Consider the following 141,478-nt stretch of genomic DNA (forward strand, 5'->3'; position numbering starts at 1 on the left):
TTGCCACTTCCCGGAGTCTATACTCATAATAGCCTCCTCATAGGTCTGAGGATCAATATCCTCAACATCCTCTCCTCTAATATATCCCACATATCTCTCAGGAGGATGGGATACTCTATCAGACTTGTGTAAAGTTGAAACTTGTGTATTAGGTACCTGAACAGACTCGGGCTGTAGAGTGGTGCTTGATCTTGGTTCTCCAACCTCGCTCAACTCTATCATTCTCCCACTGTCTCCGCCAAGAATGTGTTCCTTCTTAAGGAATACTGCTCTCTTAGCTACAAAGATCTTTTGGTCCTCGAGATGATAGAAATAATACCCACAAGTTTCCTTGGGGTATCCCACAAATTTGCATTGCTCTGTCCTTGATTCTAACTTATCGGGGTTGTGTTTTTAACGTGGGCAGGGCAGCCCCAAATCTTAATAACCTTAAGATCAGGCTTCTTCCCTTTCCATATCTCATATGGTGTAGACACTACCGATTTAGTTAGAACTATGTTCAGAAGGTAAGCTGTGGTTTCTAGGGCATATCCCCAGAATGAGATGGGTAGGTCAGCGAAACTCATCATGGACCGTACCATGTCTAATAACGTACGATTTCTCCTTTCAGATATACCATTGAGCTGATGTGTATACGGAGGTGTCCATTGGGATAATATCCCATGGTCCTTGAGGAACTGAGTAAACTCTGTACTTAAGTACTCACCTCCTCGATCTGATTGAAGAGTTTTAATACTCTTTCTAGTCTGGTTCTCCACCTCATTCTTATACTCTCTGAATTTCTCAAAGGCCTCGGACTTCATTAAGTACACATATCCATACCTTCAGAAATCATCAGTAAAGGTAATAAAGTAGGAGTAATCACCAATGACATGAGTTGACATGGGTCCACATACATCACTATGTATGAGTTCCAACAGCTCAGTGGCTCTCTCTCCAGTTCCACTAAATGGAGAGTTTGTTAGTTTTCCACGAAGGCGAGGCTCGTAAGTTGCATATGACACATAGTCGAATGGATCTAGATATCCATCATTTAGCAACTTTTAAATCATTCCCTCATGGATGCGATAACCTACAATGCCACAAGTATACACTGTTCATCTCATCTCATTTCCTCTTAGACACTTACATTCATGATATGTGGAGTAGTGTCTTGCATAAACAAACCTTTATGCAATATTCCTCTCGTCAATCTCCCCTCGAATTTGCTAGAATTTACAATAAATTGTAGATGTGATAAGCAATACTAGTATTCAATACCAATGCACTATCACAAAAATATGATAATTGGAGATTGATTATGAATGTACCTGAAGCTTCTCCAAGCTTCTATTTCGCCCTCTCTGCAAGGTACTCTTTGCAGTTCCTCTTTCAGTGCCCATCTTTACCATAGTGGAAGCATTGGCCTTTGTCCTTTGCTGGGTCTTTCTTAGCAACCTTTGCTTTACCTGGTTTGCCCTTGCCCTTTCCCTTCTTAAGGGACCTTTCTGCTTTCCTTTTCTTTCTAGTCTCACCAGTGTAGAGAATTGGCTTCTCTTTCTTAATAGTACTCTCTGCCTCCCTCAACATATTGAGGAGCTCTGGGAGAGTCACCTCAAGCTTGTTCATATTAAAATTCATTATGAACTGTGAAAAGGAATCTGGTAGGGACTAAAGCACAATGTCCACACACAAGTTATCCTCTAGGACCATTCCTAGACCTGTGAGTTTCTCTATCCACTCAATCATCTTTAGGACATGGTTCTGAACCGGTATCCCCTCAGTCATCCTAGCACGGAAGAGGCTCTTGGATATCTCATATCGCTGAGTCCTTCCCTGTTCCTCAAACAATTTGCAGACATGTAGGAGAATGGATCTGACATCCATCTTTTCATGTTGTCTCTGTAACTCAGGAGTTATAGAGCCCAACATATAGCACTGAGCAAGAATGGAGTCATCAATGTACTTCACGTAGCGAGCGATCTCATCCTCACTTGCCCCTTCTTCGGGCGTAGGCATCACTGTATCAAGGACGTACACAGTTTTCTCCGTTTTGAGAACAATTCTCAAGTTACGAAACCAATCCATATAATTTGGACCAGTGAGGCGGTTGACATCAAGTATGCCATGTAAGGGATTTGAAAGCGACATTTTATGAAAATAAAGATGCAGCAGAAATGAATAACATGTAGATTTTGTAAGAAATAAACTATCAAGATATGGACTTCTATCTTAATATGCTCCCACTATTTTACTAACGAGTCACGCGACACCCTCAACACGTGAAACGGAAGTCTCCGACAGACTTCTAGTGGGGATCAGGATCTAATCAGCGTCTTAGTGTAACCTCGAGGGACTCGACCAATCACACTAAGCTTAAAAGGTAGGCAACTCTTGCCGATCACAACTCCTTGTGATTCCCGTCCTGTTCGACCTTCGAATCACCATGGCCTCGAGGGACTCGACCAACCATGATGCTCGGTTAAGTCAACACATTCGTTACAAGATGAGTCTGATTTGATGATATACCCTCGAGGGACTCGACCAAGCATACCATGCCCTCAGGTCACCGATGACATCTTTATGTCGTAAGCAAGATAGTGAATCGCGATATAGGTGAGTCTCGAGGGACTCGACCAACTCAACCTACACCGGGAATCGGTTCCTACTCATAACGATGGAAGGCCACGTGAGTCAATCTAATTGCCTCACATTTACCGACTTAATATTATCGAGAGATGTTTCTATGATTTGGTCTCATAATATGACATGTCACACATATACATATTTAATATATATCTATATCGCATGCAAATATATATACATATCTAGTATGTGTATAAGCAATCACACCAGATGATCATGGACCACAACCTAATATGATTGGGCCCGAGCTAGTAGGCCTAATCACTCACATCAAGATCTATGTGTGCAACGGTGCATCTCCATGCCCTGTGATCGTTCATCTCGTCCTCGTCGGTTCCGTCGACATCTTGATGCATTTTCATGCATCACGATCGTCCGTCTCATGGGTCCCGCTATCGCATCCACGCTTCCGTTGCGCCTCCTCATGTGATTATAACTTAATCATAGGTACGCAGGCCCGACAATAAACAAGAAATATAATGGAGGCTCGCAGACCTCAATAATAATAATCACAAGTACACACATCACACGGTCCATGATCATCCGTCCACACATCATATATCACATGTATAAATAATCATCATCATGTAGGACTACTAGATAATAATAAAAATAATAATCAACTAAACCTTTTAATTAATTAATATTTTCTGAAATCAGGGACATGTAGGATATTTCTTAATTCCTAAGGGTATTTTCATAATTTAGACAAAAGACAGAAATTGAAATTTCTCAAATTCACAGGGATAAAACTGTCTTTTTGCCCAAAACCCTAATTCCCTCTTATTGTTGCCGCCGCTGCAGGTGGGCGCCCCCGCGGGCGGTTCTGCCGGCGGGGCAACGCCCGCAGGTGGTGTTGTCCCGCTGGGCGGCCGCCCCTGTGGGGGGGGGGGGGGGGGGGGGGGGGGGGGGTTTCGCTTGCAGGAGCAACGGCGGCAAGCGCCACTGCCCTGCGGCGCCTCACCCCGCGGGAGAAGCGGCCGCAGGCGCCTCTGCCCGCGGGCTACCAGCCCCGCCGGACGCAAGCCTGCTGCTGCAGACGCAGCCCCTATGCTGCCCGCCTTCGGTTGCGCTGCACGCAGGTAGATCGAGGGCAGCAACTGTTGCTGCCCTTCCTTGTTTTTACATCAATGATTTTGACGTCAAAATTCTTCCTAAACACAACACACGCAGTTCAAAACCAATCATTCCCACGAACAACCTGGCTTTGATACCACTATTGGAAAATCTTGGGGCGACATCATATGCGCAGCGGAAGAACAAGAAAACAAAATCCCTAATTCCCAAAGAGATGTTCGTCATCGTGCGAAGATTGGTGCGTAAAATCCGTGAAACTTAAATCTGCGTATAGAGTAGATTGTGTTACCTAGGGAGATCGTATATCCCTGTTTCCTTGCAGATCCTTAGGAGAGGGTGAAGGAGGTCAAACGTCCTCCTCTCTAGCGGTGATCCACACAGCAGGGTTGCGACGATGCTCCTCAAAACTCCTGGCCTTCTCTGAGGTGGAGAGGGAGAGGAGAATAGGAAAGGCAAGCAAAGGCTCTAGCCTATGAGGCTCTGAATCCCTCCTATTTATAGAGGTTCCCTGTCAAACCCTAATGGGTCCTCCCCTAGTGGGTATTGGATCTACATCCAATAAGACAATGGCTCCATCGGATATCTCATATCCGAACCTCTACTCATCACAATGCCTACCATATGTGTGTGACCCTCTGGGCCCAATATCGAGCTGGTCGTGAGTCATACTTGTTAGAACTCCTTCTAACTCAGTGATTTATTATCTCTGTAATAATTCACTTAACTCATCGACTACGGACGTACTAAGCCACTACGCCGTAGTCCCCATACGATACAGGGGAATCCAATCCATTGGACCTGTCTGTCCTCAATTACCGTGTACCTATAGTCCCTCATCCATCTAATATCCCAGAGACCGTATATCGAGCATGGTGTTGTCAGACCCATACGGTTTCTACTCGAGTCTCGCTCTAATCGAATTCTCCCGGAGAACTCTTTCTCTCTCAACCCGAATGACCCTGGCCAGGGATTTGTCTGAGCAAGAACACATGGGATATTCCTCTCATGATGCCGAGAGTGGATGATCCTCTATCGACACTCAATAGCCCTCGTAAGGTTGACTACCACTCCCAATAACCAGTTGTACTAGATCTGAGATAGCCAAACCTATAAGTATGGTATCAAAGAGTGGAGCACTCATACAGGATATCCTTGGTGTCTCAAGTCTAAGGACCAAATACACCACTAGGACTACGGAATCGATGTCTGACAATAAGGCATCATCAACCATCCAGCATTCCGTAAGCGGATCAATCAGTGAACTCATTCTCCAATGAGCACCTGTATTGTATCCCTAGTGTCCCTACACGAGCAGCTATGAGACCAGCTGCATCCATCATATGGACGGGTATACAGCACACCAGTCTGTCCGGTTATCACAATGTCCCTCTCCAGTAACATATGACCGGGATTATTTATGATATGTGTTTAAAGGTGAATCGATCTCATTATCATGATCTCATCACGATCCGATTCCCATTGCACAAATCCAAGGATATCATAATATATATATGCATTTATGCAATAGTTATAAAGAGATATACGCCAAAATATAATAAGCAAAAAGATTCTGTATCAAGTCACATGTGTCATCACTCGCGTGATTGGCTTGCTGGGCACCTATGACTAGCAACAAGTTGGTGCTTAAGGATGTGAGGCATGTGGTTAACTTGAGGCTGAATTTAATTTCAGTTGGAAGGCTAGATGATGAAGACTATGATAGCAGATTTCACAGAGGGCAATGGAAGCTCAGTAAGGGTTCTCTTATTATAGTTAATGGAAAGAAATGTCATACTTTGTACAGGCTGCAGGCTAAAGATTATGGTGAGCAGTTAAATGCTATAGAAAAAGACTTCAGTATGGAGTTGTGGCATACGCGACTAAGACACATGAGCGAGAAGGGGCTGCAAGCTTTTTCCAAGAGAGAGGTATTGCCAGACCTCAGAGGTCTACATCTAAACCCTTGTATTGATTGTTTGGCTGGTAAACAACATAGAGTTTCATTTGTTAGTCCTGCTTTATCTAGAAAAATGCATGTCATAGATCATGTTTATACATATGTATATGGTCCTCTGAGGACAAAAACTCCTGGTGGATCTGTTGATGTTCTTGGTATAAGTGGTGCACTTTATTTTATCAATTTTATAGATGATTTTTCCAGAAAAGTTTGGCTTATGCTTTAAAGACCAGAGATCAGGTTATTAATGTCTTCAAAGAGTTTCATGCCAGGGTTGAAAGGGAGACAGAAAGGCAATTGAAATACATAAGATCAGGTAATGGTGGTGAGTATACAAGATTGTTTAATGATTATTGTAGGTCACATGGAATCCAACATGAGATGATAGTTCCTGGTACACCTCAACATAATGCAATTGTAGAGAGGATGAACCGCACCATCATGGAAAAGATCATATGTATGCTTTCACAGGCCAAGCTACCCAAAAGGTTTTGGAATGAGGTTATCGTGCATTTACACATATTTCAGACAATGAGAGGTCCAAGCTGGATGGTAAGATTAAAGAATATATTTTTCTTAGCTACTCACATGATCATTTTGGTTACAGGCTTTGGGATCTAGAAAAGCAGAATGTGTTTAGAAGCAGAGATATAGTCTTCTTTGAGGATCAAACCTTTGAGGATTTGAAGAAGAAGACACCAGCCAAAACTTCCGAAGAAGGATTAGCATATTGTGACCCAGTTACTCCTCCAGTATATCAGGGTGATGGAAGAGATGTGCAGGAAGATGGTGTAGAGCCTGATGCTGATCTACCTGGAGGACATATTGAGCAAGAAGAAGTTAGAGAGCAACTTCCCACAGAATCTCAGTTGAGAAGATCTTCTAGACAACGCCAACCTTCTAGAAGATACTCTACAGATGAGTATGTGATGCTTACTGATGTAGATGAACCAGAGAGTTACCAAGAAGCAGTTAAAAGTGAGCAGAAAGAGAAGCAATTGTAGCTTCAGAAAATTCACACAGATGACAACGGAGCAGACATGTTGACAAAAACTTTACCAAAAGAAAGATGAGAGATATGCCGACAGTTGGTCGACATGGCTTCACATTGAGAAGTCATGGGACAACCTCCCTTATGGGCTGAAGGGGGAGGTTATTGGGTTGACAGGCCATATTCAACCCAATGTGGGCTTTATTAGCCCACAACCCACACCCTCTCTTAACCTAACCCTAGATCAATATAAGGGGGGTGTGGTGGTTGTGTTTTGGTGCGAAGGTGGCTGTGTTTTTTTAGGTAGAAAAGGGCAGCAACGTGGTGATCCTTGCAGCAGAAAATAGGAGAAGAAAAAGGCAAAAAAATAAGAGAAAGAAAGGGAAGAAAATAAGGACAACGCAGAGAGACTTTCTCAATCATCTAGTAGTGTTCTCATCTAGCTGTGATTACTCGAGGAGGTTTTAGATATTGTGGACAATAACGTGATCCTTGTATCCTAGTTATTCTCTTGAGATTGTTGCAAGGGTTTAGGGCAAGAGATTAAGATTTATATATTCATTATTCTTATAGTGGATTATCTCTAGTTTGTCCCGTGGTTTTTATCCTTCACATTAGAGGGGTTTTCCACGTATATCTTGGTATTCTATTTGATTGTGATTTCATTTAATTTCACTACATATCATGGCCTGCTAGTATTTGTTCATATACAAAAGTTATTCTGTATTATATCTCATCACCTACAACACTAATAGTTGGAGGTACCATCGCCCAGTCTAGCGGTACCATCGCCTGACAACCTAAAAAAGTATACTCTTGACTTTTTCAGCTCATAAGTGGTTCCATCTAATCTTGGGTGATTGAATGAGCCTTCCACTTGGCCCAAAATAGTCCCAACTTAGGTCCAATGGGCCCCTAATTGAGTTAGCCCAACACCCAAAAACTGACTCAATTAGACTCTAAACTAACTTGATCTAGACATAATCAATTATAAGTATGAATCTTATGTTGTCTGGCATATCATTGGTTCATTTGGCACTTCATCTGATCCTTTCAACGCATCGTCCTCTCTTGCGGCATAATGGCCCAATCAGCATGTTGACCTCCGTAGCATTTGATCTCCTTGGCGCATTGTCTGATCCTTCTGGCCCGATGCCTAAACTCATGGCATAAAACCTTCTGCCGATACGTCGACCGATCCTCCGGCTCGACGTCCAATCTCCTAACATGTTTCACTCCGGCCCAATGTTTGATTCCTCCTACTTCAATCAATTTATCTCTCCTTGATCGAAGCTAGTCCTGCATTACTTAAAACACGATCGCAAACTCATCAATTGATTTCATCATCAAAATCTGAGATTTAACAATCTCCCACTTTTTTATGATGTTAATCAATTGATGATAGAGTTTAATCTAAACTCTCCATATCAATATGTTATATTGATAGAAACCTTGAATTCATAAAATCATGACTATTTCATCATTGCATGTATCATGAATATTGAAAGAACCAATTAATCATATTATTACATGTATTTTAAAATCATGAATATTTCATGTATAATCAAAATACACGCATGATCATCATCATCATAACTTCTCCCCCTTTGTCATCAACAAAAAGAAGAAGTGCAACTAGCAAGTTTTCAAGCTAGTAATTTAGCAAGATTTACATCACTTTAGAATATGAAAGCTAATAAGTTGGGAAGTGTTACTTCTCTTTGAAGTACGAAGGCTAACAAGTTTTACTTTTTTTTATAATTTGCAAGCTAGCAAATTTAGAGATGCGTAAGTTTAGCAATTCTTTACTTCTTGGACTAGCAATTTTTTCTCTCTCTTTATCATTATAAAAAAGAATGGAAGAATACAATGTTATAATTCTTTTAACTTTACTTTAATTTTAAAATCATGACAAAATGTATACAACCATAGGTATAAAGGAGTTGTACAAAAAAAATTATAATCATCAAAAAGTCAAGTGACATATTATATTTGGATACGGTCAAATAGCGAAAAGAAGAAACATAGTAAACGATCATTCATAAAAAAAATTCTCAAGTTAAGATTCCGAGAAATCAAGAAAAACTATGATTCATATGGATAATTCTCCTCTTTACTAAATGGCAAAAAGAAACATAAGAGAATAAATACAAGATCTTGATTCATAAAAAAAATCTCAAGTATTAAATATCGAGAAATCAAAATCAATAAAAAACTTCTTTATGGTAGAAAGAAATATAAGAAAACTTGATTATGCATAAGAAATCTCAAGTCATCAAGATCATGATATAGATAAAACTCATTAAAATTCATATCATCAAAATCACTTTCATAGTTCAAAAGATTTAAAAAATAATAATATATTTAGATTGAAAAACTTGAAAAATTTTAGAAATAAAGATATTTTCAAAAGAGATGCATTCCCCCTTTTTTTAATTTTAATTTCAGCGATTAATTTCATCCAAACATATCCTTGTTTTTTATACCAAATCCATTCATCATTGATTAAAACAGAAAATCAAAAAAATATCAAGATCAATAAATCATATATCACAAAAATCATCATGATAATTAGTGTAACACATAATTCCAAAACAGAAGATTTCAAAGCATCATTACTTCAAATCCTCATGCATAATATAAAATCATCAAGCATGATACCAAACCTTTTAACATTTTCATTACATCGTTACAACATCAAGCATGATTTCATTGAACATAAAGTATATTTTATTAAAATTATTTTATTATCAATAGTTCTAATTCTAATGATCTTTTCTTTATTATTTTGGCTAGTGAATTTTGTGAAGTATTTTGGATCTCCGACCGTAAGTTTTGAGCATCCAGTATCAAAATTTTATTTTTGCTCCTAGCTTCGATTGTAAATATGTCTACAAGAAAGATGAATTTTTTTTAATGTACCCATTTGACTTTGGGTCTCTCATGCTTAAATATATCTATCTTGATTTTTAGCATAGGATCATTTATGATTCTTTTAGGAATCTATACTTAATTGTGGCCATCATGCATTGAATTCGAGATGTGATATCTCTATATCAACACATACGAGTATTGAGTGATACCTTTGAATGTTGTGGGAGACGAGTAGGGTCACAGGTGATGATCAAGGTCGTAGACACGATGTGGAGCAATGCCACGAGAGAAGTCGTGGGGGTGGCATTGAGCAAGGCCACATATGTATTGTTGAAGGATGATACAACATGAGCAGTACCAACAATGACTACAATAGAACGAAGCAATAGTAGTGGTGGTGGAAGTGATAACTATATCGAGTGAAGACGTCGGAAATTACCATGGCACAATGGTGGAAGTGATAGCTATATCGAGGATGGTGGCCCTCGTACAGTTATATTCAACTTCTCTATCCAACCCATGGCCATCAAACCTTTCATCTTTTCTAATGATCATATTATCATCGATGAAACTAAATTAAGTAACATTGTTGGGGCTCTTCAATGTCTAACCTTCACTTGACCAGATATCACTTACGCTATCTTAGTGACACTTTTGGTCTTAGCATCTAAAGCTTATCTCAAAGATCTCTTACTCTTACTGGATTTTGTATTTATCTTGAAGGAGGGAAATTGTGTGGCTTGGACCTCAAAGAAGCAACCTATAATTGCTTGATTGAGCCCCAAAGCAAAATATCATGTGTGTTATCTCTTTTGTAACATTAGCATCCATTTCAAAAAGCCTTCATAACTCTTCCCAAGTATATTAAAGTTGATTATCATTTTATCTGAGAAAAAGTTACTCGTCATGTCCTTTCATAAAATTCATTTCCTTTTCACTGTAAATTATAGATGTTTTTACTAAACCCTTATCCAAACTTTCTTTTTATTTTTGTACTTTTTTATTCAAGCTAAGAGTTCACTCACTTTTACTCGCCAGCTTGAGGGGGCCCGAAGAAGCCAACACAATCTCGAGGAAGTCATCAGCAATTGGAATTCTTTTCATGCAGCACAAAAGAGACGTTAGGATTCTTTCCATGTAGCACAAAAATTATATTGAGGATCAATTAACAAGATGCTTGCCATGATTCAAGGGATTATTTCCTCCTTTGTTCATATTGCTTAGATGTAGTAATTTTTTAGTATCAGCAAATATCAATTCTCTTGTATATAAATACTTTTAGAGTGCCTTCAAAAAATAGATGTGAAAACACAATTCATTACTTGTCTTATCTTCATTGTTCCAATTTCACATTTCGACAGGTCTCACACCTTCGACGGACATCTAAAAGCTTGGAGGATCCTTCTCCCTGCTCTTGAGGGAATAGTCGTTGCTTCCAATGGCTTCTTGGGACTGCGTGGGGCATGGCAAACTAAGAACAGTCAAAAAGTCAAACCTGAAAGGATAAACTACTACTACTGGTCGACCGGTCAGCTAATACCAAAGGACAGAACACAGAACACGTCACTTCATTTCATTTATTGTACTGTCACGATATCTTAACCAAAGTTTTGAGTATTATTTATGATGCATCATGCAAATATAGAACCAATTTTTGCTGGTGAAAGAGACCAACTTTGACTGTCATTTTATGAATTGAAATATTCAATGATTTTATCACACTTGTAATGCTAAGTTCATAATATATATCAAGTGCATGCACAAAGTGGCAACCCTTTCAACCGGAAAGATGATATCTTGCTGACTCGAAGAAAAACAATGTTTGAGATGTGCTTAGCTGCTTCTTCATTGACCTCTTCCAACATTTTATATTTCATGTGGCTTGCAATCCTTTCCTTTCTTCAGAGATGTTGGTTATGGTCAAATTACCATAGTCTATTAACTTTTTATATGGACCAATTAGTAATTAGTTACTTTTAGTATTTCGATTCCTATATTTTTAAAAATTATATTGATATCTTTATATAACATTTGATCTTATTTCTTCTTACTCAATAATAAACCGAAGTGAGATAAATGATAAATCCTATAATATTTCTATCAATAAAATGAAACAAGATTAAATGTTTATAGAAATCTCATTATAGTTTTTGAAAGTATAAAGACTGAAATACTAAAGGTAATTCATTACAAAAATAATTTATAACTAGTAATGTGTTTGTATTTGTAAGCTTTTGGTAAAACAAATGAAATTATATTAAGTTTATGGACTTTCTGACTCCTACTAACTGCTAAATGATGTCCTCCAATTGCTAATCTTCCTTCGTTATAGCTTCACAAAGAAGGTAGCACCCATGTAAACTTTCAGTGAAGGATTCAATCGAAATCTTTACATGATTCTAGAACAGGTACCGAGTCAAAATCCTGTCATTGTTTGAAGTAGAACACAAAAGGTGAGGAGAAAAAAAAAAGATCAAAGGAGAAAATGTCCTCTTCTCTTCACAACCACAAAGAACTTTGTGGATGATTGCTCCTCCAACGAAGCAAGCTGAAAGCTCAGCCAATTCCGTCCAGGAACAACTTGACCATCTGCCTCGTTTGCCATCGATGATTCTGCAAGGATCAATTTACCAATACTGCCACCGAGTTAGACTAGTCATCAGTGACTGTATGCGAACGATCGATCGAGACGCAGTTCATATTAATAGAACCCAGAGACTAAAATAAAGCTCCACTGTAGATTGATGCTAATTACTGGGTCCAATAAGCTCTTCACCGTCAAGTTGGACTTCTGGCAAAAGAATGGATTAGAGACTGCGTTGTCTTGACCGGTCAAGGAGAAATTTTGATCACGAGGTTAAGTATATGTCCAAAGATGAAGATTTGACTAGTTGCCAAGCATATATAGATTCAAGAAGAACAGTGGCGTTGAGTTTATCACCATCTCCATTGTTGGTCAAACTTGGGTGGTGCTGGTCAAAGATATCTCGTCACCCATTCTTCATTTGGTTGTCGAGTTTCAGAAGGGAAAAGCTAGTGATGAAGTGACTTCTCAGGCCATTTATTCATATAGAATGTTACAGTAAAACCTGTTTAATTGGAGAGCAGTGGATGCAGCTAAAAGCTGTTGAAATCTCACACAAGGACTGAATAAAGAAAACCCTAACTCCTGACTAGATTGAGAAAGTTGGGCAGTCTTTCTCCATCAGCAAGCTTACAACAACACTTGCACCTCTACAGTTCATTTCTAGATATAATTTGAATTTAAAATGAATTTATTTGACTAAGAAAAATGATCTCTATTCATTCTGAGTTTCAACTAACCTATTAAAAAGGCATTCTTATGTTTTTAGTCTCAAGGTCTGGTTGACGTGATGGATCTCCCCATCCAAGTTTGTCTACCTTTTGTTTTCCTTGCAAAGACAAGGAGGTGTGTATCTTTCTTTGACTGCATGTGTGTTGCACAACATGCTATTTGATTTGACTGAGGATTCAAACCAAAGGTTTCCAGATGATGTGATCTTCCATGGACTTGATGTTATGGTCCCATGATCACCTTGATGGATTTTAAGATGATCCAATAAAGACACCTACATTTGTTCTTCGTTATTTGGCACTCAAAATCCCAGAGTTCTATTGCATGTTTACAATCATAACTTGTGGTTCCAAAAACCTATATTTGCGTCTGATTAGAAGAACAAACATATTCGAAGGTATAATAGATATATGGAAGGTGGCTATTTCAAATAGATCGCAGTAAGAATCTTAGAACCGCATAAGCTAATGCAAATGATAGGGACCATACACAGTCAAAGTCATCTACATTACATCAAGCACGTGCATGTACGATTTCTTATCGCTGGCACTCTACCAGCGACAGCCTCCAATTATGTGTCCAACGCAGATCCAAGAAACGCTGAACAAACCCATGTTACTATACCTAAGAAAAGTCTCATGACTCCCCCGTCACACCCACCAACTAAGCCAAGGATCGATGCCCTTGCATGCTTTGTTGTCCCTGCCAACGAAGATGCAGGTAATACACTCGATTAGTCTTCTCTGGACAAGTTTCAGTTCCTGTAAAACCCATACTCGAAGGACATGGTTTATTTGCACCACATATCTAAGTCACTTACACCACCAACAATTAACGATTCTAAATCTCCGACAATTAGCATTCCTTCGGGAGCCTACAGTAGAAAAGAACAAGATTACTGCGCATTTCTCTTGCTAGAGAGAGAGCGAGAGAGAGAGAGAGAGAGCTTTGCTAATTCCAGAATTTGTACCATTCTTCTGGACATGGCTCCATGGCTGCCGCCCACTCCGATTCCTTAAACATAGCCTCCCCCATCACTTCCTGCGACCAAAATCGTTCCCCTTCACTGCAAAGCCTTTCTTCCGGCTGTGCCGATCTCCTCCTCGTCGCACGCGGCCTCGCCAGTGCCACCTCGGCCACCGCCGAGTCCTTGCCGGTGAGCCGTTGGACTACGGACTTGAAGTTGGCCGAGTCCGTCTGCACGAATTGCGTCTCGATGACCGTCACCTTCACGCTCGCCGCCGGCGCTCGTTTGTATGACATCTTACGAGGCTTGAGGTCCCGGTGAGTCGAGGTAGGAGCAAACAATATATATATATATATATATATATATATATATAGGAGGGAGATGGTTTGGCTGCGCTGTGATGTCTGTACGTGCATCAGGGTAGAAGGAGGTGGTGCACGAAAAGGTCAGAGATTACAGGAGGCGTCAAGGGACGATCGTTCTCCTCCCCGGTGGTCAACCAACGTGCGTCAGCGGACCGGAGTGGACCTGATCCAGTTGACCAAAGCCGCCGATTCACCATGTGACGTTCGATTGTTGGGACCCACCCTGACGACTCCGCAGATTGTCTACTTCTGACTTCTGAGATGGACGAGGCCACGTGGCAGATGTGAGTCGCCCGGGAGAACACATCATGGGACGTCGCCCCTGATAGTTTTACGGGGACCCACACAACTGAGGGAAGTAATCAATTTTTTCGAGAGGGTGATTCGACCCGGTGAGAACTCGCCTAGTGGGAGGTGGTTAAGTTCGATGCTAAAAGAGACAGGTCGCGCCGCGACTAAGTAGCCGCCACGTGATGAATTATTTGCGGTGTGGACAGCTCAACAACTATCGTGGCCAAGGCAGCATCGAGGACAAATATCGAGGTGGTAGCCACTCATTGCTCTATGATGCGGGACCCTTCTGATATGTGGCTCAAGACTGAACCGGGTCAGCCGAAAACAAATACGACCCAAATCTTGACCATATAAACCCACCAAATCTGACGCAAATCTCAAATTTTACTGTGTGTCTCACTCGATTACTTGGCATCATCACCATTGTCCTCGTCAACCGTTGATATAAAATACAAATTAAATTTTATAAATTATAAATAATTATGTGAAAAAAAATTAAGATAATTTGTTACGATAAAAAATCCTCACAAGTGTCCACGTGATATTGTTATAATACAATATGATGAATCAGTCATAGACATTACCTTGAATGCTTATCCAACAATATACTACCTAGGATAGCTTCAAGGTATTATGCTGATTGCTACTATTTTGTATCACTCTGGAGTTATAAAACCCTTAAAATGATTATATGGATGATTTATTTTTGAATAGTCTTACCTATGCGCAATGATTATACAATCTACGTTTGTTTATAAGACTAAGACAATTGTAAAAGTTATACAATTGTCTGCTATTCTTCTCTTATTGTGAGTGTAACCTAAGCGAAGACCAAGGTATTAAAATTCTATGATGGTTCCTACTCCAAAATAGAAATGTCAACTAGGAAGAACAACGAGTGTTTCACGTATTTCTTATTTAGATGGGACGAAAATTCATTGGTTCTTCATATACAATTAATTAATTAATTTTAAATTTTTAATTAATAATATCAAATTTTATACCTAACAATAATAACATTTATACATATTATATATCATAATAATATATAAATATAATCATAATTATAGAATTAATAATAAATAAAAATAATTCGGGATGGAGAATGCTCTATCCATGCTGACTCTATAATCATCCATAATAAAAAATTTATTTATTTCCCCCTCCCTTCCCGGTCGGGGCAGACCCACGGTACCCGTACGATGTGAAGGTCTCCGCCGAAGACCTCTCTCTCGTCGGCACAGTTGCAACAATGAACTCTTGGCAAAGTTGAACGCCGGTCCATCGCTAGAGAGATACGATTGAGGGGATTCGGAGGTGCATGTGAGACAGCAATGTTGATGAATGGGGAATAGGAGCAGGAAGAATGCAAATGGGATGTGGCACAGAGCTACACATTCTCCAATTCCCTCTATCTTTGTCCACTTCACTTTCTCTTGACTGCCTATCGAGGAGGCCATTCTTTTGTCCGGTTTCCCGTTAAGCACACAACATTGTTTGCATAACCCCTTCATCTTTGACTGTCAGATTGAACACTACATTGTTTGCATATAGAGTTGCTTTGATTGCTAGCTTGTTGATATACTGTTTAGCGTATACCTCTCTCTCTCTCTCTCTCTGTCTCATTATATCTTTGCTACCGAATCACTGAAACTTTCATGGACTTTGATGCCATGCAGACAAGTGTAGTGTTGGATCCGTGCCTCAGAGTGAATGGTACTTCCTTCTTTAGTACCCCAACGCATCTTCCGCAGTTGCTAAGCTCTGAATCCTTCCGTCTGTGGTGGTCAACGCATCGTTGACGATGCCAAACAATGTAAGTATAATTATATTTCATCAAAGTCAAAATACAGAATATAGAAACTGTTTAGCAAACATTGTTAAAAAGTGTCAAATGTCAAACTAAGACAAGAAATTATGCTGGGTTTGTCTATGTCAAAAGTGTCACAGCAGACATTTCTTCTGCGCTCGCCGCTGCTTGTTTGGAGCCGTCATAATATGCACATTATTTCATTTTTTATGTAATACCATTGTGTACGCCAAATAACATTTATTATGTTGGCAAAAGATGGGTGGATGTAAAATAGAAAAATATTATATTAAAATAATCCATTAAAGTAAAATGAATAATCTCTTAAAATATTGATAATTATTTATATTTATACAATATTAATAATAAAACCGTAAGTCATAATCATTTGAAACCAACTACAACGATCTTTTATCATTATTAAGATATTAAAAAATTATCTATTTAATAAAATTTAAAATACTAAATTTATTAAAAAAATTAAATTTTTTTATCTTAATCAAAAGGATATCAAGTTATTCACGAATATAAATTTTTTTTAATTATTTTTAGTAACTCTATACGTCCATATCAATATTCAATAACATAAAGTATATATATATATATATTAATTATTTTTATCTATTCATATAATTATATTAATATAATAATTATTTTATATTTTTTAAAATTTAAATATATCTAACGATCACACAAAAACTCCTGATATCGCCCATCATCTTAATAATATCTTCATCCATCTCTTTAAATAATTATCCATATTTATAGCTAGTAAAAAAAATTGCATGGAAGTAGGCACATGAGCAACACAAACCCCTATGGAAGTGTTCCAAGTTGTTTGCCGCGCAATAGTATACTCTCTTTAGCTAAAGCATCCACAATATTCAATTAGCTGCTACATCAACACGAGATGCACATGATATGACACCTGTATGCACCAAACGCACAACCACAGCCAGAAGAGTACAACAATTCAACTCGTAAAACATATCACGGGGACGGGGCAAAGTAAATTGAGTTGTTCAGTTCCTTTGACATGATGAATTACTGACGAGAACTCCACCTTATTGCTGAAAGGTCGAAAGCGACCCACTCCTTCGCAATCTACGCGGTCCTGCAATTGACATTAAGCATCAAAGACCAATTCACATAGCATCAGGCAAAAATTGAGGGTTGCTAATAAGGATAAGGAGAGGTATATGATACCACGACTAATTCCTGAGCCAATGTAAGGGTGAGAGGGAGTTTACAACTTCGATCTGGCACACAGCTTTGTCCTAAGCTCCGCTACCACCGCGTCAATGAACTGTTCGGTGCTCAGATACTTATCTCGAGTAACCCTGAGTTCACAATTGAGATTGTTGAATTAGATTATGAATGAAGTAGTCCAACAGTTACGGCAATTACGACAAAGTGTTGGAAGTACTTGGGTCCATGAACGAGGAGAGCAAGATCTTTGGTCATCATCCCAGACTCCACAGTTCCAATGCAAGCTGCCTCAAGCTTTTGAGTGAAATCGAGCAATCTTGCATTATTATCTAGCTTTGCCCTGTTTGGACATCACCTACATTTTTTTAGAGAGACTTCACAGACAACACAACTGCTAGTGAAGCAGACAAAATACAGGACAGATTAAAAGTGACGTTCATTATGACTAATAAGAACAAAACAAAATAAGTGGAAAATTAGCTAGTGACTGTAATACTGATGCTGCTGCTGAACACAATAATACTGATGAACAATGTTAAAGTGGTTCCACGAAATTGTGAGAAATCATGCAGAATTAATGCTTTGTGTGATCCCAAAGACAGTGCTCATCTCAACATAGAAAAGGTTGTTCCATACCTGTGTGCAAGCCCTCGGGTCCATGCAAAAATTGAAGCAATGCTGTTTGTGCTAGTTTCTCCTCCTTTTTGGTGAACCCGATAGTGACGAGTAACAGTGCCATGCGCAGCTTCTGCTTCAATGGTTTTCCCATCAGGGCACATCTGAACAAGATACAAATCCCCAATTTATGGTTTAATTTTTTATTAATAATAGATACCTGTTTCTATTTTCTAAATCCAGAACATTCTAACTTTTGTTGACTGTACTAACTACTAATTCAAATCCATCTGTTCTATGGAACATTTAGATTATTAAACAACCAGCTACTACTATATTTTTCTTTGAAGCATAAATACCAGCACTGACGTCATCAACCCAAGGGACCCAAAACCTGCAGAAAAGTAATGAAGTTTATCCTCATATTAGAAAACAATGAACCTCCAGTGGTCAATTATGCCATAAGTCATAGAATTGGTTAGGACTCTTTTCACAAAACCATAATAGGAATTTTTTTTTATAAAAAAGTTGGTCTTCTCACCTTGAGCTAAGAAATCACTTTGCACATCTCCATCATAGTTCTTTAAAGCCCACACATATCCACCTTCGCTCTTAAGTGCATAAGCAACCATATCATCTATCAATCGGTGCTCATACCTGGAAAAGATGGCCAGGGTGAACACCAAAGATGATGGATGACCAAGTCGATTGGTATAACTTACCATATTCCTGCAGCCTCAAATTTGGATTTCCATTGAGTCTCATACACCTCCTGGAATATGTCCTTAAACCTGCAGTCAAGATAATGTTTCAATCCAGAAAATGCTTACAACATAAACACTTTAATCTAACGTCACAGACATCACAATGTTATAGGCGCAAGGAGCCATACCTTCCATCATACTTCTTGAGAATTGTGTTTTTAGTGCTAAGGTAAAGTGGCCACCTTTTCTGGTAGGCTGTGTTCATTGAAGCCTCAGCGAAAGAACGAATCGACTATAAAGCACATAATAATAACCAATAATTAAAATCAGAAAATAGCTTCTAATTCATGTTCCAGCATATAAAGATGCATAACTACCATCGATTACCTCATCAGTATTATACATAGACAACGCCACACCACCAGCACCTGTGAATTTGAACACTTCTAGTTCGACTTGCTCTTCTTTTCCCTCTGGGAATTCAGTCATTGAAAAACAGAAAAGAACTCATTAAATTTGCAAGTAGTACAAAAATAACTAACCAATGTAAGATGTCGTACAAAGAGTAAAGATTATAAATATATACTAATAATAGATGGGCACATCTTCTATTTGGATGGTTAAATCATTACTTAAATTTTCATGCCTGGATAAGAAGTAATTTCTGAAAGGAGTTGTTTGTAGATTTTGCTGCAGTTGTTACATATTCTGGAGACATTATTACATATTCAGTTTTTCCTCATTGGCTACTCATGCAAAGCTGCACAAAACTGCGGCTAGGTTGGTTGGTTGGTTGGGACTAAACTAGGCAGCAGCCTTGGATGATAGCAGAAAAAACCAAGCACATAAATACAACATGAAACTAAAAGGAGAAACAAAGTGACAGCCACTTTGATGCTGAGTTATACCTAGCAAGTTTGATATACATGCCGGATATATAGCATGGATTATTGAAAATCCTACTTATCACAGTCTTATTAAACATGAATGTCAGATGCACTTACCAAACAACAATTTTAGCTTCCCAGGTCCTTTAATAACTGTGTCTGTGGCTCGGTATTGATCACCAAAAGCATGCCTTCCAATGCATATTGGCTTTGTCCATCCTAACAACATGATACATAAGGTAAAAGAGGGTGAAGGAAAGAAACAGAAGAGTTAAGGACAGGGTTGAGAAAGAAGTATTTTCATATAGTGAGAGTATAAAATGTCATTTTCGGATTACCTGACACAAGCCTTGGTATGTTTCTACAGATAATTGGCTCTCTAAATACAGTGCCTTGGAAAATGAGAAAGGGGTAAGAAAAGTTAAATGCAATTGCATGCTTGTTACAACTACAGTGGAAATTGAGCTTCCAACAACTAAGTCAGCATACCATTCAAAATGTTTCTGATTGTTCCATTTGGACTCTTCCACATTGCTTTGAGGTTGAACTCCTTGACACGACCTTCATCTGAAAGATATAGATTGTGGTGCAGAACAATAATCAATATGCATACATCATCAAAAATCAACGTCACATCGTATATCAGTTTACACAGAAAACACCCTCTGAACCATTTCCAACTATACCTGGTGTTATTGTTGCACATTTTACTGCCACATTATATCTGCAATCACAAATAACAGTTTAAGTAGAGACTACAGGACAAATAGCTTCAACATGCCATAAGAATGATGCAAAATGGCATTAGTAATATATCTAAATTTCAAGAAAAAGATAGAGTGTCACTATAATTAAACAGAAGTTACTAGAAGTGCAACTCTAATCTTTGCCAAAGGAAGAGGAACAGAGAATAAAGCTACTGTTAGTGTCAACCATGAGAAGAGGCATTTAGGACTCTACTAGAATGTTCGAATTAGAAAGTCGGTAGGCAATAAATAATAGCATTACATTGCTGCATTATTATGATTTAAATACAAGTAGGGTTACAGAGTCAACAAAAATAGCTCCAATTTTAAGAAAATGATGCTTACTTCAAAGTAGCTTCCGCACTTTCAATTGTAACTCTATCATCTGTGGCATCCCGATTTGGAAGGCCTAGGTCAAAGTACTTTATGTCCAAATCCAAAAATGGGAAAATAAGCTGCATATATCATCAAAGCATTAAATTCAGATAGGTGTGACCAAAACCAACAATAGTAATAATAATACATCATGTGATTATCGGATTGAGAAAAAAGTGGAAATGGTCAGCTAGAAGAGAAGTAGTTGTTCACCTTATCCTTGATTGATCTCCAAATTACCCTAGTCATTTCATCTCCTGCAGCAGAGAACACATTGGAGATAGTCAACAAGAAGAGAGCTTCAAAGAATCTAGAAAATTTTTAAAAATAAACATCAGAGATATCTTGTGTGCAAATTGCACAAACAGAAACGATTTTGTTGTCCAAAAATCACTTTGCTACTAATTATTTGAACAAAAAAAATACTCCATCTTGAATAATTAGATCACTCGATTTTGGTTAATTTGATTGACATGTGAACTCTCATTGTTGCCAACCGTGGATCATCCTGGGTGGCATGGATTGCCATTTCAAAAACACAACCATACATATCATAACTCAATGGGCATATTGACAAATATTACCAATAGAATCCAACCCTATCAGCATATATCAAACTTAACCCTTGCATGCTTGCCATATATATAGAATTCATCATCAGATTCTTATAAAGATATAGCGATTAGTGTTACAATTATTTCTCCTTTTTCAATTAAGACTGAAATTAGTTCAAGTTGGCTATATTAAAAAAAAAATTACAAAGCAAAGAATTGGTCCCTTGAAATCATTCCAATCCATGAGCAATATATCCGTAATATATAAAAAGTTCTTTGTAGGATTAAAAAAAAGGGCATCATATGGGCAAATGATAGACGAAATCGCAGATCTACTGCAACAAACTCGCAATATTCTCAATGACATACAAGTCCGGGATCAAGAAATATGACAACTAAGTCCTTAAATGGAGAATATAATAACTAGCAAAAGAAATTCCACCCTTTGACAAGCATCACAAAATCTCTAATAGCTACTTCCGTGAGCGATCATTGAACAACAAAAGGGGAAAGCCCGGGATTATTAGAGGAGACGGATGGAGGGTTCTGCTCACCGTCCATCTCGACGATTGGGTTCGCAACCTTGATCTTCTGGAACGCCATGTCCGCTTGGGCGAACAGCTCTAGAGGAGCAGCGCGGCGAGGTGACGAGAACGGGACGGTAAGCTATCGGAGATGGCTATATATTTGTGCCGAATCACAGCTTTGAACCGTCACTGGTGACGTCACTTTCCCCCAAATATATATATATATATATATATATATATATATATATATATATATATATATATATATATTTTTGGTGGGGTCATTAAATCATAATTTTGGTTGTGCAATTTAGATTCCAAGTATAAAGTATCTTTTGTAATTAAACAAAAAAAATATTAAGAGAACCTTTTTATCTTTCCCACTTTTATTTTTCTCTTCTTATTCATTATATATTCTTCTTAGGATATCTAATAAATAAGAATGTAAAGTGAAAAAAAATGTATGGTTTTAATTAAGGGTTAATTACATATTATGCGATTAAACCTCATTAGTATTTTGATTCTTAGTCTTAAAATTTTATATTGAATCTCTATAGTTATGAAAATAAAATATATATGTTTGTTTATCCTAATATTATCAATTTTATCAATAAAAGTATAAAAATAATATGTAAAAATATAATTTTAACATCTCAGTTACATTTTAGATGGTGATGAACAACGACGTCACTTTATGGACTAGGAGGAAAAACAATAACGAGAGTTGAGACAAAGGGAGAAGAGGAAGAGGATAACGTAGAGTAGTGTTGCTCTAGATCTGCATCAACGTCGATGTAGTTGTTGAGCAGTCTTTTCATCGCTCTACCTTTACGTCAATGTTGACATAGTTACTGAGTGACGTCGATGTAAATGTCAAGCAACTCTTTTATCGCTATGCATATATTTCGACATTGCTAAAAAACTACATCGATGTCACTCTGCAACCCTATCCTCTGGTCCTATCCTAATAGGACAACCTTCACCCTCTCCTTAACCACCTTGCATTGCTACTTCATGGTCATCCACTAAGGATCTACGAGCTTCTTCGCCCAAGGTATCGGATGGACTCGGAGGTGGAGAGGCAAGAGCTAGAGGACGAGGAGGCCACATAGTGCAAAGGGAGGTAATAAGATCGAGATCATGAGAAGCGTAAAGGATATGAATCCACCACGGACTTGCGTCAGAGATGCGGTAGTCAGCATTGAGGGAGTGGCAAGCAATATAGGTGACTTGGCGGATGTGGTGAGCCACGAGGAAGTTAGTGTCGTGGGCAGATGTGTCGCAAGCCCAACAAAAGAATGTTGTATTCAGCTCACAGTAGACCGTCGCTCTTTCGTCGTTCTACATCTGTGTCGTCCTCTTCTTTATCTCCATTTACCTCACTTATCTCTGTTGCTCTCCTTCCTCATCCATAATAATCATTCGTGACCCCTAACAGTATCATTGTCTACCACCATCGAGAACATAATTAAGATGTTAAAATTATTTTTTTACCAATTATTTTTGTGCTTCCATTAGTAAAACCGACGACGTTACGATAAATAGACTTATATATTTTACTTGTATAATTATAGATATTTTAATATAAATTTTTAAGTTAAAAATCGAGATATTAAAAAGATCTAATTACATAAGGTAATATTTATCCATTAAACGAAGGCAGGAGAGAATTTATTGGTTAGTGGTCTTTATATATTTTGTAATCGGATCCTAAGCGGATTCGACCCGACTCCGCACCTAGGAAATATTCCCTTGTACAACGAGACGCGATTATCTCAAATTATCCGTAAGTTAGTAGACCATCGAAGGGACACTCTTCCTCCGGCGCAGGGATCGTCCTTCCGGTCCCATCGATCACTGGGGGATGGAATGATCTGTATCGCGATATCTCTTGTCGCAGATCGGACCATCGGAGGATGGAGAGATTCAAATGGATCCCGCAGTCCCTTCATGGAGGCGACCAAGACCGAGAAGAGGACCTGTTGGGCGAGTTCGAGGGCTCCGACTCGTGGTCTCCTCTCCAGGTCCTCCATCTTCTTTGCCGTTTTCGCTGCCTGATTGCCAATCTTTCATTTGTTTCTGATTCGCTCTTCTTGCCTGTGGGTCAGAGATTGTATGGCTTCGCGGCGTCTCTGGTCATCGGCTTCGCTTTTATGCTCTTGGTACGATGTGTCGATTCTTGAGTAGCTTCTTCGTTCTTAATTGGTAAAAAGGAGATCCCTTTTTTGCTTCTGTTTGGTAAATCAAGAATCAAACAGTCCTTTGCATGAATTCGGGTGTTCTTTGAACCTATCATCCTTGCGGCTGTAAAGGACAGTGGCATTAGGTATCAGAGCTGGCTCAGAGATTTATATTGATATACAATAACAGGGAAAAGATAGAGTTGGATGCTTCCTTTTGGCTGTGATAAGCGACACTTGCTGGTTGATATATGTTTTGTTTGTGCTGAACTGTTTGCTTTCTCTTCTTTTTGCAGTCTCTTATTGTTTTCTACAGACCCATCAAATTTGGCATTATGTTCACCTTTGGAAATATACTGGCAGTAGGAAGGTGGGTCTATAAATTTGGGAGATCAATGGATATCTTGATCTTAGATTTCCTATGAGAATCACCAAATTGGTTTTATATGAACTGTGATTCTTAGCTTTAATCACCAAATTGTGCTCATCCTCTGTGTCTTCATGCGGCAGCACAGCCTTCCTAATCGGGCCCGTACAACAAGCGAGATTGATGCTTGATCCAGTCCGCATTTATGCAACAGCTATATATGTCGGCAGTGCCATTGTTGCTCTAGTTTGTGCTCTTTGGGTAAGTTCCATCTGCTATATTATTGAAGCTTCAAAGTGTCTTAACTAGGATAGATTTTTGCCTGTATTGCTTCACCATACTTCTGAGATACTCTTACTCGTCATGTTGTGCAGATTCATAGCAAAATGTTGACATTAATTGCAATTATAATTGAGATCTGTGCTCTTGTTTGGTAAGTTTTGTTATGCTGCTATTTGACAGTTTTTATAACTTTGGTTCAATTATAATTATAATATCACTTATGTGGGCAACTAAAAAATAATAGTGCAACATTGTCAATGTTTTATAAGCATTTTTTTTTCTTCTGATTAGGGTTTTTGATCACCAATCTCCTGTATGGCTGGTTTATAATGTAAAGAAACCATTGCAATCCCAAACCCTGGCCTATGGCTATGAAAGATAGACAATTATAGGTGTGGATTTACAATATCATGATATGTACATATTTCTTGTATGATCATGTGTATTTGGTTGCATTAATCAGTGATAGTGATAAGACCATAAGGTCTTGTCGTAAAAGAAAGAAGAGAATGAGATGATCACTTCGAGGCTTTGATACTAAATGTTAAGATTCTAAGGTCGTAAAAGAAAGAAGAGAAAAGTGAATGATCGCTTCGAGGGGATCGACCTCATTGATTACTTCGAGGGGATCGACCTCTCATTGTTGATCACTTCGAGGGGATCGACCTCTTAGGATTTGTCACAAGACTTAATAATATTTCATTGATTGATTGATTGTCGAAAATAAAGGGTTACATCACTATTTATAGAGTTCCATCTAAAATTCATCAGGACTTGAACTCTTAATAATAAATAAATATTAAATAAACCTTTACCTGATTCTAACTGAACTAAACAGGCTCAATAAATATTATTCAAAAACTTAAAAAATAAAGGGATCCTAACAATCAGTTGCAAGGCTTTTGGAGTAGAAAAATGAAAAAAGATTTGGTGTAATTCAAGCTTCCTCTAGGCAGTGGTTCCCTTTTATACTTCAGCATGAGAATTGTTTATAAGTCGAAGCAATCCCTTAGGTGTCTAAGATGTCATACGGTTGGCCGACAAGGTCAAGTCATCAGCTTCCAGTACATACAATGAGTCTATAATGACTCAACTCAGATTAGCAAACTGGAGTAGGGAGAGTAACTGTTGTGCCTTTTGGAAAGGCCAGTTTGATAGGCACCTTATGCCTTTAACTTTTGTTTTCTGAGCATTTTGATCTTCAATGAAATTACGATTTCACTTTTGCAAAAAAAAAAAAAAGTGTAGGTGATATTACCAGTCAAGGAATGGGAACTAACCTAGATAGGGCATTTAGTATTTACTAGTAAAGCGTCCATGAACTCTCCAGATTCTTGTGATTTTTCATAAGATTCTAGGTCAAATCTAATAGTATATTTTCTATTATATAAAAGTTAAATTACGACCTATAAAGTATCAATCTATTGCTCATTGTCTCAAATAAAGTTGTCTTGTTTAGATTCTGGAGCATTAACCTATCTTTTAAGAATTTAATATTGTATCAGCACTTTGATTACCATCTTTTCTAAAAGAGTATGCTTGTCTAGATACTTGTTTATAGTCTTGTTACATGTACATAACTCCCACAAAATCCCAACCATAAAAGAATAACATGACATGTATCCTGATCCAGCTTCCAATTATAGTTCCAGTAATCAGGCCTCAGTGACTTTGGAAAAAGATAATAACAAAGTCAACCAGTTAGTTTTGCTTGACATTTAAAACTGAAATATTACCTGCTCAGTCTCACTAAATCTGACACTTCTTTGTGATTATTGCAGGTATAGCCTGAGTTATGTTCCTTTTGCTCGTCGAATGGTTTCGGAACTATTTATAAGTTGTTGTGACAGAGAGTTTTGAATGTGTTTGCCGAGTTATTATTTGCTAAATGTTATCCCCTAGAGGTGATGATATTGATTCCTCAGATGATATAACGCTCATCAGATGACCTTTCAGTTTGTTATCAAATCAATGCCATTGTTTGTGTTGTTTGTATCAAGTGAAATGTGAGGCATCGATGTTGTGCAAGTGTCCATAAGAGTGTTCTTCTATTTTGATTGTGGTACTAGGAACATTGATGACTGAGATACCTCAACAATTATGTTATTTCCTGATGTAGTCATTGATTTAATACAAACTTAGCATCAACTCTACCTTGTTATCTACTTAGCATCATTGGCTTTTCCTACTGTTGTGGTAACATTTTTGCAACTGATGGTTATGATTTCAAAACATAGATGGCTGAGATGCTTCAACATTTACATTTTTTCCTAATGTAGTCATTGATTTAATCCAAACTTGGCATCAACTTTAGCTTGTTATCTACTTAGCATCATGGCTTTCATATGTCATGTATTACTAGGCCGAGGATTAGTCTGTGATGACTCTACATTGAAATGGAGCAGTCATCCTTCATGGTACATCTACATCTTTGGTGAAGAGAAGACTGAACCAAAGAATAGATTTCCTAGTCAGACTGGTCTCCAACCACTAGCAATTGAACCACAGCTACAATAAAGTGAATCATCGCAAGATAAAAATCATCAACTATATATGGAAGGATGAAATCTGACTAGATTAATGGACTGGATTATTTCTTTAAGCTTGGAAAAAGAGAGTCATTATAAGCACCCACCTGAAAGAAAAGTTCCAGTTAGAGCCAAGTAGCTGACCTCTAGATATGCAGTAGGTTTCAGGTAATTTAAACCTGGTCATTGCAAGCTTGGTCACTCATACAGACTGCCATATCAATAATGCTAATGCTGCTAAAAAGTAACTAAAGTTAGAAACAATCTACACTTACATTTCAGTTATTGACTTACGGGGTGGTTTTACTTTTTGATGTTGCAGCATAAACAATCTATGGATATGAATAATATTATTCTGTCCTCTGTTCTATCAGTGGCAAACAGATTAGGCCATCTCAGCTATGGATCTTTAACTGCTGTAAACATCTGATATATATGGAGAACCATCATTCTAGTCGTGAAGATTATAAAAAATGCGATGATGCAAAATGGTCTCACTAGTTCATCTTTAAGATTTTTCTTCATCTGATTGGTGAGAGCATGATCCTGTGGCAATGTCCGCAAAGTATTCTTCAACTGAAACACAAAATACCAAACAAGGTCTGTCAGGATATTCTTCGAGTAAATGTCATTAGGGTGATCACTAAGTTACTTTTTTTTGTCATACTGTGGAATCCTTGCATTGCATATGACAAGAAAATTGTGAGGGTTTACATTACCTATATCATCTTGTTCTGGGGAGTCGAGCAAGATATCCGAGTCTGATGGTAAGAAAGGAGAACCATCGTAGTCTCCCAAAACTCCAAGGTCTTCTATAAACCAAAAAAGCATTATTGTGTCAAATGAAATCAGGAAAGACAGCGGGTTACAGTAAATAACTAAAGAAAGATCATCACATTACTGATTTTAATATCCAAGCACCATATTATGTTCGAGGTCACGGCGTAATAATTATAGGTACCTATTGATTTTTGATTGACAAATAATGATATGTCTACAGATCATCCTTTTATCAGAAGCTAAAAATGTAACTTTTTCTTAAGCCTAGTTAAAAGTATGTCCAGGCAGCTTCTTCCTACTGCTTCATTTGCATCATGCAACCCTTAATTTTCTGACCTTTAAGATTTACAAATTTCTAATAAGAACTTAAGGCTATATACAGAGATATCTCAAGGCCACAGGCTATATGCACATCAAGTATGTTCTAAAGGTACCCTTGCTTCCTTCTTCAAGAGTCGCTCATATCCAGTTTCAAATGTGTTCTTACCACTTCCACATTTTTAGACTACCCAAGGATCAACATATCAGTAAGCATTTTTTTCTAAAGAGTTGATAGCAAATGTGAATTGGTGAATACCAGGAGCAGCATTACCTCCTAAATTTGTCAAATCTGCTGTTAGATCTGAAAGGCTGAAATTCCACAGATGTCCTATTGATCTAATTGAGTCTCTTGAGGATCCCACACCATCTGGTCCTAGGTGCAGCTCTCCAGAATTTGCCACGTCAGATGGGAAGCTCGTATCAAGTGCTGATGCATCCATGCCCATCCCAGAGATCTCGGGTGTGAAAGGAAAATGATTGCTTGATGCCACTGAGGCAGGACTCACAGCCATCTCAGACATAGATGCACTGCATGGAGGGGCTGTATGAGTGGCTTCAGTTGTGCCACTGTCAATCAAAATGATTAAAAAAAAAATCAAAAGATGTTTTATAAAACACGAAACAAGGAAAACAAAAATCTTATATTGAACATGTTATTATTTGCTTTAAGCACAAGTTGGCTCATCGTATGATTGTAAGTTTGGAACTGGGACATAGAAAGCTGTTAGTAGAGTAAATAAGTTGCACTTGACATTAAGAAGACAAAAGAATAAGAATGCATTATCTTACTTCTCAGAAGACCTGGATAATGCTGCAGTTCAACATGATTCAGGATTTCATGGATTAAGTCGGATTGATCTGCAGCAAGCATTTATGCTACTTGCTACGGTCTTCAAATGTTGGAATGAGATGTATAATAGGAGAGATGCATGTGTGTGACTGTGGTGATTCACAAAGCAGTGTTTTTAAAATGGTCTCTCTTCCCAGAAGAACTAGGATGATCCTCATTAGAGTCTTCTTTTTGATTCATGAAGTAAGGATTACAGAACTTTTGTGAGAGGGAGAATTGTGGTTGATATATTTTATCTCAAAACATAAAAAAAGAGGTCCAGTCTTCAAGCATCAGAGGGAAGAATTCTTATAGTAGAAAATCAGAAATCAAGTATTAAGTGATTCGTGTGCAAGAAAACAGAACTTCGAACATGATTATGCGATTGAGGGGTTCTTGTTTCAGTTATATTTCTACTACTGCACAAGTCAACAAACAGGGTTTGTCGTTTGCCATTTGATATATTAATAGTCAATTTCACAATTCTATGGTGCATAACTTATGCAGGAAAACGTACTTGGTTCCAGAATTCAAGCGAATGGGATGAAAACTGCCTGGAGCAGGAATACCATTGACCACATGACAGCTGGACAGTCCACAACCCATGGGGTCAACATGAGGCTGAACTGTAGCTGGCATTGGGTGCTGCGGCAGAACTGGATACCCCATAGGTAAATTAACTGCACTGCAAATGAGTTGGCATTGAATAAGAATGAAATTGCAAGCAATGACAGCAGACTTATGAGAAAAACATAGATGATTCCTCCAAGAAGAGATTGTATTGACGAACAAGAAGCACATTCATCAGATTTTATGACAAATTATTGTTTACCTACTGGTCAATGCATAATTCTGGTAGAAATTTATATAGAAAACAGTCTGATTGATTAGCAAACTTCACTAATAATTGATATACTGAACTAACACTTTCATAGGCGTAGGCCATTCTTGAAATGCAAAATAAGAAAATGGACAACTTGAAATCTTTATTAATCTTATTAAAATAAGAAAATGGCATTGAATAAGAATGAAATTGCAAGCAATGACAGCAGACTTACGAGAAAAACATAGATGATTCCTCCAAGAAGAGATTGTATTGACGAACAAGAAGCACATTCATCAGATTTTATGACAAATTATTGTTTACCCACTGGTCAATGCATAATTCTGGTAGAAATTTATATAGAAAACAGTCTGATTGATTAGCAAACTTCACTAATAATTGATATACTGAACTAACACTTTCATAGTCGTAGGCCATTCTTGAAATGCAAAATAAGAAAATGGACAACTTGAAATCTTTATTAAAGAATGAACTAATTGAAATTCCTATAAGATTAAATGAGAGCACCAACTAGCACAAAAACGATATTCAACTGAATGATTTCACAAATCAGTTAGTTCAACTTCGTTCCAAGGAAAGGCATAGTTGTTATTAATTCAGGTGAAAGTTATTTTTAGCTAATCTATAAGTTGAACTAGCTTGTCAAGAATTTGGTGAGCATGAGAATTATACTTGTTGGGGACATACTGATGAAATTCATTGTAATCAAATCAAATAATTAAGTTAGGAATTAATTTTTTTCCTTACTTGCCATTGTAATTTAGGAAATCTTAATCTATTTCCTTGTTTGTTAATACAAATTAAGAAATAACTATTAAGCATTCCAAATAGGATGAGAACATATTTGTTAATATTTAAATAAAAATAATATATATTAAATAGAAATAATCTATATTAAATAAATACGAAAATAAAATTAAACTTCATTTAATTGAGGTTCACCTCCTCCTATTTAAGGGGAGGGATTTCTCTCCTTCGTTCCTCACATAGCCGAGCCTTGCAGTTGGAGGAATGAGAAGTTACACCCTACTGACGAGAGGTAGGTTTCCCTACCTTAAAATAAAAGTTTTAATTTTTATTTTGATTCTTTAAATGTTGAAAAATTTGTAGTTTGAAAATATTTATCAGTTCTTTAAATGTAAAAATTTTATTGTTGCATTAAAATCTATTGAAGTTTTTATAATGTTTTTGCTCCCTGCTTAAGATTTTTATTTTTAGATTTAAACATGTTAAAAATTTACATGTTTTATATATTAAATATATGATATTTCCTGGCATCACAACTTATTTTTAATCTTATCTAGATTAGAATTTCTGTTAGATTAAAATATGTTATCTAAAATTTTGATATTCTTTGATCTAAAATTTAAAACGTGTTATTCTGAATGATTTAAAATTTATTTGACTAGAATATGTTAAAATTATACATGTGCTGAAAATATGATTTCTATTTGAATTTAGAAGGTTATTTCCTTATATTAAAGCTTATCTCCCAAACGAATATGTTGAAATTATACATGTGTTGAAAGTATGATTTCTATTTGAATTTAGAAGGTTAGTTCCTTGTATTAAAGCTTATCTCGCAATATATCTTTTAATGTATTATTATGTTTTTGTTTATATAATTGTTAGTGAATATATGTTGTTGTATGAAATTGGATTGAAATTGCTCACAAGTCAGGCCCAACCCATAGGTTAGGCCACAACCCATTGGCCAAGCCCAGTTAGTAGACCAGGCCTAGCCCGTAGGCTAGGCCCAACCCACGGATCAAGCCTTGGCCCGTAGGCTAACCAAGCCCAACCATTATGAGTGGTCACATGCGGCCAGGATTGGGCCAGCTTTGTGTGATGCATGCCTAATTATGTGTAATGTACATGACCAGTAGATGAGTTGACCCAATCTAACCCAATATTATTGTTGGATTAGAGCCCAAATATTGATTGAACTAAACTAGGCTTGATTAGTCTAGATCGATTCAGGGTGATTCTGAATTGATTGACTTATTCAAGTTAGTTTAACCTAAATTGAACATAATCTAGTCCAAATTATACTAGTTTAGGGTGGTTCCAGACCGGATTAGATATCGATCCAATTAGGTTCTAGTAAATTGAGTTCAATTAGATCGATTGAGCTAGAGTTCAAGTCAATTGAGGGCTAATTTGTATTATTTGATATTGATGATATTTGAAGAGATATTTTAAATGTGTTATTTCATCCCAATATGGACATGACCAGTGTGAGATTATGGTATTTCCCTACCAAGAGCAGGTAGGGCGATTCCCTTCAAGGATTAATGGGCCATCAGACATGACGGTTGGACAGTACCTCCATCCACTATTGGGAGGAACGTGTCCCCACTTTGGTGAGTGAGGGACACCACTCCATCCGCTGTTGGGAGTGCGATATGAGTTTGTCTCCATCCGCTGTTGGGAGAACACAAACTCATCCCGTAGGATAAAACCTCTCCATCCGCTGTTGGGGGAGTGCTCCTTCGGGTATTTGATATATGCCAATGGGATGATTGAATTTTGATCATGTATTCATTTTGAGTTGACTTTTAGGGTTCCTACTCAGCGTTGCTAAATTTTATTTATTTTTTATTTTCAGAGCAGCATCCCTTTAGTACTAAATAGGATTTCAATGGAGAGTAAACCTTCCTCTACCGTTAGGGAGAGCCACTCGGATGATTCTTGAAGTTAACATCACTATGTTTAATTTTTTACTTGTGATTTAACGAATAAAATGTAATAAATATTTATAAATGATGAATAAAGTAATGTTTATCTACTTGGCTCTAAATGTATGGAAAGATATTAAAAAAAAAATCCAAGATGCGACATTCATAACCAGATCCGGCAAAAGGGCCAAGCTCCTAAATGCAGATGGGCATTAATAAGAACCATAAACAAATTTTCTCCAAATTTCAGATAAAAAAACTTATAGGCAATAAAGATGAAGTCCATCAAAATGTAGCATTCAGAAGGGAAAAAGAAACAACTTTGTTACTATTTCTCAGTTGTCCTAATATGATAAATTAAAATAGTAATTGTTATCAAATTTGATAAAAAGTGGAATCTTGTCCTAGCAATCAAGTCGGAAGTAACATAAATTTGCAATAACAAAACAATACATAACAGAAAATATTAGAAAACAAGATTCGTAAACAAACAGAAGAGCTTGAATGACAAGAAACATTGAACAGTGAGATATTAATAGGTCCAAGATTGGGGAGCTGTTCGATAGATGATAGCAGACACCACATGGATTTGAGGGGAAGCAGTGAAATATTGGTAGGTCTGAGATTCGGGACCTGTTCCATAAATGGATAGCAAACACCACACAGATTTTGAGGATGACCAAATTGAACCCAAACTTCAAATGATCCTCTAGAAGGTATTGAAAGAATGCAAGTAGATTCACAATGACTGAAAGTTAACTCAATTTTTTTTAAAAAAATCAGGTTTCATCTCTTGGTATAAAGACAAAGTATTTAAAATTGGACATCAAGGAGATCAAATATTAATAGCTATGATTACACACCTTCGTAGAAATAACAGTTCTAGCTAGCTTTAGATTCTCAAAACACAATGCAGTTATCAAAGTTAACAAAACAACAACAACAGAGCATTACAACTTATATGTAACCCCTTTACTGAGCCTCAGAGGCATGAACAAAAATAAATTACCAGGCATATGGTGGATTCCATTTTGAATTGGAGTCAGTGGAACCTTAGGCTGGACAGGATACTTCATAAGATGGTACTGGTGCTCCAGCAAGTGATTGAACAAAATGATCTGTTTCTTCAGCTTCAGCCTTATATAATAAGCTCTGAAAAATTCTGAGTTTTCTTCTTCCAGTTTCTGCCATACTATAAAAAAAGGTATGCTGGATTGAATAAGTGTGCAATATGCTGTCAAGTTCGAGAAATACCATGAACTGTTTAAATCTTCAAGAATTCATTGTGTGTATAACGATTCTCTGGCGAGATATGATATTGGCATTTATTATTGAGTTTATTTTGCAACGGGAAGGTAGCAGGAATATTAACACTGGCAAAGTCACTGCAATTACTTATGTTATAAAAAATATGATATATGTGCATCAAATGCCCAAGGATAAAAGGAGGATGGCAAACAAAAAAAGGAGCTAGTGTCCTAGAAATGCTTCTGATATGTACAACTATCTGATTTTTGATAACCACAAAATATATTACTGCATATGTTTTTGAAAGACATGTGAGGGGGAAAAGAAATAGATTGCATGTACCGGTGGATATTTGCTTCTAGATATTGAAATTTGGAAACATAGACTACCCACCTAGTGTTGTGAAGCCAGGTTCTATCCTAGCACGGCTGGACAGAGTCCGAACTACCTCCCCTCTATTCATATACAGCTGTAGACATCGTTCTATCAAGTTTTGCACCTGCAACACTATTTACACTGAGAAGGAGAAATTGAACAAGCAACCATAAAATAGACACAGTCTGCATTCATGCTATCCTTGACAAAATTTCCTCAATTAGAAGCAAATAGTAGTAGTAAATGAAACCAGAAATTGGGAGCCTTACAAGTTCAATGTCTTCACGAGAAACCTTTCTACTATTACTGCTTGCAACTGATGCTGAACCTGATTCTGCTTTAGGAGCTTCAACAACTGGGGAATTTTGATGGTCACCTTGTAAATCATGTGAAGCTTCTGATGATGGTTGTACTTCAGGTGTACCCTGAGGTTCCTATAGAAAATTTCCTTAAGAATACAAGTGAAGTTCAAATTATGTAATAGAGAACATGTGTATTCCATCACATATAATGAATATAAGCAATCAACCAGAATTCTTCTACAATATAACATATATCTTGAATATATGTAAAGTTCAAATTATGCAATGGAGACCATGTGTGTTCCATCACATATACTGAATATATACAATTAACCAGAATTCTTCTACACTATAACATAAATTTCGAAGGTTTAAATATTGTATGTGGAACAAGCACCAACTTTGAGTAAACATCATTAACCAACCTTGTTCCCAGAGTTGTCATGCAGTATTGCATTACTTTATTGCAGCAAATAACAAGTGGGACTCCTACTTAGTAATTAAACTTGCTATTTTATGAAGTCAATGACTTTGGTAATCAAGGCCACAAGAGCCATAATTTTTTCACGGACAGTCAGATATAATTTATGCAAAAAAATAAGATAATTTTCACCTGTGAGGTCTTCATTTCAGTTCAGCATATTAATTTAGCCAAGTTCATCTGATTCATCAAGGTAGGCATGGTGAACAGTCTGCCAGTTAGGAGATTTTTCAGGATTCAACTTGCTTCATGGTCATCTCGCCAGCAGCCAGCTCCTGCAATGCAATATGTAGATACTGCTTATATGGGTCAAACAGGTTCAGAAAGAGAGCTTTCAGAGCACTGTCTTGCTACAATCCATTACTCAATATCATTTTTATGCATGGTAAACTTATTTAAGGCATCATGATTTGGTACCATAAGAATTATCAAACAGCACCTTCTGTGCAATTTTTAACATTGTGGATAGCAACAGTGCATATGATTGAAATTTAAATTAGAGTAGTGAATAATAAGTCAAATGGAATACACCAAGATGTCTCTGCCAGCAAAAGATTTCAAGGAAACCCAAACCACAGGAGCCTTAAAATTTCTACAAATGTGATGCTATGCTATATACTTTATGCAGAATATGTGGCATAAATTTCTCTGGCCAGTGCTTTAAATAATAAACCAACGCTCTAAATCATAGGACTGCTATGACTCAGATTCTTAATAAATGCAAAGAAAAAGAGCAACATAATTGTTGTTGCAGGAATTCTCAGACAGTATTAAAGAGCATTTGTACTGACAGACATCCCATCACATACTTTTTCATATGCAAGCTCACAGACTAAAAGGTGACTGGGAGTTATGAGCTTCTTCTCACATCTTATTCTTCAGTATCATGTTTCATGCTCTTAAAGTCGTAAGTTATAATTTTCAGTAAGGGTGTTCAAATTGGTTCAAGCCGAACCGTCTAAGGGCCAAACCGAACCAGATTGGAAACTGGCTCGGGCCTACCTAACTAAACCGGTTCAAAACCAGTTAATCCAATTCGATTAACCGATTTATAATTTTAAGCTATTTAAAACATATGTATTTTTTAAAAGAATCGGTTCAGATGAAATCTTGGCCCTATTGGACCAACACAACAAGATTTTGAAATTGGGCCTATGTCATTTGTGAAATTGTAACATTGAAATTGGGCCAAATTAGACCTTTGAGCCGGTTTGATTAATCGGTTTAAACTGAGTAAGGGTCTAAGGCAATAAATGCAGTTGGGCTGGTACTTTTTAAATTAAAATCAGTTCTGTCTGAACCAATTAACTAAACCAAAGAAGAGCATTCCGAACCGAAACCATTTATAGCCTTCAAAACAAAACTATCAGTGAACCGGTTTGGATCGGTTTGAACACCCCTATTTTTCAGTTTCAATAGTTACACAATAAAAATCACCAAAGACCCAAAATCTGACCAAAGAGTAAAAGGCAACAGTAACTATTGAAAAAACTTATAATGCTTAAAAGGCAAGCCTGGAAGGAAAGTAATTTACATGCAGTTTAATGAATCAAATTCTGATGTTTGTAAAATAATGTGAATCCTAAGAGTGCACGCTATCAAATAAAAAATAGAAAGTGAAAATGAGAGTAACCTGATATGTAAGCATTAAGAGCCATCAAAGATGAAGTGGCCATCATATGTCTATATGTTACAAAATTGAGCCGTGTAAAATTTTTATCAAAGCTGCATTCTCAAATTTGCCCAGAAATCACATTCTTTGGCATAATCTATTACTTTGTTAAAAATCATGTTTATAACAGATCTGTTTATGATTTCAGCTTGAATAAGATTTCTCTGCAATAAACAAATGGTTAACCAACTTTGAGAAATTATATGGCTCATAACATGCACATATAAAATCATCATATTGTCTAAAAGTCAATCCATGTATTCGGTTAGGATCACAATAACCCCAGACTTCATAAATATATAGATAACTAGAAACAAACTTCTAGTTTTGATCAGCTTAATTTGACCATAATATATCCAGTTAGTGAAAAATGCTTGGACAAAGAAGAGGACATGTATACTAAGAAATCAAGCAAGTTCAAGGTTGTTACATGGGGTTTATACATACAAAGTTGAAGTTGCTAAAAACTTCACTAAATATAACTTGCGACATACAAACAGACTCATCCACAGATGCACAGGCCATATACGTAGGCACCAGAGGGCTAGCAAGAAATCACGAAAGTAAAACATCCATGTCACAACGATACTTTCAAAAATTAGCTATGGGTTTCTAGTAAAAGGAAGGATTATATTAAGCAACATATTAGGTGACACTCCCACTGCCTGAAAACAAGAAAGACCAAACAAATTCTTAAATATCCCACTCCCACTGCTGCAACCAAATAAAGAAAAGAAAAGAAAAGGATATCAAAGAATTTAATCTGAAAGGTAGCAATTTTTTTTTCTGGCATCCAATACTAAAATTAAATTAACCCGCCTTCTCCGGAATAAACTTTATAAACAACAAATAAGAACAATTATGTTAAAATATCAGAGAGGAGTACAAAAACTGATCTTTCTCATAAAGGACTACCCTGGGAAAACTGCAAATCTACGAGTTGATGGTGCCGACATATAGATTATAGATATATTTTACAGGAAATACCTCTCGATAATATGTGGCTGGCAACCAGGTTGCTAGGAATATCTTGATATCCCCGGGAAGTCATTCCCTTGAGGAAAACCAAGCACTTAAGGTGACAACTTGAACAAATCTACTGAAAATGGTTGATTTCCCATTTAAGAAGATAAAAATGTCAAAGATATGATCAGATACTCTAATATTCTCCTCCTCAAGATGTAGTAGAACTTAAGGCTAACCAACACTTCCACAATCTGCAAGCAGATGAATCTTCCATGGCTCTATGAAGACGTAAAGATCAACCAGGTTAAAAAGAAAGCACCAATAGGCGATAACGTCAAGAACTTCCCAATCCAGCAAAAACAACATGGCAGTAAGCAGTAAAAAGAGAGAAAAAAAAAGATTCAAAAACGAACAAAGAACATCGGCCGCAGTAAGCAGGACATCGCACATTGACATTGAGATGGTTTTTGGCGATTTCTACCCCCAAAGGAAATCGAAAAAGCGCAAAAAATCGTCTCTCTTGCGATGCGCAGCCAAACAACAGATATCGATGCGAGCTCACCGTCAAGCAAATAGCACACGAGCAGACGGAAAGCCGAGACTTAGGGTTCCCAATACGATTCTCTATCTCCGACCGCAGAGCAAGAGTAAGACAGAGACAGGCGAGAGAGAACGAGTCGATGACCGGAGAGAGCGAGAGAGAGAGAGAGAAGACTGCGGAGATATCAATGACTTCCGAAACGGTAACATCGTCGACATAGTTACGTTGTCAGAGCGGCCGCATATTTTTATCTATGCGGACACATGGACTTTTGCCCTCACGGGCACGGAGTCACGGGGAGAACGCTCTGTTGCCGAGCCGACCCACCCTGGAAACTTTTCAGGGGTGACGCCATCTTCGCGTTCGCCGACATTTCTCTGTGATTTCTTATAGGGACATTATTGTGGCGCAATCAGCACGTATCAAGAAGCAAGACTGCAGCTTAAGCATGGCTTCCATGAGGTCAGTAAAAGCTGCTGAGATTTACCGTCGAAGAAGAGTGAGTAGAGAGATAAAGAGTTGGTTCTTTTTGAGACCAAGTGTCGAAACAAAGCAATTAGATCAGCAACCATGTTCACTCTCACCTCACAGAGGCATATCTTGTCTTGCCACTTTTGAGTTCGTCTTATAATTGACATCCACTCAAGAAGCCACTTAGAACAGATTGAATTGGGTTTGTGGTGGCAATTATGGAAGAGATGCACGACATCTCCTCCACCATGCCAAAGTCTGGTTGTTGGCCGCACTCTCTCCCTGATGGTGATGCCAAACTCCCTCCTTGCTTCACATCTACTGCTGCCAAAAGAAGGAGTCCTTTCTACTTGATGCTCATCCCCACAGACCCCCACAGAGTACTAAAGAACAAAGAAGATAGGTTGTATGGATTTCCCTGTAGGCCTACTGAGTTAAAGATGAAATGTATTCAGTGCCAACCACTTGGCTCTCTGAAGAGCATGTTTTGTGCTGCTTGCACTCGATGAACCAATTCATCCTTCTTCCATGTAGAATGGACATGAGATATTTTCTTTTGAGGAATGCGTTGACTGGTTATGGGTCAAATGGAATACCTCAGAATTCCCTCAGTGTTTCATCTGCTCCACACAACTGCTCTATGTTCTATATGGACACTGAAGTGAGTCTCATGGACAGCTGCTGAAAGCAGAGAGAAGGTCATAGTGAATCCACTTCTGTTTTCACATTAGATTTTGAACCTTACTTCTGGATCACATGATCAAGAATAAAAGAAATCATGAAGAAGCTGGACCAGAAATGTATATGATCTGGAAGGACTGGGCAAACAACAATTCTAACTCTGACAGCAGAAGCAGACAAAGAGCTAAGCCTATGCACTGTTCAGGGCATAATTCAGGATAATAATTTCAGCTCTCTTGTTTCTTATACACACCAAGGGATCCTTTGAATTGTTGCACTTTGTGACAAATCCAACAGAAGTGGACAATGATAGGATGTGACCAAGTCAAAAATAATATGCATCCCATTAGGATGGGAAGAACCTACAGAGGTCTGAAGTTAAGAGTAGTACTGAGCATTCATGTCTGTGTCTGCTGGTTGAAATGAATTCTCATCATTTGCAGCTTACTCCTCCTCGGGCTGTTCTCACCAGATGATGTAAGCTTGCTCTTCCCTTCTTCAATTAAGATAACAGCAAGGATTTCCTATCTGAAAAGTCCATCTGCCCTTGCAGGAGAATTTTGCATGTCCGATGAACAGTCTGTGATAAAGAAGATTTAGGATGAGGAGAAAGAAACGAGTGCAGGTTTATGATTTCGGATACATCCACCCAGTAGATGATAAATCTGGATACATTAACCGGGTGTTGGACTGTAGAGAAGAAGATAACGAGTCTCTATCCTGTCTGCAGATGCTGCCTAATTTGCACATGGAGAGAGCTTTCTGGTATTGTGGAAGATAAGCTCATGGAGGAACTGGACAATGGCACTCACCCAAGAAACATGGCAGGTCCAAGATTCTAAACCACCAAAAAGAAAACACCTATTCCATTTCCCCTCATCTGATGTATGCAACGATTCATGATGATATGTCCTGTTCTTGGATCATCCTACAGGATATAGTATACAGACAATGCATTCATCAAACAAGTGTTCCTTTTCCCCATAAACTTCTCAGAATCTAAGTTGAAACTGTGTAAAGAATCGTTTGTTTCTTTTTCCTGAAAGCAAATCCTTGATCCAACTTCTGAATTTACAGTCCATGTCATTAGATCTCAGAAAGCTGTAGTCATTCCGAACAAACAGAGTGGCAGACATGCACCAATTTTCTTGTGCCTCCATAGATCCAGGAACATTTCTTCTCTCTGATGCCACTCCATCATTCTTCTCCTTTTGGTTCTCGCTGCCATAGGATGGATGCTACTTGACGAAAAAACTTGTTTTCTTTCTCATCAAGTTTTGGCGGAGCGGCTGGGCTGAGCATGGATTTGCACAGGGTTCAGTGATGAAGGAGATGATGCACCAATTATGGCTATGACTGATTCATGATTCAGCTTTGTTCTTATCATTTTCTTCAACTCTTATGTAATTAGTTTCTCAGCAATTGGAAAGGAAGATTGTTATTAATATCTGAGGTGTTTAGTTTGATCTAATATTTGAGATGTCTGCTCATGGCAGGGATGCATATTCTGCAACAGTCTATTTCCATGTCTCCTGTTGTACATCAAAGACGCTCATCAACCATCACCGCATACAGAGTCTTTAATACATGAAGGAGAAACACAAGCAATATACTGCTACAAGAGTATTTGACGCCATCAAATATGTTGTCAAGCAAGCTCTTGGTTCTTCTCAACCACCCTCACTTCCTTAGCAGATCTGAGAGTGGCTGCCTGAAGAATAGATTACGACAACCGAAGCATACGTTTCATTAGCAGTGACATAAAACATGATCGAGAAGCACTTTGCAACCCTGAGAGAATACCTGCTCTTTGGTTATCTCCACTGAGAAGCCGTCAACAATGGCTAAGGAAGATTTCTTCTTGTAGGTGTTTGGCTGGAAAAGCTTTTCGAGCAATCGGTCGTGCTTCTTGCTCAGGTAAGTGTCAAGCTCCTCCACGCCTTCCTTTGACCTGCAAGGTTCCACCGTGAGGGAGAAGAAGCACCAAGCAAGAGAACATAGGAAAGATGCTGTGGAACATTACAGCTCGACCCACCGATCTGCATGGAGACGCTCATACTTGGGATCAAAGTTCATAAAGACAAAATACACCTCGGTTTTCTGATCTCCCATTGCCACCACACACACACACACACTCTCTCTCTCTCTCTCTCTCTCTCTCTCACGCACACACACAATCTCTCTCTCTCCATGGTCTATTTATACTAACATGAAGCAGAAGAACTTGCTTGTTGCCATAAGCTTCCCACTTACATCCTTTGATTGAGAATGGACCTTCTTCCTCAACTGCACTTTGGCAACCAAACGCATGCATTGCCCCTGCACTTGTATTATTGTTTCTTTGGGTTGCTCTGTAGTGGGAAAAATCTGACACTAAAGAAAGTTTAGATTGAAATGGTTAAAATGTTCTCCACTGACCCAAAGTTGAGATGCAAGGGGGATGATCTCCAGGGATGGAGGGCCCAGACCATGTTGGTTGGAAGGAAATCGCCATGACGAACTGCATGGATTCTAGTCTTTGGCATGGTCCCCTTGGGTTCAGATGGTCACATGTAACCCACAGGAAGTGAGAGGTGGAGGTGATGAGGAATGCAAACTCTTTGCAGGTCTCTCTGCATTAAAAACCACTCTCACTTTTCATCACCTATCTTTAGTATAAATAGAGAAGTAGGATGAATGTTTCCAAAGGAGAAAATAATCTGCTTTCTTCATTCTTTTCTCTTTTTCTTGAATTCCTGATCTAAACTTTCCCTTGTTTATTTTGTTTCTGAGGGAGTTGTCTGCACATAGGAAGAGAGAGTAAGTCCCGAAGCTTGTGATATGAGACAATGAAGTGGTTTCTTCCTCACATGTAAGTGATAGTTTGATGGTTGCAATCACTTTATTGGTGACTTTACATCATAATAGTTACATGAACAGTCATCTTTCCCAGAAGGCACTGTAAATGGTCTAGAAATGGATAGGGCGGCTGCATGCACCAAATGATCACCTGTAGGTCATGGCTATCTACATCACGAAAGCTGTGAGGACGAGCCATCCAATCCTTCTCCTAGCCTCATATGATGTACCATCAGTTCATCCTCGTGATGATTTAGCTGCTACCTTGAATGCCTATTGCTAGAAGGTGATCCACACAAAGGAAAAGCTTAGACCGAATTCCTTTTATCACGGCTTGGCATGAAAAAACTGATCGAAACTATATCATAGATTCTCTGCATGCATTGCTTATCAAGATTACTTCTTGTGATATAAACAGTTCTCACAAAGGGATATTGGTGTCAAGTTTCATCACCGAAATATATATTTTGTCCGTGAGAGAAGAAACTTGTCACGAGTTAAACTCCTCAAACACACGGACACACACAATGCCATAGAGTGTCAGGTCAACACACTCCACCATGCTCACAAGGAAGGAAGAAAACAAGGCATGGTAGAAGAAAGCAATGATAAGCTCCATGATTGTTCCAGCCACAAGCCAGAATGAGTGCTCCACCACCTAACGCTGCCAGAACAAATCATTGTCCTCGTGAATCTAAGCTTGTGGAATCGACAGTTCGGCCTTCTTGGCTTATACTGCGTCATATATTTCAGCCTCTGCTCAATGAATAGGAACACAAGCCAGTTGTGTTGCATCTGTACATGCGAGATATACTCCCAAGTGTAGAACTCAAGTTTCAATCTTTTCTTTTAGGTTCTGTTGTTTGATGTATAAACATAAACTTGGTTCAACCAATGGTACATTGTTTGTATTAGGCCCTCGAATCGAAAAATCTAGGCCCATCTCCATCCTGTGATCTTGGCCACCTACCAGTAGCCATCGTTCTTGATGTGATGCGGCTCCATAATTAGTGAGGCATTCGTACCCTTGATCTTTCGTTTCCTCTACTGTTTCTTCTACGTCAAACTCTTTGATTTAAGAACCAGAGGGGAGCATGGGAGATTCTATTTGACCGCTTCCAACTCCATTTCGATGATAATTCCACATGATGAATTCTAAGTTTGACTCGATCAACCCTGACGCAAGACCAACAGTTGTGAAGGATAGTCATTAGACCATCGTTGACTGACATCGAACTTTGTAAACATTAAAAGAATCATGCCAAAATTAATTAATCCTGTTGGAAATAGTGGAACCCCTTGTATTTGATCTCAGCTAATTGAATGGCCGACATGTTCGAAATAGCTTCGCTTTATCTCTCTAGATGCGAAAGTGACTCGGGTCATGTACCTGCAAACAAACACCTGTGCCAACCATGGGCACTGCAAGAGAGCGTTGAATCGGTCTTATGGAATTTGCTGTCTCCCTTATCGTCCTGATGCCTTGAAGCTTCAAGGTTTGAATTCAAATGCTTGATTGCGTTGTGATTGCTTCCAATTTTCCTGTTCGATCCAATGACGAAACACCTCGATTTGTACCTTCTGTCGACGCGCAGCAGCATGAGATTAAACAAACGCGTTAGTCGATGGCTTCTAAATTGTGGTGCCATCTGTGTCCCCCTCTCAATGGCGGATCCTCCTCCTCGTCTTCCTTATCTGCTACAGGCGCTTGTGGTTGAAGCCGAATCGAGAAGGGAATGCTCACATAGTACCATGAATTCAGCATGACATCATAAATCTATCTAATTTAATTATGTAAAACATACATAAACATTCAACTGTTACATTTAAATTCCTCGTTATGTGGCAACAAAATAAGTAAATATATATATATATAATATTATTTATGTCGCAACAAAACCCCACTGCTTAAATTCCAAAGAACAATATAAAAAGAGGCTTACCTATTTCACGTGTGGGCTCCCCGCTGTGGTGTCACGAAACCGTCTTATTTGTGTTGACCGAGCCACCAACCACGGATGAAGCAGTTTCCATTGGCCAACCGATGCGGGTCCCGTTGTTTGAACTGGCATTTACGCTATCAACAAATGAGAAGACGTCCTTCGCTGGTTGGACGCTCCGCTCCAACGCAAGAGCCCTAGTCCACCAACCGGAAGCACATAGAACTACCGCCACTGAAGACGTCTCCCCCACTCGCTGCCTAACGCGGAGGGGAAGCAGACGTCCAGATTCTCCGTCACTTCAACCTCTCTTCTCCGGTTGACATTCCCAAGCTAGCCTCTCTTTACCGGACAATTCAAGCTTTGAATGGGTCAGCACAAATCGGTCTCCCTTCTGACCGAAGACCGAAGAAGAGAAGATGATGGCGACTGATCTAGGCGTTCTCGGTCAAACGTGTGAGCCCCCCCTGCATCGTACGAACACAATCCACAGATGGAACTCCATGACCCAGCCTTCCCCTCCTCCAGTTTAAATACCACTCCCCTTTGTTTATTTCTCCTCGCATCTTTCTCTACACAAGAGAGCAGCAAAAGTGAAACAAAAAGATATAGATAGATAGATCGAGAGAGAAAGAGGGAGACATCAACCAGCTTCCTACCTCTTTGCCTTCAGAAGTAGATTATGACCTATCACGGTGGAAGTGTGTACTGTAGCTCCCAGTGTTAGTTTCTGCTGGGTGTCAGCTGCATTAGCTTTGTAATAATTGTTGCGTTTATCTGCTTCCTGGATTCCGAAGAACCGCGTTTTCCATTGTAATCTGAGCAAAATTCTAGTGCTTGAAGAGTTACTCAGCTAGTTCTCAAGCTAAGCAATGGGGAGCACTGGTGCGTGGGATCTCAGTTCGCTGCTGAGGCTGCTAGCACAGGGAGAGGAGCAGGCGAGGCAGCTGGAAGCGCAACTGGAAGCTCCTTCCCTTGCTGAGCATTGCAAATCGTTGCTGCAACGGGTGAGATCCACTTTGGAGGAAGCCATTTCCATGGCTAAGCTAGTGGACTACGAGATGTCACGGCAGCCAGAATGCCACAACGCAATAGCAGAAGCGGCAGCCGCGGCGGCATCTGACTCGCCTCGGTCCAACAGCGGGAGCCCGAGGAGTGAGAGCTCGGAGAGGGTCTTCAAGGAACACGAGCGCATGGAGATGTGCAAGAAGAGGTACACACCGGTGAATTGCAGCTAAACAGAGCACATAAAGAGCTCTTCTCACCTGACATCACTTTCTAATATCTTTGGATTGCAGGAAAACTCTACCCAAATGGACGAACCAAGTTCGTGTTTCCAGCGGCGGAGTGACCGAAGGATTAGAGGATGGCTATAGCTGGAGGAAGTACGGGCAGAAGGAGATCCTCGGAGCCAGGCATCCAAGGTTAGAAATCTCCTCTGTTTCTTCCCCTGTTCTTTTCGTCTCTTCCAAGCTCGATAATGGCGGATTCTTTCTGCTCGCAATCACCAAAAGCCCACCTAAATCTTCGGGCACTCACGATTGGCACACTCTCGCAGAGGCTACTACCGATGCAGCCACCGCAACAGCGTCGGATGTCTTGCGACGAAACAAGTGCAGAGATCAGATCAGGACCCCTGCGTCTTCGACATCACCTACCGAGGAGAGCACACTTGTCTACAGAGGCCGCAACCGTCTCCGCTTCCAGAACCAGAGTTGCGGCAAAGCCATGAAAACCCTCCTACGATCCATGAAGCACTACTGCATCATCCTCGCCAGCATCTGCAGTCAAGTCTCAGGGTGGAAACCGAAGGGTTGAACATGCACGATCAAGTCCTGAGTTCGTCCTTCTCCTTCCCTTCGACTCCACTCGACAGTTTCGGACCTCAAAGCCGTGTCTTCTCATCCACTAATCCCCTGGAGAACACCTACGTGGGCAGCTTCTCTCCCTTCATCTCACCAACTACCTCGGAGTCCAATTACTTCTCAGTCTCTCCATGCCAAATGAGCGGCTATGGAGGTGGAATAGCCCCCAACACCTCAGAATCCGACCTCACCGAGATCATTTCTGCTGCGACGTCCACGACCAATTCCCCCAAGTTGGATGCAGCTTTCATGCTCGACCACGCCGAGTTCGATCAAATCTTCCCTTTCGATGCTCCAAAGTTCTTCTGATGCATCTTAGAAACAGAATCCATTGCTATCAGTAAGTGTCAAGATAAGCCTGTTGTTCAACCAAGTTTTGCAGGCCTTCTGCACCAAACAAAAGCTAGAGTGAGCGAATTATGTTGTTGCATTCATTTAGGACTAATGTGATCGAGATTGATACAGTAGTTTGCTTCTTCTCTTTTAAGCTTTATGCTCTCTACGTGTACATGCCTTGTTCTTAATGAACAAAAGATTGCCTTCAAGCTTTCGGTACATATTGGAATTCAGCTCTGGTTGCAGTATCATCCAGAAACACTCGGTGATAACCAAGAGAACCATTAGAAAGTTTGGCCATGTCGGTGCTTGCGGCGAGGACCGGCGCGTTGACAACGAGGCAGGCAATAGTGGGCTGTGGGTTGACGTCCCAACTCTTAAACAGTGCAAGTATCCGATGGTTGACTTCGAGGTGCAATTAAACAATGGTTGACCTCGATATCAACATAAGCAACCTTTTGAGTGCAATCAAAAGCATCAAACTGAGGGAACGAAAGAATTCTCAAAAAGTCAGATTGATGTTCCTACTGATCTACACACACAGGAAATATGAATTGGTGTTCCTACTTAACAAGGAAGAGATTACAGCACAAAAAGATGTAATGTGCATTTAATTAGAAGCTTGATTCAAGAAAATTTCCCACAGTAGAAGCTAACATTGTCATCAAGAACTGGATCAGTCATGGCCGCCACATAAGACACAACTGCTACGATGAACAGAGTACTCCTTGGCGGCGATGGTCCTGTCGGTAAACCGCTCCGACATGATCTTCCGGCCGCATTCCGGCGATCCCAGATCCCTCCCCCACGCCTCTGAGATCGAAGCAAGACAGCCCGAACTGGAATTTCCACCATGTTCTTTGAGCGGTTTTGATCGCAGCACCAACCACGCCATGTTCTTGAACCATCTCGCGACTCGTGAGCGCTTCCTCCGCGCTTGGCCCAGCGGCGCCGAAAGAGGAGGAGGCACGGCGGAGTGCGGCATGGAGAAGCACCGACCGGCGCCAGCGGAGTCGAGTTGCCTCATCAACGACTCAAGCTCAAAGGAGTCGTAGAGAGAGCTGCCGCAGTCCCACACGAGCCTGTTGGCCGAAGCACCGGCTGGAGCCTTCTCCATGAAAGCGGAAGGAAACAGGAAAAAGGATGAGGAGGAGAGAAGCAAGCAAAGGCGATCACCAAAGCTGTAATGTAGCGTTAAGTACACATATACGCATGATGTGGTTAATTACGGAGGAGCCGCTAATCTTAATTAAATGAGCTCATAATTTAGAAGGAAAGCTTGAAATCTACCTAGAAATGAAGCAAATCAAGCTCATAATGGAGTTGATCAAGGGATTAAATGGCTTTTATCATTGCTCTAAACTACACATAGTTAACTATCTTCTTTCGTTCGTAGGTTAATTATAGAAATCCTCCATAAACACATGGAAATAATCTAGACGCACTACCTTATCTATATATATATATATATATATGCTTTCCTAGTATTATTGAAAACAAAATTATAATAACATGTTTTTTTTATTATTGTTAAAAATACTATAACATATTATAAAAATATAAAAAAACATAATACTTTTACTCACTTTGTACAGAAATATTATATTATAATATTTTTATATGTATTCTGATATTACTGAAAGTACTATAATAATATTAAAAAAAATATTATAATGAAACTGATTCATCCTATCAGTCGGTCCATAGAAAAAATATATATTATAGATTTAAAAAAAAAATGAAGGGCGCTTTCTTGAGGCAGAGAGTTTTGATCTTATTAGCAACAACCTGAGAATTAGTAACAACAATGGGTGCACAAAATGATGTTTCTGCAGGCAAACTACTTCGATCTCAATGTATCATACAGCTGAAGCATTATAACACAAAATACAATACAAAATGAAAAAAGAGAGACAGAGTGAAAAGCACTAAAGAAACACATTAGTTATCTATATGAGTCTCAAGATGATGATGTCCCCATCAGATGATCTGTTGTCGTCAGTATGATCATCACAGCCGAACACGCATGCCGAATCCATGCTTCACCTTCTCAACCCTGTCAAAAACTTCAGAATTAGCAAGAACAAATGCAAGATTGAGCGACGGTAGGACTTCTATGGAGCATCAAAGCCAAACATCACATGCATTCGAAAAATTGTAGTTGGGAGTCAGCTAGGTAATTAATCAGACCTTTGGATGATTACAAGCACAGCATAAATGTATAAAGGAATTAGTTGCTAGATGATCATTTTAAGTGAAGGAACTATGCAGTAATCTATGCGCACAAGGTGATGAAACTTCATGGAATCAAGAGAGGTTTGCATGCAGGAGCTCACGTTGGTGCCAGTTTGCCAAGACCATCTAGCTCTTCACCAGATGATTCATCCCAAACTTTCCCAGAAATCTCAATTATATAGGAACAACCTCTGGTCGCTCGAAGTCCTCGACCGACAAGCAAATCCAAATCCTTCTGATGAAGCTCTCTCCCATTCACAAGAACACCGGTATTTCCCCCGGCACAGTTCTTGGGCATAGGATAGTTGAATTCTTTAATAAACGGCTGCAAAAATGATATGTTATTATATTGTCTTGACCTGTTGATTGTAGTGATCATAGAATTCTGCATCCTATAGTTGTACTTACAGAAATTATCCCAAGGCAGGGATGCCCCATCACACCCCAAAATCCGGCACGATAGTCATACCTGAACGAGGAAGCAAAGCCACCGTCAAGAAACAAGATAGGATCTTAGCACTCGGTATATATGATCTACGATATGCACAGATAAACAGCTTATGTGAATTTGAGTCAGGCAATTGGATAGCAATCTAGTCACTATACCCAACCAGAAAAGGCAGTTCTAATTGTCCAGAATAGACATCTATGCACCGAAGCCTGGGCCAGCATTATAGACATGGCAGCAGCATAATTGCCGGTTGCCAACCCAATGATTGCACACAGTTGACATGGTCAACATGTGAAAGAAAGGCCATGAAATCCAATGCATATGACCAAACTCCGAAGACACCAGAAACAAACAAAGAACAGAAGCATAACTTATATGTGGAGAAAAGTTGAATAACTCCTACCTAAAATTATTTTGCTCACATAGTGTAACCACCAGCTCAATGTGGAGCAAGGAGCTAAACTCCTCGATGCCACAATTTAAAAGCTATGATTTCCTGGGAAACATTTACTGAGTTGTGGGTTATAAACCTACGTTTAACAATCATTAAGATGATAACTTAGTTTGGATGTTATGTGGAAAGCATGCATATACAAGAAGTTCAAAAAAAGCAACTTGTTTCTGACAAGAGTCTCACCAATAATGGCCAGGATAGATTGGACCGGCTTGCTTTTCAGCCTTCTTAATCAATCGATCGGGAATGGGGTGGTCATTAATTGAAACTTTAAATCTACTATGACCTAGTGATTGATTAAGAGGCCGAAAGCTCTTCTTTATCAGGCCAGCAAAGAATGAATCACCAGCCTTGATGATCCTTGGTTCAGTCTCATCTTTGCTTATCATGTCCCACGAGTCTCGAGATAAACCAGAAGGTGGATCCTCCTCATCTGACAAGTCCATCTCAGTAACCACTTGTACATCTTTTGTTGAGTTCTGCTTGAAGTTACCATTTAATGATGTACTTCTCGCCTGATCAGAACGGTTACTCTCACTTCCACTTTCAGATCCATCAGCTGCACGATCAGACAGTAAGTAGCCAAAATGTTCACGAAGTGGCAAACTTGGAACTCCTGATATTGCCTGAGCATCTGAGGGCATCCCGGGCAAGCTAGGATCATCCTTCTGCAAAATCACACTTTCTGGGCTCTCAACATATCCAGACGTACCAGGAGACAAAGATGACCCATACTCTTTCTCTGATTCCCTCGAGTGTAAATCATGTCCTTTTTCTTTCATCTCGTGATCATTGCTTGTGAAAATGTAAGGCAACACTAGTTTCTCATCGGTAGACTGGATACCATTGATTGTGCTATTATGAGAGGAGTTATTGTTCTCGGAAGACACACGTGAGACTGGTGTTGGGGCAGAAATAACAATCTTACTTCCATGGTACTGGATCGCAACTAACTTAAAGCAAGATCCACACTGCAGATTAATGTTATTCTTCTTCAGAAGCAAAGACTTTTCAGGTAGCTGCAGAAGCTCGAAACAACTCGAACAAATAGTAAATGGGGCAGCACCATCAATGGGTCGACAGGAACGTGCATTATTCTTGCTGAATTTGGTTCTACTGTGTGATCTTGGCTCAAGTCTGTGCAATGGAGCATTGTCAACCCTTATATTAGAGTTTCTGGAACCAATAATTGAGGGACCATCAACTCTGCAGAACTCATAATTATTGACGGGATACAGAATCCTCTGATGGCCAATAGTTGTGGATGGGGCTCTTGCAGGAAGCAAGAATGGTCTCTGGTAGCATTGCATACATGAGCAGGCAGGTTGATGATAGAAACCATCATGATGGTAAGACATAACAGGATCAAGAGCAAACTGTCCATAAAGGAAACCATCGACCTGTCTCGGTGGATATTCATGGGGTCGGTGAAAGGGAACTCTTCTTTGAGCAAATGGATCACCATAACCAGGTATGCCACCCTCAGCCGGCACATTAGAATATAAATTTACCATGGCAGCATTATGATCATGCAGTGTTGGGAAATACTGAGATGAATTCGGGTCTGACGATGATGAGGTTTCAGGAAACCATTTAACATGATCATGATGGACATAGGAACTCTTCGGCTTGTCTGAGGCCTCACAAGTTCGCTGCACTTGATCTCTCAACTCATCAAGCATTCTCAGAAGCCTTGCTCGGTCTTGTTCAAGGTAGCCTACTCTGCTAGCACCATCCATGTTCTGTCGACTTTCGCCCTCGACATTACCATTGATATAACTTGGATACCGATGACAGTCGGATGGGCCTTCATCACGCAGTGGAGCAGGCCAACCGTCTCCCACGGGAGCTCTCGGTGTTCGGACTTGTCTTCGCTGAGGCTCACGAGACTCATCTACCTGTTGTTTCATTTCTCTTCCACTCTCCATGCCTGTTTTACCCAATTCAGACACATCGTGGGTGTGCTTACTAATGAGAGTTTCCCAATGGCATTGATGCTTGGTATCGGCACTTCCATTTTCTTTGGGAAGATCATCTATCTTCATCAGGTCACTGTCTTTACATCCGGTCACAGAAACACCATGGGAACCCGCTGATCCATGTGATAGTGACTCCACCGTCCGATCATCTCCACTGCCCTCATGATGGATCTCTGCACTTGAATCTGAAACCATCGGTTTCTTCTCCGTGCAATGCTGCTCCAAGACCTCGAGATATTTCATGTTTTCTTCATTAGATTTCTCCGGTGAAGCTCCCGAACCTGGAACAGGTTTCTTGGCTGTATGATTCCCAAAGAACCAAACGATTGTTACCGTATAACCCTACCCCAAATGACTATCCTAATGTTTAGCAAGAACAAAACAGATAAAGATAAAAACTTCGTCAGCAAGAATTCACAGACGAATGAAGCTTGGGGCTCACCTTGGAGAGTAGCGCCACAGCCACCGCAGCGGTAGACTGCGAAATTGGCGAGCTCCGGGAGAAGCTTGTCGCACTTGGGGCACCGCACCACTCGAACCTTCGATCCAAGTCCCTCCTCCGCCATCTCTCTCGCATGGAATGAATCCTTCAAAAACCCTCTCAAGCTCCGATCCTTCGCCACCACCTCAAATTCTCCGATCAAAATCCCTCCTTTATAGCACCAAACGAGACAATGGACCAAAATGGAGTCACATTGGCGATGCCCAGAAAAATGGCACCTCAGAGAAAGAAGGTCGACCCCATTTCCTCGAACTTCTCCACGAAACAGAGATCAAAATCGCTCCTTTCTCGGAACCTGGGAAAGCATTCCGGTCATTCTTCCTCCCCACTTTATTCCGTCGCGCTTCCGCCTTGTGAGAGAGAGAGAAAAGAAGGATTCGAAAGCCAAAGGAGGAAGAGGAGAAAGGTGAGGTTTTGGCATGAGTAATCATGAGACGGCGAGAGCGGGAGAGAGACGAAGGGCGATCACCCTTCCCTAATCGAATCCGCTACCGCGCTGCTGAACTCGGCGATTTAATGAACTCCGGAGGCTCTGACCAACTAGAATCATTGGGATCAAAAAGCTGGATATCGTCTCCGAGTAATGGCTCACCTGGATGCGCATCCATCCGACACGGACACAGGTCGAGACGACTCTCCATAGCTGTGTTTTCTCATCATCGTCAACCTCGTTGCTTCCACATGGCCCCCATGCACGGACTGCTACCACATAGGCAGAACACAGCTTACCTTCGAGGACGACAGTCTGACCGCAAGTCTTCTCAGTCCAAGACAGCCTGAGTCGTTCTTTGATCTGCGACGTTTGTCTGCTTGCAGAAGCTCATCACATCTCTCCCCACATCCAGCTCATGGATCAACGATCTTGTTAATGTCTCCGTCGTTGCAAGAGAACTGTTTACCCTTGTCCCACTGGGAAAGACGGCAAGCGCAGCTTTAGGTGTGTCAGAGACAGCAAGGGGGCCCGTGGTAGCTGCGACTGATGGGTGTAATGACGGAGTTATACCTGATCGAAAGGAAGGGCTTTTATGGGATTTGGGAGGTTGGGCGGCACTTAACGCACGCCGAGGTAGCTGAGGAATCCGAAGTGGCGCAAAGCGGGGTGTCGTCCGGCGGGAGCTCGGACAAGCTTGCGCTTTGCGCAACCTCGTCTGCTGCGCACAAAGGGCCACCACGGAGCTTCTGCTGTGGGCCCAGCGTGAACCGGCCCATGAAGACCAGAACATTCACCCATGTGGCTCAAATTACCCGGCCCAGTTGAACCACCACGTCATGAACCAACTTGATTCGATCTCGACCGTCCACGCCCTCTCATTTCGCTCCACTCCATTTCTTCATGCTATAAAACGAGAACACAACGGCTAGGGTTAAAGCACCTCTCACCTTTCTCGGCTTGTTTTAGGGTTTTTGCTTCATCTCTCTTCGGCGATCTTGTTTGGGACAAGAAAGGCAAGATGACGGTGAAGCTGTCGAAGGCGGAGAAGAAGGTGGTGTACGACAAGAAGCTGTGCGGGCTGTTGGATGAGTACAGCAAGGTGCTAATCGCGGTCGCCGACAACGTCGGGTCCAACCAGCTCCAGAACATCCGAAAGGGCCTCCGCGGCGACTCCATCGTCCTCATGGGCAAGAACACCCTCATCCGCCGCTGTATCAGGATCCACGCTGAGAAGACCGGCAACAAGAACTACCTCAACCTCCTCCCTCTGCTTGTCGTGCGTTCTCCCCCCTTTCCATCTTGCAAGCTTTCTCTTTGTGATAGCGTGCTCACGTAATTTTCTTTCATTGGGACAGGCGATGAAAGATTATCTTTTATGCTCAGTATCTCTTGATGCTAATCATTCGTAGTTCGTTTTGGTTGTTCCAAGAACTTATTGTGTTCGTGCTGTTCAGGGAAATGTGGGACTTATATTTACCAAGGGAGATCTCAAAGAAGTTAGTGAGGAGGTTGCCAAGTACAAGGTATGCTAATGTTATGAGAATCCCTGTTGTTTTTCCAGTCTTGCTTCTTGCTCTGAATTCAAATTGGGATTTTTGTAGGTCCGTTGGGACAAGGTTAAGTCATTTTTTTTGCTTAAAGAATTTCAATGCTCAGATCCAATACAATGACACAACTTCATCACTGGAAAAATATTTGGTTCATTACAAGATGCATGTATCAGAATTCAAATGAAATAAGATATAAAATGATAAAAACATGCGAGTCTTGTGCTCGTGACTGAGTTGGCCGAAGTTCATTCTATGTAGCGCAGAAAATGATATTAATACCTATGAAATCCAATAGCATGGAGTAGTCATATGTATGAACTTCATAGGTATTCTATGTAGCGCAGATAAAGGCTCTATTCTTCTAATCCTATTGGATTTCATAGGTATTCATATCAGAATAATAACTTACTCAGAATAGACCCTTTATCTGAGTAAGTTATTCTGATATGCATCCTAACTTACAACTGGCGATCTTTAATAAATATGTCCATTGAGTTGAATTGAACTTGGATTTTGACTTGTTTTAATATGTTGATATTCCTTTTTCGTTTTCTTTATTTAAGATAGTAAGTATAAGAAGGTGATAAAGCATTTCAACCTGTTTTTGCTAGCTAGAAATATTTATATACACATTAGAAATGGTATACTCTTGTATCAACCCCTTCAAACATTACAAGTCAGCAACTTAGTTTACTAATAAATGCTTGGAATACCTTTTTGAGTGGCATATAATTGCAAGTCAGCAACTTAATTCACTATCAAGTACCTTAGACGGAAAATTCTTTGTCATGATATTCATAGGACAATATAATTAGTTTAATATGTAAGAGTAGGAATGATGTAGCTTGTCCCAAAGAATGTTCTGGTCTGAATTGGTGATGAGGACTTTCTTGACTGAAGTATGCAGATTAGACTAATATAAGGGAAGGTTTATTTGCTTCATAAAGCAATGTAATCTTGATTGAGCTAGTGAAAGACTTGATCCACCCTACCTATCACATCTATGACAACAGGTTTTTGTAAATAATCATTTTTTCATCTACTCCACCAATAGTTGGGCTGAAATCTGTGCCATTACTAATGATGCAGTGATGTTGCATTTATGTGTTCAGTTTCAACATTTTGTCACTATAGCATATTTGACAATGCTTGACACTTGTGAAGAAAATGTTGACAACATGGTTCATGACTGGCTAAATGATTGCATAATAGTCATTCAACTGAATCAACAAGATTTTAAGATGGTTGTAAATTCTAGATATCAGATTTTGCAAGATCATATTGTTTTTAAGGTCTATGCAAGTAGGGTTCTCCTTTTTCCTTTCTGCTGTCATTTCCTCTCATTGATCTACTTCTCTATGGTTTTCTTTTGCTATTGGTAAATTTTGAAGTAGAATTTCAGTTCACTTTTTTTCCTTCATCGTCAGGTTGGAGCTCCTGCGCGAGTTGGACTTGTTGCACCAATTGATGTTGTTGTTCCCCCTGGCAACACTGGATTGGACCCTTCACAGACTTCTTTCTTCCAGGTCAATAAGATAAATGTCTTGTATACCATACCAAATACCGTTTGTAGTTTCATACTGAAACTCATTTCTCTCAGGTGCTCAACATCCCAACCAAGATTAACAAGGGTACTGTGGAAATCATTACCCCTGTTGAACTGATCAGGAAGGGAGAAAAAGTGGGCTCTTCTGAGGCTGCTCTCCTTGCAAAGCTTGGGATTAGGCCTTTTTCGTATGGCCTTGTTATTCTGACTGTGTATGATAATGGATCGGTCTTCAGTCCCGAGGTGTTGGATCTCACAGAGGATGACCTCATTGAGAAGTTTGCAGCTGGTGTCTCATTGGTTACTTCACTGTCTCTCGCCATTTCTTACCCGACACTTGTGGCGGCTCCTCATATGTTCATCAATGCGTACAAGAATGTGCTTGCTGTTGCAATTGCTACAGAGTACTCCTTCCCACATGCAGAAAAAGTTAAGGAGTACCTAAAGGTATATTCATAATCTGAGCTATGGGTTCTAGTCCTGTTCTGCCATTGAATATATGTTCTAAATCTTATGATTGGTGCAGGATCCAAGCAAGTTTGCTGTTGCTGCTGCTCCTGTGGTTGCCGAAGATGCTGCAGCAGCATCTTCTTCTGAACCTGCAGAAGAGAAGAAAGAGGAGCCTGCCGAGGAATCTGATGATGACATGGGCTTTAGCTTGTTCGATTAGTGTGTTCGAGTTGCATAGAACAAGTAGCATTTGGAGGTTCCATAATTATCTTGTTGAGCTATTAGATTTTACTACCAAAATTTCTAGATGTCGTGAAGCTCTGGCTTTTCTCTTCTTGGCAAATGTTTTCTAGTTATTAAAATTTTCATACGTTACATGGGTGTGATATTACTAAGAGAATTTGCTTTGGGTGCATATCAGGTGGATCTGTTCGTCTGTTTCACAGGTTGAGATATAAAGAAAGAATTTTTTTTTTTTTAATCATCAGGTGGATCATAATGAAAAAAAATGGAAGAATTTTTGAAAAAGTAATTTTATAATTTTTTCAGAGCATTTTTATTTTAAAAAAATATTTAAACAGCGTCTTTTGAGGAGTTATTTTATCTATTTAAACTTGGATAGCTAATTTTAAAATTGTTTTATTTAAAATAATGGATTTGGATGTCTGATTCAGTAAAGCTTTTGTTGATTGATCCGATTTATTCAGTAAGGTTTAATATAAATTGATTGTTGCATTGTAACGCTGTCATAGTATTGATACTGATATGGACGAAGAAGCAAAATGTTTCTCTTCTATCATTGTCTTTTTCTTTATTCCATACGTGGATTATTATTGTTTATTTTCTTTTTTATTTTTATATATTTTTTCTTTCCTCTTGAATCAAGAATACCAAAAATATTATGTAAGTATACTATTATCTTTATTATTGTTCGATCATTATTTAAATAATTTAATAATTATTTAAATAAGATTATTTATGTATGTAAATTTATATGTAGTATGGTATTTAAAATATCTTTTCTTCTTTGATATTCATTGTTAAATTTGTGAGCCTGTAAAAAGATATTACATTTATCAAAGGTTTTGTACATTTATGTAAGTCAAAACTAGTTAACTTGTAAAAAAAAAAACATTGTATATATCTTACAGTTTCATTGTATTTTTGGTCAAAAATAATGTATCATATATTAGTAAAAATATTTTGATGGTTAAATTTCAAATATAAAAAATTATTATATGAGGGCATGATATTTTTAAAAAAAATAAAAAAATTAAAAAAATAACACACTATGCATGACTTGAATAATTCTAAAAAATATTTTGAAAATTTTAAATGAAAAAAATACTGACTTATGTCCATTTAGATCCAATTCAAACGTATCTAAAAATTTTTAGGATATTTTGAGATATCTACTATGTGATGCATTATTTTTAGATTTTGACCTACAATAATGAATTACATATTAGTAAGATTTTTTTATGATCAAATTTTTATCAAGTGTTTAGGACTATTTAGAAGGTTAAATGTAAAAAAAAAAATTACATTAGTGCATAATATTTTTGAGAAAATTTTAAAAATATTTAAAAATTAGAAAATAGCACACTATGCACATCCTGAATAATTCTAAAAATATCAATAAAAAAATACTGACATATGTCTATCTAGATCTAACTCAATAGTATCTTAGAACTTTTAAGGACATTTTGATAAATTTGGCTATGTGATGATGCACATATTAGTAAAAGTTTTCTGATGATCAAATTTTTATCAGGTATTTAGGACATAATTAGAAGGTCAAATGTCAAAAAAATGATACACTATGTAGGGCTTGAATAATTTTAAAAATAATAAAAAATTTTAAAATAGAAAAACACTGACATATATCCATCCAAATCCCATTAAAAGGTATTTAAAAACTTTTGAGGTATTTTGACAAGTCCTACTATGCAATATACTATTTTTGAATTTTGATAAAAATTGATGCATCACATATTAGTAAAAAAATATTTTATGGTCAAATTTTTAACAGGTGTGTGAGACTTAATTAGAAGGTCAAATGTTAAAAAACTTGTATTAGTGCATGATACTTTTATAGAAATTTGAAAAAGTTTTTAAAAATAAAAAATAATAAAATATGCATAAGCTAAATAATTCTAAAAAAATATTAAATAAAATTTCTAAAATAGAAAACATACTGACATATGTCCATCTAGATCAAATTTAAAGAGATTTTAAAAATTTTAGAACATTTTGACAAGTCCTACTATATAATGAAATGCTTTTAGATTTTAACCAAAAAATAATATATTGCATATAAGAATATATTTTCTAAGGGCCAAATTTTTATCAGGTGGTTGTGACCTTATTAGAAGCTCATATGTCTGATATTTTTGTGAAGATTTAAAAATTTTAGATAATTAGAAAAACACTTTGCAAGAGCTAAAAAATCTAAAATTTAAAGATATATATATATATATATATATATATATAATTTAAAGATATCTCTAAAATTTCAGGATATTTTGACAAGTCCTACTATGCGATGCCCATTAAAAAAAAAAAATTAGTAGAAGATAATGCATCACATATATATTTTCTGAAGGTCAAATTTTTATTGACATTTGGGATCTAATTAGAATATCAAATATCAAAAATATTATATGAGCACATGATATTTTTATTAAAATTTGAAACAAATAGGGAAAAATAGTAAATGACACACTATATAGGAATTGAAATATTCTAAAAATATAATTTAAAAAAATAAAAAAAGACTGATTTATATCCAACCGATCCTACTAGCGATGTATTACTTTTGAATTTTAGTAAAAAATAATGCATCACAAATTAATAAAAAAATTTATGACCAAATTATTATCAGGTGTATGGGATATAATTAAAAGGGTTAAATATCAAAAAACATGCATGTGTGTATGATATTATTATAAAAAAAATTTAAAAATAAAAAAATGGTACACTCTATAGGAGTTGAAATTTTTTGAAAAAAATATAAAAAAACACATAAAATAGAAAGAAAAAAAAAACTTACATATGTCCATCTGAATCCAATCTGAATATATCTTCTAAATTTTAGGATATCTTTTTAAGTCTTGATACGCGATGCACTATTTTTGGGTTTTGACAAAAAAAACTAGTCTATCGCACATTAGAAAATATTTTTTAAGAGCCTAATTTTTATGAGGTGTTTGAGACCTAAGTAGAAGATCAAATGCGAAGAAATATTGCATGAGTGCATGATATTTTGCTATAAATTAAAAAGTGAATGTGTTATTATTACCCTTTTAGTATTAGATTTTTTCATGGATTGCAAAAAAATATTGGTTTCTTTCTAATCATCGCATTGTAGGGAGGATCCTATTCCAGATGAAGTATTTTTAGTTCTTAATGATATTAATAGATAGACGTTAGGTGATATATCAAGTTTAAGTAGAGTCATTTACTAAATAGTTTAGGTTTTAAAGCTCTTTTCATAGGCTCAAATGATCCATTTTATTGTGATGAAGATAATGATAGTGGTAATATCTTTTGAAAATGAATTGGTGGAAGAGATAATACAAGGTTAGAAATCTTAATATTTATAATTCAGTAGATGTTGTTGGTAGGCAGGTTGCTTTAAGTGAGGACATGTATGATAATATTGAATAAGTGCTTGCTAAATACCATTATAATCAAGATGATTATGTGTTGTTAAACACACTAGTTTCTTTTATTGTAGTTGATGATTATTTTTATAATGATTTTTTCATTAGTCAGGTATAACATAAAAGTTATTTTCTTACATTTATTTGATATATATTATTTTATAACTCAAATAATGTCTTTGTATAGGTGTTTCAAGATAGGGTTGAATTTCAAAAAGCCTTAAAGATTATATTATTTGAAAAAAATTTGAGATTAAACATAAATATAAGTTGATATTAAGGACTACTAGAATCTAATAGTTGATATTAAGGACTAATAGTTGATATTAAGAACTACTAGAATCTATAGTTGCTTTGATAAAATAATGTATAGGTAAAAAATATATAATATATGCATTCGACAAAGTCCATCACTAATTCCTCATCACCACTTGGACTTAAATTTATCATCAACTTTTTCAAATCCCTATGGATTGATCCTTCAAATAAAAAAAGACTTATGCATAAGATACCTTTCGAAATTAAATACCTTTAGATAAATAATTTCTCTTAGATTAAATATAATATATACATCGGACAAAAAAAAAAAAAACTTATACTCCATTAGCTATAAACTTATTATTCTAGGATAATCATTTTATAATTATCGAGATTAATCTACGAGATATGAAAATATCATGGATATTCAAAAAATGACTAAATATAATATTTCTTATAATATTCAATGATAATAAGATTAGTTTTGCTTCGGTACTATAAAGATTCCAGAAAAATGATCCACAAAGTTTTGTCTACAAACTATTCAACCAAAATGACTTTTTGAACAGTCTTCGTCGTCGGAATGACCTAAGCCACAAGTATCAACAAATAAAACTATAAATATATAATTTAAAATTTATTAATAATAATTAAATAGGAATTTATATAAATAAAAACATAGATATGCTTAAATAAATATTCTTGCAATTGCAATTGACTTTATACATTCTATGCATATAATAAGTGTTTAATGATATGATTATTTTTTATTCAAAACCAAAAGATATTAGAGTTAACAATTCAATGAAAAATTATATAACTAGAAAAAACAAGGATAAAATGAAAAAAATAACACATTGTTCATATGCTCAAAAATTCATAAAAATACCAAAAAAATAAAAATAGAAAAATAATTATATATGTTTATAAGTGTCATGTTCAAAGTTTTTTTTATAAATTAGATCATTTTAAATAGTATATCTATGCAATGCACTATTTTTAATTTTTCCTCAAAAGTAGTATATCACCTATTAATAATTTTTTTTCTTAATCAAATTTTCTACATATATCATTGACCAATTTAGAAGCTTAAATATGAAAAAATATTACATAAATTCATTATAATTTGTTAGAAATACAAAAAAAAAGAGAAAATAAAAAAATGACATACTGTTCGAACGCTCAAAAATCCAAAAAAAAAAATATCAAAAAATTTCTAAAATAAAGAACTAATAACATATGTCCATAAGTGTCCTATTCATAGTCTTCCTAAAAAAATTAGATCATTTTGAATTGTGTATCTATGTGATGAACTATTTTTGATTTTTTTTCTCAAAAATAATGCATCGCCTATTAGAAATTTGCTTTCCTAGACTAAGTTTTCTACGTATATTATTGACCTATTTAGAAATTTAAATAGACAAAAATATTTCATTGATTCATTATAATTTGCTAGAAATACAAAAGACAAGGAGAATTTGTAAATATATACATAGTTCAGATGCCTAAAAAAATCCATAAAAATATTTTAAAATTTTAAAATAAAAAATCAATGACATATGTCCATAAATATCATATTCAAAGCTTTCCTTAAAATTTGAGATTATTTTGAATAGTACATTTATACACTACATTATTTTTTTATTTTTTCTCAAAAATAATGCATCACAAAATTCTTTTTTTCTAATAGTTGATACCAAGGACCACTATATCTATAGTTGTTTTGACAAAATAATATGTAGGCAAAAACATATAATACATACATCAGACAAATATTCATCACTAATTCCTCATCATCACTTGGATGCAAATTTATTATCAATTTTTTCAAATCCCCATGGGTTGATCATTCTAATAAAAAATACTTATATGTAAGATACCCTTCAAAACTAGATATCTCCATATCAATGACTTTTCTAATATTTGATAGATTAAGCAAAAGAGATATATCGAACATAGAAAAAGATAATTCTATTTCGTTACTTATAAACTTATTATTCTCATACCATCATTTTATAATTATCGATATTTATCCACGAGATATGAAAATATCAAGGATATCTAGAAAATAATCAAATATAGTATTCTTTGTATATTCAAGTTATAATGAGATTAATTTTGCTCGATTATGCTTAGTAGGTGCTATAAAGAATTAATGAAAATGATCCATAAAATATTCCTGAAATTATCCAACTAAAATAACTTTTTGACCCCTCTTCATCATCGAAATGACTTAAGAGATAGGTACCAACAAATGAAATTGCAAAGATGTAATTTAAAAATTATCAATGTCAATTAAACAAAATTTAAATAGGAATTTACATAAATAAAAATATACATATGCTTAAATAAATATTCTTGTAGTTGGCTTTGTACATTCTATGTATATCATAAGTGTTTAATGATATAATTATTTTCGATTTAGAGCCAAAATGGATTAGAGTTAATAATTCAATGAAAAATTATCTAACTAGAAAAAAATAGGTAGAAAATTTTAAAAAAATTATACACCATTCATATGGCCAAAAATTCATAAAAATATCAAAAAAAATTTAAAATAGAAAACCAATGATATTTATCTATAAGTGTCATATTCAAAGTTTTCCAAAAAAAAAAAGACCATTTTAAATAAATAGTGCATCTATGTGATGCACTGTTGAATTTTTTTTAAGACCAATTTTTGACCAATTTAGAAGCTTAAGTATAAAAATATTGCATGTATGCATTATAATGTGTTAGAAATACAAAAAAATAAGGAAATAAAAATAAAAATCACACACTGTTCATATGCTAAAAAATCCATAAAAATATCAAAAAAATAAAATAAAAAATAATGACATATGCCCATAAGTGTCATGTTCAAAGTCTTCCTAAAAATTTTATATCATTTTGAATAGTATATCTATGCGATGCATATGCACTATTCTTAAAGTTTTTCTCAAAAATATTACATCATCTATTAGAAAATAAAATAAATTGGTAAAAATAATATATAGTTTTATATAAAAAAATTAAAATGTTGATAGTAAAACAAAAGTTTTTATAATATTGTTTATAATAGTAAACATCAATAGAACCTTAGCTACACAATAAACCAAATGTTCATATTTTTTAACATATAGAAATAGAGACGTATCTTAAACAATGAGACAACAATGAAATAGAAGCTTAAAGAAATTGATCGTTGACAACAGAATTTAATGCTCATAGGTAACAATTCAATTTTAAATATATTGATGCAAAAAATCGATAATGCTTGGAGGTTAAAAGGTACACTACATAATGACAATGAAATAGAGAGCGATTGAAGATAAATGATTATACAACATAGATCACGTCGATTGATAAATATGAAACAACGATGTATATAGTAAAAGCATCGATTCTAAGTTAAATAAATTTTTTATTTGACTTAATTCTATGTGAACCTAATCGATTTTCTAATATTAACATTATCTTTTTAAAAAGTAGGTGCTGTTTATATATTTCTTAAAATAAGGGTGCTTTACAAAAAACAATCAAAGTTCAATTTTTTTTCGAGAATTCGCCCAAGAAAAAATATATTTAATCATCAAAATCTATTTTTTTATTGTGTTGTTGAAGCCAAGGTCGATTCGGATCGGGTAAGAAGCTGGACCGGGCTCGAAGTTTTAATGGGCCGTATCTTGGGCTCGTACCTGGGAAATGGGCTTATCATGAGGTCGACACGGGTATTCTTGCGACGTCGTTAACTCTTCGTCACGTCCCATCTCCCTCCACTTCTGGTGAGCACTAGGGTTGAAGTTCCGATGGGGCACAAACCCGCGACCGACATTCCGGCCACTCCTCCGAGCTTCTCCTCCTCCTCCGGTAACTGTTCGCCGGAGATGGAGTGTATGAGCATCCCGCGTCTGATCGAGTTCCTCCAGTCCTCATTCCGGAAGGCGGACTTCGAGAAGGCGGAGAGCGCTCTCATCTCGAGGGAGGCATCGCTGAAGGCCGAGATCGAGAGGAGTTTCTCGGAGGAGTTGACGATGAAGGAGGTCGAAAAGATCGAACTCGAGGCGCGAATCGAGGGCCTCGAGCGGGATTTAGGGGTTTTGAGAACCAGGTGCGCTGACCTGGAACAGCGAATCAAGAAGGGCGAAGAGGGGTTCGGCGTTGAGAGAGCGGAATCGGAGCGGAAGTTGAGGGAGGAGAAGGAGAGGTACTCCTTGTTGGAGGCGAGGTTTCAAGATGCCGATGGTGGAAAGCTTGGTCCGGGTGGAGAGGATGAGAAGCGTAGGAGGGCTTGTGCAAGCCTTGAGGAGGAGATCTCGCGTTTATGGGAAGCTTGTAGGCTTGCGGGCGAGAGGGAACAGAGGGCTCAGGAAACAATTGCGACCATGCTTGCGCTGCAGAAGGAGAAGGGCGGCTTAAACAGCTGTTGGAGAAAATGTAGAGAGTTGGAAGATGAGAATCGAGGCTTGAGAGGAACGGAGATAAAGATAGAAGAAGAGAAGGGGAAAACAAAAGCTTGGGTCTTGCCGCTTGTGGAAAATGCTTCCGACCCAAAAAAGAATCCAGCTACAGTGGACAAGGAAAACTCTTTACCAGGGGAAGTTATTGAGATCAGTGACAGTGACGATGAAACACTAACTAAAGATTGTGAGGTGAAGGAACATTTAGTGGAAAAAGCTGTAGATGTGAAGAATGAATCGGTGGCTGGCCAGAGTACTAAGGTGATGCGTTCTGATAAATGTAGAAATCTTGTACTGCAGGAAGATGATAACAGCCATATGGATGGTGTTCTATCAGTTCCAACACCTAAAAGGAAGCGTATTTCTAGAGTAGTCACTAGTGACAGTGAGAACGATGATGATGTTGATGATAATGTTCCCATCAGCAAACTTAAGTTAAGGCAAGTTGAGGGTGTGGTTGAAGAGAACAAAGAATCAAGCCACGTCGTGGAAGATATGGTCCCCTCATGGAGGCGTTTGGTTTTATTACGAGAAGTTTATAGATCAGACAGCTCAGTGAAAGGAAAGTCACCTGGCAATCCATCGACTCCTAGTGCCAAGAACAGAACTTCAAGAAACAAGGTGACAGAATGCAGGAAGCTTGGGTACTCGGACAGTGACGATGATGAAGAGGACAAAGTAAATGGAAGGAATGAGGTTGATGACATTGGTTCAGAGAGTGACGGTGAAAGTTTGGGTGGATTCATTGTAAGCAGTTCGGATAATCCTGAAAGTGAACCTAGTTCAGAGAATTCTTCTTCTAAAGAAGAAGAGGGTAGTGATTTAGATCTTGACAATGTCTTAGCCAATATACGCCGTGAAAAGGACACTAAAGTTTGGGAATTTGAGGCAGATATGCTATCATCATTTTCCAAGGATCCTGAGCTCTGTATGAAAGCTGTTTGTGCTCTTTATCGGCAGCAAACATCTGATGAGCAGTCTGCGAAGGAAACACTGCTTACCAACAGGCGGGGATTCAGCAAGATTGATGCTCTAAGGTAATATGCTTATTACTCGAGATTTCCTTACTGCCCGAAATCCTGATCCAGATTGATGCCCCAAATTCTGGTAGCGTGTAATATGTTTATCAACATTGCCTCTCGAGTGATTTGCTCTCACCAAACCATTGTATTTCATTTCCAACATTTTCACCATATTTAAAAGAGTGCTGTCTAGTTGTATCGTAACCTGAATGACTTATTACTTATGATTTGTGGTTGAATTCTGTATTTTCATCTTGTGCCTCATAGTCTACAAGGAAAATTCTATAAGATGACTGTAAGACTAGCTACGAGCTACATGGATCAGGATTTGGGGCAGTAAGGAAATTATGGATATAAAATGTGTCACTAAGATGGAAGTGTAGAGATGGTCAAACATATCTAAATAAAAGCTTATTAGATGTTTGTCAAAATAGGAGCTGTTTGATATAGTTTTTCTCATCCCAAAAGTAGATAGATAATTGATAACCTTCCCGTGCTCAATTTCATGCTTGTATGTATACAGGATTATTCGATCATAACTCATCTTGAATTTGAGATATTGTGCTATGGTATTTGTATATCAGTGACGGACATTTTTTTTGTCTCAGGGGGTCTAGAATGGCCGAGTTTCTTACAGATGGTGACCCCTTTGGCCCACTAAAGAAATCTGTCAAGGACTTGGAGAATTATGATCGAAAAGCGATTGATTACTGTCACAAGCTTGCTAATCGATACTCCAAGCAGTTGTTCACAATATACCAGAACAAAGAAGATCCCTTCTTTCATCCATCGTAAAACCCATGTTGTTGATCATTACAAGATAGCAATCTAAATGTTAGTGTTTTGTCCCTGTGCTCATTGATGGAAGCCTCTTCGCGGAAAAGCTTGTTTGTGGTAAATAGGGTTTTCTTTTGTTGCTATATGCTGTTTCTCCTAAAGTACCAGAATGGTTAGCATGATGTACAGCAGCTACATAGAAGGTTATGTGTGTGATGTAACTGGTTGTCTACAGTAAGTAATATTAGTCCTATGACAGTGGTATCTTTTTCCAAGCAAATGATGATATCTGATGTTACTTATTCTGTAGAGATTATCAACCATCATGTTTTGGGGTTCTCCTACACTTCTCATGGATTTCAGATTCTGTTGCCTTCATAATTGTTGGCATGCTCCAAGCTGAGTTAGCCATGTCTTCTGCAACTTAAATACCTACATTTCTCTACTGGTGACATCTTGATCCTTATAATTGGATGGGTTGTATTTCTTTCAATTTGACATGGTTGATCATGCAGTGTGGCTGTGGCTGATGTAGCTTATTAGTCTTTGAGCCAAATACATACCAACACATCAGATTTCGCTGTCAAGTTAACATAATTGCCACTAGAGAACAAGGATTATGATTGGGAATAACATTCTTTTGTTTGTTCGATAGGATCACAATTTTCTTCCGTCTTAATCTTAATTTCCACAGGAAATCAAAGGATTGGACCAAACCGAACCGGGTTCAGTGCTGATTCGGCTTTAATTGAATCGGGCGATCCATCGATTAAAACACCCGCGATCGGTGGCTTATTGAACACGGTATTCGCATATATCATTGTTATAATAGCCATCTCTGGATCGGAAGAACAAGAACGGTAGAGGATGCCTTGGTATTTGGTTGCGACTTTGCTCACTCTCCTCGCTAGTTACCAGGTTTGATCTCGAAGATAGCCCCCCCACTTCTCCGATGTTTGCCATTTTCCTACACATCTTTTTCCCATTTTGTGGTATTCTTTTGATCGATCGCTTTAGATTTGCTCGCTCATTCGATAGATTTGGCCCTTTAACCAAATCACCAGTGAAAGATTCAAGAACTTTAACCTGTTCTTGCCGGCTATGACTTGCGAGAGGATGCTTTATTGAAAAAATCACCGGTGAAAGATTCAAAAACTTTATTGAAGAAGCTTTATTGAAGAAATTTTATTGAAGAAGCTTGAATGCATTAACATGTCCCTCTCCTATTTCCACAGATTAGGATGGAGGATTTCCCTCAACGGAATAGAGGATTTCTCCCAACAGAGTAGAGAGATTTCCTTATATAGTTGGGAAAATCTTATCTGCTATCATGCCCTCGCAAGATGGTGCTCCTGTCAAGGATACCAATTTTGGATCGATGCAAAGCAGTTTACGAGCGAGAGGCTTCGTGAGTAGGGCAAGAGCATATCGGTGCTGTTGCTGCGACGACGACGGCGACGGCTGCAACAGAGGAGGAAGCTGCAGCGATGCTACAGTAAAGGAGAAGCTACAATAGAGGTGCAGCAGAGAAGGTAGCTACAACAGAGGAGGAAGCTGCAATAGAGGTGCAGCAGAGGAGAAAGCTGCAGCAATTTGCTCTTAGCAGGAGCTGAAAATCGATACTTGACAGTGAGGCAGCAGGCTACGATTGATGCAGATCACAATCTGATAAAGACGATGCTACGGCGACGGACAACTCGAGCCTGGGGTTGGTGCAGGCGACGAAAGTGAAGAAGGCTGCATGGAGGAGAAGAGGGAAGGAGCGAGCAGGGGTTAGAGAGGGATCCACTACCGAGGGCAAGTAGCCGGTTGCACCAAAACAGGCCCTCATTATTGTGGTCGCACCTGATGGTGACGCCGAGTGTGGTCACGGCAGCGACTAGGGTAGCAGCAAAGGCATCACGCGTCGTATAGCGGACGATCGTACAGTGGACGGAGAGGGGAGTCCGATGGGGAAGTGAGTCCGGCGGGAAAGAGTTCCCCCCTTCTCTGCTCTGCAGAGGCAAGGGATATGGTGAATGGCAAGCTTCGATGGCCGTGGAGCCTCGCTTGTCTCACCGGCTCTGATACCATGTTGGAAAGAATAGAAGATAAGAAGAATTATTGAAGAAACTTTATTGAAGAAGTTTTATTGAAGAAGCTTTCCTCATATAGTTGGGGAAATCTTATCTGTTATCACATTCGAGTTCTTGCAACATCATCAAGATCTCTCTCTCTCTCTCTCCCTTGTTGGTACTTGGTTGCGACTCTTCTCACACTCTCCTCACCAACCGTCTCTAATCCCCGCCATTGTCTCCTCATCTTTATCCGGTTCTTGGTTTGCTTTAAATTTGCTTGCTCATTCGATAAATTTGGTCCCTTCACCAAACCATCAATGAAAGGTTCAAGAACTTTACCTGTTCTTGGCGGCTATGACTCGTAGGAAGATACTCTCAGGTTTTCCTTTAGTCTTTTCGAGTCCTTGCAGCATCATCAAGATTGAAAAATGCCTGATGGATCTCTCTCTCTCCCTCTCGCGCGCGTTTCTTGGGTAAGAGCCGTTTGTACAGTTTGAGGTTGTAATTTGTCTCAAATATTGTAAATTCTAAATCTCTTTGTAAGTTAGTCTGTCTTGAGGAATTTGGAACAGATGTCAGCTATTGGAAGGTACCTGGGTGCCTAGTGGATCAAATCTGTTCGTAGTTCATGATATCCCACATTGGTGATAATGCCAACATGAAAGTGAGAGTGAAAAATCTTTCCATTTTGAAAGCCATGGTGGTTGGTTTTTTTTTCTTCAGAAATTGAGACCTTCCTAAGATAAAATAAAAAAATTAATAAAGAAGGCAAAATTTCAGGCAATTCCTCCAAAATCAATGAACTTCATCTTTCTCTCTCTAAATTTAATTTTAGTATATGCATGCCACTATAAAACCCAAAAACCTGCATATAAGACATTCATCTAACTGGTCAGTTAAATGTTTAGGTTGATATCAGTACCCTTTAAAACCTATGTTTCTTAATTGTTATGATGGCAAGAATATAAAGGGTACTATAGTTATTTTATGCTTATGTCAAACCAGCTAACATCAATCATGGTTACAAGTGGCTTGCCTGAGTTTTTTAGCTGGATGCTAACTGGAGGCTATATGTGGAGTCTAAAAGTTGAAAGGACTTCTATGCTATGCTGAAGTTTGTTAGGGCAAAGACATTTTTCCAAACTGTGCAAGACTAGATATTTGAAAAACTTCTATAACCTATAAAAACCTTGAGAAGTTTCTAACCATCACATGGTACAGTTGACTTGACCAAGAGTTTTGCTGCATCTAGTCAAACTGTAAGTTGTGAAATGTACTTTTGGAGTGCTGCATGGACAGCAAAAGGAATTGTGAACTTCTTGAAGTTCTGAAATGTAATTTTAAGTATCAGCAGAGACTGATCAATATCATGCTGTTCACATATTTTGTTTTATTTGAATAATTCTTGCTGGCTAATATCTTTTTACCTTTTTAGAAAATGTTGTTATGTTTAGTGGAATAAAAAAATTGCATGTTTCAATTGTTACATAATTTGGTGCCATTTTTCTTTATAGCTATAGAAATATTTTTTCAGCAAAACTTTTTCAACAGCGTTTTTGTCATATGAATGGTGTCCTTGTCCCACGTGATAGGAAATACAAAGACATGTTATGTTGATATGTGGTGACTTGGTTTGTTGTGTGGTGTTAACCTGTTTGTCTGTATATGTAGGTTGAGAACATTATCTGACTTTGTTGTATAGTAAGCGTGACAAAGTTGCTGTGAGATACTTGGTACCACGGGTTGAGTTGGTTAACGAAGCTGATTGAGATAACCAAATAAATTACAGAATGACACTTGGAAGAATCAGCTTCGGTTGGTGAGCTGGTGGGCTATATGGGTATCTGAAATGGCATTAAGATGACAAATAGTCTGGTGGGTCAAAGTTTCTTGTGATACACTATAATGAACCACATTGCTGGTACAGTTCCCTTGGTTCATAGTTTTGAAGAGATCTGTTGAACCTGTAGCCTCTTTGAGTGAAGATGAGAAATATTTTTGTTTCTTCTTGGGGTGAATCTTGATGGTTTGGATGTTGATGGGTTGGAAAGATTGATTTCTATGTCAAACCCATTTACTTTTCTATAATAGTTTAACTTTAAATTTTAAAATCTTATTAGGTCTACCTTGTTGGTTGCTATGGGAATCCTTGCATGATGAATTGTTCTACTGTTCTGTCCTTGTAAATCTTCTCTTCAATTTGGATTCTTGGTTATCACTTAGTATTATGAAGGCAACATTTAGTCTGATCACATTACTAGGATCTTGGATTCACTAAAAGTTTATAGGTGTTGAAACTTGCAAGAATCATTCATGAATCTAACTTGTCATGCTTAAAAGAAATTTATACTTTATTTCCCCAAGATTATGTTAGTGGTAAGGAATTTTAGAGGGAAAAAAAAAGTTACAAATATATGCTGAATAGCTGGAGAAGTAACTGACAAATAACTTTTGTGCCTTTGTATGTATCCCAGGGAATTTTGACAACGCTGTCACAAAGTCATGGAAAATACAGATATGATTATGCTACTGTTCCATTTCTTGCAGAAGTATTTAAGGTACCATTGGGCTATTTCTAAAGCCGCCTGATGTTTCTGTTGCAACATATTATGAGACAATTTCAGATCTTGTACTTAGATAATATAATTTCTTATCTTGGATTTTTTTTGTTAATAAGTTGTTTCCATCCTTATACTATCTATGTGCCCTTTTATATTTCGGCTTCTGGTATCTAGTTTTTTCCTTGGGAAAGAGTGCCAATCATCTTCCCCTCCACGGATGACTAGAGAATGGAAGACTGTCCGTTTATTCCCCATTCCTTCTATCTTATATCTTGTTCACAACAATGTTCAGTTCGCTACCTTGACTTATGTGGACCCATCAACATATCAGATAATTGGGTAATCTGAAAATTGTTACCACTGGTATTTTATTCAGGTACTGTTCTCGTTGAAGCCATCATGCACAACATCTAGTTTTTACATGAAGCATTATGTTTTCTTGTAATAAATCAGGCAACTTATCTTACATGTTTGATTTTGTTTTATCAAACCTTATATTTGAACTTAATATCAACTTTTAACAAAAAATATATTTATATATAGTGATGGAGATACGATAACAGTGACACAGTCACTGCCATGTTGGAAGCCTTTCTTGCTAGTTGGTCTTTCTTTGAGAGGGTGGATTCTTTATGAATTGACAGACAATATCTTGTTGAAGCATGACAAGAATGAGTGTCCTGATTTTAGTGTAACATTTAAATTGAGAAACCACTCCATATGTCTCAAATTGGAAAGCAAATCAAGCTAGTTTCTTAACATGAATGAGGGTTGATTATAGTGGTCTTCTTTGATTTATGACAAGGTGAACATATAATAACATAACACTTGAAATCAGGAATTCCAGTTCTGACATTAGTTGGAACTGTAATTAAATCATGCTATATCCTTAGGGGGCAACCATCAATGTTTCAAGTGTTAAGTTATTCTGTTCCTGAAGTAGTCTGCTTAATCTATTTCTTTTATGTGCTAATGATCGTTGACTGCAATCAATACTTTTCTTTCACAGTTGACACAATTATGGCTTTACTTGCCAGGAAAAATGTTGTTTTTGAATTTTTTTCTACAGTCATTTGAAGTTCTGGGAAAGGATTTTTTTTAATATTTTATTTCAAAATTTGACAAATGATAACAATTCCTATTTTGCCAATTTGTTTGTTAAATTTGAAGTAAATTAACTACTTAATCACTGCATGTTTTTCTTATTCTTTTCTTGGGAATATGTTGCAGGCGAAAGGTTGTGGAGAGGCATCTTGTGATTCCCTTTTCTCAGCACCTATACAGGGTTACTTGCTCGGGCTCCTGTCTGCTTGTCTTTCCGCTTTAGCTGGTGTTTATACAGAATACCTGATGAAGAAGAACAATGACAGCCTATACTGGCAGAATGTGCAGTTATATATGTAGGTGTCTATACTTACCTATGTGTAACTTACTGCTGTTACACTTGTGTTGGCATTCGCTAACATCTTTCTCTGGAACTAGAAGCTACAGAATCATGGATTAGATAGTTGTTAATACATTAACAGTTACTCGTGGTACCTTTTACTGTCAGGTTTGGCACAATTTTTAACATGGCATGGCTTAAGCTGGATGATTTTAGAGCTGGATTTGAATATGGACCCTGGTGGCAACGTCTCCTTGATGGATACACTGTTACAACATGGCTGGTTGTGTTAAATCTTGGTTCTTCGGGCTTACTAGTTTCGTGGTTGATGAAATATGCAGATAATATTGTGAAGGTAGATCCTGCAACCTACTGCTAGGCTATGCTGTAATATGCTATTTTAAGTTGCTAGTATGGTCAAACCCAATCACTTACAAATAACAGCCATATAATGTTATCATCTTTGAGATTCGAGGAATGATGGGTTTCACAATATTTTCACCAGGGCATGACATCATTTTTTCGTTTATAACATCTAACACGACTGTCTTGTTTTATTTTTGTTGTTATATTGAACTTGTTGATATAGGTTCTCGAAATTGTTTGCTTTTCTGGTTTTGTGTGTAACATCAACTTTAGCATTATAAGATGCATACTTCATAATTAGACAAAGAACACTAATGTGGGGTTTTGGGAGGATCAATTTCTGCAGCCTTTGCCCCAGCTTTTCCCCCTGCAAGCAGAGAAGTTTCCGTGACTCAAGCCCTAGACCTCATATTTAGGAAGTATTTACACCAGTGGGTGATGCTAAAGCCCGATCTTCAGATGGTATTAAGGTGCCATAACAGGTCCAAATAGGAACATCATCTACATGCTAACATGGTGATCGTAACTATACTCTACAGTTTGACTACTGCCTTTCTCACGCTGATTGAACCAAAATTCGAATTTATGTGATTGTGTCAAATTTAGGGTGTTGGATTCCTTTGAACCGTATTGTTACCTATTTCCATCTTTACAAATTTGGTCCCTTTCAAGGAATCTGATAAATCTAAATAGATATAATGCTTTTGTACACATTTTAGTTTCAGCTCAATATCTTGGTTCTTATTATTTTCCAGGTATATTCAACTTCCATGGCAATGTTGCTCACGATGGTCTTGTCTATATTCTTTTTCAGTTAATCTTGTGTCTACAAGATGAAATTGACATGTTGGAAAGTATTAATTAATCTAATGGCTTATATTGTCTGATCCATTCACCGCAAAGCCATGACTGTAAAATATAAAAATATTAGTTTCCACTGGTTTAATAAGTTCATCTTTTTTGCAGCTTTTCTTGGGCATCATAATTTGCATGATTTCTTTGCAGATGTACTTTGCTCTTGCTCAAACGCTTGTAGACTTGCCAGCAACAACAAATTTGGCCTTGGACACCCTAAAGGAAATTGCTGCTGAGCGAAGAGGGGAATCATGATTCTGTTGATAGATAAGCTCAAATAACTGGAATCTGTTGGTCAAGTGTGATGCGTATCTCAGATAAATTATTTCAAAGGTGAAAAAGAGAAAAACTGTAAAATCTTTTGGTTTGGAGAACGAGATTGCTTGAAGATGAGTAGAGCAAATCATTGGACAGGAAACTCCAGTTCCGCAGCGCGAAGCGCTTACATATCCAGAACCATGCTGCATAACCAATGATTCGAGCCATATAGCGTCTGGTGTAGCAAGCACACAGCTGGGATAAAGGGTCTATTTGTCAAGCAGTTGTTTCGGAATCATAAATCAACGTGTTTAGAGGTTTTGTTCCAAATTGGTTTTATTACCGTCCAAATGTATTTCTTGGTAGATGTTAAATTCATTCTTACTTGCTCTGAGGTTCCGAAGGGTAGGTTCACACGACTGAATTAGCACCTGATTTGCCTTCACATTCTACCAGCTTGCAATATCCTGGATCAGCAATCAACACAGAAACATATCAGGTTTGAGTTTTCTATTAATTGATGCATTAAAAGCCAGATTCATAATGTTCATCGAGAATGCCTTTTTTCAGTTTCTTGATAACAGTAGATATGTTCACTTGTGCCGATGGGCAACATAATAATCCTGCGACTTGAAGTGCTTGGGTGATTGATCCTAGTAGTTTGCATCTATGATAGTGTCCTAGGGTGTTGCAGTTCTTCGAGGAAATGCCATCTAACGACAGGGGGAGACCAATGCCTCAGCTTCGTGTAACCGATCACCTTGGAACTCTTCAGGTATTCTTGCTATTTCTTAGTATAACAAAGCTTGAGTAACCACCCCTGGTTGACTTAAAGAGTATACATCAATTTTACTTGCTTGACAGGAAAGAAGTGCATGAACTTAATGTGATGTTAATCCACACTGCTCGGAAGAAGACGATTCTGCTGTACAAATTCATGTTATCTCCACAGCTGATGCTTACCTGGATTCATCGGAGGAAATGTATCGACCAACGCTAACTGAAGTTTGGTGAGCATTGGATGATAGAAATTACATTGGAATAATGAACTGGAAATTGTTAGCCTCGGTGTGACAGGTGAGAGACTCTGGATATACCATGGCCAGGGGGTGATGTAACTGAAGCATTTGTCAGATTGAAATGGTCGATGCATCACAACAATAAATCTGACACCACTTTATCAGAGCCTTTCTTTGAAGCTTAGGAATGAATCTATGATTCTTCTCGATCTTGGATCCAAGTTGAGAAGGCGCCGGACCACCAGAGACCCAGAGACCCTTTCACTCGAATCGCAGCTGGAGGATTCTTCACACTCGTTGTTTTTGGCAGGATGCTGCACTCGACGAGTAACGTCAGGAGCAACGATGTGACCACAAGCAATTTGAATTATGGAGATCCTCTATTAAAAAGAAAATAAATAAGCTTATCAGGTCAGAAGAATAAGAATCTAATGTGATTTTAAGTTCTGATACAGAACATTACAAGGAACCGAAAAAATATATATATTCTTTATCGATTGTGGATGATTTGAGCATTTTGATTACCCAGCTTCTCTTTCTTCCTGTCCTGATTCAGCATGTCTCTCTGGTCCCAGAGACCTAATCCAACTATCCGATTCTTTGCACAACAAAGGAACAACGCCTCGCTGGATCCCCATGATCTTGTTCACCCAATTCCAGCATGACTCTCAATCAGCTAAACCCATTATTTTTGTTCATCCTCGGTGCAAGCTCTAAATAAAGATATCGAGTGGTCGGCACTCGACCACATGCAAAGCTGATCCGCGTCCGTCCCACCTGGTACCGGAGCGGGTAGCGACTTCGCCAGCGTAAGTAGAACTATGAGAATCAGGCAAGGGACCCGAATCCAGGCTGGCGGGCGGGCCCCAGCCAGCCGGCCGTTGCATGTGGGTGGGCCCCGGAGCGGTCGCGTTACGCGTCCGCGGGCCGCCCCTCCGTCTCCCTCTGGTCTCTCTATAAAGCCCTCTCTTCTTCCCACCCCTTGGCATTCGAAAGAAGCGAGGAGCGCATAGGAGAAGAGAAGCACATTCTGTGAGGCTCTGCGCGTGCTGCTCTCCTCCGTTTGTGTTCGGGGGCGGGGGGGGATATCCTTGCGCACTTTGGGTTTTCCGGTGTTCTGAAGGCGGAGGGAGATGGCTCGGGTTCCTTCGTTCCTGATGGTCGTCGTGGCCCTCATGTCCGCTATCGTGCTGGTTCCCGCCGTCCGGGCACAGTCTCCGGCGCCGGCGCCGGCGCCTGCTCCCACCAGCGACGGTGAGTCACGCTTCCTTTCTCTTCTCTTGTCCCTCTAAATGTAGGTGTAATCTATCTATGTCCGACTCTTCGATGCGAAAGAACCTTAATACTGTGATGGTGCAGGGGTGGCGATCGACCAAGGGATTGCTTATGTGCTGATGCTGGCTGCCTTACTCCTCACCTATCTCATCCATCCTCTGGATGCATCCTCCGCCTCCGACAAGCTCTTCTGAGTCGACATCCATCCATCCATCCATCCATCCATCCATCCATCCTTCCTCTGAAAAGTCTGAAATGGGCGTGCCTTTTCTTTTCCGTTTTGAGTCGAGATGATGGGGTGTGATTTCATTTGGGCCCCCCATTCTGTTTGGGCTGTGTGGACGAATATGATCTATTCATTATATGATCTATTCTTTTTATTTTATTTTATTCCTTTTACTGGGAGCTTGACGGCTACGCAATGCTTTGTTTGCCGTGGAAGCTGGAAGCAGTCGGGCATACCTGGGACTTCCACGTAGAAAATAAATACTTGGCCAAGGAAACACCAACTCCACCTCCACCGGAAGGCCCTGCACGCAGTCAAAAAAAAAAAAAAAAAAGACCGGGCTGTGTGAGAAAGTCTTCGATACGACTGAGTACGACACTTTCGAAAGAAAATAACCTTATAAGAAAGAAAAAAAAAAGCCCCCTGATCCTTTGACAGCTGATTAGAATTTTCTATCAGCTGATAATATTTTTGAGATCAATGATTATTTTATATAATTTTCTATCGATTGTGGCAAATTTTTAGAATGCAGAACATGATATTTAACATTAGAAATTGTTCAAAACCCAAATTATAGATTGTACAATCTGATCATACTGTTTATCTGATTTTTTATGATTTACAGAATTTTTAATTCAATTTTTTTGGTTGTTTATATTTTAATTCATGAAAAGTAGTGTTGAGATTTTGTAAATCATGCTGTTATTTTATTTAAATGATTATGCATATAAAAATTCATTTTTTTTGAAAATTTTATCAATTATTTGAATTACTGTAGAATTTTAGAAATCTGTGAAAAAGGAATTAAATAGAAAATCAGAATTAAAATTGATCTGACTCAGATCGGATCCGAGTCAGACCAGGCGGTCGGGCTCGATCAGGCCCAACCAACACAGCCAGAAGCCTGGTATAACCCAGGTGAGGTGCAGACCCGACCTGACCAACGGCTCGGTCCGGCGCGACCTTGAGCCTGGGTTCGGGTTCGACTCGAGTCTAGTGGCTCGACTGGACCAGGCCGGTACAGCCTGATCGGCTCGGCGCAGTTATGGGCTAAGCAGCCCGCTGCACGTGGCCCAACTCCGTGTGGCCTACAGGCTACAGCCGAAACGGCGCGGCCCAGGCGCGGCCACTTCGTTCAGCCCAGGCTGCAGACCGCCCCTTGTCCATTGCACGTGCCCTGCGTGTACACTCTATGGGTTGGATTCGGGCTAGGGTTGGCCCAGTAGCCCTGTTTTGGCTTTTTAAAGATTTTGAGCCCAATTAACCCCTAAGTTGAACCTGAATCGAATTGGGTCGACCAATTTTAGCTGATTCAGGTGATTCCGAACCGATTTAGATCGATTCAACATTAACCTAAATTAGACCATAGATGGGAAAAAACAAACAAGTATATGAAATTCAACAAACCAAAATAAAAGCAGGATAAAGAAAGGACACTTTCAGTATTAAAGGAAAAAAAGCAGGAATCAACTTGATTGGTTTAACTTTTAAATCTTCACTATATGATTGGCTAATTGTAAGATTCCAAATAGCAATATATAATCATACAGAATAAGAAACAATTATAACAAGAGAAAAAGAAAAAAAAATCATAGTTCCAGAAACTTATTCTTGCAGAAAGATCAGCTGTATCCCTATTATGTATTAACAAATTCAAACAACACTGCTAACATGCATAATATAGTTTTCCTGAGGGCCATCCACTGCAACACATGTTTTCTGATACACTATCTGATACACAGTTATCAGATACACTATGTTATCTGATACACAGTGATCAGATGTTTTCTGATCAACCCTCAATAAGATCCTCAAAGAAAAACCTTAAACTAAGAAAGGCAGTCTGCTGTAGTAGCATAGAAGACTCATTAGTTGATAAGAAACCTACCTTCGGTAGGGATCATGTGCTATATAGAGCACCATCCAATATTAACCTATAGAACAATGAGAAGAGTAAACTACTTTTACACCTAGAATTAATACTTTGCAATGCCATTCTCTGATAATTTGTTATCATATGGGCCAATTGTTTCCATTTGTCCATTCAGATTTGTTTTTACCTTTGTTAAGTTCAGCCACTAAATTGATGCTTTCATAAAAATTTCAACTACTTGAACCTTATTTTCTTTCAAGACAAATGGTTCTTCTACTGTTGTACAGCTTGGTAGATATCAGAGCTGCAAAAACTTTTGCATCAAAAGATGAATTTAAATTCTTCTGATACCAATTTTCAGTCAACAATATTTAGTTTGTTTCTATTATTTTAACAGTGCTATACTTTTCTTTAAAGGTATTCAGTCGGAACAGAGTTTCAGATATGTTTGTCCAACAGATACCATCAGAAAAAAAGAAGACAATGCAAGCACATTACCTCATAAAAGAATACCTGCCATATATGCCTGTCACCCAGATGTTGCAAGTGTTTGATTCTCCAGCTCCTTGTGTGTGTGCAACCTTGTCCGTAAAGAAGAGAGCAAAGAGATCCATTAAGCCCACAAAATAAATATGCAATCATAAACTTTAAAGAAACCAAATCTTTGAAGAGTTGAAGAACCTAGTTCTTAAAAAAAAAAAAAATTCATTACATCAAAAGGCATACGCTCACACGTAAATTCGAACATGAGAACTATCACTTATGCAATAATGCACTAATCAACCTTGTGTTAATAATGTACTAATCAACCTGGACGTCTCAATAGAACAAGAACCAAATTCTCAAAATATGCCTTGAAATAATGGCAATCTCTTAAAGAAAACTAGAATTTCAACTCCCACCAACCAGAAGAAATATAAGGTGATCAAAATAGCACAAAATTATTCAAGAACACAGAGGCGAAGCGGTTCTTCACAAACTTGTTCTCCTAAGAAAGACAAATAACCTAACAGCTAAATCTAAAAGCACAAATTGGTACCTAAATAGTTTTGGTTCAAGAACATGTACCTAAATAGTTTTGGTTCAAGAACATGTCCTGTAGATGAAGCAGAATCATAATAATTAATTCTAGGCAGGCTTTTCATCGTCCTACACAAATATTTACAAGATAATAGGCATTTGACTCATGTGCTTAACAAAACTTGCGTACCAGAAGCAAAGAACCCTTTCTTTGTTGTCCTGTATCATTTGGGAACCCCAAGATTGCATCACAAAGGATTACACCAATGAACGTCGCTTTGGAAAGCAGAGAAAGATGCTTAGTTTGCACAACCGACTCAACGTAGGGCACCCAGACGAATCAAAACAATCAATTGCGGAGGCAAGAAAAACCCCCCTTAACTTCTTGGACGAAATAGATGAACCAAACCTCTTCTTGAATCTTGGTCAAGGAGATGGCTCCGTCGGCGAAGCCGACCCCAGAATCAGAGGAAGGGAGGCGATGAGGACGAAGAGAGGAGGGAGCAGCGACAGTGGCGTCATAGGAGGAGGAGAGGAAGATGATGATGGAGAAGATTAGTTGGATTATTTATTGCTCAAATATATAGGTTTTTTTTATATAGGTTTTATTCCTCATATATATATATATATATATATATATATATATATATATATATTGGCAGTTTCACACACGCGGCCATGGCGTCAACTGCACCCTCTTGCTCACCGACCGCGGCCAGCTCCTCATCACCAGAGGCTCCAGCGATGGGCGGAGGGGACGGTAGTGACGGGAAGCGAGGGTTCGTCTTCGTCAAGGATTTCCAGGCGGAGGAGGACGGCATCGCGATAGCGGAGGCCAGGTGTCTCGACGCCATCCGATCTGCGCTGGAGAACCTCGAGGACCAGCTCGAGTTCTTCCATGTGAGTTTCACCGCGTTGCTGTTGAATCATCCCTTCTTTTCCCCTTTCTTCTTTGTCGAATTAATTCGTACTGCCGATGTAACCAAAACAGTAAGATTTCTTTGATAATATGATTGGTATCATGTTATGGTTGCCAACGATTAATTTGTGCCTGAACTCTATACATTTCCATTCCTTTCTCATTCACAGAATTAGGTTTTTGGATTTGTACATTGATGAGACTTTGGCATGAAGATTAATCATAAAATTGATTTTTTTTTGTTTATAATGTTGGATTATAGAATGTAACCTTTGATTCATATCACATATTTATTCTGACCTTTGCTTAAAATACTCCATTTGCATGTCTGTGTGCAATCTAGGGATGCCGTTTAAACTTGGAGAAAATCTTGATTGTAGGTAAAGTAAAAGATAAAGGTCGGAAGAAATTGTTTAAAGGACTTAAATTGAGCAATTGCAGCGTGATTTTGTGATATGGATTATGGATTCCACAATTCTATTGGAGTAGGCTAAGGCTAGCTGTAAAGAGGTATTGCATTTTGGCAAAAGATGCCATAAACATATTCTATGGTGCTTCTCTTGTGGGTTCCTCATGTTAATTTTGGTGGAAGCTGTCATATCTGGATCATACAGAAATTTTCTGAAGCTTATAACTTGCTTTCTTTTTTCCCAGTTGTACAGACTCTGATTATTTTAGTACTAGTTGGCACGGTTTGGTTCACGGGTCGATGTCGGGAGTCTCGGGTTGGCTGAGCTGGTTGCTGAGGTCGGTCGGGCCTGTGCGACGAGTGTCAGCGTCGTGATGTTGAGCAGCATCTCTCTGTCTCCAAGTTGGTTGGCGGCTCACTTTCGTACACTGGATGACAACTCCCAGGTCGGAACGCTTGTGGCTCAAGGGTGGCCGTTTTCCTGCAAGAATGACCTTCGTCGGGTGATTCCCGACTTTGGCCCCTCCGACGAGCAAGTCAGTAGTTTTTTTTCTCTTTTTTGGTCCTCTCTCCTGGTCGAATGCCGGCCAGGGGCTTTTATACTACTGTACGAGGGTCGGTAGTACGTGGGTTTGGTGTGGTGGCCGATCCTCGAGGGATGAGACGGTACCTTTGTGCGGCTGCTCGTCCCAGGATGCGCGGAACAGTGCCAGACGGCGCCGTCCCGAGCTTCCGGGACAGGACATACTAAACAACGCCTTGGTACGGATTCTAACTTAGCGCGTGGGGGTGCTCCCCTTGCTGACTCGGTTGTAGTGCGGCGTGGCATTGATTGTGACGTGTCTTGGACCTAAAATATACCTTATCACTCCCCCCCCCCCCCAGTCAAGGAGTGTCGTGGGTTCCCTGCGAGGGGGCGAGAGGCATGCCAGGGTCGGAGTGCTGTGGAGGTATTGGTTGCTTATGAGGGAAAATTGGATTAGCTCGTCGCGAGGTAGTTTGGAGAGGCAGTGTCCCGTGCCTCGGGAAAGGTTGGCTCCGTTGGTCTGGCGGCTGGGACCAGGTGAGATGAGACCAACATGTCATAAGTCGGATAATTGGTTTGGCATGGCTTGGAGTTAGGGCCGGTGAGTTGCAAGTTGGAGATCGAATTGGAGCGACTCGGTAAGAGATTTGACGAGTTGCAAGTCAGAGATCGAGCTGGAGCGTCTCGGTTAGAGATTTAACGAGTCACAAGTCTGAGATCGAGCTGGAGCGACTCGGTAGGAGATTGGCGAGTCGCAAGTCGAGGATCAAGCTGGAGCGACTCGGTTAAAGACTGGGCCTGTGGGCCAAGTGACTGATCTAGGACTCAGGTTTTGGTGCCAGCGGGTCGCAAGTCGGGAACCGATCTGGAGCGACCTGGGGCAGGGGCTGGACCTGTGGGCCGAGTGACTGGACTCGGGCTCAGGTTTGGTGCCGGCGAGTCGTAAGTCGGGAATCGATCTGGAGCGACCCGATTAGAGATTTGGCGAGTCACAAGTCAAGGATCGAGTTGGAGCGACTCGGTAGGAGGTTGGCAAGTCACAAGTCAAGGATTGAGCTGGAGCGGCTCAGTTAAAGACTGGGCCTGTGGGCCGAGTGATTGATCTCGGACTCAGGTTTTGGTGCCGACGGGTCGCAAGTCGGGAACCGATCTGGAGTGACTCGGGCAGCGACTGGACTTGTAGGCCGAGTGATTGGACTCGGGCTTAGGTTTGGTGCTGGCGAGTCGCAAGTCAGGAACCGATCTGGAGCGACCCAGTTTGAGATTTGGCGAGTCAAAAGTCGAGGATCGAGCTAGAGTGACTCGGTTAAAGACTGGGCCTGTGGGCCGAGTGACTGATCTCGGACTCAAGTTTTGGTGCCGGCGGGTTGCAAGTCGGGAATCGATCTGGAGCGACCATGGGCAGGGGCTGGACCTGTGGGCCGAGTGATTGAACTCGAGCTCAGGTTTAGTGCTAGCGAGTCGTAAGTCGGGAACCGATTTGGAGTGACCCGGGCGAAGTTTGGACCTATGGGCCGAGTGACTGAACTCGGGCTTAGGTTTTGGTGCCGGCGGGTCGCAAGTCGGGAATCAATCTAGAGCGACCCGGTTAGGGGCTGGACCTGTGGGCTGAGCGACTGAACTCGGGCTCAGGTTTGGTGCCGGTGAGTCGTAAGTCGGGAACCGATCTGGAGCGACCTGGGCGAGGTTTGGACTTGTGGGCCGAGTGACTAATCTTGAGCTCAGGTTTGGTGTCGACGAGTCACAAGTCGGGAACCGATCTGGAGCGACCCGGGCGAGGTTTGGACGTGTGGGTCAAGTGAAGGTTGGGTGGCGTCGTTAGGTGACGCGCCGAATTTTGCCCGGACGCCATCGTGCCATGTGGCGAGCCAAGTGGAGTGGCACGGGACTTGGCGGAAAAATTTTTGTTTCAAATGGCCTCCGGCGGGAGATTTCGGGTGATGAGGCGCCTCTGGCGGGAGCTCCGAGGCCGGCGAATTTGGCGAATCCGAGGGGTTATGATGGGTTTTAAATGTTGCGACCATCTTTTTCCTCGGGAAGCCCAATCATCGTCTCGCAGTGGAGTAGCCTACCCTTTATAAGCCCCTTCCAAAGCAGTTGCCATCACTTTTGCTTCCGTCCTTCATCCCGCGCCCCAGCTTCTTTCTTCCAACCTTGAGGTTGGGATGTCTCTGTCTTCATCTTCGTCTTCCTCCTCTTCATCTTCTTCCTCTGGGGGCCCGCGAGCTGAAGTCGTCAGTGTGTCCTCCGGTAGTGCTCCCTCAGAGGCCATAGGGAGCTCTGCCGCGCTTGAAACTCTTAAGTCGTGGCACGATGTGGACTCGGTGGTGACCGAGGACCTTTTGAGGGTACTCCAGGATCATTATCGCATCCCGGAGTGCTATGGCGTTCACGCCCCTCGGCCTGGACAATAGCCATACGATCAGTTTCCCAATGGGTTTGGGCTGACCGTAGGGGCCTTTTGTTAGGAACGGGGTTGGCACTAAGAGGGGGGATGAATTAGTGCAGCGGATAAAAACATCGGTTTTAAAAAATCTTTCGTACGATAAAATCCGAACTCGGAAATGCTTAACTTGAAACACGTGTTCGTAAATGTATTGAAGGCAATAAGCTATTAAAGAGGTTTGCAGTAAAGATAAATTGTTCAAAGTAAAATGCAAACCAGATTTTAGAGTGGTTTGGTCATCGTGACCTACATCGACTTCGCCGATTCCTCTTCCATCGAGGCCACCGGCATCCACTATCGATCTTCCTTTAATAGGCGAAGATCAACCTTCTTCTTACACCCCTCTTCTCCTTTTCACAGGTTTAGGAGATAACCCTTACGAGCACTCACTCCTCTCTTACAGAATTCTAAACTTAGAGTGGAGGAGAGAATTTCTAAAGAGATTCCTACAGCTTTTTTCTACTTTTAAACTCTTTGTGCTTGTGTATATTAACCAGGGATGAGAGGGGTATTTATAGGCTTCAAGTTGATTCAAACTTGGAACCTAAAAACATCTCATCCCGGGTTTCTCGGGCACGGGCGGTACCACCACCAGTGTCAGTCTTACTCAAGGCAGTACCACCGCCTGGGAGGCTGTGCTGGGCGGTACCACTACCTGACACAATCTCAGAGACTGTGCCACGACGATGTCACCTCTTGGGGCACTGTTTGAGCCTTTTCATTGGACCCAACACAGTCTTTATATGGGCCTAGCTTGCCCCTAATTGGGTTGGCCCAAATCCAAACCCAATTACATGCTAACTACGATTCCTAAGACATTTGCTAACCTAAACAAGTCCCTATATCTTGGTTTCTTCTGGCAAGCTTCCGGCGAACTTCCAACGATCTCTCGACAATGTTCTGGCGGACTCCTGGCAAGCTCCTAGACTTCACGACGATCTTCTTGGCGAGTTCCGATGAGCTTCTTTGGTAAGCTCTGAGACTTCTCGGCTGGTTCCGATAGAACTTCCGACGAACGTCTGGACTTCCGACGAACTCTCGAACTCCCAACGAAATCGTGTCCTTGACTCCGGGACTTTATTTTGCTTCATGCCTTGCTATCGTAGTTAATCCTGCACATGTAAAACACACTTCGATCTAGATAATTAATACTAAGCATTAATCATGTTGTCCGGCATGTTATTGGTCCCTCGATGCTTTGTCCGATTCTTCGGCGCATCGTCCTCTCTTGCGGCCTATTGCCCAATCGGCCAATTGACTCCGTAACTCCGATACCCTTGGCACAATATCCGCTCTTCTTGGCCCGATGCTCGAATCCAAGGCCTGAAGCATTCTGTTGGTACGTCGATCGATCCTCCGGCCCGACGTCCAATCTTTTGACATGTTTTCCCCCAGCACAACATGATTCTTCCTGCTTTAATTATCTCATCCTGATTGAAGCATCCTGCGTCACTTAAAACGCAGATTAAATCATAAACACTATCAATTGGTTTCATCATCAAAATCCGAGATTCAACACCTTTGAGGTGGGGCTGCGGTTCCCGCCGCACCCGGTCATCGGGGAGTGCCTCCATAACTGGGGCATATCGCCGTCCCAGATGGCGCCAAACTCTTGGCGCAATATGGTGGCCTACTGGGGCATAACGAGAACTACATTGTCGGCGGGAACTACATTCGACAGCCACCAAGGGTATTTCACCTCAGTAATGAATCCCGCTTCTTTAAGGCGGTCAACCTCGTCGCTGATCGCCTTTTGTTGGCGGGAGCAAACTTCTTTGGTCTTTGCCTCACCGGTCAAGTCTCGCAAGAGACCCTTCTCCCTGATTTGGAGGAAGATCTCGGTACGAGATGTGTTCAGAGGGAGAGGCAGGGACCTCGGGAGCAGTAGCTCTTGTCGGTCGGGCCTCCGGCGGGGTTGCACCGGGGCTGCTGAGGTCGTTCCCCGGGATTGTTCCGCCCTTGGCCTCTTCCCATCCATGCGCTTTCCTGCCACTATAGCTTCGGTGGCTATGTACTGGTTGGCGCGCTGGAGCATCTCGGGGATGGTTACTGACGGCTTCTCGATCAGCGACCAGAAGAACCTTGAAGGCTTCAAGCCCATCAGAAACGCCTGCATGATTAAAGAAGGATGAGCGTTCGGAAATCCCCAGATTTCAGAGGTGAAACGTGCCACAAATTGAGAGAGCGGCTCGTCTTCGCTCTGGGATAACGCGAGCAAGGTGGCCATGGAAGGCCGGGGTCGCACGCTAGCAAGGAAATTCTGCTCGAACTCCCTAGCGAGTTGATCGAAAGACGAGACCGAGGACCAGCGTAGCCGACTGAACCACGCTCGTGCCGGTCCCCTGAAGGTGGTCGGGAATGCCCGACACATCAGCGTATTAGAGGTGCCATAGAGGGCCATCTGCGCCCGAAACGCGGTGACGTGCTCTGTGGGATCAGAGCCGTTATTGTACGTCTCCAATGCCGGCAGTCTAAAGTTGAGTGGTACCGGCTTGTCCTGTACTTCCTAAGCAAAGGGGGATCCGCTCGAGCTGCCTTTGTTCGACTCGCTCCGCGACTTCTGGAACTCGCGTTGGAACTCATCCAGGCGTTGGTTGACTTGGGACAGCTGGATCCTAAACGAGTCATCCGTCGAGTCGGACGATATGGTGTCAGGCTCGGAGCGAGGCAATGTGATTCGGCAGGGTGCGGGTATGCTCTGCTCGAGCAGACCTCTCAGGTCCGTCGTTTGCTCTCGGGCTTCTCCCATCCCGACCTGCTCCCTGCTCGACCTTTGCCGGGTCGGGTCGGTCGGGGGAGCTGCTAGTCGCACAATCTAGGGAATGAGTGGGACGAGCGTCTGCATCATCCCCGCCATTGCTTGTACTTGCTTGGTCAGGTTGAGGAACGCCTCGGGCGACACGGCCGAGGGTCCTGTGGTAAGTCCGGGGGGCGACAACCCTAGGTCGTTGAACAGGCTCCAGTAGCGATCTGGCGTCGAGGCCGGGATCCCCCTATCTCTGAGGACGGGGAGGGACTGATCTTCGGGCCCAACAGAGGGGTGACCGGTCGATGGTTCTCCTTCGGGGAGATGAGTCAGCATGGTTTGGTTCACGGGTCGATGTCGGGAGTCTCAGGTCGACTGATCTAGTTGGCGAGGTCGGTCGGGCCCGTGCGACGAGTGTCGACGCCTTGATGTCGAGCAGCGTCTCTCTGTCTCCAAGCTGGTTGGCGGCTCGCCTTCGTACACTGGATGGCAACTCCCAGGTCGGAACGCTCGTGGCTCGAGGGTGGTCGCTTTCATGCAAGAATGACTTTCGTCGGGTGATTTCCGACTTTAGCCCCTTCGACGAGCAAGTCAGTAGTTGTTTTTCTCTTTTTTTGTCCTCTCTGCTGGTCGGATGCCGACCAAGGGCTTTTATACTACTGTACGAGGGTCAGTCATACGCGGATTTGGTGTGATGGCCGATCCTCGAGGGATGAGACGGTACCTTTGTGTGGCCATCGTCCCGGGACGTGTGGAACGGCGCCATACGACACCGTCCCGAGCTTCCGGGACGGGACATACCAAACAACGCCTTGGTACGTTTTCTGACTTAGCGCGTGGGGGTGCTCCTATTGCTAACTCGGCTGTGCGCGGTGTGGCATCGATTGTGACGTGTCTTGAACCCAAAATATACCTTATCACTAGTAATGGATATACACCATGTTTCAGGTTTTGGTTGATTCCCCAGCTTCCTGTATCTTGAGCAACAGTAACCCTTTTGAATTGCCCCTTGCCGGAGACTTTCTTACCTGTTTTCGAAAAGTTCTGGTGTCGCTGCTAGCTCGTATGAGCTTAAACAGCAACAAAATAAGAGATCTTTACTTCTGAAATTGTCTTGTAGACTGTCAAGGCAATATTGGTTCAATGTGGGGTTTGGTGATCAGGTCTAGGCAAGTGGTGGATTTCAAGATTCTACTGGCCATTCATGAAGCCTCTTGGCATGTTTTGCAGCACGCACAAATGAAAAGCTCGAAGAAGATGGTGCTATTATCTATTTATGTTTGTATATTTGTAAGGTAGAATAACATTAACGATAAGATACTTATTTTTCCTTTGCTAGATCCTATTTGGTTCGTTTACTCGTGAATCAACTATATAGGTAATCAATCATAGCTACCTTTCAGCGGCATCTGCATAGTTATTATGTGATTACACCCCAAATAGTTGGGAAATACTGTCAGATTGAGAGCAAAAGTTCAGATCACTGCCATGCTAGTTAGTTATGAGTGCAGGAGCAGAGAATGGTAGCACTTAAATGAAGTGCAGGATTAGGCCTTTATACAGAAACATCTTCTATTTGCTAGTGTTTATGGTTGCTTATCGCACTATCTTTTTCACTTGATCTACATTGAATCTTCAGATTGGCTTTTCTATAATATGAACATACTAAGATCCAGTCAACATGTACATTTTACTCTACAGGCTATAAAATCACAACAGCGAGCTGAACGAGATGCTGCTATGGTGCGGTTGGGACAGAGTCGCAACATTCTTTCTAGGAGATTGGCTGAACACCAGGGAAAGAAGTACATAGTCATTGAAATGGCATAGGTAAGAATTTGGAAGATCATGAAGGCAACAGGCCTAGTATGTAAATACGGATGCTCGTATCGAGCTTCACTATAGCCAAAAGGTCATTCAGGTCGATGAGGATACACTGTTTCAGAAAATGCTGCCGCATTTGCCGTAAGTGTGCTTGCTCTTCTGCAGCTCGATCAAGATGCATTTACGTTTAAGGAAGAGAAATGAAAGAACTTTTTCTTGGTCGTGTCGATTCTTCTAGGAGCAGCCGGTTGAAGCATCTCGATGTTCTATCGGCGAGGGGCTGCTCTTTCTAACTGATGCTTGTACAGTTTGTTTGAAATGGTTAGGAAGATAGTTTTACCAAATAATTTTGAGTAAATTTCCCAAAAATATTTATCCCCCTTCATAAGTTGAAATTTTGCCCAAAAAGTACTTTTGAAGTGGTCATGACTAGTTTGTCTGTACATAAATACAGTCTGAGTGGTTGCTTACGACAAGTAGTTTGTGCTACTTTGGATTACTATGGATGTATGAGGTTAAATTACAATCCTGAAATAGATCTGTATGCTTGTCAGTTTCCTTTTCAGGGTTCAGTAATCCCTTGTGTTTCTTAGACTCAAGAAAATAGTTACCAGTTAATGGGATTTCTCTCAAGTTCTTCTTGGAGCCTTGTTCATTTTCTTCAGTATTCTACAGTGGAGACTATGCTAGTGTTGTAAGGCTATTGGTGGGCCAAGTTTAAGTAGGCCCAAACCGACTCGAATCGACTCGACGAACCTCGAATGGTGTTCTGGCAGTTGGGCCTCACAAAATCGCCAAAAAGAAAAATCCCAATCCAAGGTTGGACATCTGCTTAATGTTGACTTGTGGGAAGTCTGATGGCTACACGGACAGAATCTAAGCGGGTCCAATGTCAGATCCAACAACTAGCCACTGTCAGATTAGAATGCTCTCACTTGGCCTTGTGCACCAACTCCCCTTCTGTGATATAAAGAATACTGAGGGAGAGAGAGGCTCGATGGGTACGAAGCGTAGAAGGCTTCCACTGTGATGATGCGCTGAGGAGCTCAGTTCCTGGCAACTCCTTTAACCAGTGCAGTAAAAGCCTGACTCCGGGGAATTTTTAAGTGTTCTCATTGGTCCTGAACATTAATTACTCTTTGCTTGGACTTCCAGATCCAAATTGCCGATTGAATGTTAGATATCAAGAAACTTAGATGGCAAGAAGGATGTGTCGCTGCATATGTTACACATGCAGATTAAATGTGTGGTTCTATAGCAAAGGCTCTAATTATGTGCTATGGCAGCGGCTTAAATGAAATCGGTACTGCGGTGGTTTGATCTGCTGGTCCTTCGAGCTGACATGTTGTGGCACGTAAATCGAGGTTGATGGAGGAATCTATTGATTCATACAAGAAACGGCGCTTGGGATATATGGCGGCACATACAACCATGCCCAGAGACTCGGCCTAAGTTGATGATGATGATGACGATGATGAGGGCCTTGTGCTCCTCTTCTTCACCTGAAACCGAGGGGTAGGTGAAACCCTTTCGGCTCATATCGCCATCTTCTTCCTTACCAAACCTTCAAGAGAGAGAGAGAGAGAGTTTTGGAAGAAGGGCTTCGATGGAGACTGGTTCTTCCTGCATGGATCACGTGTGGGTTGAGACAACGACGGTGTGATAGATAGACAGATAGATCTGAAGGTCAGGTCGCTATCAGATCGGATCCATCTAGGATCCAAGTCCGATAGGCTTCCATGATTGGCTCCATGTCAAGCTTCAAGATGTGGAAGAATACATGGATACTGTCACACTGGATCAGGCTGTGACTCATTTTTGAGTTCTTTGATGCATGGCAGGTTGAGCACCCCAAAGCTAAACCTATCACCTAACAGTCTATCTCAAAAGACTCAGACCTCCACAAGTAGCTCCTTAGATTAGCCTCCCGTGGAGCCAATCTTATCCCTGTCTTACCCCAAACATACTCGTAGGGGTATATCAGAGAGAGAGAGAGAGAGAGAGAGAGAGAGTAGCTCACCATCAGCAACAAAGGAAAGGCTGCGGTGTCTGGGTGTTCGCCCTTTACACCTGCTGCTTGAATCTGCACATAGTAGGAGGACATGCAAGAACCCAGTAATCTATCTTGAATCCGGAAGTGTGAATAGATGGGGATGCATGGTGGGGAGGAAGGCGACAAACCGAAGAAAAGATCAGGGCACTTTGGCTTTGGACTCTGCTGCTTGTTCTTCTGTCCAAAGAAAGGGTTTGGGGGGCAGCTAGCTCAGCCATCAGGGATTCAAGCATGGCAGCCCTACAATGGTAGGGTGGCAGTGTCAGCCACAGGAGTCAAAGTTGAAATGGCATTACTACTGCGCCAGCTCTTTTTATCCTGTCCTTTTAGTCTATGTTTAGAGTCTCTTAAGCTTTAAAGTAAGAGATCTCGAACTCCACATTACTAGTTCCATGTAGATTCCTTGTGGTGTACGACCAAGAACAGTCCAAATAGCATACAGGACCAACATGAACTTTTTCCATGCGGTCGCTACCTGTTTTCTTCTTTAAATCTAATCCATGTTTGTCTTCACATCAGTAGAAGCTTGCATCTGCACTTGCATGCCTGTTTGACTCTCAAGTAGCATCAAACTGCCTTGATATGTAGGAAGACATGGAGCTTCTGTAGTTTACTATAACAGCAATCAACTTTGACTCTCTCAGTCAGCTGCCAACTATCCCCTTCAACATTTTAGATTAGAGAACTTGATTCAATGGCTTGAATGAAAACTCCATCATGTTATCTCTCACTCTTCCTTTTTCCCCCTTTTGTCACAGAAGAAGAAGAAGAAGGAGAGACAAGTAATTCATTGCTATATCCATTCAATCATTTAATCTCTAATAGCATCTTTTCTTTAGTGTTCATCATTGTCTCTAATGCAGAGCTTGTTGCCTTGTAGATTTCTGTCACTTGTTGGTACCAATGGCCATGCTCTAATGGAAGGACAACACAAATAGGGTCCAAAGGACCACAAATGTGTCCATGGTCCCCAAGTTCTTCATACAGTTCATGCTTTCAACGAGACCAGCATGTGTGTTGATTATGAAGAACAAACAGTGTCCCAAACCTTGTTTTGATGTAAAATTTTATGTGTTTTATAATTGCTAATGGACAAATCAATCACAACAAAGACCAGCTATCTAAAAAAAAAATGGAGTTATTATTGCAAATGGACTCGCATTGATTGGGTGGCCTAAATGATTTGTCTGTTTTCATTGACATAGATACAAGTGATCATGTGGTAGAAGCAATGTTGCCGAGTATCTGTGACAGACAAAGTAAATTTCTTTGTATACCACAAGTTGTAATGGACATCTCAATCAAAACAAAAAAGAACGGTTAGTTGATTGATGACGATCAACAACAGATCCTACAAGGCTGCAATGGCTATGAACAGATCAATCTGCGCTGAAACCAAACACTTCAGCTTTAGCAGAGTAGTGAAAGTAGTAGAAATGCTGGTGAATGCATATGAGCATCCTTTCAAGTCCAATCTGGAAAATGCCAAGTTACTGAATACTCTAATACATCTGCCACACAAAAAAAGGAGAGAATACTGTTCAAGGTTTTAGCAATTCCAAGCTGTCTGGAGCAAACAATTGCTTCAACTTAGTCTAATGATTCTTATTTTTGACTCTTCTGCTGGACAGTATCTTTCAAGGAGTATGCACTCATCATTTAGCAACATTCAGAGACAGTTATCCTGCCATGCTTCCTCCGGTCAACCAGCATGGCTACTTCTTTTGGGAACACAAGGACGTTTTTACCTCACCCAAGCTGCTCAAATGATTCAGGTTTGGAGCCTGAGCTGTCGAAAACCATGGTCTTCTCATCCTTAACCAAGACACATGTGATGTTCCTGATAGAAAGAAGTGCAAGTCACAGAAGCAGGACAAGCTTCAGCCTGAGAATAGCATCATCTCATGATTAGTGTGTGGCATGAAAAGGTTTTGCACAGTGAGCCAGCCACTGACACAGCTATGCATGCTCAACAATAACCCATCACACTCCTTGGAGAATGCCAGCATCCTCTATTTTGTATTGCTACTCCAAACCACTCAGCCACTGGAGAAGGGGAACCACCATGGCTGTCTACTGCCGGAATGGAAGCTTCATCATGGCACTGAAGCAGTGAGGTCCGTTCTATGTCACATAACTCGACTTCAATCAGTCAAAAGGTCATCGAAAGCCAGGATGTCCCAATGATCAGAAAACTCCAAACATGGATCTCACACAAAAAGTCCCATTGCTTTCCACTTGATTCCCAAGTAACAGTTCCATGGAGTAGACCTCACGCTTCGTTTTCTTCCTTGCTTCTCGTAGACTTGTTCATGACAGAAATAAGTCCATCTATGATGAGCACCACAGGAGTAGAAATAGATGCGACACACCAATCCAAGAAAACAAAAGACAATAGAGAAGAGAACATGTCATGCTTGTGCTTTTGCATATTCTTTTCTTTATGATCTCGATTATCTATTTCTTACATCGACTTAAAATCCTGTACTACCTTCTTTTGATGTAGAATGCTAATAATATATATATATATATATAACAGTGCCGAGCACTAATCTCATTCTGAGGGACCCACTGAGTCGGCGTAACCTGCGAGAAGGCGGTCCGGCCCGAGTCACACCGGAAAATAACCGCACGCGAGATATCGCTCGCATCTGAAACTGCCGCGTGTCCAAAGTCGTTATGATCAAAGGACCACACGCTCAAACTTCTTCTTAATTATTATTTTACACTAATTAAAATAAAGGGGGAAAAAAAATCCAAGAAAAGTTCGACGAGTCCGTTCCGACGCCGTTTAGGACGGAGATAGTTTTGGACCGTTAGAGATATAAAAGAAAAAGAGTAGAGCGACAAAATCGGCCGATGAATCGGCGTGCGGCGACGGAAGCGTCTCCGAAGACTCGCGCTTAGATGGCGGGGAGGGGTTCGATCGGGAACAGGTCGCCGATGCCCTCGAAAAACTCGTCCGCCCCTTGCCACGTCGACGTCGATGCGTGGAGGTCGACGTCGTCGAGCCCCGAGCCGAGAAGGAAGGCGTCGCTCACGTCCTCCGCTAGGTAGCCGATTGGGGAAGGGTCGTCGTCGAAGAAGCCGAGCACGCCGTCGAAAAGCGACTCCTCGTCGTCCAGGGGAAGAAACCCGCCGAGCTGTACCGACGGGCTGGTCACGTCGCCCTTCTCGTCGCCAACCGCCGCCGGGGGTTTCGGCTTCTCCGCCGAGTCGGTGGGCTTGGCGAAGGAGGATGATAGCCCGCGGAGGACGGAGGTCGGGGAGGAGAGGTTGTGTGACTCCTCGGCGGACTCGTATCCGCCAGATACGGAGGTGAGGTTGTTGTCGGACAGGTTCCTCTTCGGTGGAGGAGGAGGAGGAGGCATGTGGATCGTGGCGGCGGCGGCGGCGGTGGCAGTGGGGCGGGCGAAGTTGGTGGTGGCGTCGGGACCGCGGAGCTGGATGGCGGCGGAGTCGTAGACCTTGGCGGCCTCCTCGGCGGTGTTGAACGTGCCGAGCCACACTCGGACTCGCCGAAAGGGGTCGCGAATCTCCGCCGCGTACTTCCCCCACGGCCTCCGCCGGACGCCCCGGAACCTCTGCACGCTCCCATCGCCACTCGCGGCCGCGAACGGGCCGCCCTTGCGCTTCTTGACGGCTCCGCCGCCCTTGGCGGCCTTGCTCTTCCCCGCCTCCGCCACGGCCTGGGCTCCGCCGCGGTCGGGGCGCGCCTCGAACCGTACCTCCTGGACGTACCGCCGCACGCGGCGGCGGGAGTGACAGCACTCACTTTCGTCGCCGGAGGAGTCAGTGGCGTCATAGTCGTCGCAGAAGACGCGCACCGTGTGCGGCCGCGCCGACAGGGGTTTCGTCGTCACCACGACGTGCTCCGTCCGCTTCACGGGCACCAGGAACGTAGCGTCCATCAGATTCATTCCTCAAACTCTATCCTATTCGCATTTGCTCTCCTTCCCTGCACCCAACGCAACAACATGAATCCAACCAACCGTAAAAACCTTCAAGAAAGAGCCGAAACGAAACCAGATATGGCATAAACGCATCCCTCCATATCCATATCCACATCCCCCAGCAGATAAAACAGAGTCAAAGCGGATAAGAGGCGTTCTGCCAATAACAACACACCACCAAATCTTCGCGGATTCTAATCCAAGAACACTTGGGAGTCGAAAGGAGACAGATTTCAAGGAGAAAGCTCGAGAGGACAACAGAACAGCATCTACCTCGCCAAGGTGAAAGAAACTCCAGCAAGCGAGCACAGAGTACTTGAATCCCAGAGCCGCAGGAGCAAGGACAGAGGGTTCTAGTCTTGAGAAACCTCTGCTCTCCGTAGAACAACACAACAGCACATAAGAGGACGGGAAAGAAGAGAGCGCGAGCGACAGCAGCAAAACAAGAACAGAGAACAGCAGAAAAGTTAAGAGAGCGGAGAGTCCCGCCCACGGGAGAGATGAGAGGAGATGCTTTTGATTGAGAGTGATGTTATGAGGCTTTTGCGCCGCGGAGAGGCAGAGGAGGAGGAGGAGGAGGAGGCGGAGTCGCAGTTTTATAGGATCCGTAAAAGGAGCCGAACACGGAAGCTCGGCACCCGAGTCGAGGATTCCTTTTCCTTTTTTCTTACTTTTTCTATTTTAATTTCCCTTTTTTCCCCCCACAAAATTTACTAATTACAACAAAAATGAAAATTAATCTCTTCCCCTTCCGTCAGCGGCCACATCATCCCAAGCCGACCGATGAGACGTGGGTCCCGATGCCTCAACCAATAGGAGACCTAACCGGACGCTGACTCGGACGTAGGCAATGACGCGGCTCAACGGATCGCGAATGTGCAGAGAGACGCACCCAAACCAGCAAACACCGGTGCGATGCGAGGCGACGCCTTAAATTATAGTTACCGCCGGTTGGCACCCATCCCCGCACCGCACACCGCTCTGTATCCGTTAAATTATCTTTTCGCGCTCTTCCTCGGTATCCCGCCCTGGTGGTCGTCTCACCGACATGTTCAACGCACCCAACCCCCTCCTCACTTAAAATTCAAAGACTTCGTTTCTCTCCGGAGGGCTTCTTGGTAACTTCAAAAGTCATTTCTTTTTATTTCGAATCGAGTTTTGGATCTCTACCCCTCCAAAATATCGTCAAAATTTTAAATAATAGCCACATCTCCCATGAATTAAAAATAATTTCTTTACGATTTTAGAGTGATAAATACGAAACATATATTAAGAGGATGTCTAGGGACGTATATGCAAATTTTGCAATCACGGCGGTGATTGGACCGCCAAAGACCCAGAGCAGATCTACGCCGTCCGTTACGAGGCCATCTCCTTGGGATCCACCGCAGAAACGGATCACGATGCGACCCACGCAGTTGCCGCGTCGGCCGTGGACGTGTGTTCGGATGCACAGAGAGAAGACCGGCTTGACGAACTCTAAAGCGCCTCCATCTCTGGTTTCAGCGTCCCAGCGAGTGAGGTGAAAGGAACGGGACGAACGAGGAAGAGAACATTCCCCCTCTCTCATCTCTTTCCTTTCTTGCGATGCTTCGAGACGACGCGTGCAACAAAAGGAGTCGACTCCACTTTGTTTTCTGTTCCCTTCACCCTCGTTCTGTGACTGCTGTTACATCTATCATGTCTTTTAAGCCTCAAAATTGTCATTATTTCGTAATCTAATAGTGCTACAAGTGTTATTATGTATATCCGAGGCATAAACTGTGTGTTCATTGGTGCAACATAGCACTATGGAGGTGTGTATGTGCGTGCTCGAGAAGGTGACGGAGTACATGAAGCCAAAGCGAGGAAGCCGAGGAAGAAAGCGAGACTGTGGGAGAGAGAGAGAGGTTAACTATGGGACAAAAAGGAGTGGGAGTTGGTCCGATCCCACACACCAGTGGCCATGTTTTGTGGCCGAAGCAGCTCTTATTTCTACTAGGGCAAGTCCCCATGTACCGGATAAAGAGCATAAGAAACCAATGGAGCATCCAACTCCTACATCTTCTTCTTCTTCTTCTTCTTCTTCTTCAACCAAGATGTCCTGTTTTGTATTGCACCAAACACTTCAAATATTGTTTGAAACACATAAGTTAACATGGACAAAGCTTCGTAATGTATCTTATATTTTTATTATTGGTAATCCAATTCGAAATGTTGATTGTTAAAATTAGCCTCATAATTCATTGAGCATTGGTTGGTCGCACACATTAGAAAAAAGTTTTTTTTTTCTTCCTTAATTGAAATAATAATAATAATATCTTGAATGCTGTATTGCAGTGTGGTGTCTAGAAATGAAACTTAAAAGTAGGTCAAATCCTACTTCTAAGTTTTGGGAGCTTAAAACAATTAATTGATTGATTAATTAATGTTGTTGTATTGAATAGTAAGAACGGATAATACATGCATCGGAAATGGCAAATATGTATGAGAAAACGGACAGAATTAAGTAACCAGCACTCACGTGCTAGAGGACGTGGATTCGAGTCAGCGGCACGTGCCACTCGTTCGCTGCACGTACTATAGTTTTGGCACATCTCCTCCATTTACGTGAGGCATGAATACAATCGTATTCTGTACGTACACAGACAGAGTACGTGGCCGAGGCTGGTCTGTGCATATATATGATTATTAGGGCATACCACAGAGAGTTAAGTATAGGAATCGCTGACCGAACAATTGGCCACGACGTCACCATTACGGTACGTCACATGAGAATATACTCGTCCAGAATGTTATTGTGCTACTCTACTCCCCACGGAATACAAAGTCAAAGCTAACGGTCAATTATTACCGTTAGGTCAACTCTGCAATACAAAGTTGGAGCGATATGAAGGTGATGGGGTGGGGAGGTCTATATATATATATATATATATATATATATATATATATATATATAATTTGTATAGTTAAAAATTAATTTTTGTTAAGCAAAGGGTAAGTGATATGGTAGAATCGGAGCTTAGCACCTTATAATAAATTGTCAAGATTTTTATAAATTTAGTTAGTAATTTTTAACATTTGATAAGAAGGGTTATCATATCACTACGTGCAAAAATATATCAGATGATGTTTTAAGCTCTCAACCTTTCATAAATTAGTCTCGTACAATACAATAAAATATGTCGAATAAGATTTTAAATTTATAATATTTAATAAATCGATTTAGTACTATGATGAATAGATATATCGTGGTTGATGAGTCAGCATGGCTTGGTCCACGAGTCGATGTTGGGAGCCTTCTGTCAACTGAGCTGGATGACGAGGTGGCCGTACCCTCGGGATGATGAGGTGGCCGTACCCTCGGGAAGGGGTGCTTATCAATGTTTGTCGGTCTCCGGGTCGGTTGGTAGCTCGCCCTTGGGCGTTGGATGGCAACCCCTGGGTTGAGATGCTCATGGCTCGTGGGTGGTCGTTCGCCTGCAAAAATGGCATTTGTCGGATGGTCCTCGACCTTGGCCCCTCCGACAAGCAAGTCAGTAGTGGGTTGAATTACTTTTTTTGCCTCCCCTGGTTGGATGCCGACCAGAGGCTTTTATACTATTGTACGAGGGTCGGTTGCACGTGGGTTCAATGTGGCTGCTGATCCTCGAGGGATGGGATGACACTTTTGATTGGTCGTCGTCTCGGGACATGCAGAGCAACATCAGATGGTACCGCCTCGAGCTCTTAGGACAGGACATGTCGAATAGCATCTCGGTACGGATTTTAACTTGGCGTGTGGCATCGACTGTGACATGTCTTAGGCCTAAAATACGCCTTATCAAGTACATCATCCTTAAACCAATATTTTAGATATTAAGTTGTATCCATTCTCATTTCGAACGCTCAATATTTAGTAACAGAGTCTAATACATCACAAATATTAAGTTGGAGCGATATGAAGGTGATGGGGAGGTCTATATATATATATATATATATATATATATATATATATATATATATATATATATATATATATATATATATATATATATATTGAAAATTAAAAATTAATTTTTGTTAAGCAAAGGGTAAGTGATATGGTATAATTCGAGCTTAGCACCTTATAATAAATCGTCAAGATTTTTATAAATTTAGTTAGTAATTTTTAACATTTGATAAGAAGGGTTATCATATCACTATGTGTAAAAATATATCAGATGATGTTTTAAGCTCTCAACCTTTGATAAGTTAGTCTCGTACGATATAATAAAATATATCGAATAAGATTTTAAATTCTTAATATTTGATAAATTGATTTAGTACATCATCTTCAAACAAATATTTTAGATGTTAAGTTGTATCCATCGAGATTTCGAACCCTCCATATTTAGTAACAGAGTCTAATACACCACAAATATCGAACCAGTGTTTAGAATGTAAAATATATCAGATAAGATTTTGAGCCTTCAACCTTTGATAAGGATACTTTAGATTTCAAGCTTTCAATCTTTGGTAAGAGGGTGTTTATAGAGATTTAGAATCCTAGACCAGTATTTAAGATGTATAATTAAAAGATGGATTCAACCAATAAATCCGCATGACAAAGGCAAAAAGATCTCCATATGAAACGTTGGATGAGATAAAAAAATCAACCAAATAGAAGCAATGGAGAGTCCGAGATGGTATCTTCACTTTGCTACTCGGGAAACGCAACCCATGTCCGAGAGAGAAAGGATTTCATCCCAAGGCATGGTCAACCAAGTTAAACAAAGGGGGTGGGGGAGGGGGTGCAATGAAATGTGAGGCACGTGTGCATGCACTCCTCTTGCATCTCCCTCGCGCCCTCCAGGAAGGCTCCATGTTCTTGAGCTCCAAGGCATTCCTTCTTTCCCGGTGAAAGGCTACCCAAAAAGCAAGAGGCTGAGGCAGTCCACATGCGGATCCCCTTCTTCTTGTCTTCGGCACAAGACAAGTGCTACAGCTCCCAGTATGCACCAGAAGTGAACTCTTTTTCTTCCGTAAAGTGCTGCAGCAGGTCCGGTTTTTAGGGTTTGAGGTCGTCCACTCGTGTGCACGAACCCTCTTCTTCTTCCTTGGAAATCTTTAGGTGGGTTTGAGTTCAGGCACCGTAAAAAATTGCAGGCACATGAGCTGCACAGTTGAGCTATTTAAAATGCACTTGGAGTGACCCTTCGATGCGTATTATAATCCTGACATTGGTCTGCTTGCTTTGAATACTTAACGTGTTTGCAGGTCGGTATGTATCTGAGTAGCAAAATGATCACAATGTAGGTCATGTTTCAATCCTATGCACGCATGTTGTTTCTCAGAATCCAGATGTTACCTCGAACATAATATCCAGCGGCAGCGATGCATCATCGAGAGGGAAATAAATGTAAGCATAAAAACGGTTATATGCTATTATGGAACAATATTTTACGTTAAGATTGAAATCAAATAACATTAGATTTGATTTTACAATATGTATTTTTGATATCATCTAAAAGGGATCTTGTGTGATTTACAAAGGCACCATTTTTAGATCCAAAACCACTATCAATTTGTAAGGAAAACTAGAGTATTCTTCTCCCCTCTTCCTATCCTTTTATAGAATCGTTTAGACTGGAGGTTGATAGAGAAATTATAATCCCTCAACTGTGTCCTCTATGATATATATAATATACGTCTTTCAGTCCTTAGAAGTCATGTCTATTTATAGGCGAGAACATAGGATCTAGAATAAGTTATTAGGAGAGTTCCTCCCATCAAGGACATCCCCTAAGGAATCATAAAAGGGATCTCTGTGTGATTTGCAAAGGTATCGTTTTTAGATCCAAAATTGTTGTCAATTTTTCCTCAATTGTGTCCTCTATGAGATGTATAATATACGTCTTTCAGTCCCTAGAAGTCATGTCTATTTATACGCAAGAGCATAGGATCTAGAATAAGTTATTATGAGAGTTCTTCCCATCAAGGACATCCCCTAAGGAATCATACTATAATGGGCCACATAATTAAACATTCTTCCACTTGGCCCATTAATTGATAAGATATAAAAGATATTCAAAATAAATAAAATAAAATTTATTTAAAAATAATTTTAACTAATTGGATTCCAAAGAATTTTGAAAAAATATTTTATACATGACCATGAATTTTAAAAACAAGCCAATAAGTCTAATAAACATAATAATACGATATTAAGTTTAACTATCAATGCGAATCATAGCGGTTGTATATCATCAATGTCATACTCCATTTTATGTATCACAACATTATTAGTCTTTCCTAATATAGTCGAAGATGACCCATGTAATTTGTCTTGTCAAGACAATCCTATTATTACATTCAACTATAATATGCATAAACATAAATATAAACGAGATAACATAAATAAATAACTTTAAATATGCATCCACCTAAATATGTATTACCATATCTTTTATGGCTTGTTCACAAGCCTCATTTTAAGAACATATTTTTTAAATATTTTACACTATAAAACTTTAGTAAATTGATCAATAATCATCAAAGCGGCACTCAGGTTCTCAATTGACACTTATTATTTCTGGACTCTTTCTCTAACCACAAAGTACTTTATCTCAATATGCTTAGAACCACTAGAGTACTTGTCATTCTTAGAGAAGAAAACTACTATGGTGTTATCACAAAATATCTTTAATTAAGTCAACCACACCAAATCCTGAGATGAAATTTTACAGCTATAAAGCTTGATTTGTGGCTTTAAAGCATGTTACAAATTCGGTCTCCATTATTGATGATGCAATAAATGCTTATTTTGTACTTTTTCAAGAATTACCCTACTAGCTAACATGTATATAAATTCTGAAGTGGACTTCCTGCTATCGAGGCAATTTATAAAATCAGCATCTGAATATCCCGTCACTTCAAGCTGATCTAATCTTCTATATGTGAGCATATAATCTTTCGTCCCCTGTAGATATCTTATTAATTTCTTTGTAACTTTCCAATGTTTCATTCCTGAGTTGCTCTGATATCTACCCAGTATTACAACTACAAAACTAATATGTGGTCTTATAAATGTTTGAGCATATAATAGGCTTCTAACTACGCACATATAAGGAATATTCTTCATTTGATTTTTTCTAAGTCATTTTTCGAGCATTGGTTTTGACTGAATTTTTCACCTCTAGTAATAGGTATATCATTGGCTGAGAAAAACTGCATATTAAATCTCTTAAAGATATGATTAATATATTATTTCTAAGACAGTCCTAATAATCCTTGATATCTATCCCTGAATATCTCAATGCCAATAACATAGGTTGCCTTACTTATATTTAGATATATGCATTGATCAATAAGTATTTTTCTTAAATCCGAAGAAAGTAATGATATGATTGAACTTTATATACCATTATCTAGAAGCTTGTTTAAGGTCATAAATATATTTCTTAAGTTTACAAGCCCAAGTTTCTTTTCTTTTTTCTACGAATCATTTAGGTTATTCCATATATATTTTCTCATATAGATCCCTATTCGGAAATATTGTTTTCACATCCATCTAATGTAACTCAAGACATAATGAGCTATTAATGCCATGACGATTTTCAATGAATCCTTTCTAGAAATTAAAGAAAAAGTCTCGTTGTAATCAATGCCTTCTTTCTGATAAAATCCTTTGACCATAAGTATGGCTTTATATCGTTCGATGTTGCCTGCTGAATCATGTTTTGTCTTAAAGACTCGTTCACAACCGACTCTTTTATAATTATTGGATAATTCAACGAGTTTCCAGATATTATTCTGGACTATTGATTTTAACTCTTCTTTCATTGTATCATACCATTTTTCAGAATCGTTACTTTCTATAGCTTATGAAAACGATAAAGGGTCTCTTTTTACTCCTATATCATAATCTAATTTTTGTAGATATACCACGTAATCATTAAAAATGACATGTTTCCTTTTTCTTTGAGATCTTCTCATCATAACTACCAATTGTGATTATTCTACAAGATCATTAGCAGTGACATCAATGTCATGTGAGAGTTCATCAATGTTATTTGTTGTTCACTCTCGTCAATTCTCTTATTGATTTGAGAAATAATAATTTTTCGAATATGAGATGATACGAGAGAATTAACCTGAACATCCTCAATGTCAAAATTAATCATTCGAGATTTTTCACTCCCACTGATTTTATTATTTTCTAGGAATCTTGCATTACTAGATTTTACTATCCTCGTACTGAGACAATAAAATCTGTATCCCTTGGATTTTTTTAGATAACCAATAAAATATCAAAAAATAATTCTTGGATCCAATTTCATTTCATGTAGATTGAATACTCTTATCTCTATAGGATACCTCAAATATGTAAATGTCTTAAACTGTGCTTTCTACCGATTTATAACCCAAATATAGTTGATGAAACTGACTTATTAAGAATCTTGTTCAAGATGTATATAGTTATCCTAAGAGCTTCACCCACATTGACTTAGGTATAGTGGAATAACTCATCATGCTTTTAGCTATATTCACAATAGTACGATTTCACCTTTCAGCAACACCATTCTATTGTGGCACACCTGATAATGCATATTGAGCATAAATATCTTGTTGTTTTAGGAATCTATTAAAAGCACAAATATTCTGACCAGATTCATCATATTTGTCATAAAATTCACCACCCCTATTAGATTTGATAATTTTAACTTTTCTATCTAATTGTCTCTCGATCTCATTTATATACACTTCAAGAGTCTCAACGACCTGAGACTTTTCATGTATTAGATAAACATAGTCATATTTGGACAGATCATCTATAAATATGATGAAATACCTTTCTCTACTAAAACAAGAAATATGGAGTGGTCCGCAAATATCAGTATAAATAATCTCAAGGAGTTCTTTACTTATTGTGATATTTTTCTTTGTATGTTTAGTTTGCTTTCCCTTAATGCAATCTATACAAACACCAAAATAAGTGAAGTCTAAATATTCCAAAATATTATCCTTCACTAATCTTTTTATTCTTTTATTGGAGATATGCCACAATCGTTTATACCAAAATCTTTCATTATTGAAACTACGCTTCAATCCAACAATTGATTGCAAGGTTAATAATATCTTTGCAAACTCAATATTCAATTTAATTTTATACAAACCATCGTATAGAATTTCATAACTAACTTTTATTGAATCACAAAATATACTAAGTTTATCATTATCAAAAGAAAGACAATATCCTAACTCATCAATTCTAGATAGAGAGACTAAATTTCTAAAAATAATAAGAACATAACATGTGTCAACAAGATCCATTAGATGACCTATCTCTAAGCGTAAACGATAAGTCTCCACTGATATCACTTTCTCTTTAAGATGATTTCCCATGACGATGAATCTTTTATGTTCTTTTGGTTTTTGGATTGAAAGAAATCACTATATATTATTAGTAACATAAGTTGAAGTACTAGAATCAATCTACCAAGTATTAGAATGAACTTTTGTAATGTTTGATTCGAAACATACAAATGTCGAGTTTATACCTTTCTTTTCGAATCAAGTCTTGCGTTTAATGCAATCCTTTTTCACATGTCCTTTCTTGCCACAAAAGAAATACTTTATTGTAAAAACTTTTTTTATTAATCTATTTAATATTTTCAAACCCGACAAATTTCTTTGATGGATAATACTTCAAATTTTTTTTGTTTGTTACCAACTTCTTAAATAGTAGTCATGACATTATATAAGCTTTCTTGTTTTAATCTTAATTCTTCTTAAACACACATACTATTTAACCCATTCAAGTCTCACTTATCCTTATTTATATTATAGTGAATCTTGAATGGGCTAAACTGATAGAAAAGAGTTAAGAATGAACTGTACAAGGAAAGACTCATCAACATTCATGTCAAATGCTTTAAGTTTTACAGCCTTATCAACCATATTGAGGATGTGATCCTGAATTTCTCGAATGTCATCATACTTACCGTAGTCAGTTCTTTCATTAATATGTCAGCCAATGACTTATCAATAGATTTAAATATGTCTTCAATAACCTTTAAATATTCCTGTGCGCTAGTTGTAATCGGTAATGTAGTCTTTATGTTATTTACAATTATAACATTAAACTAAGCCTATCAAATATAAAATGACATTAATGCTTTGAGTTTTTAAAAATATAATGAACTATTAATATCATCTATATTTCACATTTGGGTGAAATATTGACATATTTAGTGTTCACTTAAGATCATCTATAGAGGACTGATACCATCCTTGTTGAATAGTATTGTTACCTTTAGGTATACAACCCTAAACTATAAGGATATTCAAAACAATATCATCATATCCCATCATATAATTATTTGAAATAGATTATCCCATGAGATTATCTAAATCTTTTAATTATGTGTGTCATTATGAATATTATTTTCTTAATATCATTTAGGACTAATTTCTTAATGTTATTTTATAAGTTATTGGTCTAGATCACTTGGTGGCTACAAGACCAATACAATAATTTAAAATATAATTTAAAATATCTTATAAATGATAAAATTTTTATTATAATTTATATCCAAAAGCCTATCATCTCAAGCCACTTTGATAGCTACAAGTTCGATAAAACTTAGAGAGATGAGTTACAAATAATATTAATTAAATTTCTTCAATTTAATTTATGCTAAACTATTGAATAATAGAATAATAACTATAATAATTATTAAATATTAATCAGTAAAAGAAAAAACTCATATAATAATCATGATAACATATAAATTATGCATTCATGTGCAAAATAAATATTATTTTATAATTTTAAATATACACATGTGAATAACTAAATGAATATCCAAGAACAATAATTGGATTTTATTTATCACACGTAAAAATATAATCAATAAGTCATATGAGAAAATTATAAAAGTAAACCATAATTTATTTTTTTTAATTAAAATTAAATCCAATCAAATAATCAAAATATAATCATGATCAAATTCAATCACAATTATAATAAATCATATTTATCAATTTTATAATTGAGGACATAAATTAGAATTTTTTAATTTCATAAGGGTAAAACTATAAATATGTTGACAAGACATAAATTGGAATTATGAGATTTGTAAAGGATAGAACTATCAAAATATTTAAAAAGTATTAATAAAATACATAAGGGCAAAGGTATAATTTAACCATAAGGAAACCCTAAGGCAAAATTATAATTTTACAAAAACCCTAATTTGCCTGTGTTGTCGTCGCCGCGTGTGCATGGCCCCCCTATAGCACTAACCCAACGCATGGCCTATGCTCGAGCACAGTTTGCCGCTTGGGCACGATCGTCGCGTGTGCACGCTATCGCCAGTGCCATTGCTTATGTACTTGTGCGCAATTGTTACTAGCGCTTGGCCATCGCTGACCGTGACCGTGGTATGTGCATGCGATTACCTATGTGGCTACTGATTGTGCGCACGGTTGTTGCGACATGCACGTTGCCCGATGCAACCACTACCACTAGCAAATTTGTTGGCCATACACAGTAAAGCCGACGGTAGCGTTGCATAGCGACCATTGTTGCTTCGCGATCATTAAAGATCACGTTTATAAGAAATTTAACATTACTCACAAAGAGGCAACATAATAGAATAGATAGAATACAGATCGATAAAATATGGATCATTCAAGCATGGCAAATCAGAAAACAACATATCTAAAGTATTTGATTTCAAGAACCTAGGCTTTAATACTAATTGTAAGCATACAAATTATTATATGCTATATATAATACAGAAACAATATTTTATATTAGGATTGAAATCAAATATATACCTTTTAATGTCATCTAAAATGGATATGTATGTGATCTGGAGAGAGAAACTGGAAAATCTCTATAGGTCCTAACTATTTATAGATAAGAGCAGAGAGTTTAAGATTAGTTATTAGGAGAATTCCTCTCATCAAAAATATTTCTTAAAAAAATTATTATAAAATATTTTTTTTTATTGAACAATATCTAACAACAAACTATCTCCAAGACGTTGAAACACTAAAGCCAGGGTCCAATAAGGTACAATGAATGGCACGGCGGGCGACGTGTGGAGAACAGGAGGTGTTCATGGTCTGTCTTCTCTAAGCGCTTGCACTTTGACAAGCTCCTCGGGAGCTAAATCACCACATACGGCGCATAATGGATGACCAGACATGAAGTCATGTAAACATCAAGGGGTTTCGGCCCACAAAGCAGTCTTTCCTAATTCATGAGGATATCCAATTAAGCCCACTACAGAATGAAGAAAACTCTCAAAATACGAGTCCGGATCGAAGCCCCAAAAGTTCATCACAATAAGCATGAACAAATGCTTCTGTTTTCAGGGATCCAGCGAGGTCACCTGCGCTGCAGGACGTGGGAGGATCCGTCTGCAAATCCTTGAGCTCCTTCAAGATCCGCTTCGAAGCTGGTTCGCCTGTAACCAGCCCCCGAATCGATCGGATCACAGCGAAAACACGAAGAAGAACAATCCGATTCCAAGAACAAACAAGAAATAGAGAGATCGAAGGAACCGCACTTGCAGGAATTCTCGGATCCTCCTCTCGAAAACGCGCTTCTTTCGGGGCGAAGGAAAGAGAGGAGGAGGTTTCGTTACAATAAACCTAATAAAGACGGTAGATTTATATTGCAAATTGCGAGTATAGTGCTATAATAATGGAGACATCATGACGGATACTGATGACCACAATGATGATGACGGATTTCATGATGCTGACGCTTTCAATAATTAATGACAGTGACAACAATTAATTTTTTTTCTATTTCTAAAATTATATACATTAATTCTCATCTCTAAAATATGGAAAACTTTGAAAAATTATATTTTTCTTTTTTATATATGACATTAATTCATGTCATATATAATTATGTTGTGAAAAAAAAGAAAAAAAAAAGTCCTGACAGCTGCAAAATATTGTGTGATCCCTAAATATTCATCAAACCAATCATTAGCAAGAGATGGATAACTTTAAACAATTTACAATAATTTCGATAAGCATTTGGGATCAATAAAATTGATAACAATTCAAGTTTCTCGACATCAAACAACACAAGTCAAACTACTGGGTTGACTCATTCAGGTCACACAGGTGTCTCGACCCTCAATTAAGCCAAATACATCTTCCGCAAGCTGAAACATTGTCGACAAACCCAAAGAATCTGAGCAGAGTAATGCTGCAACAATGAACCACACTAAGAAGAAGCATTGCAAGAGACTCGAGTGGTACACAATGAACTCGGCATAAACAGACTTTTGCTTCACTGGGGAGTCGATATGGTTCGTGCATCCTGTGCTGGTGTTGGTGCTGATCCCTCTGACCTGAATTCTGTTGAAGGTCGGTTGCCGCTGTCAAACCTTCTTACTCCTTCGATCATTCTCACCACTTCTGGCATCTTGGGTCTCCGTTCGGGCATCCTCGAGACACAGTTCATTGCGATCTGAAGCATCTCCACCATCTCCTCTTCGATGTTGGGATACCTCATCAGCTCCACGTCAAACACCTCCGCAGTCCATTCTTCACGAACAACAGAATGAACCCAGCGGACGAGATGAATTACCTCATCACCACCACCCACTACCCGAATGGGGGATTTCCCTGTGAGCAGCTCGAGCAATAGCACCCCAAAACTGTAGACATCAGAAGCTTGTGATGCTTTTCTTGTATCAACCACCTCAGGTGCACGGTAACCTGCAGTGCGAGACACAGGTGGGACCATTGGGTTAATGATGGATGGCAAGCCCAGGTCAGCGACACAACCATATTGCTGGTTGCTAAGGAAAACATTGGATGATTTGATGTTCCCATGGACAAGCTTCCCATTGTTTTCGATGTGAATGCGTGCAATTCCTCTTGCAGCTCCGAGTGCTATCTTTAGCCTAGTTTCCCAGTCCAAAGGGATCCTGTCCTGCCCTCTTTTCCCTGCAAAATGTGACACGGATACTAAAGCATGTTATGCTACAGTTTGGCCGATCCATCTTTTAAAGCAAAGATGCATTATCTTATGAAGCTCATTATGGAATATACAGCTAATCGCAATGGCAAAAAGACATATAACATAAGCTCTTTTAGAGTTTTGAACTATGTTCTATTACCAATATCTAGACATCAAGTATTACAACTAGATCTTGGATTAGATAGTGAGTTAAATCTTATAGCTAACCAAGAATCAACACCCATCTCTGTATTCATACACTCCCACGCACCCTCTGCTCTAAGATGCCCAACAAACAATAGAAAAGAGGCAGAGATAACATTTAGAGGTTTTCTAATAAATGTATACTTGTAGGTCTGGAATATTACCTTAATTGCAGAAAAGGAGAAAAGTATCATAATCTCAAATCCTTTTCACATGTCAGCTCTAATGTATTCGGTACTTTATTTACTGTGATATATCAAATACTTTATCCTTAACTTCTAATCAACGGTAAGATGTTGAAATCCCTGGGAAGGTTTACAGCACAGTAAAGCTACTATGTTGCTTGGCTTCATTTTAGACTTCCAAGATCACATCTTTCTCCCACATCATAGAAAAAGGCAAGCAAAAACAGATGGTGACATTTGCGTAACATCTCTGGAACTCTTACATCAAGCTGGTGGAAAACCACTAAAGCAGAATATGATCATTAAAGCTAAAACAAAGTAGCAGATGATACATATATTATTATAGGACTAAAGCACATTTTTAAAGTATATGGAGCTTAATGCTCCCGGGCAAGCCTTCTATTAGACCACCTTTAGGGGGAAAAGATCAGGTAGTAGCCTAAAATAACAAAGTCTAAGGTACGCAAAGAGTATCAGATGAACTCAGAAATCATGCAATTCAGTAACTTTAACATATCATGGTAATTGAACTCTGAAATCTGATTCTGAAACTCATAGTCCCTAATAGAGCCGGTAGCTCTCAATTATGCAAATTACCATCAAACTACTCCTTGAAAAGCAACAATTCTACCAACTAAGCAGTCTAAAAGAATTGAAGGAGCAATAGAAAAAGAATCGATACCATGTAACAAAGAAAAGACACTCCCTTGGCTGTAATAGTCATACACCATAAGCTTCTCATCTTTGGAGTAGTAATATGCCTTCAGCTCGACCACATTCTCATGCTTTATCCTCCCCACTACCTCCATCTGCTGCTCAAACTCTTTCTTCCCAACACCAGCCTCCTTCAGCCGTTTCACCACCACTGTCGTCGAATCCTCCAGCACTGCTTTATAAGCAGTCCCAAATGACCCCTTCCCCAAAACCTCAGCAGAAGCCCTCAGCAAATCCTCTAAATCAAAAGCAAAGGGACAGCCCTCAAAGAACACAAGCCGGTTGTTCGCGTCCTGACTTCCTGTCACGGCCTTCTCTGGTGACCGGTACCCTTTTGACCCTTTTCCTGAGACGAAACTCTCTTCTCTTCCTCTTGAGCAGCAAAGATAGAGAAATAGCGCAAGCATCACAAAGAGCAAGACACATCCGCCGACTGCAATCCCAAGAATTGCTGATTCACTCAACTTCCTCATGGTTATTGCACGCGGAACCTGCGACGGAGATGGGGGCAGTGGCGGCGGCGCCGGCGTTGATGATGGGATCAAAGGGTATATTGGCGACAAATCATTGCCGGAAAATGATGAATTTGGAAATCTTTGAAGGGACTTGGGAATTGTACCGTTGAGGTGGTTATGGGAGAGATTAAGAAACAGGAGGTTTGGGAGCTCAAGATCTGGAATTTGGCCAGATAACGAGTTGTTAGAGAGGTTTAGAGCACTGAGTTGAGTTAAATTGGAGACAGAAGCTGGGATGCTCCCGTTGAAGTCATTGAAGGAGAGATCGAGGGCCGTGAGGTTCTTCCACGGCGAGAAATCCGACGGCAGGCTGCCGGAGAAGCTGTTGAACTGTAGGTGGAGGCCGGTTAAGGTGGTGAGGTTGGCGAAGTCGGCCGGGAAGGGACCGGAGAGACTGTTGGACCGGAGGCTCAGGATCCGGAGGGCGGAGAGGCGGCTGAGGGTGTTGGGTGGGATCGGGCCGCTGAATCCGATCCCCGGGAGGCGGACGGCAATGACGCGGGAGTCGTCAGCGCTGCAGGTGACACCCGTCCAGCTGCTGCAAACGTCAGTGGCCCGGCGCCAATTGAGGCCGCGGCCGTGGGGGGTGGCAGTGAGGAAGTCGAGCAACGCCTGCTTGTCCTTCGCCAGGCTGCCGGCGCCGGCTCCAGCGAAGGAAATCGCCAACCAGAGGACGAAAACCGCCGAAAACATTCGATTTGGACGCATATCTCGCCCTAGAATCATGAATCCCCTTGAAAGCACTATAAGATCTCAACTGTATGGCATATTCCTCTTCAAGAACCCAACTTTTCCGCTACGAAAACGCGAACATACAAAAAGAAGTAAGCCTTAACTGCGGAACACTGTGTTCGACTCAAAGAAGTTACAAAAAGCTTCAAGATTTCCTCACCTCAGCAGGAGAGGAACACGAGGTTGGGATCGGAGGAAGATCTAGGGATAGGACACGGGGAAGGAAAGGAAGAGGAGGTAGCCGTTAAGAAGGAGCGAAAAGAGGACAAGGCGTAGCGGAGACGAGAGCAGCGCCTGGATTTTGCTTAAAAGATGGGCGTCCCAAGCGCTCGCCCACCGCGGGAGGCACTGAATGCAATCATTTACTCACCGAACTGCAAGCACCTTCGGCGGCAGAGAAAAGCAAGAGAGAGCAAAGGGGGCGAAGCAGCGTTAATGTGGAGCATTATTGCTCATAAGAAGGGGGTAAAACCAGAAAAAATCTTCGCCAGAGAGAGAGAGAGAACCAAACCTCGGGAAATGGATCCGCCTCCGACGAGGTGGAGAAGCAAGTGGAGAGCGGCGAACGGATCGGCTCTTCGTGTTTTTATCCACGTTACTGGTGGCGGTAAAACTCAGAGAGAGAGAGAGAGGGAGAGGGGTGGGTTGGGGGCGTGTGGGGAAGGGGGGGGGAAATATGGGCGCGAGTCATTTCAAGAACGATGCCGTACCTTGGCGATTGGATGTGGAGAAGGAACCCACAAAGGGACCCACCCCTGGATCGATCTCTAATCCATCTACAAGGCAGGTAGGCGGGATGAGTAACCGCAACGGTAAAAAAAGGCATGGTTTGAATTTATTTGTCCTTTTTGGCCAATTGCCCTTTGAATTTTCGATATTACCTATTCATCCCTCCGCACATCCAATTATATATCCCCGTCCGTTTATTCATAAATAACAATTATAATTAACTCTATTAATTAAAATACTTATGTATAAATAATGTGATTTTAAGATATCTTTAGGTTTCTTGAGATGGCGGTTTCTTTGGGGGTTTGGATTTGAACAAAGGCTGTGAGAAAGTGATCTTGGAGGTGACTTTTGCAGTGCTGACTCTCAGTACTTTTTCCTTCTACGAGAAGAAGAAGGAAACACCACTGTTTCCTTATCATCGCACGTACATGAAGCTGTTGAGCTCATGGCGATGATGGTAAGCTTGTCGTGGTGGTGTCGGTTCATCTAATTGGATGCATCACCTTCTATGGAGATTTGGTGTTCACCTTGCATGCATGATATGAGATGCTGCAACCTCTTCATTCCTCATCTCCATTGATCAAGCAAGCTCTTGAATACTGTTCAGTGTGTGAGACAGACTGCAAATTTGCTTCTCTTGCCGATCAGAGAAGGATTCATGCTCCAGGAGAATGAATGAGCATTACCCATGCTGGAAAATTCCTTCTCCTTGGCCTCTGGTCTGTCTTTATCTTCAGCATCTGCCTGCCTCACTTTAATACACACTGATACCAACAAATCCCTGCAGCATTAACTCTCGGGGACCATCTACCACACAGCCATGCTCCTGATGCTGATGAGCTGGGGTTTGGGTGGTAGCTCGGCTTGTGTTGGCCATGGAGGTAATTGGCTCGAAGGTGATAGGGAAATGGAAAGCTTCCATCTTCCCCCCCCACTCTCCTCTGTTGTACATCATACTCTTGCCACCGTTTGGAACAGTTCTACACCGGAAGGTGTGGAGAAAGGAAGAAAACTATTTGATTACCACTGGTAGATCTGTGCAATGGTGTCTCACCATTTGACTGGCCACTATATGACAGGAAACCCTTTGCTGGAGATCAAACCATGGTTAATGTACTTCTTATGCCAATACTTTATGGTACATCATCGAGCATCACTGTTGTGTGTTGATAGATTCTAAAGTTCAGATTCTGCTGCACCTGCCTTGGCTTCAAACTATTATCTGTAGCCATTATGTCAGTAGTTGCACCAGTGGGGATTCTCTCTCTCTCTCTCTCTTTCTTTCTTTATGTTCCATCATGCTATAAATTATCATGGTGAATGAAAAGGGTGAGAGCGACAAGATGCAACACCTACACTTTTTCCAAGGATCATCTCAGCCTCTAAAGATTGCTCACTTGAGCATTGCACACAAGATATCACCATCTCATACAAGGTTTTGAGGTTGGAAGTTGAGTCAACCCTGACATGACCAAAGAGTAGCAGCAGATGCATCAAGGATTAAGATCTTTCCGTGTGGGGTGATGCTGTCAGCTCAATCTCGGGATCGGTCACTGTGGGCGAGCAGTCTAACTACTACATCACACTGTCGAACATATGATCGATGGTGTTGCTCCATTTGGCTCCATTGTTGCTTGGACATGGATTTGGAGGCCTCCCCACGACAGTGGATGACTGTGTCAGAGCAGGATAAAAGCAATCAAGTCAAAACCTCAAGATCCAACTCCTTGTTGGATCATCTGCAACTTGTTCTTGTGATGTATAGGCATTTTATGTGATGCCAGCAGGGGAAGGTAGGCCAATCAGAGCACTCATGTCAGACTGCATTCTGTGAAGGGATGAAAGGTTGAAAGAGCAGATTTTGCCTGCCATCACTCTGCAGGCAACACTGCAAGCTCTGAGATGCAGTGTTCATCTCTGGATTAAGCAGTCACCAGCATCCCAGATGGTAAGAAATTTTCTGTTTTCCTGTCATTGGGTTAGATTTCAGAAGCTACAAACCACAGCAAGATGCAGACAGATGCATTGATATGATGGCAATGACTTGTCATTCTTCTGCCCATCCTATAAACCTTGGGTTGCAGAAAGACAAAAGAAAGGGGACAATTTAGCTCCTGTAATCCACATGTCCAATCTAGGCACCAACACAAGCTGTTCACAAGGCATTACTAAATTGCATTATGCATCAAAGGTAGGGGAATATTTACCATAAAGAAAGTCCATGCTTCACAAAGACAATGAATCAAACAACTTAAGTGGCACACTTTTGTTGATGGTTGTTACTTCATCTCCACCAAATATTGTCTATTGGTGCCGCAGCTTACTGAACTATCACTTTTACAGTCAACACATCATCTATCCAAACTGTTTGAAACTTTAACTTAAGGTGTCCTGTTGACCTAATCATGCATTGAACAGATATCTAACTGTTTACACAAACCATGTGGATTTTGTATGACTTTTTGCTTACCTCATTCTGCAGCCTGATGACTTTGCCCAGCAATCTGAGCAAAGTCCAACTGTTCCACAGATTGGGTTATAAGATGTTTTGAGCTGGAATCCTCTGATGCATTGGGGACTCCTGTGCAGGATTTAAGCTGTCCAACAATTCCATGGCAGTGGCCAGACATTTATGTGCCCACCTTGCCTCCTAAAATATTAGCAAAAAAGCAGGTAGACAAATAACATTCATTGTGTCAAATGGTTGTTTAAGTCATGATGATGAAACAAATGCATCATACACTCATTTTGGCTGAGTATCTTCTTTACATCAGCTTCTAGTTGAAGGTGTAAATGAAAACATAAGGTGTAAAACTGGCTTTAAAGTTCCTGTGTTTCTTTTGATCATACTACATTCCTACAGTCCTTGGTTTGCAATCTATGCCTTTTCCTTTGATACATTTGGGATAACTGTTATAAGATCCTTTAATTCTGCTTCAATATTGTTGGATCCTATATGAATCTGACTGACTACATATTTCTATAAGCTCTATTCTAATTTGTTCTCTCCTGCAGTATTTGACATAGTGGTCCACTTTTGAGGTCACCTGAGACATATCCAGTTGAACCAAATCCAATAAAACCAAGAAGACGGTTGAGCCACACCAGGAAAAAGAAAAAGGGAACTGAGAACTCAGAATTCAACAGAAGCAGACTTCAATTCAAGATTAGACATCAAGTGCAGTGGAGTTGGATGACAATGACAGAGATGGCAGGTCACAATCGACGGAAGCATCTTTCTTCTTTCCGATGGAAAAATCAAGGAAAACTTCCATTCAAGCAGTATCCGTACATCACTTGCAAGTACACATCACCCATATCTGTTTGTAATGCATCATCTCTCTTCTTGATTGGTGTTGAAGGAGACCTTTGCGCTTGCTTTGATGGATCAGAGGGGGGAGCAGAGAAGACAGTCTCTGAATGTTTCCATCCTTTTCACGTCGTTTCACTGGGAAAAGTCATGGGCAATGGACAGAGTGCCTTGTCGTTTGCATTCCTGTAAATTACACCACGATCAATATTGATATATGAGGATTCTAATTGTTATGTGAATGATGAAAAGATCATGAATTCTTGCATGAATTAAGAATTCCATATACACAAATTAGGTTGGAACTCCACACCAAACTCGGATTTCTGTGACACAGACTTGACTATACTTCCATGAGGCGTGTAGAAAAATCAGACATTTACAGGGTCAGATTTCTTGACCTCCTTGATATATAACATTTTACTGTTATCATTACAGCATATGGCATTTTACTCCTCCAAGAAATGACAACCTTGACTTCCATGAGATGTAAACTTTAATCCAACAATCAAGAGAACTTGTACTACTGCAGGGAAGGAGGTTGAGGCTGCTTGATGGTCAAATCAGCTCCCTACCAAAGGGTGCCGTCGATGAAGAAGAGGCTATCCTTGCTAATAAAGGAAGCCCACGGTATGGCAAACAGGTTCCTGTAGCCCACGGCCTTCACACCTGTGAAAGCCTAGAAGCCTTTGTATTTGCTCACAAATGCTCCTGATGGCTTCGATGTTGTGGCAAACTTGCATTCTACTGTAAAGCTGATCCAACCTCCACTTCCAGAGTTACAAAATATGTAAAAAGTTTTGCATATGGATTGTGTTTCTTGCCTCTAAATGTTGACACACTTGGTTGTGTCCCTGAAACTATTAGCAAAGAAATCCTTAGCTGCATCGGTTAAAAGCTGGACTGCCGAGGCCATTGAAATGCTACAAGGGAGATCCAGATAGAGTAATGCAGATTCTGTCGTCATAGGCAAGCTTCTAAGATACTGACTACAATACCGCATGCAAGAAACAACCTCGAGCTTATCCACAGCCCATCAACACATCCAGGAGGGTCGGAGAGGTAGTTGAAATGCTTCTGCTGATTATAAAGCCTAAAAGGTCCATGAGAGCAGCTTCCTCTGCTTAAAATGACACAAGAAAGAAAAAAAAAAGGATTAAGATGCTTCTCCTGCAATTAATGTAAGATGGGATGTTGAAATTTGAAAACAACTCTTCCACCCTAGGTCATATATTCTTCTTCAAAACTTACTAAAACATTAAAGTGCAGTTACACTTGCACCAAATAACACTAAGTATAAATTGTTCTACTATTACCTGATGCTTCAATTCTTAGGGTTGCAAGCCACCAATTGGATTCTTTCATGCCATTTGAAAAAAAAAAAAAACTAATAGTGAAAGATATGCAAAGACGAAATAGGTTTCAATGATTATAATAAAAAACAAGCAAGTATACTTTAAAGTGCAGTTACTAAAACCCTTGGTCATGTATCCTTCTTCAAAACTTGCTAAAACATTAAAGTGCAGTTACACTTGCAGCAAATAACACCAGGTAAAACTGTTCTGAGATTACCTAATGCATTAATTCTTAGGGTTACATGCTGGATTCTTTCAGGCCATTTGAAAAAAAAAAACTAATAGTCGAAGATATGAAAAGAAGAAAATAGGTTTCAATTATTATAATAAAAAACAAGCAAGTATGACAGCAGGTGGTAGTAATGCTTCTAACCTTATAGAAGAATGGGCTATTTGCAGCCAGTATGGCAGAACTAATGTAAACGGATTTAACTCTAAGGATATGAGAAGAACCCACACTTAATGAGTTGGTAATTTGTGAATCATCACCTGTAGATTATTAGAAGCAGTCAAATGACAAATAACATAACTGTGATAACAGAGTAAGTCCATCAAGAAATCAATTGTCCATCAAAGAACTCGTAATAAGTTAAAATGCTCCTTTTAATTTTCTCAAAAGTTAATTGGAATGATTCTTTTTAATCAGGTCAGCATTTCCATGTCGTTCGATCGACTCTAGAAGAAAAAAAATGACTATCCAGGCTTCAGCTAGACATTGACACTCGTATTATTTTAGTAGAGAATGTGTCTAGTGAAACATCCTCTAGAAATAGACTGTTTTCTAAGGTCATTAGAAATGGATAGAATCATGGTATCGGCTGATCGGTTGTGTCTCTACACCAGGATAAGATATAGCGGATGATTGGATAAGTTACAAGCTATGACCATACCAATTAATAAAAAATTCTTATTATCCCAATTTATAAATGCAGGGATAGGTTCTCAGTGACATCATGTTAAATTTTCATCTATGAACAAACTCCCATTTTGAGCTACACTGCACATCTAGGTTGTGGAAGCTATGGTGTTACCTAGGTAAGGATATTCTGTTGAGAGCTTTTGCACTGATGCCTCCCCATGTCTGATAGATTTGCCAGGCTTGGTGCATGCGATCTTTTATTCTGATCTTTTTGTAGGCAAGTAGCTGAGTTGATCTCACATTGTTTCTTTGAGTGTTCCTTTGCATATGAGTTGTGGAACCTAATTAAATAGAGACTGGGTGTGCATTTTCTTCCTTTCAAGCTTGGCATGTGGGGGAATGGATTAATGAGGGTGTGCAGACTAGGGGTTTTCCTCAGCTGTTATTTGGGGCTGTCCTTGCTACTGTCTTGTGATGGTTGTGGAGGGTGAGAAATGAGATTCTATTCCAGAATGGATTAATGAGGGTGTGCAGACTAGGGGTTTTCCTCAGCTGTTATTTGGGGCTGTCCTTGCTACTGTCTTGTGATGGTTGTGGAGGGTGAGAAATGAGATTCTATTCCAGAATAAGATTATTTCTGTGAATGGAATTTTCTATAAAGTTGTTGCTTTGGTGTTGGCTTATGACATGGCCAAGCAGCCTGATGGCTGTGAGCAAGAGCAAGATCATTGGTGGATGTCTTGGAGTAGACCACAAATAGGTTGGGTCAAGGTTAATTGTGATGGATCCTGCGGACATGGAGTTAGGAGGTTTGGGGTTCCTTTTAAGAATTGATACTGGTGATCCCGTGTTTGCTGGATGTAGGTGTGCTGAAGAAAGGGGCGTTCTCTACTGTAAAACTGTGACAGTGCAGGTTGGACTTAAGATTGTGGAAATAAGATGGTGTCAAGTTGATACATGTAGAATCGGATTCCCAGATGCTGGTTCAGGTCCTCAACAAGTTTGTACCTGCTCCTTGGCATTGCGGAAATCGATTGAAGATATCTGGCATATATGGAAGTTTTTTTAATCCTTCTTAATCACTCATGTATATAGAGAAGAAAATAAATCTGCTAATTGATTAGCCAATCATGCTAGGCTAACTAAGATTTTATCTTTTTGGAGAGGCCTCCCAGTTGGTATGTCTTTTGTGCTCTGACCTACAGAGCTCTTTTTTACCTCAGGTGTTTAGTTAATATATTCTATATCTTTTCCTAATAAAAAAAAAAGCTAAACTACCAATCTAGGCCCATATCTTTTCATCTTATACCCAGATTTTCCAAGTCAACTTGTCCAACTCTGTTCCCTGTGACCAAAAGTGACTTGCTGTGGTTGATTGAACTGCTAACACTTTTTCCAAACATCTTCAACATGTAGCATGACTTTTATCATAGCCCACTTACATAATTGCCTAATAAGAGACATGCTACTAGGTGTACACAAAATACACACTCCATTTCAATCAACTTTGTGTTATATTAAAATATAAAAAAACGCACACCCCTTTGGACAATATGTGGATTTTTTTCACTACATTTGGCAACCAATCTATAGTTTTTTTAGACTTTCTTATCACATAACCCTTATGACAAAATTTATTGGTAGTTTTAACTTAAAGTTTACATGTCGTCTAGATTAAATACTTCAAATCCTTAAGATTGTGTCCCCCGTCCAATCTACACAGTTGATACCTTTCCCAAGTGGGTAAGTTACGAACAAACAGTTCTCAAGATATGATACTAGTACTGTGGCAGCTAAATTGAGCACTAGCAACATGAATCCTAGATACCTAGACACCAAAATTATTTCTTTTGTGTGTGTGGCAGCTAAACTTGGACGATTGATGGACCTCGCAAACGGAAGAGCACCAAAGGTCAGAAAGCCCGTTTATTTTTGTTGTCGATCGTTTGCATATTGTATTGATAGTTCATCCTAGAGCAGAAGTCCAGTAATTTACCAAAACATATCGATCCAATTAGAAATAGATCATATAATGGAACGAAGAAACGAAATAAAGAAAATAAGGCAAGGAATAATAATCCAAGGCAGCCCAGAAGGCTGAGTCAGAGATAACTAAAGACGAGCCGGAAGGGGGCTCCCTCTCACCATTCTCCTTCGCGCCGCCGTCCCTCCGTTCGAGGTGGCCGGCCCCGCCATGATCTCGATCTGAAGCACGCGGCCGGAGACGTTGCTGGAGTCGAATGCGAACTCGAAGCTGTGGTCGCCGCCGGGGAAGGCCTGGTCGGGATCCATGCCTATCGTCGCTGTGACTCGGTTCTCCAGGATATCGGCGCCGCCTCAAGGCCACGACCGAGAAGGGATAAAGAAACGGCGGACTCGATGCCACAAGAAGAAAGAGAGAGAGAGAGAGAGAAACGCCAAGCCCTCGTTTTATACGTAGGGGAGGAGTATAAATTATTATTATGTTAGATAATTCGAGAATTAAGTAGCTAATGCTTAACTAATTAATATCATTTAATCTAATGATCGTTGTAAACAACGGAATAATAACCATAGATTATAGCAGGTGGTTTCTTTTTGAACCTAATAAGTTCTCCACGTGTAAGTCTAAACCGCCGCGTTTACCTGTTTTGTCATTGGAGAAAATACTGGGACCCACTAGTAGTATATATATATGTGTGTATTTAGCATCCAAAACTAACAGATTAATATGATTAAATATCAAAATTAGTGAGGAGATGGGATGATATTAACAGTAATATGGCAGTATGCATCACCAAATCATAGCTTCTATACACGTAGAGTTATTCTGTACACTTCAACTGGATCAAAAGCAAATGATAGATGGAAGCTCCATCTTTAGGTCCTCTTGCTTGAGTTGGTGACTGGCTTCCGGCTCTTCTGCAGCATGCAGGATGACGCAAGAACCCTAATGCAGAAATAGTTGAGTCGTTGATGTGGTTGAAACTGCAGCAAATAAATGGACGAAGCCAATCTCTTCTACTTCACGAGACCTGTCAAATTATGGTGCCAAAGCCAGCAACTACTGCAGCTGTACGTGCATCATTTATATCCGATAACATTCTTATCAAAACATTAACGTGTACATGTATTAGCTTTGAAACTAGTAGAACAGTTGCTATTGCCAATGTTTCCATCGATTGAAGTGTAAGTTTACTCTTCATCTATCTTTGTTGAACTTCTACTTTGTATACGTGATTATGTTCGAGTGTTTACAACATATTTCTTCAGATATCTTTCCCGACAATCTTTATGATGTGAGATGATGCTGAAAGATAGCAGCATAGTTCAGTAGCATGAACTCTATCTAGAGAGAGAGAGAGAGAGAGAGAGAGAGAGAGAGAGAGAGAGAGAGAGGAGCTCCCTTCAATCCAAGCATGAGAAGAAGGAAGGAAGGTCGTCTCCTGGCGCATGCTCACCACTGTGGTGCAGGGAGTTGCACCGCAAAGGTATGCATGAACCAGCAGCCGGATGTGCCCTCTTCCCCTCGTAGATTGGACTGAAGAGAGCTCCTTGAACTTCCCATATACCTTCACCCACCACTCCAAGTGCTCCTCCGAGAGCTTGTGTCCGAAGAATAAGGTGCGGCGATGATGGCCTTAAATAGGCTCCAAATCGGGAAGATGGCGACAGGTAATGATCTAACGCCAACTGTAGCCTGATGCGGGCTGCCATGGAGGAGGCCGGAGGAGAAATGCATCTCTCGGTTGTCGAGCTCGTAGTCACGTGAATTTGGATTTATATATTGGGGAAAGCGAGGGGGCATCTTGCTGTAGTTCTCTTTCCGTAGCTTGTCTTTGTCATCTAATAATGGGAATCTCATGCACAGGTTGGGCTCCCGACTTGCTTTGGCATCTCCCTTCTGCACCTGCACACCATCTTTGTTCGAGCTTTGGTTGGCAGAAGGGCAGCATCTTCGTGAGCTTTTATCGTGAGGGCTTTTGGAGGGAGAATGAGCAAGTGATCGGATTAAAGAAATGGGAACTCAGGCTTGATGATGAAGCTGCTGCATCATTTCTGACGCTTGTGATGTTTGAGTGTGCGAGGACCCTTCTCTTCTCTAACAATGCACACTCTCCTTCGACATGATCACATCCTGATGACGCAGACATGCATGTCGAGTTCTACAGTCAAATCAACGATCATGTTCTTCCCTTGCTATAGCCCTCTTGGTGCAAAAGAATGATTCTTCCTGCACCATCACAACCTGCAAATGCCAATAATAAACGAACATATATTCAAAGGCAAGTAGATAAGCAGATTACTTTATGGATGGAAAGTCGGATCGCCTGGAGGCCTCCAAGAAAAGTTCATTCTTAGCATGGAAGCAATCACCAAACAAGACTTGTTTTCAGTTACCAAGAAGAAGCATATATCCCCACCATATATAAGTAAGAAAAACTTGCTTTGGTTTATAACTAGGAAGCTTCATCAAGGAGAGACCTAATTTGATGTTGATATATAGCTCATAGTGTTTGGTCGTTTTCTCATTATGGAGATAGTTCAGACATATTCCTCCTCATTTGGGGTGTGCTTTATTTATAGATCAGTTGCGTATATGATGCATTATTAACCTCAATGCATTATCAAGTTCCAAGTGCTATGGGAATAAATGCTTTGCTATTTGATAAGATTAAACCTGACTAGTTAAATGTTAAGAACATCAAGTGATCATGAAGATCTAACCACTGAACAAATGGTTAAATGGTGTATCAAGTAAAGTAATATATGTCTGGAACATATTCTTCTTCTTCTTCATGCTCATCCTCTCCTGGAACCTCAATTTTACAAGGTGTCATTCTCATTCTGTTCTCTTTTCCACTATTAAACTTGAATGCATTTCTTTTTCATTGCCTAATATTCATCAGATGAGTAAGTTTAACATGGAGGCACTAAAAAATTGAGATGAAGAAGGTGATGATAAAGTTGATGAGGTTGGCGAAGGAGAAGGAAAAGAAAATATTGCATCTAATAATTATATTTGATGTCTTTTTTTTTTTTTACATGAAAAAGGAAACATGATTAATTATCAAAAAGAGTTCCAAAATAGCCAATTCCAGCAGAAATCAGTGATAAGATTGTAGCCAATATTTTAACCTAATTCACATGTATTAACTTGCTAAGGTGTTACTTATTGCAGGATTGGTTTCAGATTCTATCTCCTCAACACTTCCAAGCCAAAGCGAACAAGAGCTGATCCGTGAAGAAGTAAGTACTCAAGCCAAATCTAGCTGGTCTTCTTGCATCCTCGCAGGCCAAGAACCCAACATCACCAGAGTAGATATGAACCTTACTGAAAGAGGGCTAATATTATATGTATTAGAAATCCATTAACGATAAGTTCGAACCAAATTAATCAGAGTTAACATATATTAGATCAGACACTAATCTAACCAAAAGTTTAAATTAATAGTCATCTTTTTCGATCTCTTCTCACATATGAATATTTTCTGATAATATGAAACACATGGGCATGTGATGGGTAAGGTTGGTCAAGAAATAGAATAGAGTATATTATATTATATTATGATACAACCTTTTAGTTTGATCTCTGTGAGGATTCTGGTGGATCAAGATCAGGTGAAACCTGCTGCTACTTCCATTGTTGAACATACTCCTGAACTCAGTGCAGTTCTGAGGAAGTAGAAGTATTGACCTCTATAGCTTCTACAAAGTTTGGGTTACAGTTCCACCTTACCACATAATTTTCGAAGCAGATGCATCGCCAACTGGGTTTTCCTATTAAGTCACAAGGATTCATTGGACTAGTCTTGTCTTGCTTTGGCAATGCATGCCTTTGTGTCTTTCTAGCACTATATATATATAGGTTGCAGCAAACAGGTAGCATGCCACATTGTGGTCTGACCACCTGCAGAAATAACACAAGCAGATTTCTTGCAGTTCTTTGAGCACTACATTCTAATATTGCATCAAGCTCTTAGCTTTTACTTAAAATATCCTTTTCCTACACTATGTATACAGTTTCTCCTTAGTTTTAGTGTGCTATTAGCCCAGCTCTTGACTAATGCTGGCATGTATAGTGGCAGTGCTCCCTCTATTGCTGACATTTTTTGAACTAGTCATAACAATATGTTTAAGGAATGCAACAGAGTTGGGTTAATCCTTTACCAATATCAGACAGCACAAGCTGAGTAATATTTTCTTAATGTAAGACTTGTGGTATTCAAGTTCTACAAGTATGAGTTATTGTTACTGTCCACAAGGCCATGCCTGGGCCAATTGCCTGGATCAAGAGCCATCATATGGAACATATGTCATCCAGACTCAAGAACAAGATAATGCCATTAAGAATGCTGTCTTTTTCATGTACAATACAGCCATACAAGGCCCCATTCATACCAACAGTTACCTTCGTGTTTGATCTCTACCTTTAATGTGTTGAGAATTAGTAGTTATGTAGGTAGTTATCATGTTCTAGATAATTATAGGTATATTTTAAGAAGTGGCCCAAAATCTAAAAGTTATAAAGTAGTTTATACACCTAACTCAATCATAGGTGATATGCTAGTTACCACTAGGTCCTATAAATAGGACCATAGTTTATGAAGCAAGATAAGAAGTATGCACTTAGAAATATCTTGTAAGTGTTCTTGTTCTTGTCTTACCTCTTATTAAATACTACAACGGTTTTCTTGATTGAAAAGATTCTTTTTAATTGCATCGTAGTATTATGTTTTTATCATTTTCTTGCTCTTCCATCCTCAACATTTATGGTATCAGAGCTAGGTTTCAATCTGAATTGGGTATTATGACTTTCAATAGTAATTCCATGTCTCAACCCCTTATTTCTATCTTTTCAGACAAATGCTATGAATTTTGGAGTATCAATATGAAAACTCAATTCAAGTCTTAGGATCTTTGGGACTTAATAGAGAATGAATATGCGAATCTAGATGAAGAAATCAAGTTGAGAGAGAATAGAAAGGAAGATTCAAAAGCATTATTCTTCATTCAACAAGTTGTACATGAGACAATCTTCTCAAGAATTGCAGCAGCAATAATATCAAAACAAGCTTGGTTGATACTTTAAAATAAATTTCAAGGCTCATCAAGGGTGATTATAGTAAAACTTCAAACCCTTTGTAATGAGTTTAAAATTTTGTTCATGAAAAACAATGAATCGATGCAAGATTTTCTTTCTCGAGTGACTGAAAAAGTTAGTCAAATAAAATCTTATGATGAACATCTTCCTGGTCATATAATTGTTGTAAAAGTTTTGAAAAGTTTAACTTCGAATTTTGATCATGTTGTTGCCACAATTGAGGAGTCAAAAGATTTATCTATATTTTCATTTGATGAATTAATGAGTTTCTTGCGAGCACATGAAGCAAGGTTGAACAAATCATTTGAGAAAAGTGAAGAAAAAATATTTCAGGTTAAGGGGGAGTCTTCTACTTCAAAAGAAGACAAAAAATCAATAAGAAGAGGACGTGGCAGAGAAGGATTTCGTAGTAGAGAAAATGGAAAAGGAAGAGGGCCCCCCGCCGTAGGGGGCCAGTGTCGGTAGAGTGGCGGCCATAGCAAGAAGTGAGAGAGAAAAAATTAGGGTTTGAAAAAAAAAATAGTTTTGCCCCTATGAATTTGAAAAATTCTAAGTTATGTCCTTTGTCTAAATTATGAAAATACCCTTTAGAATTTAAAAAATTCCATATATATCCCTAATTTCATAAAAATTTAATTAATTAAAAAGTTTAATTAATTATTATTTTTATTATTATCTAGTAGTCCTATATGATGATGATTTATACATGTGATGTATGATATGTAGACGGATGATCATGGACCGTGTGATGTATGCACTTATGATTATTATTATTGGGGCATACGAGCCTCCATTTTATTTCTCGTTTATTGTCAGGTCTACGTGTCTATGATTAAGTTGTAATCACATGAGGAGGTGCAACAAGAGCGTGCAAGCGATAGCGGGACCCACGAGACATACGATCATGATGCATGAAGATGCGTCGAGATGCCGACGGAACCGATGAGGACGAGATGGACAATCATAGGGCATAACGATGCACCACTGCACATATAGATCTTGATGTAAGTGATTAGGCCCATTGGCTCGGGCCTGATCACATTAAGCTATGGTCCATGATCATCTAGTGTGATTGCTCATGTGTGATTGCTTATACACCTATTAGATATGTATATATATTTGTATGCGATGTAGATATATATTAAATATGTATGTGTGTGACATGTCATATTAGGAGACCAAATAAAAAATACTCTTCTCACGATAATATTAAGTCGATAAATGTGAGGTAATTAGATTGACCCATGTGGCCTTCCATCGTTATAGGTAGGGATCGATTCTTGGTGTAGGTTGAGTCGGTCAAGTCCCTCGAGACTCACCTATATCATGATTTGCTATCTTGCCTACGACATAGAGATGTCATCAGTGACCTGAGGACATGGTATGCTTGGTCGAGTCATTCGAGGATATATCATCGAATCAAACTCATCTTGTAACGATAGTGTTGACTTAACCGAACATTATGGTTGGTTAAGTCCCTCGAGACCATGGTGGTTTGGAGGTCGAATAGGATGGGAGTCACAAGGAGTTGTGATCGGCAAGAGTTGCCTATCTTTTGGATTTAGTGTGATTGGTCGAGTCCCTTGAGGTTACACTAAGATGTTAATTGGATCCCGATCCCTACTAGAAGTCTATCGGAGACTTCAGTTTCACATGTTGAGGGTGTCGCATGACTCGCTGGTAAAATAGTGAGAGCAGATTAAGATAGAAGTCCATATCTTGATTATTTATTTATTTATAAATCTATATGTTATTTATATTTACTACATCTTTATTTTTTAAAAAAATATTGCTTTCAAATCCCTTACATGATATACTTGATGTCAACCACCTTATTGGTCCAAATTATATGGATTGGCTCCGCAACTTGAGAATTGTTCTCATAACGGAAAAAATCGCGTACGTCCTTGATACAATGATGCCTATGCCCGAGGAAGGGGCAAACGAGGATGAGATCGCTCGCTATATGAAGTATATAGATGACTCCACTCTTACTTAGTGTTACATATTGGGCTCTATGACTCCTGAGTTACAAAGACAATATAAAAAGATTGATGCTAGATCTATTCTTCTACATGTCCATAAACTGTTTAAGGAATAGAGAATGACTCAGTGATATGAGATATCCAAGAGCCTCTTCCGTGCTAGGATGACTGAGGGAACACCGATTCAGAACCATATCCTAAAGATGATTGAGTAGATAGAGAAACTCACAGGTCTAGGAATGGTCCTAGATGATAACTTGTGTGTGGATCTTATGCTTTAGTCCCTACCAGATTCCTTTTCATAGTTCATAATGAATTTTAATATGAATAAGCTTGAGGTGACTCTCCTTGAGCTCTTTAATATGTTGAGGAAGACAAAGAGCACTATCAAGAAAGAGAAGCCAGTTCTCTACATACCATAAAAAAAGGAAAGTAGAAAAGTCCCTTAAAAAGGGCGAGGGCAAGGGCAAGGATAAACCGGGTAAAGCAAATATTGCTAAGAAAAACCTAACAAAGGACAAAGGCTAATGCTTCCACTGTGACAAAGATGAGTATTGTAAGAGAAACTGCAAAGAGTACCATGCAGAGAGGGCGAAACAGAAGCTTAGAGAAGTTTCAGGTATATTTATGATCAGTCTTCAATTGTCAGATTTTTGTGATAGTGCATTAGTATTAGATACCAATACTGCTTATCTGTAATTTATTGTAGATTCTAGCAAAACTGAGGAGATTGACGAGAGGAATATTGCATAATGGTTTATTTATGCTAGACACTACTCAACATATCATGAATGTAAGTGTGTCCAAGAGGAAATACGATGAGGTGAACAGTGCATACTTGTAACATTATAAGCTAGGTCATATCCATAAGGGAATGATTCAAAAGTTACTAAAGGATGGATATTTAGATCTATTAGACTATGAGTCATATACAACTTGCAAGCATTGCCTTCATTGAAAACTAACAAACTCTCCATTTAGTAGAATTGGAGAGAAAGCCACTAAGTTGTTAGAACTAATATATAGTGATGCATGTGGACCCATGTCAACTCATATCATAGGTGGTTACTCATACTTTATTATTTTTATTGATGATTTCTAAAGGTATGGACATGCATACTTAATGAAGTATAAGTCTAAGGCCTTTGATAAATTTAGAAAGTATAAAAATGAAGTGGAGAACCATACTGGAAAAAATATTAAGACTCTTCGATCAGATCGAGGAGGTGAGTACTTAAGTACATAGTTCACTTAGTTTCTCAAGGACTATGAGATTCTATCTCAATGGACACCTCCTTATACATCTCGGCTCAATGGTATATCTGAAAGGAGGAATTGTACACTCTTAGATATGGTGCGGTCCATGATGAGATTTGTTGACTTACCTATCTCATTCTAGGGATATGCCCTCGAGACCGCAGCTTACCTTTTGAATATAGTTCTAAATAAGTCGGTAATATCTACACTATATGAGATATGGAAAGAAAAAAAGCTCGATCTTAAAGTTGTTAAGATTTGGAGCTACCCTGCCCACGTTAAAAGACACAACCCCGATAAATTGGAATCGAGGACGGAGAGGTGCAAGTTCGTGGGATACCCCAAGGAAACTTGTAGGTATTATTTCTAACATCCCAAGGACAAAAAAAATTTTATAGCCAAGAGAATGGTGTTCCTTGAGAAGAAACACATTCTTGGCGGAGATAGTGGGAGCATGATAGAGTTGAGTGAGGTTGGAGAACCTAGCTCAAGCACCACTACGTAGTCCGAGTCTGTTCAGGTACCTAATACACAAATTCTAACTTTACGTAGGTCTGGTAGAATATCCAATTCTATTGAAAAATATGTGGGAGATATTGGAGGAGAGGAAGTTGAGGATATTGATCCTCAGACCTATGAGGAGGCTATTATGACTATAGACTTCGGAAAGTGGTAGGAAGCCATGAATTCTGAGATGAATTTCATGTACTTCAATAAGGTTTGGAACCTAGTTAATGCACCCAAGGGTATTATACTCATCGGTTGCAAGTGGATCTTTAAAAGAAATATAGGAGTAGATGGAAAGGTAGATATATATAAAGCAAGATTAGTGGCTAAGGAGTATCGTCAAAGGCAAGGTGTTGACTATAACGAAACCTTCTCACTCATAGCCATGCTAAAATCTATCAAAATTCTATTGACTATTGCAGCACACTATGATTATGAGATATGACAGATAGACATGAAAATCGTATTCCTCAATGGCAACCTCGAGGAGGAGGTGTATATGATATAGCTCGAGGGATTTGTGTCCAAGGATTGCCCAGATAAAGTGTGCAGGTTACTTAGATCCATTTATGGACTAAAGCAAGCTTCCTGAAGTTGGAACATAAGATTTGATGAGGCAATCAGATCATATGACTTTGTTAAGAACGAAGATAAGCCTTTTGTGTATAGGAAGGTAAGTGAGAGCGCTATCACCTTCTCAGTATTATATGTGGATGACATCCTGATCATTGAGAATGATGTAGGAATGCTATCCACAGTAAAAGCTTGGTTATCTAGATACTTCCCTATGAAGGACTTAGGGGAAGCATCATATATCTTGAGGATTCAGATATATAGAAATAGATCCAAGAGGATGCTTAGCTTATCCCAGTTTAGGTATATAGACGCTATTGTCAAAAGGTTTGACATGAAAAATTCCAAGAGATGTCTCATACCGATGAAACATAAGATATTGCTTTCTAGGTGTATGTCCCTAAAGACTCACAAAGAAAGGGCAAACATGGATAGGATACCCTATGCCTCAGCGATAGGGTCTATCATGTATATCATGCTATGTACTAGGCCTGATATAGCGCATGCTTTGTGTGTCACAAGCAAGTATCAGGCAGATCCAAGCTTAGAGCACTGAAAAATAATAAAGTATATCCTTAAATACTTGAGAAAGACTAAGGATCTTTTACTAGTAGATGAAGGTAGTAGCCTCAGGGTTGATGACTATATAGACTCGAGTTTTCAGTCTGATATCGATGATAGCAAGTTAAATTCAAGGTATGTGTACACCCTGAATAGAGGAGTAGAATGCTGGAAGAGTTCCAAGTAAGATGCTACTGCTTATTCGACCACAAAGGTGGAGTACATTGTTGCAGCAAAGGACGGAGTCTGGATAAAGAAGTTTATCACAGATCTGGGAGTCGTGCCAGGCAACGAGGAGCCGATTCTTTTATATTACGATAATAACAGAGTGATTGCTCAAATGAGAGAACTCGGGTATTATCAGAAGTGTTATAAGGAGGTTCTAGCTTATTAGAGAGATCATGACCTGAGGAGATGTAGCAGTGGAAAGAGTTCCATTCAAAGATAATATTGTAGATCCACTGACAAAGCTGTTGTCTCAGATTGTCTTTGAGCATCACAAGGGTCTGATGAGAATCAGACATATAGATGATTAGCTTTTGGTCAAGTGGGAGATTGCTAGTCACAGTTGCCCTGTAAGCCAATCACGTGAGTGATGACATGTGTGACTTGACACGTAGTCTTTTTATTTATTATTATTATTTGATATTTTATCACTTTATATTGCTTGTTGCTTGAATATATTGTGATGTCTATGGATCTGTGTATTAGGATCAAGAGCGGCACTAAGAGGGGGGGGGGTGAATTAGTATAGCGGAAAACTTTCTCGATTTCAGAAAAATGAACATTTCGATTAAAACTGATTTCGACGAAAATAGTTTCGATTCAATCCATTTCGAAGAGAATTTGATCTTGAAAGCCTCCATAAAAGTGCAAGAGAGGATTAAGGAGATTTGCAGTAATGTAAATTGCATAAATGAAAATCAAACCAGAATTTAGAGTCGTTCGATCAATGTGACCTGCATCCACTTTCGAATTCGTCCTTCGACGAGGTTATCGACGTCCACTAAAGGCTTTCCTTCAATAAGCGAAGGCCAACCACATTTTATAGCTCTTTCTCCTTTTGCCGGGTTTAGGAGACAACCCTTATAAGTCTCACTCTTCTTTCTCGTATGGTTACAAGACTAAGAGATGAATGATGTGAACTCTTAACTCTTACAACACTTTAAGACTCAAGAACTCAAGATTATGCTAATGCTTTTCATACTCTTTCATACAGAAAAGGGTGAGATATTTATAGGCTCCAATGGCTTCAAAAATGGAGCCAAAAAGTGCCTCATCCCGAATTTTCAGGGTACTAACGGTACCACTGCCATTATTGGGTGGTACTACCGCATGCAATTTGACACTGGGTGGTACCATCACTCAGTCTGGGTGATACTACCGCTTGATAGAGCTTGAAGACCGAGCTCTGGCGGTACCACCGCCTGACAAGGGTGGTACCACCGCTGGCAGGTAATAATTGCTGGCGGTACCATTGCCCAGACCACCTAAGGGATTGGGTCACCAGGTGGTGCCACCGCCGGTCATGTTTTCAGGGGCTGAATGGGCTATACAATCTGGCCCAATTCAGCCCTGTTAAGGGCCCAATTGGCCCCTAATTAAGTTAGTAGGATCACCTTCTAATCCTAACTTAATTTACTATTATAACTATGATTAAGATAAGTAATTAGTCCAGTACGTCGATTTCTCTTTCGGCGATCCCCCGGTGAACTTCTCGGCGAGTCTTCCGGCGAACTCCCGACGAACTCTCGGCTAGTCTTCTGCCGTGCTTCCAGCGATCTCCCGACGAGCTTTCGACGAGTCTTCCAACGTGCTTCTGGTGATCTCATGATGAACTCACGGCAAGCTCCCGGTATATCGTCCGAATCTTTGACTCTAGCCCATCATCTGCTTTACGCCTTACTGCTATCGTAGTTAATCCTGCACACTTATCTCAACACATGGATTAGATCAAATAATTTACCAATTGATTTCATCATCAAAATCTGAGATTCAATAATCTCTCTATTTTTTATGATGACAACAAATTAGTGGATGAGTTAATCTTAACTTCCCCTATCTATATGTCATAATTGAGAAAAGACACTCTTGGATTCAAGGCATTTGAATTCAAGCATCAAATTGATTAGTTAGACTTATTATCATCATGATTTACCAAATCTAAAGATGATACCATGTATTTGTCAAGGTATGACATCCATTTTAAAGTCAAAATGATAGAAATTTTTAGCATAAAAGTAAGCACCACATTACATCATTATACTCATCATTATACTCATCATTTGAAGAAATAACATGGAAATTTTCAGCATCAAAGCACATAATTTTCAATCATCAAAATAAGTAGTATTTTAAGTTTACAATATCAAGGTAAATAACGTAGGATTATAACATCAAAGTAAGTAGAATAAAAGAGAGGATTTCATCCATTTCTCCCCCTTTGTTATTAGCAAAAAGTCATACACAATTATTCAGGTGATGGTAAGTCAAAATGTTTAAACAATGTATTGAGTTGTTGATAAATCTACTGCAACTCAGTTAAAATTTGATCTTGGCGTTGTTCAAATCGATCCATCCGAGTCCCTATGTCGTAGATAGATGAAAGTGATGCTTGCTCTACTGGAAATGATGCCTCAAAGGGATCAGTTGGAGGAGATTGATTACCCCTAAAAATTAATGTTTCAGGTTCTGGTTCTGGTTGGAGGGGATCAATCCTTCTAGGCAATCTAGTCCATATATTATTTCTGAATATACATCTCAACCGTCAAAGTAGATTTCTATTTATGATACTAAATCTATCTAGTTTTATAACTTCTTCATCAGGTGGAATAGCAATATCATAGGCATGGAATAGTCTTGTGATTAAGCTACCATATGGAAGCATCATGTCCCTTTTTGATAGTTCAATCATGTTTTATTGGATGAGGTAACCAAAACAATTGTTATGTCCCTTTATAATCAAATATATGGTACATAATTTCATTTGGCTTACTTCATCATAATGATATTGTTTTGGGAGAATGATACTTATCAAGATATGATGAAGTATTTTAGTGCTTAAGGGTAGTAAATGTTCGCAGCTTTTTAGGAGAATAGTTAAATTAAGATTATAAAAAATTGTTCCTAGGCATCAACGTAAGTAGTCCTAACTGATTCTTCATCCCATTGTCCTCTAAAATAACACCCTCTTTCTTTTACCAGAATACCTATGATGTTGCAAATTGTGCTATCCGTAATGAGTATATGATGTCCTAAGAGATAGGTAGATACCCTTTCGTCTTCATCTATATATAAATTATTGTAAAATAGCCTAACAAGTCTAAGATAGATAGGTTCACTCATTTGAAGTATTGGGAGAATGTCTAGATTATCAAACCATTGAATAGGTTCCAAATCAACATATTTACCCTAATGAACATGTCTAGACTCTATGGATGAAAATTTTAGGGCATGTTGATTAGAATCGAAAAATAGGAAGTCATAATTTTCATATAATCTCCTCTTTCCTTTGTCGCTAATGGATCTTTTAGAACCCATGGAGACTACAATTATGAAGACAAATAAGGAGCAAGAATAAATAATATAGAGGGGAATCAATTTGATTTAGAGAATACCTTAACAGATTTTCCTTCTAGTGATCTTTAAAAGGTTGTTGAAGATTGATCCTTGATATAGTAGGAAATGAGGATTTTTGAGTTGCCAAAGGGAGAGAAAGATGTTCAAGAGGTTTGGTGTTGTTTGGAGGAGTACAGAATGTGTTGGGGTCGGTTCTACCACCGGCCCTAACTTGGTGCTTCTAAGGGGCAGGTTGCGGGAGGTGCTACCGCTTGCCACCCGTGACAACTAGCGGTGCTACCACCAATTGGGCGGTGCCACCACCTACAGGCAGTGAGCACTGCTCACATAGTTGTGTGTGGGGGGGAGGGGGGTGATTCCAACTTATAGCTTGCAAGATTTTTATTGTTGTGAACCACACAATCTTATCATGTAAAATTTGTATCATAAGAGAAGAAAATTCGTATTAAAGATTGTACATTCATGATTCATCATATAAAATGCATACCATACTCGAACATTATATTGAACTCGTATTGTAAAATACATACCATAAGTTCATGATTTATCATTTGTACACAAACATCATAAAAACTCGTATGGAAAAATGCATATGGCTCATTGCACACACTATAAGATCTTGATTCAGGTGAGTGATCAAGAAAGTCCGAAAATGAAAATTTAACAAATTCATGCATTTAGACAGTTTAACATCCCTAATTCTCTTCTAATAAAATCAAATTGTTCTTCATTTAAGGGTTTTATAAAGATATCGGCTAATTGATGTTTCGTATCAATAAACTCTAATATTGCATCATGAATATTAATAAGATCTCATATGAAGTGATGCCTAATGTAAATGTGTTTAGTTCTGGAGTGTTGAATAGGATTTTTTTTTTAACATATTGTACTTGTATTGTCACATTTTATAGGAATATTCTGAAGAAAAAATTTATAATCTTCTAACGTATTTTTAATCTATACAACTTATGCACAACATGCACTTGCCGCAATGTATTCGACTTCGGTTGTGGATAGTGCAATTGAATTTTGTTTCTTGGAGGACCAAGAGATAAGTGTGTGTTCTGAAAATTGACACATTCCGGATGTACTTTTTCTATCTATTAGGCACCCAGCAAAATCAGCATCGACATAACCAAGCAGTTCAATTTTTTTTTATTTTAGATACCATAATCCTAATTTAGGAGTTCCTTTTAGGTATCTAAAAATCCTTTTGACAGCTTTTAAATGAGATTGCTTGGGATTAGATTGAAATCTAGCACAAAGTCTTATACTAAACATAATATCCGGTCTAATTATGGTGAGGTATAGCAAACTACCTATCATACCCCTATAAGATTTTTTATCAAAGCTTTCTCTACCTTCGTCAATGTCGAACTTAGTGGAGGTACTCATATGAGTATTGATAGCCTTTGAACTATCCATATTAAACTATTTTAGTAAGTCTAATGCATATTTTGTTTGACCAATAAAAATATCATTATTAAGTTGTTTGATTTGTAAGCCTAAAAAGAAGGTTAGCTCCCCCATTAGGCTCATTTCAAATTCAAGACTTATAATTTTAGCAAATGATTCACATAGAGATTCATTCATAGAACCAAAAATAATATCATCAACATAAATTTGAATAATAAAAAAATTATTTTTAAAATTTTTGATAAAAATGTAGTATCAACCTTGTCTTTAGAGAAATTATTTTCGATAAGAAATGAGCTAAGTCTCTCATACCAAGCCCTTAGGACTTGTTTCAATCCATATAGAGTTTTAGTCAATTTATACGCATGATTATGAAGATTATCATTCTCAAATCTAAGAGGTTGTTTAATATAAACTTCTTTGGAAATAAAGACATTAAGAAAAGCACTTTTAACATCCATTTGAAATAACTTAAAATTGTTACTACTAGCATAGGCAAGGAGCATCCTTATGGCTTCTAATCATGCCACAAGAGCGAAAATCTCTTTATAATCGATCCATTCTTCTTGGTTGAAACCTTTGGCCACTAATCTAGCCTTGTTTCTAACCACAATACCCAGTTCATCTTGTTTATTTCTAAAGACCCATTTAGTACCAATAACTAAATGGTCATTTGGCCTCGGAATAATCTTCCACACCTCATTTCTCTCAAATTGATTTAACTCATCTTACATTGCGATAACCTATGAATCATTTTTCAAGGCCTTGTCAATGCATTTAGGTTCAATTTGGGAGAGAAAAGTGGTGTTTGCACAAAAAATCTTAAGAGAGGAACGAGTTTGAACCCCTTTTGATGTGTCTACTATGATTAGCTCCTTAGGATGAACATCTATATACTTCCATTCCTTGGGTAAGGATGTTTCGGAAGAAGATGCATCTAAGTTGCTAGATGGAGAAGGGGTTTCATTTAAATTCAAAGAATCAAAATTAACATCATTATCGAAATCATTTTTCTTAACTTCGGAAACTTCATTAAAAACCACATGAATTGATTCTTCTATAACCAAGTTCTTTTATTAAAAATATGAAAAGCTTTAAAAATGGAAGAATAACCAAGAAAAATTCCTTCATCGGATTTTGCATCAAACTTTCCTAAGGTATCTTTTTCATTCAATATAAAGCATTTATATCCGAAAACTTTAAAATATAAAATATTAGGTTTTTGTTGTTCCACAACTCATAAGGAGTTTTGGAAAGTAATAGTCTTATTAGAACCCTATTCATGATATAGTATGTTATATTTACGGTTTCGGCCCAAAAATATTTAGGTAGGCTATGTTCATTTAACATGGTTTTAGTCATTTCTTGTAAGTTTCTATTCTTTCTTTCTACTACTCCATTTTATTGAGAATTTCTTGGAGTAGAAAAGTTGTGATTGTATCCATTAGATTCACAAAATTCTTAGAAATCATGGCTTTGAAATTCACCATCGTGATCACTTCGTATTGACGAAATCATAAAACCCTTTTCATTTTAAACTAGTTTACAAAACATAGAGAAATACATAAAGTAATCACTTTTGTATGTTAAAAAATAAGTCTATGTGTATCTACTAAAATCTTCCACAACAAATGCGTATTTGCTATCTCCTAGGCTTGATGTAACAATTGGTCCGAACAAGTCCATATAGATCAATTGCAAAGGTCTAGAGATGCTTATTTGGTTCTTAGATTTGAAACTACCTTTTATTTGTTTTCCTAGTTGACATGCATCACACACATTATCTTTGACATACTTGATATGAGGAATTCCTCTTACAAGTTCTTTAGATGAAATTTGAGTGATTAGTTTCATGCTAGCATGACCTAATCTCCTATACCAAAGCCAAGCATCGTTATTCAAAATTGAAAAGCACATTTCATTACATAGATCATTAATGTTGATGGTGTATACATTATTTTGTTTTAAGGCAATCATAGATGTATTTTTGTGTGATTTTTCAATAATGCAAGCATTGGATTCAAATTTAATGATACCAATAACACATCTTCAATAAAGAAGTTATATTTATTACCTATGGTTCCTTTGTCAATGATTTTACCCTTGTTGTTGTCTCCGAAGGTGATATATCCTTCGTCTATACTAGTGAGCTTAGAGAATTAAAATGGATCTCTGGTCATATGCCTTAAGCATCCACTATCAAGGTACCATCTCTTGCTCGTGGCTTGTGATGGTACATTTTTCTATAAAATGGATGATTTTTAGGTACCCATTTGACCTTAGGTGTCTCAAAAATCGATCTAAATAGCTTATCATTTTGTATTGAGTCATTTGAAGTTCTTTTAGGAACCTAAATCAATTTATGTGGACTACATTTATTGAATGGATAATGATAAGCTATATGCCCAGATTTACAACAAAAGTTGCATTTATTTCGGGATGAAACATGCAAAGTTGGGCCTTTAACAAAGGTGGTTGAATTTTGGTGAGAGCTACTCACAAATCCGATTCCGCTTTTTCTATGAACGTGACCCTTATTGGTAAGGATCATGTTCAAGGACTTGCTACTAACCTCAATTTTTTCTAAGGCTTCTTTGAGTAGCAAGTTTTCCTTTCTAAGTGTTTCTAGTTCATCACATTTCGTACATGGAGCTAAACTATCATTGTGCTCAACTTTTAATCTATCGAAATCACCAACAAAAGAAGCATGCTCCTTTTTTAATAATTTATATTTTTTACTAATTAATTTGTATTCATCAAATAAATCATGAAAAGCATTTAATAGTTCATCAAAGGATAAATTTGCATCAAAAGAACTACTCACCTCATCTCCAATGGCCATTAGTGCATAGTGATCAACTTGCTCGATGATGGTAGGCTCCTCTTCTTCATATGCACTTGAGTCATCCCATGTTGCTTTAAGAGCCTTCTTATTTGGTTGTCTCTTCTTGGCTAGGGAACATTCGCTCTTGTAATGTCCCGACTTTTTGCATTCGTAGCATATTACTTGATCTTTCTTGGATTCAAATTTATTTTTAGTGTCATTTTTAAATTTGTTCCTTTTTATGAATTTTTTAATTTTTCTTGTTAAGAGTGCTATGTCTTCATCAAAGTCCTCATCACTTGAGTTTTCTTTCAAGTGGTTTTCTTGGGTTTTTAGTGTCATATCCTTTCTGTTCTTTGGAAAGGTGTCATCAAACTCTTCATGAGCTTTATAAGTCATCTCGTAGGTCATTAGTGACCCAATTAGTTTTTCGAGAGGAAAATTATTTAAGTCTTTGGCCTCTTGAATGGCCGTGACTTTAGGGTCCCAACTCTTTGGAAGGGATATTAAAATTTTATTAACAAGTTTAAAATTCGAGAAACCTTTACCAAGTCCTTTTAGACCATTGACGACATCCGTAAATCGAGTGTACATGTCTCTAATGGTCTCACTCGGTTTCATTTGAAACAACTCATAAGTATGTACTAAAAGATTAATTTTTGACTCTGTCACTCTACTAGTACCTTGATGAGTCACTTCGAGTATGTGCCAAATATCAAAAGCAGTTTTACAAATAGACACATGATTAAACTTATTTTTATCTAAGGCACAAAACAAGGCATTCATAGCCTTTGAGTTTAAGGCGAAAGTCTTCTTCTCTAACTCATTCCAATTGTTCATTGGAAGAGAAGACTTTTGATACCCATTTTCTATAATATTTTATAATTCAAAATCCATTGAAATTAGGAAGATTCTCATTCTAGTCTTCCAATATATGTAATTCATCCCATTGAACATGGACGGACGTGTAATTAAATGACCCTCTTGGTTGTCGGCAAATGTCATCTCTCTTGGGTTTTAAATCGAACGAGAGTGAACCTTGCTCTGATACCAATTATTAGGATCAAGAGCGGCATTAAGAGGGGGGGGGGGTGAATTAGTGTAACGGAAAACTTTCTCAATTTCAGAAAAATGTTTGTTTCTATTAAAATCGATTTCGACGAAAATGGTTTCGATTCAATCCGTTTCGGAGAGAATTTGAACTTGAAAGCTTTCGTAAAAGTGCAAGAGAGGATTAAGGAGATTTGTAGTAATGTAATCTTCGACTCCGGCCCATCATCTGCTTTACGCCTTATTACTATCGTAGTTAATCTTGCACACTTATCTCAACACATGGATTGGATCAAATAATTTATCAATTGATTTTATCATTAAAATCCGAGATTCAACACTATGCAATGGGAATCGGATCGTGATGAGATCACGATAATGAGACCAATTCACCTTTAAACACAAATCCTAAATAATCCCGATCATAGGTTACTCGAGAGGGACATCGAGATAACTGGACAAACTGGTGTATTGTATACCTGTCCATATGATGGATGCAGTTGGTCTCATAGCTGCTCGTGTTGGAACATTAGGGATACAATACAAGTGCTCATTGGAGAATGAGTTTACTGATTGATCCGCTTACGAAATGCTGGATGGTTGATGATAACTTATTGTCAGATAGTGATTCCGTAGTCCCAATGGTGTATCTGGTCCGTAGACTTAAGACACCAAGGATGTCCTGTATGAGTACTTCATTCTTTGATACCAGACTTATAGGTCTGGAGGTTCTAGATCTAATACAACTGGTCATCAGAAGTGGTAGCCAACTTTATGAGAACTATTGAGTGTCAATAGAGAATCATCCACTCTCAGTGTCATGAAAGGAATATCCTATATGTTCTTGCTTAGACAAATCCCTAGCTAAGGTCATTTGGATTGAGAGAGAAAGAGTTCTCCCGGAGAATCCGATTAGAGCGAGACTCGATTAGAAATCATATGGGTCTGACAACACCATGCCCGGTATACGGTCTCTAGAATATTAGATGAATAAGGGACTATAGGTTTACGATAACTAAGGATAGATAGATTCAATGGATTGTATTCTCCTGTATCGCATGAGGACTACGGCGTAGTGGCCTAGTACGTCCGTAGTTAATAAGTCCAGTGAATTATTATGAAGATAATAATTTATTGAGCTAGAAGGAGTTCTGATATGTATGACTCATGACCAGATCGATATTGGGCCTAGAGAGTCACACACATATGGTAGGCGTTGCGATGAGTAGAGGTTCGGATATGAGATATCTGCCGGAGCCCCAATTTTATTGGATATCCAATAAGCCCCTAAATTATTGGATCATATGGATGAGATCTAATAAGAGCCCATGAGAGATTATTGGATAGGGATTCACCAATCTAAGAGGCTTGGGTAGTTGGCTGGAGATCCAATACCCAATATGGTAGGATCCATTAGGGTTAAATTAACAAGGAACCTATATAAATAGGAGAGATTCAATGGTTCATAAGCTAGAGCCTTTTGGTTACCTCTCCTATTCTCCTCCCTCTCTCCATCTCAAATAATAGGCCTAGAGATTTGAGGAGCATCGTCGCAGTTCTATTGTGTGGATCACCACTAGAGAGGATGACGCTTGACCTCCTTCACCCTCTTCTAGATATCTGTAAGGATTCAGGGATATACGATATCCCTAAGTAACACAATCTATCTTATACGCAGTTTTAATTTTCGTAGGTATTTGCGCACCAATCTTTGTACGATGACGAACATATATTTGGGAAATTGGGGATTTTGTTTTAATGTTCTTCTGCTGCGCATGTGATGATGCCCCCTAGATTTCCCAATAATCTACGTATGGGCAGATTTAATGTTCTTTGATGAGCATGATGAATAAAGGTAATCAAATTATGATAAAAAAATTATAAGAGTGGAATTCAATGTCACTATCGTAAAAAGATTGGTCACTTGAAGATAAATTGCTGGAAAAGAGAAAAGCAAACAAGCTATATGGAGGAAAATAAAGAAAATAGTAAGTTGTTTATGACTCATTCACAGATATCTCAAATGATATTTGATTTTTAGATAGTAGATGTTCTAATCATATGTAAGGTATAAAATCAATATTTAGAGATATTGATGAAACTCATAAAACTCATAAGTTGAAAGTTAGACCTAGAAATAACAAACAAATCTAAGTGGAAGGAAAATGAACAATTGAGATGGAGACAAATTAAGGAAAGGTAAAATACCTCGATAATATTTTCTTTGTTCCTGGTTCATCATATAACTTGTTGAGTGTTGGACAATTGATAGATGATAAATATTCATGATGGTTCATGTACTATTAAAGATAAAAAAATCTGGTTTGATTATGATAAATGTTTGTATGATACAAAAGAAGATGTTTCCACTTGATGTTTTAAATATTGAAAAGCATGCTCTTGTCGTAACTCAAAAGAATGAGTCTAATTTATAGTATTTAAGATATGGACACCTTAACAGGGTTTAAGATTGTTAAATAAAAAAGGAATAGTTTTTGGATTGCCCAAAATTAATACACTTGATGTATGTGAAGGATATATTTATGGCAAACAAAATAAAAAACTATTTCATGTTGGAAAAGTATGGAGAGCATCTAATTGTCTTGAATTAATTCATGCTGACTTATGTGGACCTGAATACAAAATCATTTAGTGGAAGTCAATATTTTCTATTGTTTACTGATGATTATAGTTGCATGAGTTGGGTATATTTTCTAAAACTAAAATATGAAACATTTGATAATTTTTAAAAATTCAAGGCACTTATAGAAAGGCAAAGTGGTAGATACATAAAGACACTTTGGACAAATAGAGGTGGTGAATTTTTATCTAATGAGTTTAATTCTTTTTATGAAGAAAATAGTATTCACAGAGAATTGACAACACTATATACACCGGAGCAAAATGGTGTAGCTGACATAAAAATCGAATAGTTGTTGAAATGGCAAGAAGTTTGCTTAAAAGAAAATACCTTCCAAATCAGTTTTGAGTAGAAACAATTGTAATAACAGTTTATTTATTAAATATTTTGCCAACAAAGGTTGTTATGAATCAAACTCTTTTAAGACTTAGTATGGTATAAAACCAAGTGTAAACCATCTGAGAATTTTTAGTTGTATTGCTTATAATTTAGTGAATTCACAAAACCATCACAAGCTTGATAAAAAATATGAAAAATATATTTTAATTGGTTATTCCTTACAATCCAAAGTATATCGATTGTATAATCTTGTTAGCGGCAAAGTTATTATTAATAGAAATATTATGTTTGACGAAAGGGTAAGTTGGAATTGGGAGACCAATTAAGGTGAAACATAAATTCATATTCTAATAGAACTAGACACTCTACAGAATCAAGTGACAGATCCTGCTCCAACAAGTTCACCGTCAACCTCACATAGTAGCCGTTCAAGTTCTGATTCCTCAGATGAAACTCCTTTAGGAAAATTCAAATCACTAACATAAATTTATGATTCAATATTTGCTTTATTTATTTCAGATTCTATAACTTTTGAGGAAGCAGTTGAAAAAGAGGAATGATGAAAAGTAATGAAGGAGAAAATCAAATCATTTGAGAAGAATGAAACTTGGTAGCCTATGGATCTACTGAAAGAAAATAAAACTATTGGATTAAAATGGGTATTCAAAACAAAGTTTAATATAGATAGAAGTATCCAAAAGCATAAGGCTCGGCTTATAGCAAAAGGATATTCACGACAACAAGGTATTGATTTTGATGATACTTTTTCTTTAGTTGCTAGATTCGAAACCATGAGAACTTTCTTAGCTTTAGCTGCGTCTGTTTATCAGTTTGATGTGAAATTACGTTTTTAAATGGAGATTTATACGAAGAGATTTTTGTTACTCAACCTGAAGGTTTATTGGTTAAAAGACAGGAAGAAAATATGTATAAGCTAAGAAAAACTCTTTATGAGCTTAAATAAGCTAAAATAGTACAGTAAAATTGATTATTATTTTTATTAAAATGGATTTAAAAGGAGCAATAATAAATTTACTCTTTATCTAAAGAAAGAATGCGAACATAATATTCTAATGATTTATCTTTATGTTGATAATATTATATATATGAGTTCATTTAACTCTTTTGTAGCATAATTTAAAAAATACATAATGAATAAGTTTGAAATGTC

General features: G+C 39.0%; 14 protein-coding genes and 5 long non-coding RNA genes across 33 annotated transcripts; 9 read left to right on the plus strand and 10 right to left on the minus strand.

Moving 5' to 3' along the window:
• Positions 1–17,101: 17,101 nt before the first annotated feature.
• LOC135678788 (cytosolic isocitrate dehydrogenase [NADP]-like) lies at positions 17,102–22,056 on the minus strand. The gene is made up of 16 exons (XM_065191942.1): positions 21,921–22,056; positions 21,026–21,069; positions 20,783–20,892; positions 20,378–20,415; positions 20,181–20,258; positions 20,030–20,083; positions 19,809–19,910; positions 19,192–19,277; positions 18,993–19,096; positions 18,823–18,891; positions 18,642–18,757; positions 18,460–18,494; positions 18,122–18,264; positions 17,703–17,825; positions 17,483–17,616; positions 17,102–17,390 (listed from the first exon to the last, which is right to left on the minus strand). The coding sequence occupies exons 1-15, from the start codon at positions 21,967–21,969 to the stop codon at positions 17,523–17,525; spliced, it is 1,245 nt and encodes a 414-aa protein (XP_065048014.1). The 5' UTR covers positions 21,970–22,056; the 3' UTR covers positions 17,102–17,390; positions 17,483–17,522.
• A 1,609-nt stretch (positions 22,057–23,665) lies between these two features.
• LOC103991635 (uncharacterized) lies at positions 23,666–26,887 on the plus strand. Its single transcript, XM_009411140.3, has 6 exons — positions 23,666–23,917; positions 24,002–24,055; positions 24,370–24,443; positions 24,584–24,701; positions 24,815–24,873; positions 26,504–26,887. Exons 1-6 carry the CDS (start codon positions 23,810–23,812, stop codon positions 26,580–26,582), a joined length of 492 nt encoding a protein of 163 aa, XP_009409415.2. The 5' UTR covers positions 23,666–23,809; the 3' UTR covers positions 26,583–26,887.
• A 582-nt stretch (positions 26,888–27,469) lies between these two features.
• On the minus strand, positions 27,470–38,468 carry LOC135678789 (uncharacterized). 7 transcript variants are annotated; one of them, XM_065191948.1, is made up of 9 exons: positions 38,309–38,468; positions 35,241–35,383; positions 34,595–34,750; positions 34,344–34,449; positions 33,712–33,894; positions 29,698–29,860; positions 28,623–28,918; positions 27,970–28,062; positions 27,470–27,826 (listed from the first exon to the last, which is right to left on the minus strand). In XM_065191948.1, the coding sequence occupies exons 2-9, from the start codon at positions 35,253–35,255 to the stop codon at positions 27,759–27,761; spliced, it is 1,080 nt and encodes a 359-aa protein (XP_065048020.1). In that variant the 5' UTR covers positions 35,256–35,383; positions 38,309–38,468; the 3' UTR covers positions 27,470–27,758. The 7 variants fall into 7 exon arrangements, with proteins under 7 accessions (XP_065048020.1, XP_065048019.1, XP_065048015.1 ...); XM_065191947.1 differs by having other exon boundaries at positions 27,970–28,059; positions 34,595–34,759; XM_065191943.1 differs by having other exon boundaries at positions 34,595–34,759.
• A 1,010-nt stretch (positions 38,469–39,478) lies between these two features.
• On the plus strand, positions 39,479–41,305 carry LOC135678791 (uncharacterized). Of its 2 annotated transcripts, XR_010515086.1 has the most exons (3): positions 39,591–39,916; positions 39,993–40,842; positions 40,936–41,305. It is a non-coding gene; the product is annotated as an uncharacterized LOC135678791 (long non-coding RNA). The 2 variants fall into 2 exon arrangements; XR_010515085.1 differs by lacking the exon at positions 40,936–41,305 and having other exon boundaries at positions 39,479–39,916; positions 39,993–40,884.
• On the minus strand, positions 40,930–42,025 carry LOC135678790 (uncharacterized). Of its 2 annotated transcripts, none has more exons than XM_065191950.1 (3): positions 41,463–42,025; positions 41,243–41,390; positions 40,930–41,150 (listed from the first exon to the last, which is right to left on the minus strand). In XM_065191950.1, exons 1-3 carry the CDS (start codon positions 41,549–41,551, stop codon positions 41,088–41,090), a joined length of 300 nt encoding a protein of 99 aa, XP_065048022.1. In that variant the 5' UTR covers positions 41,552–42,025; the 3' UTR covers positions 40,930–41,087. The 2 variants fall into 2 exon arrangements, with proteins under 2 accessions (XP_065048022.1, XP_065048023.1); XM_065191951.1 differs by having other exon boundaries at positions 41,475–41,985.
• A 124-nt stretch (positions 42,026–42,149) lies between these two features.
• On the plus strand, positions 42,150–43,177 carry LOC135678792 (uncharacterized). Its single transcript, XR_010515087.1, has 3 exons — positions 42,150–42,290; positions 42,372–42,563; positions 42,696–43,177. It is a non-coding gene; the product is annotated as an uncharacterized LOC135678792 (long non-coding RNA).
• Positions 43,178–44,776: 1,599 nt separating this feature from the next.
• On the plus strand, positions 44,777–46,627 carry LOC135678794 (probable WRKY transcription factor 41). The gene is made up of 3 exons (XM_065191955.1): positions 44,777–45,430; positions 45,516–45,641; positions 45,776–46,627. Exons 1-3 carry the CDS (start codon positions 45,090–45,092, stop codon positions 46,389–46,391), a joined length of 1,083 nt encoding a protein of 360 aa, XP_065048027.1. The 5' UTR covers positions 44,777–45,089; the 3' UTR covers positions 46,392–46,627.
• Positions 46,628–47,094: 467 nt separating this feature from the next.
• LOC135680158 (uncharacterized) lies at positions 47,095–47,535 on the minus strand. Its single transcript, XM_065194145.1, has one exon. The coding sequence runs from the start codon at positions 47,533–47,535 to the stop codon at positions 47,095–47,097; it is 441 nt and encodes a 146-aa protein (XP_065050217.1).
• A 699-nt stretch (positions 47,536–48,234) lies between these two features.
• Positions 48,235–53,328, minus strand: LOC135678793 (uncharacterized). 2 transcript variants are annotated; one of them, XM_065191954.1, is made up of 5 exons: positions 51,980–53,328; positions 49,742–51,818; positions 49,062–49,122; positions 48,755–48,978; positions 48,235–48,474 (listed from the first exon to the last, which is right to left on the minus strand). In XM_065191954.1, the coding sequence occupies exons 1-5, from the start codon at positions 52,101–52,103 to the stop codon at positions 48,429–48,431; spliced, it is 2,532 nt and encodes an 843-aa protein (XP_065048026.1). In that variant the 5' UTR covers positions 52,104–53,328; the 3' UTR covers positions 48,235–48,428. The 2 variants fall into 2 exon arrangements, with proteins under 2 accessions (XP_065048026.1, XP_065048025.1); XM_065191953.1 differs by having other exon boundaries at positions 49,742–51,836; positions 51,980–53,005.
• A 67-nt stretch (positions 53,329–53,395) lies between these two features.
• On the plus strand, positions 53,396–56,433 carry LOC135678795 (large ribosomal subunit protein uL10-like). Its single transcript, XM_065191956.1, has 5 exons — positions 53,396–53,748; positions 53,927–53,995; positions 55,450–55,548; positions 55,623–56,015; positions 56,095–56,433. The coding sequence occupies exons 1-5, from the start codon at positions 53,491–53,493 to the stop codon at positions 56,236–56,238; spliced, it is 963 nt and encodes a 320-aa protein (XP_065048028.1). The 5' UTR covers positions 53,396–53,490; the 3' UTR covers positions 56,239–56,433.
• Positions 56,434–63,682: 7,249 nt separating this feature from the next.
• On the plus strand, positions 63,683–66,484 carry LOC135678796 (uncharacterized). The gene is made up of 2 exons (XM_065191957.1): positions 63,683–65,417; positions 66,011–66,484. Exons 1-2 carry the CDS (start codon positions 63,730–63,732, stop codon positions 66,195–66,197), a joined length of 1,875 nt encoding a protein of 624 aa, XP_065048029.1. The 5' UTR covers positions 63,683–63,729; the 3' UTR covers positions 66,198–66,484.
• A 126-nt stretch (positions 66,485–66,610) lies between these two features.
• On the plus strand, positions 66,611–74,660 carry LOC103991887 (CMP-sialic acid transporter 1). Its single transcript, XM_018829272.2, has 6 exons — positions 66,611–67,097; positions 70,711–70,794; positions 72,028–72,197; positions 72,350–72,536; positions 73,553–74,435; positions 74,525–74,660. The coding sequence occupies exons 1-5, from the start codon at positions 67,047–67,049 to the stop codon at positions 73,655–73,657; spliced, it is 597 nt and encodes a 198-aa protein (XP_018684817.2). The 5' UTR covers positions 66,611–67,046; the 3' UTR covers positions 73,658–74,435; positions 74,525–74,660.
• A 105-nt stretch (positions 74,661–74,765) lies between these two features.
• Positions 74,766–79,402, minus strand: LOC135678798 (uncharacterized). Of its 2 annotated transcripts, XR_010515088.1 has the most exons (4): positions 79,264–79,402; positions 78,552–78,634; positions 75,205–76,484; positions 74,766–75,059 (listed from the first exon to the last, which is right to left on the minus strand). It is a non-coding gene; the product is annotated as an uncharacterized LOC135678798 (long non-coding RNA). The 2 variants fall into 2 exon arrangements; XR_010515089.1 differs by lacking the exon at positions 74,766–75,059 and having other exon boundaries at positions 76,349–76,484; positions 78,567–78,634.
• Positions 75,813–76,344, plus strand: LOC103991644 (arabinogalactan protein 41-like). The gene is made up of 2 exons (XM_009411155.3): positions 75,813–75,933; positions 76,039–76,344. The coding sequence occupies exons 1-2, from the start codon at positions 75,813–75,815 to the stop codon at positions 76,146–76,148; spliced, it is 231 nt and encodes a 76-aa protein (XP_009409430.2). The 3' UTR covers positions 76,149–76,344.
• Positions 79,403–79,612: 210 nt separating the features above from the next.
• Positions 79,613–88,508, plus strand: LOC135678797 (plastid division protein PDV1-like). Its single transcript, XM_065191959.1, has 2 exons — positions 79,613–79,973; positions 87,821–88,508. The coding sequence occupies exons 1-2, from the start codon at positions 79,752–79,754 to the stop codon at positions 87,947–87,949; spliced, it is 351 nt and encodes a 116-aa protein (XP_065048031.1). The 5' UTR covers positions 79,613–79,751; the 3' UTR covers positions 87,950–88,508.
• A 4,210-nt stretch (positions 88,509–92,718) lies between these two features.
• On the minus strand, positions 92,719–94,586 carry LOC135679934 (ethylene-responsive transcription factor CRF2-like). Its single transcript, XM_065193917.1, has 2 exons — positions 94,223–94,586; positions 92,719–93,954 (listed from the first exon to the last, which is right to left on the minus strand). Exon 2 carries the CDS (start codon positions 93,914–93,916, stop codon positions 92,900–92,902), a length of 1,017 nt encoding a protein of 338 aa, XP_065049989.1. The 5' UTR covers positions 93,917–93,954; positions 94,223–94,586; the 3' UTR covers positions 92,719–92,899.
• An 11,528-nt stretch (positions 94,587–106,114) lies between these two features.
• LOC135679935 (uncharacterized) lies at positions 106,115–106,545 on the minus strand. The gene is made up of 2 exons (XR_010515371.1): positions 106,471–106,545; positions 106,115–106,368 (listed from the first exon to the last, which is right to left on the minus strand). It is a non-coding gene; the product is annotated as an uncharacterized LOC135679935 (long non-coding RNA).
• Positions 106,546–106,911: 366 nt separating this feature from the next.
• On the minus strand, positions 106,912–110,883 carry LOC135583663 (probable inactive receptor kinase At4g23740). 4 transcript variants are annotated; one of them, XM_065191961.1, is made up of 4 exons: positions 110,747–110,879; positions 110,396–110,619; positions 108,957–110,299; positions 106,912–107,872 (listed from the first exon to the last, which is right to left on the minus strand). In XM_065191961.1, the coding sequence occupies exons 3-4, from the start codon at positions 110,227–110,229 to the stop codon at positions 107,211–107,213; spliced, it is 1,935 nt and encodes a 644-aa protein (XP_065048033.1). In that variant the 5' UTR covers positions 110,230–110,299; positions 110,396–110,619; positions 110,747–110,879; the 3' UTR covers positions 106,912–107,210. The 4 variants fall into 4 exon arrangements, with proteins under 4 accessions (XP_065048033.1, XP_065048034.1, XP_065048035.1 ...); XM_065191962.1 differs by having other exon boundaries at positions 110,396–110,609; positions 110,747–110,861; XM_065191963.1 differs by lacking the exon at positions 110,396–110,619 and having other exon boundaries at positions 110,747–110,883.
• Positions 110,884–114,640: 3,757 nt separating this feature from the next.
• LOC108953323 (uncharacterized) lies at positions 114,641–120,666 on the minus strand. 2 transcript variants are annotated; one of them, XR_001978952.2, is made up of 3 exons: positions 118,637–120,378; positions 116,006–116,121; positions 114,641–115,397 (listed from the first exon to the last, which is right to left on the minus strand). It is a non-coding gene; the product is annotated as an uncharacterized LOC108953323 (long non-coding RNA). The 2 variants fall into 2 exon arrangements; XR_001978951.2 differs by lacking the exon at positions 116,006–116,121 and having other exon boundaries at positions 118,637–120,666.
• Between the last annotated feature and the right edge of the window lie 20,812 nt (positions 120,667–141,478).

The sequence above is a fragment of the Musa acuminata genome, chromosome BXJ1-7 (genome assembly GCF_036884655.1).
Source record: "Musa acuminata AAA Group cultivar baxijiao chromosome BXJ1-7, Cavendish_Baxijiao_AAA, whole genome shotgun sequence".
NCBI lineage: Eukaryota > Viridiplantae > Streptophyta > Magnoliopsida > Zingiberales > Musaceae > Musa > Musa acuminata.

Coding starts and splice junctions, on each gene's coding strand:
- LOC135678788 (XM_065191942.1), bottom strand. CDS start 21,969: ATGGCGTTCCAGAAGATCAAGGTTGCGAACCCAATCGTCGAGATGGAC. Junction 20,259..20,377: donor ATGTGCAACAATAACACCAG/GTATAGTTGGAA, acceptor TATATCTTTCAG/ATGAAGGTCGTGTCAAGGAG. Junction 20,084..20,180: donor AATCAGAAACATTTTGAATG/GTATGCTGACTT, acceptor TCATTTTCCAAG/GCACTGTATTTAGAGAGCCA.
- LOC103991635 (XM_009411140.3), top strand. CDS start 23,810: ATGGAGAGATTCAAATGGATCCCGCAGTCCCTTCATGGAGGCGACCAA. Junction 24,444..24,583: donor AATATACTGGCAGTAGGAAG/GTGGGTCTATAA, acceptor TTCATGCGGCAG/CACAGCCTTCCTAATCGGGC. Junction 24,874..26,503: donor GAGATCTGTGCTCTTGTTTG/GTAAGTTTTGTT, acceptor TGATTATTGCAG/GTATAGCCTGAGTTATGTTC.
- LOC135678789 (XM_065191943.1), bottom strand. Junction 34,450..34,594: donor CTCGTGAAGACATTGAACTT/GTAAGGCTCCCA, acceptor ATAGTGTTGCAG/GTGCAAAACTTGATAGAACG. Junction 29,861..33,711: donor TGGAATCCACCATATGCCTG/GTAATTTATTTT, acceptor TTTGCAGTGCAG/TTAATTTACCTATGGGGTAT.
- LOC135678790 (XM_065191950.1), bottom strand. CDS start 41,551: ATGGGAGATCAGAAAACCGAGGTGTATTTTGTCTTTATGAACTTTGAT. Junction 41,391..41,462: donor GCAGATCGGTGGGTCGAGCT/GTAATGTTCCAC, acceptor GGAACCTTGCAG/GTCAAAGGAAGGCGTGGAGG. Junction 41,151..41,242: donor TGGAGATAACCAAAGAGCAG/GTATTCTCTCAG, acceptor TCTATTCTTCAG/GCAGCCACTCTCAGATCTGC.
- LOC135678794 (XM_065191955.1), top strand. CDS start 45,090: ATGGGGAGCACTGGTGCGTGGGATCTCAGTTCGCTGCTGAGGCTGCTA. Junction 45,431..45,515: donor ATGGAGATGTGCAAGAAGAG/GTACACACCGGT, acceptor TTTGGATTGCAG/GAAAACTCTACCCAAATGGA. Junction 45,642..45,775: donor CTCGGAGCCAGGCATCCAAG/GTTAGAAATCTC, acceptor ACACTCTCGCAG/AGGCTACTACCGATGCAGCC.
- LOC135680158 (XM_065194145.1), bottom strand. CDS start 47,535: ATGGAGAAGGCTCCAGCCGGTGCTTCGGCCAACAGGCTCGTGTGGGAC.
- LOC135678793 (XM_065191953.1), bottom strand. CDS start 52,103: ATGGCGGAGGAGGGACTTGGATCGAAGGTTCGAGTGGTGCGGTGCCCC. Junction 51,837..51,979: donor CTGTGGCGCTACTCTCCAAG/GTGAGCCCCAAG, acceptor GGAATCATACAG/CCAAGAAACCTGTTCCAGGT. Junction 48,979..49,061: donor CCTGCCTTGGGATAATTTCT/GTAAGTACAACT, acceptor TCATTTTTGCAG/CCGTTTATTAAAGAATTCAA.
- LOC135678795 (XM_065191956.1), top strand. CDS start 53,491: ATGACGGTGAAGCTGTCGAAGGCGGAGAAGAAGGTGGTGTACGACAAG. Junction 55,549..55,622: donor CACAGACTTCTTTCTTCCAG/GTCAATAAGATA, acceptor CATTTCTCTCAG/GTGCTCAACATCCCAACCAA. Junction 56,016..56,094: donor AAGTTAAGGAGTACCTAAAG/GTATATTCATAA, acceptor TGATTGGTGCAG/GATCCAAGCAAGTTTGCTGT.
- LOC135678796 (XM_065191957.1), top strand. CDS start 63,730: ATGGGGCACAAACCCGCGACCGACATTCCGGCCACTCCTCCGAGCTTC. Junction 65,418..66,010: donor AGCAAGATTGATGCTCTAAG/GTAATATGCTTA, acceptor TTTTTGTCTCAG/GGGGTCTAGAATGGCCGAGT.
- LOC103991887 (XM_018829272.2), top strand. CDS start 67,047: ATGCCTTGGTATTTGGTTGCGACTTTGCTCACTCTCCTCGCTAGTTAC. Junction 70,795..72,027: donor TTCTTGCAGAAGTATTTAAG/GTACCATTGGGC, acceptor AATATGTTGCAG/GCGAAAGGTTGTGGAGAGGC. Junction 72,537..73,552: donor ATGCAGATAATATTGTGAAG/GTAGATCCTGCA, acceptor ATTTCTTTGCAG/ATGTACTTTGCTCTTGCTCA.
- LOC103991644 (XM_009411155.3), top strand. CDS start 75,813: ATGGCTCGGGTTCCTTCGTTCCTGATGGTCGTCGTGGCCCTCATGTCC. Junction 75,934..76,038: donor GCCTGCTCCCACCAGCGACG/GTGAGTCACGCT, acceptor GTGATGGTGCAG/GGGTGGCGATCGACCAAGGG.
- LOC135678797 (XM_065191959.1), top strand. CDS start 79,752: ATGGCGTCAACTGCACCCTCTTGCTCACCGACCGCGGCCAGCTCCTCA. Junction 79,974..87,820: donor ACCAGCTCGAGTTCTTCCAT/GTGAGTTTCACC, acceptor TTTACTCTACAG/GCTATAAAATCACAACAGCG.
- LOC135679934 (XM_065193917.1), bottom strand. CDS start 93,916: ATGAATCTGATGGACGCTACGTTCCTGGTGCCCGTGAAGCGGACGGAG.
- LOC135583663 (XM_065191963.1), bottom strand. CDS start 110,229: ATGATTCTAGGGCGAGATATGCGTCCAAATCGAATGTTTTCGGCGGTT. Junction 107,873..108,956: donor TGTCTTTTCTTTGTTACATG/GTATCGATTCTT, acceptor CACATTTTGCAG/GGAAAAGAGGGCAGGACAGG.